Genomic DNA, 144,179 nt, shown 5'->3' with positions numbered 1-144,179 from the left:
GTGTTAGATAAACCTCACCTCTATAGGCTCTTTCTTGGTTTAGTCAAAGAGTGAAATAAGACCAAACTCCCTTTAACTTTTTTGCTGATCAATATGGAAGAGGGCGTGTTTATGAAAGTTGCTTTAATGACTTTAAATGAAGCTTTTTTCTTCTTTACATACCTGGATAACTTTGTCCAGATAGCTGTCTAGAAAACTAACCTCAAAACACTCCACCGGTCACAAGTCTCCTGGACAACCCCCCCCCCCCCCCCTCATCCCCTTCCCTGGACGGGTTGTTGTAGAGGGTAGAGACGGGTTAGTAGCCTGGGCCTAGGCCTACGATATCATATGTAGTTATCCCAGTGCAGAATTGTTGGAGGATAGTTTTGTACTAGGGGACGTCTTTATGTGGGATAGTTATCCAGGGTAGGGTCTCGATAGTAGGTCTGGTAGTGATAGTTGTGCTAGCTAGAATTTTTAAATGTTATGCGAAGAAGACAACTCTACATGAATTTTATGTTATCCGTGCTGCATTTTTTTTAAACAGTGTTCATAGATAATCACACGCCATTGACAGTGAAAAGAATATCTTGTTGTATAATTTACATATTTTTGATGTAATGATATTGATTGTGACTTTGCGTGTCTTTATATTTTGTGCATGTTTCGTGATTGTCTACATGAAAAGAATGGCAAAAAAATAAAATAAGATATATATAAATCATACGAGATCTACTGTGGCCTTAATTGTGTCTTCCATTCGTTGTTCGTCTTCTCTTTCTCAGCGAGAGATCATACCATACATGTTGCATTGGCGTAGCCGAGGGGTGTGCCTGTCTCGTTCACAACCAAATAACGAGAAAATGGCGGAAAGGACATACGGGTCTAGAGAGGTGAAGACAAATCGGTAATAGGCCATTTTCGTAATGTAACCAAATTTAAACTTAAGTGCCTGCCCTTGATACGAATTATTTCATTCACCTGCTACGAATAATTGTACTTCAAGATTCAGAATGCACATTGCATATATTACGTGTTGTTAGCTAGCTAGGGCAAGCCAAACTTTGTGTCCTACCTAGCAACAACTTAAGTATCCAATGCGAATTCTGACTATTGAGATACATTTATTCTTAACAGGGGAATGAAATAATTTGTATTGAGGCGCTTCACAAAGGCAATTTCATCAATTTGGTAACATTACGAAAATGGCCTATTCGAAAGATGGTACGACTCCCTTCCTTTTCTTGCGATTAACTTTTGATCTCCTTTTACTTATAATGCCCTCTAAATACCTTTACGTTCACCTGCCGAAAATATTCAATCTTTTCTGCCCTGGCGGGTTAGCTCATATCATCTCTATTCACGCTTGAAATGTATACGAACCAAATCTTGCATTTCAATGATTAACAGCTGAAAGAGAGGAGCGAACAATTTGCTTGACATTGTTATTCTGATTTGAGAATCATTGGAATGCGGTGTGATTGCGGTTAATTACTTTGAATAAAAATAGTCACAATGGAGTGAATTAAACTTGTACTTGTTTGTGTTTGTGTGTGCGAGCGAGCTATTTCACGTCTCACTCGATGAGTAGTTGACGGTCAAACGACCATTCGTCTGCTATAATAGAAAACAAGGATGGGCAAACAGTGAAATTCAAGCAAAATGGATGATCCTCATTTTCCTCTATATTTTCTACAAGTTAATTATCATCTCTCGAGGACTGGATGGTGACTGGGTTACAACTTCATGCTACGTGAAAGCATGAACTCCCTGGCCTATCTCAACCACGCTTCTTCGATACGTAATGTGGATCCACTGTGGAGTTGTCAGCGACACTAAAGCGATAAACTAGGTAACTTTTATGTTAACAAATTATGTGAGCATTCGATACATGTTTGGGCAATCCCAGCGTAACGGACATGAGACTCAGAACAGTTTTTGGTTATTTAACACAATCTTAAGCAAAATTAAGACTCCTTCACAGTAAAGGAAGTGATTCAGCCACATAAGATTATCGGTGACATTCATACATGTAGCTATTTAGTGTGATATGGTGTGGCATGACATGATGTTAGTGGTGTGGTGTAATATGATATGATTTGATGTGACGTGATGTGATGTGATGTGACGTGACGTGATGTGATGTGACGTGATGTGATGTGACGTGATGTGATGTGATGTGATGTGACGTGATGTGATGTGATGTGATGTGATGTGATGTAATGATGTAATTTTATTAATATGAAATGATGAGATTTGATATATGATATGGTATGATGCCATGTCATGTGGTGATGTGATGTTATGACGTAATTTGATGTGATGTTGTAATGTCATGTAATATGATGTGATGTGCTTTTATGTAATGTAATGTGATATGATGTGGTTTGATTTAATGTGATAATGCGATATGGTGTGATGTTATTTAATTTGATGTTTTGTGATGTGATGTGATATGGTGTGGTTGAAGGGAATTTTTACTTCTCTTCATAACATTACTTGATGTGATTTGTAGTGATGTGACGTGATTTTGTGATTCGATGTGATATGATGTGATATATGATGTGATGAGACCAGGGGCGTCGCTAGACCTTTTTCAGTGGGGGGGGGGGTGTAGAGACCAACGATTACCGACAAAACTAGTCACCAATTACCGACAAAATTAAATGTCCCAATATCTACAAATTTAACCCTATAAAACCGGGGCTGAAGGATAAATTGGTTTTCGTATGGACTATCTATAGTACTTGCGTATGCGCAAATGGTCATTTTCTTCGACGACCGTAATATACGAATTATTTCGTCAACTTAGTCAGCATCATAGCTATATATTTTAAATTAGGCGCGGAGCTAGGATCTTATTTTAGGGAGGGGCGGTAGTGAGCAAGCGAATCACTTCGCGCGCTCATTAAGAAGGTGAGGGTGATAGGCCTCCCGCGCAAAGCGCGGAAGCTTAGACGTTTCCTTAAACTATTAGGAAAAGAAGACGATTCATTGTACCGTCTCGACTGTTAATCCTTGTCTGAATGAAGTTCCCCCCCCCCCCCTCCAGCGCGGAGCGAAAGCTTTGACGTTTCATTAAATTATTTTAAAAAGAAGACGATTTGCTGTACCGTTCTCGACTGATAATCCTTGTCTGGATTCAGTTTCTTTCCCTCCCACGCTTTGCGCGGAAGCTTTGACGTTTCATTAAATTATTAGAGAAAGTACACGATTCGTTGAACCGTGCTCGACTTTTAATCCTTGACTGAATTCAGTTTCTCCACCGCGGAAGCTTTGACGTTTCATTAAATTATGAGAAAAAGCAGACGATCTGTTGAATGGTGCTCGACTCTTAATCCTTGTCTGAATGAAGTAACATTCGCGCTGAAGTTTTGACGTTTCATTAAATTATTAGAGAAAGAAGACGATTCGTTGTACCGTTTTCGACACTTAATAAGCCCTAATTGTCTGAATTCATTTCCCCCCTTTAGCGCGAAGCTTGGAAGCTTTGACGTTTCCTTAAATTATTAGAGAAAGCAGACGATTCGTTGTACCGTTTTAGACTCTTAATCCTTGTCTGAATTCAGTTTCTCCCTTCCCTTCTATATACAAAGCTTAGACATTTGATTAAATTATTATAGAAAGAAGACGATTCGTTACACCGTTTTCGGGTCTTACTAAGCCCTATCTATCTGAATTCAGTTTCCCCCTCCATCGCGGAGCGGGGAAGCCTTGACGTTTCCTTAAATTATTAGAGAAAGCAGACGATTCGTTGTACCGTTTTCGATTCTTAATAAGCCCTATTTGTCTGAATTCAGTTTCCCCCTCTCGCGCGAAGCGCGGAAGCTTCGATGTTTCCCCAAATTATTAGAGAAAACAGACGAATCGTTGTACTGTTATCGACTCTTAATCCTTATCTGAATTCAGTTTTAAAGAAGACGATTCGTTGTACCGTTTTGACTCGTCTAAATGAAGTTTTCCCCCTCCCACGCGAAGCGTGGAATTTTTGGCGTTTCATCAAAGTAAAGAGAAAGGAAGACGACTCCTCGTACTGTTGTTGACTCCTAATCCTTGTTTGAATCCTTGTTTCCCCGAAAATTGTAAACCTCTGATATTATAGGAAAGTGAATCTTCGAGAAAATACAAGTATCGTAGTTGTAGTCACTCTCGAAGTCGTCACAGCGGATAAAAAGTCACAGTTCGTAGGGAAAAAACTTGTCGGCCGACCGACAATAATACATCTCACTTCAATATTCTGCAATGATATGCTACACGAGGATCGAACAAGAATACCGACACAGCAACACATTTATCCGTGTCTTTCTTGCTCCCTAGACGAGACGACTCCACCCAACAACACCCCTCTCTCTTTTATTCCCACTCTTCCTCTATTAGGCTCTTACCTCCCCTCTCTCTCTTCTCTTTCATCCCCCGTTTTTTTTGGTCTCCCTTTTCTCTTTTTTCTTCTTTTTTCCTTTTTATCCTTTTTATTCTTTTCTTTCTTTTTCTTTCTTTCCTCTCCTCCCTTTTTTTCTTTTTCTCTTTCTTTCTTCTCTTTTCTTTCCTTTCTTTTCCTTTCTTTCCTTTCTTTTCCTTCCTTTCTTTTACTTTCTTTTACTTTCTTTTCCTTTCTTTCTTTCTTTTCCTTTTCTTTTCTTTTCTTTCCATTTCCCTCTTTTTTCCCCTCCCCCTTTTCTCTTTTTTCACGACGGCAGCGGAATTTTACCGACAATATCCTGACAGGTGGGGGGGGGGGGTGTCGCATCGCCTCAGCCCCCCCCCCTTTGGAGCCGCCCCTGGATTAGATGTGATATATGACATTTAATTTCATGTGATGATGTGATATATAGAGGTGATGTGATGTGATATGCTGTAATATACTGTGATATGATACGATGTAATGTAGTGTGATTTGGTGTGATGTGATTTAATGTTATATTATGGGATGTGATGTAGTAAAAGTTTATTGAAAAAAAAAAGGATGTTAGGGCAAATGTTGAAAAACCGCCCGCTTTTTGAAAAAATGGCGAGGGATTAGCTTATCATGATTGTCCAAGCATGCCCTTATAATCATTATGACTCCAATTTCTTTTTTTTAAAAAAGGATGTCAGGGCAAATGTTGGAGAATTCAAAAACCTCCCCATTTTCGAAAAAAGGCAAGGGGTTAGCTCATCGTTTTGGCCAAAAAATGAAAATTTTCAATCCGCTCCGTTTTATCAATAGAATTGTCCCAACATGCCCACAGACTTATTATGACTCCCGTTTGTTAAAAAAAGGATGTTAGGGCAAATGTTGGAACTTTCGAAAACCGCCCCTTCCTGGTAAACATGGCATCTTTTTGGCCAAAAAATGAAAAGTTTCAATCCTCTCCGTTTTTTCTCTAGAATAGTCTGAACATGCCCACTGACATATTATGACTCTCGCTTGTAAAAAAAAGGATGTTCAGGCAAATATCGGAACTTTTGAAAACCGCCCCTTTTTTGAAAAAAATGGCAAGGGGTTAGCTCATCGTTTTGGCCAAAAAATGAAAATTTCCAATCCTCTCCATTTTCTCATCATGATAGTCCGAAATCCCCTAAGAATGATTATGACTCTCCTTTGCTCCAAAAAAAGGATGTTAGGGCAAATATCGGAACTTTCGAAAACCGCCCCTTTTTTCGAAAAAATGGCAAGGGGTTAGCTCATCGTTTTGAAAATTTCCAATCCTCTCCTTTTTCTCATCATGATAGTCCGAAATCCCCTAAGAATGATTATGATTCTCCTTAGCTCCAAACAAAGGATGTTAGGGCAAATATCGGAACTTTCGAAAACCGCCCCTTTTTTGAAAAAAATGGCAAGGGGTTAGCTCATCGTTTTCGCCAAAATATGAAAATTTCCAATCCTCTCCATTTTCTCATCATGATAGTCCGAAATCCCCTAAGAATGATTATGATTCTCCTTTGCTCCAAACAAAGGATGCTAGGGCAAATATCGGAACTTTCGAAAACCGCCCCTTTTTAGAAAAAAGTGGCAAGGGGTTAGCTCATTGTTTTGGCCAAAAAATGAAAATTTCCAATCCTCTCCATTTTCTCATCATGATAGTCCGAAATCCCCTAAGAATGATTATGACTCTCCTTTGCTCAAAAAAAAGGATGTTAGGGCAAATATCGGAACTTTGGAAAACCGCCCCTTTTTCGAAAAAAATGGCAAGGGGTTAGCTCATCTTTTTGGCCAAAAAATGAATATTTCCAATCCTCTCAATTTTCTCTCTATTATAGTCCCAACATGCCCACTGACATATTATGACTCTCGTTTGTAAAAAAAAGGATGTTCGGGCAAATATCGGAACTTTCGAAAACCGCCCTTTTTTCGAAAAAAATGGCAAGGGGTTAGCTCATCTTTTTGGCCAAAAAATTAATATTTCCAATCCTCTCAATTTTCTCATCTTGATAGTCCGAAATCCCCTCAGAATAATTATGACTCTCCTTTGTTCCAAAAAAAGGATGTTAGGGCAAATATCGGAACTTTCGAAAACCGCCCCTTTTTTCGAAAAAATGGCAAGGGGTTAGCTCATCGTTTTGGCCAAAAAATGAAAATTTTCAATCCTCTCCATTTTCTCATCATGATAGTCCGAAATCCCCTAAGAATGATTATGACTCTCCTTTGCTCCAAAAAAAGGATGTCAGGGCAAATATCAGAACTTTCGAAAACCGCCCCTTTTTTCGAAAAAATGGCAAGGGGTTAGCTCGTCGTTTTAGCCAAAAAATGAAAATTTTCAATCCTCTCCATTTCCTCATCATGATAGTCCGAAATCCCCTAATAATGATTATGACTCTACTTTGCTCCAAAAAAGGGATGTTAGGGCAAATATCGGAACTTTTGAAAACCGCCCCTTTTTCGAAAAAATGGCAAGGGGTTAGTTCATCGTTTTGGCCAAAAAATGAAATTTTTTTAATCTTCTCCATTTTCTCATCATGATAGTCCGAAATCCCCTAAGAATGATTATGACGCTCCTTTGCTCCAAACAAAGGATGCTAGGGCAAATATCGGAACTTTCGAAAACCGCCCCTTTTTAGAAAAAAGTGGCAAGGGGTTAGCTCATTGTTTTGGCCAAAAAATGAAAATTTCCAATCCTCTCCATTTTCTCATCATGATAGTCCGAAATCCCCTAAGAATGATTATGATTCTCCTTAGCTCCAAACAAAGGATGTTAGGGCAAATATCGGAACTTTCGAAAACCGCCCCTTTTTTGAAAAAAATGGCAAGGGGTTAGCTCATCGTTTTCGCCAAAATATGAAAATTTCCAATCCTCTCCATTTTCTCATCATGATAGTCCGAAATCCCCTAAGAATGATTATGATTCTCCTTTGCTCCAAACAAAGGATGCTAGGGCAAATATCGGAACTTTCGAAAACCGCCCCTTTTTAGAAAAAAGTGGCAAGGGGTTAGCTCATTGTTTTGGCCAAAAAATGAAAATTTCCAATCCTCTCCATTTTCTCATCATGATAGTCCGAAATCCCCTAAGAATGATTATGACTCTCCTTTGCTCAAAAAAAAGGATGTTAGGGCAAATATCGGAACTTTGGAAAACCGCCCCTTTTTCGAAAAAAATGGCAAGGGGTTAGCTCATCTTTTTGGCCAAAAAATGAATATTTCCAATCCTCTCAATTTTCTCTCTATTATAGTCCCAACATGCCCACTGACATATTATGACTCTCGTTTGTAAAAAAAAGGATGTTCGGGCAAATATCGGAACTTTCGAAAACCGCCCTTTTTTCGAAAAAAATGGCAAGGGGTTAGCTCATCTTTTTGGCCAAAAAATGAATATTTCCAATCCTCTCAATTTTCTCATCTTGATAGTCCGAAATCCCCTCAGAATAATTATGACTCTCCTTTGTTCCAAAAAAAGGATGTTAGGGCAAATATCGGAACTTTCGAAAACCGCCCCTTTTTTCGAAAAAATGGCAAGGGGTTAGCTCATCGTTTTGGCCAAAAAATGAAAATTTTCAATCCTCTCCATTTTCTCATCATGATAGTCCGAAATCCCCTAAGAATGATTATGACTCTCCTTTGCTCCAAAAAAAGGATGTCAGGGCAAATATCGGAACTTTCGAAAACCGCCCCTTTTTTCGAAAAAATGGCAAGGGGTTAGCTCGTCGTTTTAGCCAAAAAATGAAAATTTTCAATCCTCTCCATTTCCTCATCATGATAGTCCGAAATCCCCTAATAATGATTATGACTCTACTTTGCTCCAAAAAAGGGATGTTAGGGCAAATATCGGAACTTTTGAAAACCGCCCCTTTTTCGAAAAAATGGCAAGGGGTTAGTTCATCGTTTTGGCCAAAAAATGAAATTTTTTTAATCTTCTCCATTTTCTCATCATGATAGTCCGAAATCCCCTAAGAATGATTATGACGCTCCTTAGTACAAATATCGGAAATTTTGAAAACCGCCCCTTTTTTTTAAAAAATGGCAAGGGGTTAGCTCATCATTTTGGCCAAAAAATGAAAATTTCCAATCCTCTCCATTTTCTCTCTATTATAGTCCCAACATGCCCACTGACATATTATGACTCTCGTTTGTAAAAAAAAAAGGATGTTAGAGCAAATATCGGAACTTTCGAAAACCGCCCCTTTTTCGAAAAAATGGCAAGGGGTTAGCTCATCGTTTTGGCCAAAAAATGAAAATTTCCAATCCTCTCCATTTTCTCATCATGATAGTCCAAAATCCCCTCAGAATGATTATGACTCTCCTTTGTTCCAAAAAAAGGATGTTAGGGCAAATATCAGAACTTTCAAAAACCGCCCCTTTTTTCGAAAAAATGGCAAGGGGTTAGCTCATCGTTTTGGCCGAAAAATGAAAATTTTCAATCCTCTCCATTTTCTCATCATGATAGTCCGAAATCCCCTAAGAATGATTATGACTCTACTTTGTTCCAAAAAAAGGATGTTAGGGCAAAAATCGGAACTTTCAAAAACCGCCCCTTTTTCGAAAAAAATTGCAAGGGGTTAGCTCTTTTTTTTGGCCAAAAAAAGAAAATTTCCAATCCTCTCCATTTTCTCATCATGATAGTCCAAAATCCCCTCAGAATGATTATGACTCTCCTTTGTTCCAAAAAATGGATGTTAGGGCAAATATCGGAACTTTCGAAAACCGCCCCTTTTTTCGAAAAAATGGCAAGGGGTTAGCTCGTCGTTTTGGCCAAAAAATGAAAATTTTCAATCCTCTCCATTTTCTCATCATGATAGTCCGAAATCCCCTAAGAATGATTTTGACTCTACTTTGCTCCAAAAAAAGGATGTTAGGGCAAATATCGGAACTTTCGAAAACCGCCCCTTTTTCGAAAAAATGGCAAGGGGTTAGTTCATCGTTTTGGCCAAAAAATGAAAATGTTTAATCTTCTCCATTTTCTCATCATGATAGTCCAAAATCCCCTCAGAATGATTATGACTCTCCTTTGTTCCAAAAAATGGATGTTAGGGCAAATATCGGAACTTCCGAAAACCGCCCCTTTTAACGAAAAAATGGCAAGGGGTTAGCTCGTCGTTTTGGCCAAAAAATGAAAATTTTCAATCCGCTCCGTTTTATCAATAGAATTGTCCCAACATGCCCACAGACTTATTATGACTCCCGTTTGTTAAAAAAAGGATGTTAGGGCAAATGTTGGAACTTTCGAAAACCGCCCCTTCCTGGTAAACATGGCATCTTTTTGGCCAAAAAATGAAAATTTTCAATCCTCTCCGTTTTTTCTCTAGAATAGTCTGAACATGCCCACTGACATATTATGACTCTCGCTTGTAAAAAAAAGGATGTTCAGGCAAATATCGGAACTTTTGAAAACCGCCCCTTTTTTGAAAAAAATGGCAAGGGGTTAGCTCATCGTTTTGGCCAAAAAATGAAAATTTCCAATCCTCTCCATTTTCTCATCATGATAGTCCGAAATCCCCTAAGAATGATTATGACTCTCCTTTGCTCCAAAAAAAGGATGTTAGGGCAAATATCGGAACTTTCGAAAACCGCCCCTTTTTTCGAAAAAATGGCAAGGGGTTAGCTCATCGTTTTGAAAATTTCCAATCCTCTCCTTTTTCTCATCATGATAGTCCGAAATCCCCTAAGAATGATTATGATTCTCCTTAGCTCCAAACAAAGGATGTTAGGGCAAATATCGGAACTTTCGAAAACCGCCCCTTTTTTGAAAAAAATGGCAAGGGGTTAGCTCATCGTTTTCGCCAAAATATGAAAATTTCCAATCCTCTCCATTTTCTCATCATGATAGTCCGAAATCCCCTAAGAATGATTATGATTCTCCTTTGCTCCAAACAAAGGATGCTAGGGCAAATATCGGAACTTTCGAAAACCGCCCCTTTTTAGAAAAAAGTGGCAAGGGGTTAGCTCATTGTTTTGGCCAAAAAATGAAAATTTCCAATCCTCTCCATTTTCTCATCATGATAGTCCGAAATCCCCTAAGAATGATTATGACTCTCCTTTGCTCAAAAAAAAGGATGTTAGGGCAAATATCGGAACTTTCGAAAACCGCCCCTTTTTCGAAAAAAATGGCAAGGGGTTAGCTCATCGTTTTGGCCAAAAAATGAAAATTTTCAATCCTCTCCATTTTCTCATCATGATAGTCCGAAATCCCCTAAGAATGATTATGACTCTCCTTTGCTCCAAAAAAAGGATGTCAGGGCAAATATCGGAACTTTCGAAAACCGCCCCTTTTTTCGAAAAAATGGCAAGGGGTTAGCTCGTCGTTTTAGCCAAAAAATGAAAATTTTCAATCCTCTCCATTTCCTCATCATGATAGTCCGAAATCCCCTAATAATGATTATGACTCTACTTTGTTCCAAAAAAGGGATGTTAGGGCAAATATCGGAACTTTTGAAAACCGCCCCTTTTTCGAAAAAATGGCAAGGGGTTAGTTCATCGTTTTGGCCAAAAAATGAAATTTTTTTAATCTTCTCCATTTTCTCATCATGATAGTCCGAAATCCCCTAAGAATGATTATGACGCTCCTTAGTACAAATATCGGAAATTTTGAAAACCGCCCCTTTTTTTTAAAAAATGGCAAGGGGTTAGCTCATCATTTTGGCCAAAAAATGAAAATTTGCAATCCTCTCCATTTTCTCTCTATTATAGTCCCAACATGCCCACTGACATATTATGACTCTCGTTTGTAAAAAAAAAAGGATGTTAGAGCAAATATCGGAACTTTCGAAAACCGCCCCTTTTTCGAAAAAATGGCAAGGGGTTAGCTCATCGTTTTGGCCAAAAAATGAAAATTTCCAATCCTCTCCATTTTCTCATCATGATAGTCCAAAATCCCCTCAGAATGATTATGACTCTCCTTTGTTCCAAAAAAAGGATGTTAGGGCAAATATCAGAACTTTCGAAAACCGCCCCTTTTTTCGAAAAAATGGCAAGGGGTTAGCTCATCGTTTTGGCCAAAAAATGAAAATTTTCAATCCTCTCCATTTTCTCTCTATTATAGTCCCAACATGCCCACTGACATATTATGACACTCGTTTGTAAAAAAAAAAGATTTTAGGGCAAATATCGGAACTTTCGAAAACCGCCCCTTTTTCGAAAAAATGGCAAGGGGTTAGCTCATCGTTTTTGCCAAAAAATGAAAATTTTCAATCCTCTCCATTTTCTCATCATGATAGTCCGAAATCCCCTAAGAATGATTATAACTCTCCTTTGCTCCAAAAAAAGGATGTAAGGGCAAATATCGGAACTTTCGAAAACCGCCCCTTTTTTCGAAAAAATGGCAAGGGGTTAGCTCGTCGTTTTGGCCAAAAAATGAAAATTTTCAATCCTCTCCATTTTCTCTCTATTATAGTCCCAACATGCCCACTGACATATTATGACTCTCGTTTGTAAAAAAAAAAGATGTTAGGGCAAATATCGGAACTTTCGAAAACCGCCCCTTTTTCAAAAAAATGGCAAGGGGTTAGCTCATCGTTTTGGCCAAAAAATGAAAATTTTCAATCCTCTCCATTTTCTCATCATGATAGTCCGAAATCCCCTAAGAATGATTATGACTCTCCTTAGTGCAAATATCGGAACTTTCAAAAACCGCCCCTTTTTCAAAAAAAAATGGCAAGGGGTTAGCTCATCGTTTTTGCCAAAAAATGAAAATTTTCAATCCTCTCAATTTTCTCATCATGATAGTCCGAAATCCGCTAAGAATGATTATGACTCTCCTTTGTTCAAAAAAATGGATGTTAGGGCATATATCGGAACTTTCGAAAACCGCCCCTTTTTTCGAAAAAATGGCAAGGGGTTAGTTCATCGTTTTGGCCAAAAAATGAAAATTTTTAATCTTCTCCATTTTCTCATCATGATAGTCCAAAATCCCCTCAGAATGATTATGACTCTCCTTTGTTCCAAAGAATGGATGTTAAGGCAAATATCGGAACTTTTGAAAACCGCCCCTTTTTCGAAAAAATGGCAAGGGGTTAGTTCATCGTTTTGGCCAAAAAATGAAAATTTTTAATCTTCTCCATTTTCTCATCATGATAGTCCGAAATCCCCTTAGAATGATTATGACTCTCCTTTGCTCCAAAAAAAGGATGTTAGGACAAATATCGGAAATTTTGAAACCCCCACTTTTTTGAAAAAATGGCAAGGGGTTAGCTCATCATTTTGGCCAAAAAATGAAAATTTGCAATCCTCTCCATTTTCTCTCTATTATAGTCCCAACATGCCCACTGACATATAATGACTCTCCTTTGTTCAAAAAAATGGATGTTAGGGCATATATCGGAACTTTCGAAAACCGCCCCTTTTTTCGAAAAAATGGCAAGGGGTTAGTTCATCGTTTTGGCCAAAAAATGAAAATTTTTAATCTTCTCCATTTTCTCATCATGATAGTCCAAAATCCCCTCAGAATGATTATGACTCTCCTTTGTTCCAAAGAATGGATGTTAAGGCAAATATCGGAACTTCCGAAAACCGCCCCTTTTTCGAAAAAATGGCAAGGGGTTAGTTCATCGTTTTGGCCAAAAAATGAAAATTTTTAATCTTCTCCATTTTCTCATCATGATAGTCCGAAATCCCCTTAGAATGATTATGACTCTCCTTTGCTCCAAAAAAAGGATGTTAGGACAAATATCGGAAATTTTGAAACCCCCACTTTTTTGAAAAAATGGCAAGGGGTTAGCTCATCATTTTGGCCAAAAAATGAAAATTTGCAATCCTCTCCATTTTCTCTCTATTATAGTCCCAACATGCCCACTGACATATTATGACTCTCGTTTGTAAAAAAAAAAGATGTAAGGGCAAATATCGGAACTTTCGAAAACCGCCCCTTTTTCGAAAAAATGGCAAGGGGTTAGCTCATCGTTTTGGCCAAAAAATGAAAATTTTCAATCCTCTACATTTTCTCATCATGATAGTCCGAAATCCCCTAAGAATGATTATGACTCTCCTTTGCTCAAAAAATGGATGTTAGGGCAAATATCGGCACTTTCGAAAACCGCCCCTTTTTTCGAAAAAATGGCAAGGGGTAAGTTCATCGTTTTGGCCAAAAAAATGAAAATTTTTAATCTTCTCCATTTTCTCATCATGATAGTCCGAAATCCCCTTAGAATGATTATGACTCTCCTTTGCTCCAAAAAAAGGATGTTAGGACAAATATCGGAAATTTTGAAAACCGCCCCTTTTTTGAAAAAATAGCAAGGGGTTAGCTCATCATTTTGGCCAGAAAATGAAAATTTTCAATCCTCTCCATTTTCTCATCATGATAGTCCGAAATCCCCATATAATGATTATGACTCTACTTTGCTCCAAAAAAAGGATGTTAGGGCAAATATCGGAACTTTCGAAAACCGCCCCTTTTTGTAAAAATGGCCAAAAAATGAAAATTTTCAATCCTCTCCATTTTCTCATCATGATAGTCCGAAATCAACTAAGAATGATTATGACTCTCCTTTGCTCCAAAAAATGGATGTTAGGGCAAATATCGGAACTTTCGAAAACCGCCCCTTTTTTCGAAAAAATGGCAAGGGGTTAGCCCTTCGTTTTGGCCAAAAAATGAAAATTTTTAATCTTCTCCATTTTCTCATCATGATAGTCCAAAATCCCCTCAGAATGATTATGACTCTCCTTTGTTCCAAAAAATGGATGTTAGGGCAAATATCGGAACTTCCGAAAACCGCCCCTTTTTTCGAAAAAATGACAAGGGGTTAGCTCGTCGTTTTGGCCAAAAAACGAAAATTTTCAATCCTCTCTATTTTCGCATCATGATAGTCCGAAATCCCCTAAGAATGATTATGACTCTCCTTTGCTCAAAAAAAAGGATGTTAGGGCAAATATCAGAACTTTCGAAAACCGCCCCTTTTTTTGAAAAAATGGCAAGGGGTTAGCTCATCATTTTGGCCAAAAAATGAAAATTTGCAATCCTCTCCATTTTCTCTCTATTATAGTCCCAATATGCCCACTGACATATTATGACTCTCGTTTGTAAAAAAAAAAGATGTTAGGGCAAATATCGGAACTTTCGAAAACCGCCCCTTTTTCGAAAAAATGGCAAGGGGTTAGCTCATCGTTTTGGACAAAAAATGAAAATTTTCAATCCTCTCCATTTTCTCATCATGATAGTCCGAAATCCCTTAAGAATGATTATGACTCTCTTTGCTCCAAAAAATGGATGTTAGGGCAAATATCGGAACTTTCGAAAACCGCCCCTTTTTTCGAAAAAATGGCAAGGGGTTAGCTCATCGTTTTGGCCAAAAAATGAAAATTTTCAATCCTCTCCATTTTCTCATCATGATAGTCCGAAATCCCCTAATAATGATTATGACTCTCCTTTGCTCCAAAAAAAGGAATTTAGGACAAATATCGGAAATTTTGAAAACCGCCCCTTTTTTGAAAAAATGGCTAATCATTTTGGCCAAAAAATGAAAATTTGCAATCCTCTCCATTTTCTCTCTATTATAGTCCCAACATGCCCACTGACATATTATGACTCTCGTTTGTAAAAAAAAAAGATGTTAGGGCAAATATCGGAACTTTCGAAAACCGCCCCTTTTTCGAAAAAATACCAAGGGGTTAGCTCATCTTTTTGGCCAAAAAATGAAAATTTCCTATCCTCTCCATTTTCTCATCATGATAGTCCAAAATCCCCTCAGAATGATTATGACTCTTCTTTGTTCCAAAAAATGGATGTTAGGGCAAATATCGGAACTTTCGAAAACCGCCCCTTTTTCGAAAAAAATGGCAAGGGGTTAGCTCATCATTTTGGCCAAAAAATGAAAATTTTCAATCCTCTCCATTTTCTCTCTATTATAGTCCCAACATGCCCACTGACATATTATGACTCTCGTTTGTAAAAAAAAAAGATGTTAGGGCAAATATCGGAACTTTCGAAAACCGCCCCTTTTTTGAAAAAATGGCTCATCATTTTGGCCAAAAAATGAAAATTTGCAATCCTCTCCATTTTCTCTCTATTATAGTCCCAACATGCCCACTGACATATTATGACTCTCGTTTGTAAAAAAAAAAGATGTTAGGGCAAATATCGGAACTTTCGAAAACCGCCCCTTTTTCGAAAAAATACCAAGGGGTTAGCTCATCTTTTTGGCCAAAAAATGAAAATTTTCAATCCTCTCCATTTTCTCATCATGATAGTCCGAAATCCCCTAAGAATGATTATGACTCTCCTTTGCTCCAAAAAATGGATGTTAGGGCAAATATCGGAACTTTCGAAAACCGCCCCTTTTTCGAAAAAATACCAAGGGGTTAGCTCATCTTTTTGGCCAAAAAATGAAAATTTCCTATCCTCTCCATTTTCTCATCATGATAGTCCAAAATCCCCTCAGAATGATTATGACTCTTCTTTGTTCCAAAAAATGGATGTTAGGGCAAATATCGGAACTTTCGAAAACCGCCCCTTTTTCGAAAAAAATGGCAAGGGGTTAGCTCATCATTTTGGCCAAAAAATGAAAATTTTCAATCCTCTCCATTTTCTCTCTATTATAGTCCCAACATGCCCACTGACATATTATGACTCTCGTTTGTAAAAAAAAAAGATGTTAGGGCAAATATCGGAACTTTCGAAAACCGCCCCTTTTTTGAAAAAATGGCTCATCATTTTGGCCAAAAAATGAAAATTTGCAATCCTCTCCATTTTCTCTCTATTATAGTCCCAACATGCCCACTGACATATTATGACTCTCGTTTGTAAAAAAAAAAGATGTTAGGGCAAATATCGGAACTTTCGAAAACCGCCCCTTTTTCGAAAAAATACCAAGGGGTTAGCTCATCTTTTTGGCCAAAAAATGAAAATTTTCAATCCTCTCCATTTTCTCATCATGATAGTCCGAAATCCCCTAAGAATGATTATGACTCTCCTTTGCTCCAAAAAATGGATGTTAGGGCAAATATCGGAACTTTCAAAAACCGCCCCTTTTTTCGAAAAAATTGGCAAGGGGTTAGCTCATCGTTTTGGCCAAAAAATGAAAATTTTCAATCCTCTCCATTTTCTCATCATGATAGTCCGAAATACCCTAAGAATGATTATGACTCTCCTTTGCTCAAAAAAAAGGATGTTAGGGCAAATATCGGAAATTTTGAAAACCGCCCCTTTTTTTGAAAAAATGGCAAGGGGTTAGCTCGTCGTTTTGGCCAAAAAATGAAAATTTGCAATCCTCTCCATTTTCTCTCTATTATAGTCCGAAATCCCCTAAGAATGATTATGACTCTCCTTTGCCCAAAAAAATGGATGTTAGGGCAAATATCGGAACTTTCGAAAACCGCCCCTTTTTTCGAAAAAATGGCAAGGGGTTAGCTCATCATTTTGGCCAAAAAATGAAAATTTTCAATCCTCTCCATTTTCTCATCATGATAGTCCGAAATCCCCTTATAATGATTATGACTCTACTTTGCTCCAAAAAAAGATGTTAGGGCAAATATCGGAAATTTCGAAAACCGCCCCTTTTTCGAAAAAATGGCAAGGGGTTAGTTCATCGTTTTTGCCAAAAAAATGAAAATTTTTAATTTTCTCCATTTTCTCATCATGATAGTCCGAAATCCCCTAAGAATGATTATGACTCTCCTTTGCTCCAAAAAAAGGATGTTAGGACAAATATCGGAAATTTTGAAAACCACCCCTTTTTTGAAAAAATGGCAAGGGGTTAGCTCATCATTTTGGCCAAAAAATGAAAATTTGCAATCCTCTCCATTTTCTCTCTATTATAGTCCCAACATGCCCACTGACATATTATGACTCTCCTTTGTTCCAAAAAAAGGATGTTAGGGCAAATATCAGAACTTTCGAAAACCGCCCCTTTTTCGAAAAAAATGGCAAGGGGTTATTAACGCTCATCATTTTGGCCAAAAAATGAAAATTTTCAATCCTCTCCATTTTCTCATCATGATAGTCCGAAATCCCCTAAGAATGATTATGGCTCTCCTTTGCTCCAAAAAATGGATGTTAGGGCAAATATCGGAACTTTCGAAAACCGCCCCTTTTTTCGAAAAAATGGCGAGGGGTTAGCTCATCATTTTGGACAAAAAATGAAAATTTGCAATCTTCTCCATTTTCTCTCTATTATAGTCCCAACATGCCCACTGACATATTATGACTCTCGTTTGTAAAAAAAAGAAAAGATGTTAGGGCAAATATCGGAACTTTCGAAAACCGCCCCTTTTTCGAAAAAATGGCAAGGGGTTAGCTCATCATTTTGGCCAAAAAATGAAAATTTGCAATCCTCTCCATTTTCTCTCTATTATAGTCCCAACATGCCCACTGACATATTATGACTCTCGTTTGTAAAAAAAAAAGATGTTAGGGCAAATATCGGAACTTTCGAAAACCGCCCCTTTTTCGAAAAAATGGCAAGAGGTTAGCTCATCGTTTTTGCCAAAAAATGAAAATTTTCAATCCTCTCCATTTTCTCATCATGATAGTCCGAAATCCCCTAAGAATGATTATGACTCTCCTTTGCTCCAAAAAAAGGATGTTAGGACAAATATCGGAAATTTTGAAAACCACACATTTTTGAAAAAATGGCAAGGGGTTAGCTCATCATTTTGGCCAAAAAATGAAAATTTGCAATCCTCTCCATTTTCTCTCTATTATAGTCCCAACATGCCCACTGACATATTATGACTCTCCTTTGTTCCAAAAAAAGGATGTTAGGGCAAATATCAGAACTTTCGAAAACCGCCCCTTTTTCGAAAAAAATGGCAAGGGGTTAGCTCATCATTTTGGCCAAAAAATGAAAATTTGCAATCCTCTCCATTTTTTCTCTATTATAGTCCGAAATCCCCTAAGAATGATTATGACTCTCCTTTGCCCCCAAAAATGGATATTAGGGCAAATATCGAAACTTTCGAAAACCGCCCCTTTTTTCGAAAAAATGGCAAGGGGTTAGCTCATCGTTTTGGCCAAAAAATGAAAATTTTCAATCCTCTCCATTTTCTCATCATGATAGTCCAAAATCCCCTAAGAATGATTATGACTCTCCTTTGCTCAAAAAAAAGGATGTTAGGGCAAATATCGGAACTTTCGAAAACCGCCCCTTTTTCGAAAAAAATGGCAAGGGGTTAGCTCATCGTTTTGGACAAAAAATGAAAATTTGCAATCTTCTCCATTTTCTCTCTATTATAGTCCCAACATGCCCACTGACATATTATGACTCTCGTTTGTAAAAAAAAAAAGATGTTAGGGCAAATATCGGAACTTTCGAAAACCGCCCCTTTTTCGAAAAAATGGCAAGGGGTTAGCTCATCATTTTGGCCAAAAAATGAAAATTTGCAATCCTCTCCATTTTCTCTCTATTATAGTCCCAACATGCCCACTGACATATTATGACTCTCGTTTGTAAAAAAAAAAAGATGTTAGGGCAAATATCGGAACTTTCGAAAACCGCCCCTTTTTCGAAAAAATGGCAAGAGGTTAGCTCATCGTTTTTGCCAAAAAATGAAAATTTTCAATCCTCTCCATTTTCTCATCATGATAGTCCGAAATCCCCTAAGAATGATTATAACTCTTCTTTGCTCCAAAAAATGGATGTTAGGGCAAATATCGGAACTTTCGAAAACCGCCCCTTTTTTCGAAAAAATGGCGAGGGGTTAGCTCATCATTTTGGCCAAAAAATGAAAATTTGCAATCCTCTCCATTTTCTCTCTATTATAGTCCCAACATGCCCACTGACATATTATGACTCTCGTTTGTAAAAAAAAAAAAGATGTTAGGGCAAATATCGGAACTTTCGAAAACCGCCCCTTTTTCGAAAAAATGGCAAGAGGTTAGCTCATCGTTTTTGCCAAAAAATGAAAATTTTCAATCCTCTCCATTTTCTCATCATGATAGTCCGAAATCCCCTAAGAATGATTATGACTCTTCTTTGCTCCAAAAAAAGGATGTTAGGGCAAATATCGGAACTTTTGAAAATCGCCCCTTTTTCTAAAAAAATGGCAAGGGGTTAGCTCATCTTTTTGGCCAAAAAATGAAAATTTCCAATCCTCTCCATTTTCTCATCATGATAGTCCGAAATCCCCTAAGAATGATTATGACTCTCCTTTGCTCCAAAAAATGGATGTTAGGGCAAATATCGGAACTTTCAAAAACCGCCCCTTTTTTCGAAAAAATTGGCAAGGGGTTAGCTCATCGTTTTGGCCAAAAAATGAAAATTTTCAATCCTCTCCATTTTCTCATCATGATAGTCCGAAATACCCTAAGAATGATTATGACTCTCCTTTGCTCAAAAAAAAGGATGTTAGGGCAAATATCGGAAATTTTGAAAACCGCCCCTTTTTTTGAAAAAATGGCAAGGGGTTAGCTCGTCGTTTTGGCCAAAAAATGAAAATTTGCAATCCTCTCCATTTTCTCTCTATTATAGTCCGAAATCCCCTAAGAATGATTATGACTCTCCTTTGCCCAAAAAAATGGATGTTAGGGCAAATATCGGAACTTTCGAAAACCGCCCCTTTTTTCGAAAAAATGGCAAGGGGTTAGCTCATCATTTTGGCCAAAAAATGAAAATTTTCAATCCTCTCCATTTTCTCATCATGATAGTCCGAAATCCCCTTATAATGATTATGACTCTACTTTGCTCCAAAAAAAGGATGTTAGGGCAAATATCGGAAATTTCGAAAACCGCCCCTTTTTCGAAAAAATGGCAAGGGGTTAGTTCATCGTTTTTGCCAAAAAAATGAAAATTTTTAATTTTCTCCATTTTCTCATCATGATAGTCCGAAATCCCCTAAGAATGATTATGACTCTCCTTTGCTCCAAAAAAAGGATGTTAGGACAAATATCGGAAATTTTGAAAACCACCCCTTTTTTGAAAAAATGGCAAGGGGTTAGCTCATCATTTTGGCCAAAAAATGAAAATTTGCAATCCTCTCCATTTTCTCTCTATTATAGTCCCAACATGCCCACTGACATATTATGACTCTCCTTTGTTCCAAAAAAAGGATGTTAGGGCAAATATCAGAACTTTCGAAAACCGCCCCTTTTTCGAAAAAAATGGCAAGGGGTTAGCTCATCATTTTGGCCAAAAAATGAAAATTTTCAATCCTCTCCATTTTCTCATCATGATAGTCCGAAATCCCCTAAGAATGATTATGGCTCTCCTTTGCTCCAAAAAATGGATGTTAGGGCAAATATCGGAACTTTCGAAAACCGCCCCTTTTTTCGAAAAAATGGCAAGGGGTTAGCTCATCATTTTGGACAAAAAATGAAAATTTGCAATCTTCTCCATTTTCTCTCTATTATAGTCCCAACATGCCCACTGACATATTATGACTCTCGTTTGTAAAAAAAAAAAGATGTTAGGGCAAATATCGGAACTTTCGAAAACCGCCCCTTTTTCGAAAAAATGGCAAGGGGTTAGCTCATCATTTTGGCCAAAAAATGAAAATTTGCAATCCTCTCCATTTTCTCTCTATTATAGTCCCAACATGCCCACTGACATATTATGACTCTCGTTTGTAAAAAAAAAAGATGTTAGGGCAAATATCGGAACTTTCGAAAACCGCCCCTTTTTCGAAAAAATGGCAAGAGGTTAGCTCATCGTTTTTGCCAAAAAATGAAAATTTTCAATCCTCTCCATTTTCTCATCATGATAGTCCGAAATCCCCTAAGAATGATTATGACTCTCCTTTGCTCCAAAAAAAGGATGTTAGGGCAAATATCAGAACTTTTGAAAACCGCCCCTTTTTCTAAAAAAATGGCAAGGGGTTAGCTCATCTTTTTGGCCAAAAAATGAAAATTTCCAATCCTCTCCATTTTCTCATCATGATAGTCCGAAATCCCCTAAGAATGATTATGACGCTCCTTTGCTCCAAAAAATGGATGTTAGGGCAAATATCGGAACTTTCAAAAACCGCCCCTTTTTTCGAAAAAATGGCAAGGGGTTAGCTCATCGTTTTGGCCAAAAAATGAAAATTTTCAATCCTCTCCATTTTCTCATCATGATAGTCCGAAATACCCTAAGAATGATTATGACTCTCCTTTGCCCAAAAAAAAGGATGTTAGGGCAAATATCGGAAATTTTGAAAACCGCCCCTTTTTTGAAAAAATGGCAAGGGGTTAGCTCATCATTTTGGCCAAAAAATGAAAATTTTCAATCCTCTCCATTTTCTCATCATGATAGTCCGAAATCCCCTTATAATGATTATGACTCTACTTTGCTCCAAAAAAAGGATGTTAGGGCAAATATCGGAAATTTCGAAAACCGCCCCTTTTTCGAAAAAATGGCAAGGGGTTAGTTCATCGTTTTTGCCAAAAAAATGAAAATTTTAAATTTCTCCATTTTCTCATCATGATAGTCCGAAATCCCCTAAGAATGATTATGACTCTCCTTTGCTCCAAAAAAAGGATGTTAGGACAAATATCGGAAATTTTGAAAACCACCCCTTTTTTGAAAAAATGGCAAGGGGTTAGCTCATCATTTTGGCCAAAAAATGAAAATTTGCAATCCTCTCCATTTTCTCTCTATTATAGTCCCAACATGCCCACTGACATATTATGACTCTCCTTTGTTCCAAAAAAAGGATGTTAGGGCAAATATCAGAACTTTCGAAAACCGCCCCTTTTTCGAAAAAAATGGCAAGGGGTTAGCTCATCATTTTGGCCAAAAAATGAAAATTTTCAATCCTCTCCATTTTCTCATCATGATAGTCCGAAATCCCCTAAGAATGATTATGGCTCTCCTTTGCTCCAAAAAATGGATGTTAGGGCAAATATCGGAACTTTCGAAAACCGCCCCTTTTTTCGAAAAAATGGCGAGGGGTTAGCTCATCATTTTGGCCAAAAAATGAAAATTTGCAATCCTCTCCATTTTCTCTCTATTATAGTCCCAACATGCCCACTGACATATTATGACTCTCGTTTGTAAAAAAAAAAAGATGTTAGGGCAAATATCGGAACTTTCGAAAACCGCCCCTTTTTCGAAAAAATGGCAAGGGGTTAGCTCATCATTTTGGCCAAAAAATGAAAATTTGCAATCCTCTCCATTTTCTCTCTATTATAGTCCCAACATGCCCACTGACATATTATGACTCTCGTTTGTAAAAAAAAAAGATGTTAGGGCAAATATCGGAACTTTCGAAAACCGCCCCTTTTTCGAAAAAATGGCAAGGGGTTAGCTCATCGTTTTTGCCAAAAAATGAAAATTTTCAATCCTCTCCATTTTCTCATCATGATAGTCCGAAATCCCCTAAGAATGATTATGACTCTCCTTTGCTCCAAAAAATGGATGTTAGGGCAAATATCGGAACTTTCGAAAACCGCCCCTTTTTTCGAAAAAATGGCAAGGGGTTAGCTCATCGTTTTGGCCAAAAAATGAAAATTTTCAATCCTCTCCATTTTCTCATCATGATAGTCCGAAATCCCCTAAGAATGATTATGACTCTCCTTTGCTCAAAAAAAAGGATGTTAGGGCAAATATCGGAAATTTTGAAAACCGCCCCTTTTTTGAAAAAATGGCAAGGGGTTAGCTCGTCGTTTTGGCCAAAAAATGAAAATTTGCAATCCTCTCCATTTTCTCTCTATTATAGTCCGAAATCCCCTAAGAATGATTATGACTCTCCTTTGCCCAAAAAAAGGATGTTAGGGCAAATATCGGAACTTTCGAAAACCGCCCCTTTTTTCGAAAAAATGGCAAGGGGTTAGCTCATCATTTTGGCCAAAAAAATGAAAATTTTTAATTTTCTCCATTTTCTCATCATGATAGTCCGAAATCCCCTAAGAATGATTATGACTCTCCTTTGCTCCAAAAAAAGGATGTTAGGACAAATATCGGAAATTTTGAAAACCACCCCTTTTTTGAAAAAATGGCAAGGGGTTAGCTCATCATTTTGGCCAAAAAATGAAAATTTGCAATCCTCTCCATTTTCTCTCTATTATAGTCCCAACATGCCCACTGACATATTATGACTCTCGTTTGTAAAAAAAAAAAGATGTTAGGGCAAATATCGGAACTTTCGAAAACCGCCCCTTTTTCGAAAAAATGGCAAGGGGTTAGCTCATCGTTTTGGCCAAAAAATGAAAATTTTCAATCCTCTCCATTTTCTCATCATGATAGTCCGAAATCCCCTAAGAATGATTATGACTCTCCTTTGCTCCAAAAAATGGATGTTAGGGCAAATATCGGAACTTTCGAAAACCGCCCCTTTTTTCGAAAAAATGGCAAGGGGTTAGCTCGTCGTTTTGGCCAAAAAATGAAAATTTTCAATCCTCTCCATTTTCTCATCATGATAGTCCGAAATCCCCTAAGAATGATTATGACTCTCCTTTGCTCAAAAAAAAGGATGTTAGGGCAAATATCGGAAATTTTGAAAACCGCCCCTTTTTTTGAAAAAATGGCAAGGGGTTAGCTCATCATTTTGGCCAAAAAATGAAAATTTGCAATCCTCTCCATTTTCTCTCTATTATAGTCCGAAATCCCCTAAGAATGATTATGACTCTCCTTTGCCCCAAAAAATGGATGTTAGGGCAAATATCGGAACTTTCGAAAACCGCCCCTTTTTTCGAAAAAATGGCAAGGGGTTAGCTCATCGTTTTGGCCAAAAAATGAAAATTTTCAATCCTCTCCATTTTCTCTCTATTATAGTCCCAACATGCCCACTGACATATTATGACTCTCGTTTGTAAAAAAAAAAGATGTTAGGGCAAATATCGGAACTTTCGAAAACCGCCCCTTTTTCGAAAAAATGGCAAGGGGTTAGCTCATCATTTTGGCCAAAAAATGAAAATTTGCAATCCTCTCCATTTTCTCTCTATTATAGTCCGAAATCCCCTAAGAATGATTATGACTCTCCTTTGCCCCAAAAAATGGATATTAGGGCAAATATCGGAACTTTCAAAAACCGCCCCTTTTTTCGAAAAAATGGCAAGGGGTTAGCTCATCGTTTTGGCCAAAAAATGAAAATTTTCAATCCTCTCCATTTTCTCTCTATTATAGTCCCAACATGCCCACTGACATATTATGACTCTCGTTTGTAAAAAAAAAAAGATGTTAGGGCAAATATCGGAACTTTCGAAAACCGCCCCTTTTTCGAAAAAATGGCAAGGGGTTAGCTCATCGTTTTGGCCAAAAAATGAAAATTTTCAATCCTCTCCATTTTCTCATCATGATAGTCCGAAATCCCCTAAGAATGATTATGACTCTCCTTTGCTCCAAAAAATGGATGTTAGGGCAAATATCGGAACTTTCGAAAACCGCCCCTTTTTTCGAAAAAATGGCAAGGGGTTAGCTCGTCGTTTTGGCCAAAAAATGAAAATTTTCAATCCTCTCCATTTTCTCATCATGATAGTCCGAAATCCCCTAAGAATGATTATGACTCTCCTTTGCTCAAAAAAAAGGATGTTAGGGCAAATATCGGAAATTTTGAAAACCGCCCCTTTTTTCGAAAAAATGGCAAGGGGTTAGCTCGTCGTTTTGGCAAAAAAACGAAAATTTTCAATCCTCTCCATTTTCTCATCATGATAGTCCGAAATCCCCTAAGAATGATTATGACTCTCCTTTGCTCCAAAAAAAGGATGTTAGGGCAAATATCAGAACTTTCGAAAACCGCCCCTTTTTTCGAAAAAATGGCAAGGGGTTAGCTCGTCGTTTTGGCCAAAAAATGAAAATTTTCAATCCTCTCCATTTTCTCTCTATTATAGTCCCAACATGCCCACTGACATATTATGACTCTCGTTTGTAAAAAAAAAGATGTTAGAGGAAAAATATCGGAACTTTCGAAAACCGCCCCTTTTTCAAAAAAATGGCAAGGGGTTAGCTCATCGTTTTGGCCAAAAAATGAAAATTTTCAATCCTCTCCATTTTCTCATCATGATAGTCCGAAATCCCCTAAGAATGATTATGACTCTCCTTAGTGCAAATATCGGAACTTTCAAAAACCGCCCCTTTTTTCGAAAAAAATGGCAAGGGGTTAGCTCATCGTTTTTGCCAAAAAATGAAAATTTTCAATCCTCTCAATTTTCTCATCATGATAGTCCGAAATCCGCTAAGAATGGTTATGACTCTCCTTTGTTAAAAAAAATGGATGTTAGGGCATATATCGGAACTTTCGAAAACCGCCCCTTTTTTCGAAAAAATGGCAAGGGGTTAGTTCATCGTTTTTGCCAAAAAATGAAAATTTTTAATTTTTTCCATTTTCTCATCATCATAGTCCGAAATCCCCTAAGAATGATTATGACTCTCCTTTGCTCCAAAAAAAGGATGTTAGGACAAATATCGGAAATTTTGAAAACCACCCCTTTTTTGAAAAAATGGCAAGGGGTTAGCTCATCGTTTTTGCCAAAAAATGAAAATTTTCAATCCTCTCCATTTTCTCATCATGATAGTCCGAAATCCCCTAAGAATGATTATGACTCTCCTTTGCCCCAAAAAATGGATATTAGGGCAAATATCGGAACTTTCAAAAACCGCCCCTTTTTTCGAAAAAATGGCAAGGGGTTAGCTCATCGTTTTGGCCAAAAAATGAAAATTTTCAATCCTCTCCATTTTCTCATCATGATAGTCCGAAATACCCTAAGAATGATTATGACTCTCCTTTGCTCAAAAAAAAGGATGTTAGGGCAAATATCGGAAATTTTGAAAACCGCCCCTTTTTTTGAAAAAATGGCAAGGGGTTAGCTCGTCGTTTTGGCCAAAAAATGAAAATTTGCAATCCTCTCCATTTTCTCTCTATTATAGTCCGAAATCCCCTAAGAATGATTATGACTCTCCTTTGCCCCAAAAAATGGATGTTAGGGCAAATATCGGAACTTTCGAAAACCGCCCCTTTTTTCGAAAAAATGGCAAGGGGTTAGCTCATCATTTTGGCCAAAAAATGAAAATTTTCAATCCTCTCCATTTTCTCATCATGATAGTCCGAAATCCCCTTATAATGATTATGACTCTACTTTGCTCCAAAAAAAGGATGTTAGGGCAAATATCGGAAATTTCGAAAACCGCCCCTTTTTCGAAAAAATGGCAAGGGGTTAGTTCATCGTTTTTGCCAAAAAAATGAAAATTTTTAATTTCTCCATTTTCTCATCATGATAGTCCGAAATCCCCTAAGAATGATTATGACTCTCCTTTGCTCCAAAAAAAGGATGTTAGGGCAAATATCGGAAATTTTGAAAACCGCCCCTTTTTTTGAAAAAATGGCAAGGGGTTAGCTCATCATTTTGGCCAAAAAATGAAAATTTTCAATCCTCTCCATTTTCTCATCATGATAGTCCGAAATCCCCTTATAATGATTATGACTCTACTTTGCTCCAAAAAAAGGATGTTAGGGCAAATATCGGAAATTTCGAAAACCGCCCCTTTTTCGAAAAAATGGCAAGGGGTTAGTTCATCGTTTTTGCCAAAAAAATGAAAATTTTTAAATTTCTCCATTTTCTCATCATGAAAGTCCGAAATCCCCTAAGAATGATTATGACTCTCCTTTGCTCCAAAAAAAGGATGTTAGGACAAATATCGGAAATTTTGAAAACCACCCCTTTTTTGAAAAAATGGCAAGGGGTTAGCTCATCATTTTGGCCAAAAAATGAAAATTTGCAATCCTCTCCATTTTCTCTCTATTATAGTCCCAACATGCCCACTGACATATTATGACTCTCCTTTGTTCCAAAAAAAGGATGTTAGGGCAAATATCAGAACTTTCGAAAACCGCCCCTTTTTCGAAAAAAATGGCAAGGGGTTAGCTCATCATTTTGGCCAAAAAATGAAAATTTTCAATCCTCTCCATTTTCTCATCATGATAGTCCGAAATCCCCTAAGAATGATTATGGCTCTCCTTTGCTCCAAAAAATGGATGTTAGGGCAAATATCGGAACTTTCGAAAACCGCCCCTTTTTTCGAAAAAATGGCGAGGGGTTAGCTCATCATTTTGGCCAAAAAATGAAAATTTGCAATCCTCTCCATTTTCTCTCTATTATAGTCCCAACATGCCCACTGACATATTATGACTCTCGTTTGTAAAAAAAAAAAGATGTTAGGGCAAATATCGGAACTTTCGAAAACCGCCCCTTTTTCGAAAAAATGGCAAGGGGTTAGCTCATCATTTTGGCCAAAAAATGAAAATTTGCAATCCTCTCCATTTTCTCTCTATTATAGTCCCAACATGCCCACTGACATATTATGACTCTCGTTTGTAAAAAAAAAAGATGTTAGGGCAAATATCGGAACTTTCGAAAACCGCCCCTTTTTCGAAAAAATGGCAAGGGGTTAGCTCATCGTTTTTGCCAAAAAATGAAAATTTTCAATCCTCTCCATTTTCTCATCATGATAGTCCGAAATCCCCTAAGAATGATTATGACTCTCCTTTGCTCCAAAAAATGGATGTTAGGGCAAATATCGGAACTTTCGAAAACCGCCCCTTTTTTCGAAAAAATGGCAAGGGGTTAGCTCGTCGTTTTGGCCAAAAAATGAAAATTTTCAATCCTCTCCATTTTCTCTCTATTATAGTCCGAAATCCCCTAAGAATGATTATGACTCTCCTTTGCCCAAAAAAATGGATGTTAGGGCAAATATCGGAACTTTCGAAAACCGCCCCTTTTTTCGAAAAAATGGCAAGGGGTTAGCTCATCATTTTGGCCAAAAAATGAAAATTTTCAATCCTCTCCATTTTCTCATCATGATAGTCCGAAATCCCCTTATAATGATTATGACTCTACTTTGCTCCAAAAAAAGGATGTTAGGGCAAATATCGGAAATTTCGAAAACCGCCCCTTTTTCGAAAAAATGGCAAGGGGTTAGTTCATCGTTTTTGCCAAAAAAATGAAAATTTTTAATTTTCTCCATTTTCTCATCATGATAGTCCGAAATCCCCTAAGAATGATTATGACTCTCCTTTGCTCCAAAAAAAGGATGTTAGGACAAATATCGGAAATTTTGAAAACCACCCCTTTTTTGAAAAAATGGCAAGGGGTTAGCTCATCATTTTGGCCAAAAAATGAAAATTTGCAATCCTCTCCATTTTCTCTCTATTATAGTCCCAACATGCCCACTGACATATTATGACTCTCGTTTGTAAAAAAAAAAGATGTTAGGGCAAATATCGGAACTTTCGAAAACCGCCCCTTTTTCGAAAAAATGGCAAGGGGTTAGCTCATCGTTTTGGCCAAAAAATGAAAATTTTCAATCCTCTCCATTTTCTCATCATGATAGTCCGAAATCCCCTAAGAATGATTATGACTCTCCTTTGCTCCAAAAAATGGATGTTAGGGCAAATATCGGAACTTTCGAAAACCGCCCCTTTTTTCGAAAAAATGGCAAGGGGTTAGCTCGTCGTTTTGGCCAAAAAATGAAAATTTTCAATCCTCTCCATTTTCTCATCATGATAGTCCGAAATCCCCTAAGAATGATTATGACTCTCCTTTGCTCAAAAAAAAGGATGTTAGGGCAAATATCGGAAATTTTGAAAACCGCCCCTTTTTTTGAAAAAATGGCAAGGGGTTAGCTCATCATTTTGGCCAAAAAATGAAAATTTGCAATCCTCTCCATTTTCTCTCTATTATAGTCCGAAATCCCCTAAGAATGATTATGACTCTCCTTTGCCCCAAAAAATGGATATTAGGGCAAATATCGGAACTTTCGAAAACCGCCCCTTTTTTCGAAAAAATGGCAAGGGGTTAGCTCATCGTTTTGGCCAAAAAATGAAAATTTTAATCTTCTCCATTTTCTCATCATGATAGTCCGAAATCCCCTAATAATGATTATGACTCTCCTTTGCTCCAAAAAAAGGATGTTAGGACAAATATCGGAAATTTTGAAAACCGCCCCTTTTTTTGAAAAAATGGCAAGGGGTTATCTCATCATTTTGGCCAAAAAATGAAAATTTGCAATCTTCTCCATTTTCTCTCTATTATAGTCCCAACATGCCCACTGACATATTATGACTCTCGTTTGTAAAAAAAAAAAGATGTTAGGGCAAATATCGGAACTTTCGAAAACCGCCCCTTTTTCGAAAAAATGGCAAGGGGTTAGCTCATCATTTTGGCCAAAAAATGAAAATTTGCAATCCTCTCCATTTTCTCTCTATTATAGTCCGAAATCCCCTAAGAATGATTATGACTCTCCTTTGCCCCAAAAAATGGATATTAGGGCAAATATCGGAACTTTCAAAAACCGCCCCTTTTTTCGAAAAAATGGCAAGGGGTTAGCTCATCGTTTTGGCCAAAAAATGAAAATTTTCAATCCTCTCCATTTTCTCTCTATTATATTCCCAACATGCCCACTGACATATTATGACTCTCGTTTGTAAAAAAAAAAAGATGTTAGGGCAAATATCGGAACTTTCGAAAACCGCCCCTTTTTCGAAAAAATGGCAAGGGGTTAGCTCATCGTTTTGGCCAAAAAATGAAAATTTTCAATCCTCTCCATTTTCTCATCATGATAGTCCGAAATCCCCTAAGAATGATTATGACTCTCCTTTGCTCAAAAAAATGGATGTTAGGGCAAATATCGGAACTTTCGAAAACCGCCCCTTTTTTCGAAAAAATGGCAAGGGGTTAGCTCGTCGTTTTGGCCAAAAAATGAAAATTTTCAATCCTCTCCATTTTCTCATCATGATAGTCCGAAATCCCCTAAGAATGATTATGACTCTCCTTTGCTCAAAAAAAAGGATGTTAGGGCAAATATCGGAAATTTTGAAAACCGCCCCTTTTTTCGAAAAAATGGCAAGGGGTTAGCTCGTCGTTTTGGCCAAAAAACGAAAATTTTCAATCCTCTCCATTTTCTCATCATGATAGTCCGAAATCCCCTAAGAATGATTATGACTCTCCTTTGCTCCAAAAAAAGGATGTTAGGGCAAATATCAGAACTTTCGAAAACCGCCCCTTTTTTCGAAAAAATGGCAAGGGGTTAGCTCGTCGTTTTGGCCAAAAAATGAAAATTTTCAATCCTCTCCATTTTCTCTCTATTATAGTCCCAACATGCCCACTGACATATTATGACTCTCGTTTGTAAAAAAAAAGATGTTAGAGGAAAAATATCGGAACTTTCGAAAACCGCCCCTTTTTCAAAAAAATGGCAAGGGGTTAGCTCATCGTTTTGGCCAAAAAATGAAAATTTTCAATCCTCTCCATTTTCTCATCATGATAGTCCGAGATCCCCTAAGAATGATTATGACTCTCCTTAGTGCAAATATCGGAACTTTCAAAAACCGCCCCTTTTTTCGAAAAAAATGGCAAGGGGTTAGCTCATCGTTTTTGCCAAAAAATGAAAATTTTCAATCCTCTCCATTTTCTCATCATGATAGTCCGAAATCCGCTAAGAATGGTTATGACTCTCCTTTGTTAAAAAAATGGATGTTAGGGCATATATCGGAACTTTCGAAAACCGCCCCTTTTTTCGAAAAAATGGCAAGGGGTTAGTTCATCGTTTTTGCCAAAAAAATGAAAATTTTTAATTTTTTCCATTTTCTCATCATCATAGTCCGAAATCCCCTAAGAATGATTATGACTCTCCTTTGCTCCAAAAAAAGGATGTTAGGACAAATATCGGAAATTTTGAAAACCACCCCTTTTTTGAAAAAATGGCAAGGGGTTAGCTCATCGTTTTTGCCAAAAAATGAAAATTTTCAATCCTCTCCATTTTCTCATCATGATAGTCCGAAATCCCCTAAGAATGATTATGACTCTCCTTTGCTCCAAAAAATGGATGTTAGGGCAAATATCGGAACTTTCGAAAACCGCCCCTTTTTTCGAAAAAATGGCAAGGGGTTAGCTCGTCGTTTTGGCCAAAAAATGAAAATTTTCAATCCTCTCCATTTTCTCATCATGATAGTCCGAAATCCCCTAAGAATGATTATGACTCTCCTTTGCTCAAAAAAAAGGATGTTAGGGCAAATATCGGAAATTTTGAAAACCGCCCCTTTTTTTGAAAAAATGGCAAGGGGTTAGCTCATCATTTTGGCCAAAAAATGAAAATTTGCAATCCTCTCCATTTTCTCTCTATTATAGTCCCAACATGCCCACTGACATATTATGACTCTCGTTTGTAAAAAAAAAAAGATGTTAGGGCAAATATCGGAACTTTCGAAAACCGCCCCTTTTTCGAAAAAATGGCAAGGGGTTAGCTCATCATTTTGGCCAAAAAATGAAAATTTGCAATCCTCTCCATTTTCTCTCTATTATAGTCCGAAATCCCCTAAGAATGATTATGACTCTCCTTTGCCCCAAAAAATGGATATTAGGGCAAATATCGGAACTTTCAAAAACCGCCCCTTTTTTCGAAAAAATTGGCAAGGGGTTAGCTCATCGTTTTGGCCAAAAAATGAAAATTTTCAATCCTCTCCATTTTCTCATCATGATAGTCCGAAATACCCTAAGAATGATTATGACTCTCCTTTGCTCAAAAAAAGGATGTTAGGGCAAATATCGGAAATTTTGAAAACCGCCCCTTTTTTTGAAAAAATGGCAAGGGGTTAGCTCGTCGTTTTGGCCAAAAAATGAAAATTTGCAATCCTCTCCATTTTCTCTCTATTATAGTCCGAAATCCCCTAAGAATGATTATGACTCTCCTTTGCCCAAAAAAATGGATGTTAGGGCAAATATCGGAACTTTCGAAAACCGCCCCTTTTTTCGAAAAAATGGCAAGGGGTTAGCTCATCATTTTGGCCAAAAAATGAAAATTTTCAATCCTCTCCATTTTCTCATCATGATAGTCCGAAATCCCCTTATAATGATTATGACTCTACTTTGCTCCAAAAAAAGGATGTTAGGGCAAATATCGGAAATTTCGAAAACCGCCCCTTTTTCGAAAAAATGGCAAGGGGTTAGTTCATCGTTTTTGCCAAAAAATGAAAATTTTTAATTTTCTCCATTTTCTCATCATGATAGTCCGAAATCCCCTAAGAATGATTATGACTCTCCTTTGCTCCAAAAAAAGGATGTTAGGACAAATATCGGAAATTTTGAAAACCACCCCTTTTTTGAAAAAATGGCAAGGGGTTAGCTCATCATTTTGGCCAAAAAATGAAAATTTGCAATCCTCTCCATTTTCTCTCTATTATAGTCCCAACATGCCCACTGACATATTATGACTCTCGTTTGTAAAAAAAAAAAGATGTTAGGGCAAATATCGGAACTTTCGAAAACCGCCCCTTTTTCGAAAAAATGGCAAGGGGTTAGCTCATCGTTTTGGCCAAAAAATGAAAATTTTCAATCCTCTCCATTTTCTCATCATGATAGTCCGAAATCCCCTAAGAATGATTATGACTCTCCTTTGCTCCAAAAAATGGATGTTAGGGCAAATATCGGAACTTTCGAAAACCGCCCCTTTTTCGAAAAAATGGCAAGGGGTTAGCTCGTCGTTTTGGCCAAAAAATGAAAATTTTCAATCCTCTCCATTTTCTCATCATGATAGTCCGAAATCCCCTAAGAATGATTATGACTCTCCTTTGCTCAAAAAAAGGATGTTAGGGCAAATATCGGAAATTTTGAAAACCGCCCCTTTTTTTGAAAAAATGGCAAGGGGTTAGCTCATCATTTTGGCCAAAAAATGAAAATTTGCAATCCTCTCCATTTTCTCTCTATTATAGTCCGAAATCCCCTAAGAATGATTATGACTCTCCTTTGCCCCAAAAAATGGATATTAGGGCAAATATCGGAACTTTCGAAAACCGCCCCTTTTTCGAAAAAATGGCAAGGGGTTAGCTCATCGTTTTGGCCAAAAAATGAAAATTTTAATCTTCTCCATTTTCTCATCATGATAGTCCGAAATCCCCTAATAATGATTATGACTCTCCTTTGCTCCAAAAAAAGGATGTTAGGACAAATATCGGAAATTTTGAAAACCGCCCCTTTTTTTGAAAAAATGGCAAGGGGTTATCTCATCATTTTGGCCAAAAAATGAAAATTTGCAATCTTCTCCATTTTCTCTCTATTATAGTCCCAACATGCCCACTGACATATTATGACTCTCGTTTGTAAAAAAAAAAGATGTTAGGGCAAATATCGGAACTTTCGAAAACCGCCCCTTTTTCGAAAAAATGGCAAGGGGTTAGCTCATCGTTTTTGCCAAAAAATGAAAATTTCCAATCCTCTCCATTTTCTCATCATGATAGTCCAAAATCCCCTCAGAATGATTATGACTCTCCTTTGCTCCAAAAAAAGGATGTTAGGACAAATATCGGAAATTTTGAAAACCGCCCCTTTTTTTGAAAAAATGGCAAGGGGTTAGCTCATCATTTTGGCCAAAAAATGAAAATTTGCAATCCTCTCCATTTTCTCATCATGATAGTCCCAACATGCCCACTGACATATATTATGACTCTCGTTTGTAAAAAAAAAAAGATGTTAGGGCAAATATCGGAACTTTCGAAAACCGCCCCTTTTTCGAAAAAAATGGCAAGGGGTTAGCTCGTCGTTTTGGCCAAAAAATGAAAATTTTCAATCCTCTCCATTTTCTCATCATGATAGTCCGAAATCCCCTAAGAATGATTATGACTCTCCTTTGCTAAAAAAAAAGGATGTTAGGGCAAATATCGGAAATTTTGAAAACCGCCCCTTTTTTTCGAAAAAATGGCAAGGGGTTAGCTCGTCGTTTTGGCCAAAAAACGAAAATTTTCAATCCTCTCCATTTTCTCATCATGATAGTCCGAAATCCCCTAATAATGATTATGACTCTACTTTGCTCCAAAAAAGGATGTTAGGGCAAATATCGGAACTTTCGAAAACCGCCCCTTTTTCGAAAAAATGGCAAGGGGTTAGCTCATCGTTTTGGCCAAAAAATGAAAATTTTCAATCCTCTCCATTTTCTCATCATGATAGTCCGAAATCCCCTAAGAATGATTATGACTCTCCTTTGCTCCAAAAAAAGGATGTTAGGGCAAATATCAGAACTTTCTAAAACCGCCCCTTTTTTCGAAAAAATGGCAAGGGGTTAGCTCGTCGTTTTGGCCAAAAAATGAAAATTTTCAATCCTCTCCATTTTCTCTCTATTATAGTCCCAACATGCCCACTGACATATTATGACTCTCGTTTGTAAAAAAAAAGATGTTAGAGGAAAAATATCGGAACTTTCGAAAACCGCCCCTTTTTCAAAAAAATGGCAAGGGGTTAGCTCATCGTTTTGGCCAAAAAATGAAAATTTTCAATCCTCTCCATTTTCTCATCATGATTGTCCGAAATCCCCTAAGAATGATTATGACTCTCCTTAGTGCAAATATCGGAACTTTCAAAAACCGCCCCTTTTTTCGAAAAAAATGGCAAGGGGTTAGCTCATCGTTTTTGCCAAAAAATGAAAATTTTCAATCCTCTCAATTTTCTCATCATGATAGTCCGAAATCCGCTAAGAATGGTTATGACTCTCCTTTGTTAAAAAAAATGGATGTTAGGGCATATATCGGAACTTTCGAAAACCGCCCCTTTTTTCGAAAAAATGGCAAGGGGTTAGTTCATCGTTTTTGCCAAAAAAATGAAAATTTTTAATTTTCTCCATTTTCTCATCATCATAGTCCGAAATCCCCTAAGAATGATTATGACTCTCCTTTGCTCCAAAAAAAGGATGTTAGGACAAATATCGGAAATTTTGAAAACCACCCCTTTTTTGAAAAAATGGCAAGGGGTTAGCTCATCATTTTGGCCAAAAAATGAAAATTTGCAATCCTCTCCATTTTCTCTCTATTATAGTCCCAACATGCCCACTGACATATTATGACTCTCGTTTGTAAAAAAAAAAAGATGTTAGGGCAAATATCGGAACTTTCGAAAACCGCCCCTTTTTCGAAAAAATGGCAAGGGGTTAGCTCATCGTTTTGGCCAAAAAATGAAAATTTTCAATCCTCTCCATTTTCTCATCATGATAGTCCGAAATCCCCTAAGAATGATTATGACTCTCCTTTGCTCCAAAAAATGGATGTTAGGGCAAATATCGGAACTTTCGAAAACCGCCCCTTTTTTCGAAAAAATGGCAAGGGGTTAGCTCATCGTTTTGGCCGAAAAAATGAAAATTTTCAATCCTCTCCATTTTCTCATCATGATAGTGCGAAATCCCCTAAGAATGATTATGACCCTCCTTCGCTCAAAAAAAAGGATGTTAGGGCAAATATCGGAACTTTCGAAAACCGCCCCTTTTTCGAAAAAAATGGCAAGGGGTTATCTCATCATTTTGGCCAAAAAATGAAAATTTTAATCTTCTCCATTTTCTCATCATGATAGTCCAAAATCCCCTAAGAATGATTATGACCCTCCTTTGCTCAAAAAAAAGGATGTTAGGGCAAATATCGGAACTTTCGAAAACCGCCCCTTTTTCGAAAAAAATGGCCAGGGGTTAGCTCATCATTTGGCCAAAAAATGAAAATTTTCAATCCTCTCCATTTTCTCATCATGATAGTCCAAAATCCCCTCAGAATGATTATGACTCTCCTTTGTTCCAAAAAATGGATGTTAGGGCAAATATCGGAACTTTCGAAAACCGCCCCTTTTTCGAAAAAAATGGCAAGGGGTTAGCTCATCATTTTGGCCAAAAAATGAAAATTTTCAATCCTCTCCATTTTCTCATCATGATAGTCCGAAATCCCCTAATAATGATTATGACTCTCCTTTGCTCCAAAAAAAGGATGTTAGGACAAATATCGGAAATTTTGAAAACCACCCCTTTTTTGAAAAAATGGCAAGGGGTTAGCTCATCATTTGGCCAAAAAATGAAAATTTGCAATCCTCTCCATTTTCTCTCTATTATAGTCCCAACATGCCCACTGACATATTATGACTCTCGTTTGTAAAAAAAAAAAGATGTTAGGGCAAATATCGGAACTTTCGAAAACCGCCCCTTTTTCGAAAAAATCGCAAGGGGTTAGATCATCATTTTTGCCAAAAAATGAAAATTTCCAATCCTCTCCATTTTCTCATCATGATAGTCCAAAATCCCCTCAGAATGATTATGACTCTCCTTTGTTCCAAAAAAAGGATGTTAGGGCAAATATCGGAACTTTCGAAAACTGCCCCTTTTTCGAAAAAATGGCAAGGCCGGGGTTAGCTCATCGTTTTGGCCAAAAAATGAAAATTTTCAATCCTCTCCATTTTCTCATCATGATAGTCCGAAATCCCCTAAGAATGATTATAACTCTCCTTTGCTCCAAAAAAAGGATGTTAGGGCAAATATCGGAACTTTTGAAAATCGCCCCTTTTTCTAAAAAAATGGCAAGGGGTTAGCTCATCTTTTTGGCCAAAAAATGAAAATTTCCAATCCTCTCCATTTTCTCATCATGATAGTCCAAAATCCCCTCAGAATGATTATGACTCTCCTTTGTTCCAAAAAATGGATGTTAGGGCAAATATCGGAACTTTCGAAAACCGCCCCTTTTTCGAAAAAAATGGCAAGGGGTTAGCTCATCATTTTGGCCAAAAAATGAAAATTTTCAATCCTCTCCATTTTCTCATCATGATAGTCCGAAATCCCCTAATAATGATTATGACTCTCCTTTGCTCCAAAAAAAGGATGTTAGGACAAATATCGGAAATTTTGAAAACCACCCCTTTTTTGAAAAAATGGCAAGGGGTTAGCTCATCATTTGGCCAAAAAATGAAAATTTGCAATCCTCTCCATTTTCTCTCTATTATAGTCCCAACATGCCCACTGACATATTATGACTCTCGTTTGTAAAAAAAAAAGATGTTAGGGCAAATATCGGAACTTTCGAAAACCGCCCCTTTTTCGAAAAAATGGCAAGGGGTTAGATCATCATTTTGGCCAAAAAATGAAAATTTTCAATCCTCTTCCATTTTCTCTTTATTATAGTCCAAACATGCCCACTGACATATTATGACTCTCGTTTGTAAAAAAAAAAGATGTTAGGGCAAATATCGGAACTTTCGAAAACCGCCCCTTTTTCGAAAAAATGGCAAGGGGTTAGCTCATCGTTTTTGCCAAAAAATGAAAATTTCCAATCCTCTCCATTTTCTCATCATGATAGTCCAAAATCCCCTCAGAATGATTATGACTCTCCTTTGCTCCAAAAAAAGGATGTTAGGACAAATATCGGAAATTTTGAAAACCGCCCCTTTTTTTGAAAAAATGGCAAGGGGTTAGCTCATCATTTTGGCCAAAAAATGAAAATTTGCAATCCTCTCCATTTTCTCATCATGATAGTCCCAACATGCCCACTGACATATATTATGACTCTCGTTTGTAAAAAAAAAAAGATGTTAGGGCAAATATCGGAACTTTCGAAAACCGCCCCTTTTTCGAAAAAATGGCAAGGGGTTAGCTCATCATTTTGGCCAAAAAATGAAAATTTTCAATCCTCTCCATTTTCTCATCATGATAGTCCGAAATCCCCTAAGAATGATTATGACTCTCCTTTGCTCCAAAAAATGGATGTTAGGGCAAATATCGGAACTTTCGAAAACCGCCCCTTTTTCGAAAAAAATGGCAAGGGGTTAGCTCATCATTTTGGCCAAAAAATGAAAATTTTCAATCCTCTCCATTTTCTCATCATGATAGTCCGAAATCCCCTAAGAATGATTATGGCTCTCCTTTGCTCCAAAAAAAGGATGTTAGGGCAAATATCGGAAATTTTGAAAACCGCCCCTTTTTTGAAAAAATGGCAAGGGGTTAGCTCATCATTTTGGCCAAAAAATGAAAATTTGCAATCCTCTCCATTTTCTCTCTATTATAGTCCCAACATGCCCACTGACATATTATGACTCTCGTTTGTAAAAAAAAAAAGATGTTAGGGCAAATATCGGAACTTTCGAAAACTGCCCCTTTTTTCGAAAAAATGGCAAGGGGTTAGCTCATCATTTTGGCCAAAAAATGAAAATTTGCAATCCTCTCCATTTTCTCTCTATTATAGTCCCAACATGCCCACTGACATATTATGACTCTCGTTTGTAAAAAAAAAAGATGTAAGGGCAAATATCGGAACTTTCGAAAACCGCCCCTTTTTCGAAAAAATGGCAAGGGGTTAGCTCATCGTTTTGGCCAAAAAATGAAAATTTTCAATCCTCTCCATTTTCTCATCATGATAGTCCGAAATCCGCTAAGGATGATTATGACTCTCCTTTGCTCAAAAAAAAGGATGTTAGGACAAATATCGGAAATTTTGAAAACCGCCCCTTTTTTTGAAAAAATGGCAAGGGGTTAGCTCATCATTTTGGCCAAAAAATGAAAATTTTCAATCCTCTCCATTTTCTCATCATGATAGTCCAAAATCCCCTCAGAATGATTATGACTCTCCTTTGTTCCAAAAAATGGATGTTAGGGCAAATATCGGAACTTTCGAAAACCGCCCCTTTTTTCGAAAAAATGGCAAGGGGTTAGCTCGTCGTTTTGGCCAAAAAATGAAAATTTTCAATCCTCTCCATTTTCTCATCATGATAGTCCGAAATCCCCTAAGAATGATTATGACTCTCCTTTGCTCCAAAAAAAAGGTGTTGGGGCACATATCGGAAATTTCGAAAACCGCCCCTTTTTCAAGAAAAAAATGGCAAGGCCCAAAATGAAAATTTTCAATCCTTTCCATTTTCTCGTCATGATAGTCCGAACATCCTTTTAGAATGAAAATGACTACTTTTTGTTCCAAAAAAAAAAAGATGTTGGGGCAAATGTTTGAAGATTCTAAAATATTCTTACATGAGGAAATGTCAAAAAGAAAGGCAGTACAAAATGGCAAATCTAACAGCTTTAAATAAACACACGTAAATATTTTATTTTTGACATGAAATTACTATGTACACAGTAGTTTTAGACAAAAATTGTAATACAGACATATACATCAATTGCAACAAAAATTATACACTTAGGTTGGACATAATAATGACCGTGGACATAAAACGTAACCCCCTGGATCAATATGAACTAGTCACAAACTAGTACAAGAACAATCAACTTCACTGAAACAGGCACTTAAAAATAAAAGATAATTTCAGGACTGATATTAATGGGTATTAATCTGAGAATGCAATTGGTTCCATAACCTAGTAATATTCATAATTGAAAGCTTTTTAGTAAGGCTGCCACATGGTGTTACTGAAAGCCTTCAATTATAAATACTCACCATCCTGATATTTAGGTCAATATAATGGAAGCTGATCCGAGATCAAACTGATCCGAGATCAAAATTATCAGGGTGGATTTCCCAAATAAAGTATGTGAAACACACAATGTGAGGAATGTGAGGAATGTAAATAAATTAAAACAGAGAGAGATTCTCCACAGAAGTCACTAATTGAAAGCGTTAGACTGTTGTATGGGTAATTCTTACTAATACCCTCACTGATGTGTATTATTTGTATACTAAGTTTGCCATAAAGAACTATGAAGAACTTGATATATTCTTAAATGCAGTATTTTTGAGAGATAGAATATTCAAATGTACATGTATGCCTTGGTGATAGCTAAATCCATAAATCTTTTTTTTTGTGGACGACATCGGCGTGTCTATGGCAAGCCGTTTTAACACGTTATTACAATGTTTTATAAGATGATGAATTGGTTGAGAGCGTACACATAAAAATTACCCACACTCGGTACCTTTAAAACAATCAAAACACCCTTGGGCATATAGATTTATAAACGATAAAATAACAATTATAATAATTCTATTACCCCAGCTTTTAGCCGAGCTACCATGATAAGGAGTGAGCACATTTCATTCACTGTTTTCCATACAGTTATCAAACTTTACTTCCATCTTGGAAAAGAGAGAACATACAAAACATTAAAGCCATTCAAATCAATATGACATTCAAAATGTTACACAATTTTGTTCAGTGATCAATCAAGAAGTGGAATCCTGCCACAGAATAACAATGTACAAAACAAAACATGTGTCACTTTGTAACAAAGAAAGCTACAAAAACAAGCTATAGCAGATTTTTTGTTAAGGGGAAGTCCACACCATAAATATCTTACTTTCAATAAAAGCAGCCAAACCAATCAAAAAAAGTTTGAGCAAAAATCGGATAACTAATAAGAACGATGAGAATCACGACGCAAATTGCCAATATGGTTGTCAGTTTGTGACGTCATGTCCTCACTATTTATCAATTGCTTTAAATAGTTTTATCCCATTAATTTCCCTTTTTATCATATTATATGCATGACATTTCACAAAATCTTGTATGAACTTTGAAGAATTTATACTATTTTCTGAATATTGAATATTCATAAAAAATGATTTTTATATGAATAGTGTATCCAAATTCAAATTTGTCATGATGTAACTGGAAAAAATTACTCTATATTAGTGCATCCACACAAAAACATAATACTATTAATATTATCAATATACAGTGGATAGTGAGGACATGAGTGAGTTGTCAATTTGTCGAGTGATTTTCAAAGTTTTTCATGTCATTAAAAATTCATAACTTTCTTATTAGTTAGATTGGTTTGTCTGATTTTTCTGCTTCTATTGAAATTAAGTTATTTTTGGAGTGGACTTTGCCTTTAAAGTGTTGATTATCGTCAGCCAAGGCAACCCATTGGAATCAATGGGATGTTTGTGAAATGACTCCCAGGTTAACATTTTTTAACATGACCTGCCACAAATCGAGGTACATGTGAAGTCTACAACTCAACAATTCAGACCCTGCATTCACATTACTGGCAGAACACTAACCCACAATGGTAGTCTCCGAGGCTGTTCACACCGGCAGAGATAGCGGTGTGGGAGGAACAACATCGTTTCGGTTCGCCCAACAGCGAGCCACGGCGTGCCACTGGAGCACCTCTTGGGGGTGGTCCACGAGAGAGAGTGCGGTCTAGCGCACACTAGAAAAAAGACCGCGCTATCTCATTGCGGTGTGAACAGCCTCTCTGACTGGTCAATGAAAAAGATACTTTCGAGTTGTTCCCATTTGGCAGTGAATTGCAGGCACAAAAAAAGCATCAAGCACAAAAATATGTATTAAATGCCCTTTCAAAATAGTCACTATGGATACTGTAGTAAGCCATCACTTACAAAATTTGAAAGCTGTTTCAATGAGTTGCTTTGATTTGCATAAAAGCAGAAATATAAGAGAAACAGAATGGCAAAGGTTCAAAATTTGTCTTTGAAATATGAGATCACTAATTCTTTGCAAATCACAAATTGGCAATATGGTCAATGGATTGTGACGTAGTCATGCTGGACAAAATGTCATTATTATGGGGAACAGCACAAAATGAATTATGGATAGCATAGGTCCTTTGAAAAGTAAATACCTCCAGATTATAAATTTCAGTCATTTTGTGGGTTGTCGCAGTCCTCACATGTACATGTATCGTGATTACACATTTCAAAAGTTAACTTCAAACTTCTACCCGTCAGGTCCTCTAATTTTCTGTTAAACACAAAATAAATATAGTAGCAAAATATTCACTGAAATATGTCTGGGCCACTGAAAAGAATATAGAAAGACAAGAGACCTACTAATAATGGAACAACTCAATTTTAGGCCCATTTGTCATTTCCCACAAGACCCACAGAGCTGTGACTAAGAAGTCCAAAATATACAATTTTGGAAGGAATCAATGTCCAATTTACATAAATCAATGGCAAATGTGAGACATGTCAATAATATTACTTAAATTATTTAATATTAGCTTCTTTTTCCACTTCCCTGTTCATTTCTATACCATTTCTGCTCTCTCACCCTATAAATAATGCACTTTGTTTCCAATATTATCATAAAAATAATTCAGTAGAAAATAAAATGAACATATTTATAAAATATATATAAGCCAATCCTTGCCCTTGGTAATTGTTAAAGCTTCTGAGACCAATGTGTCATTTTTGCTGGCCTTTCCAAGCATGGATGCGCCATTTGTAACCATAGAGGTATGAGGTTGACAACATCATAGCACCATCATTATGAATTAAAATGTTACAATATCATTTTAACATCATTTCACCATACCAATGATATTTTATGTAAGGGGGGGGGGGGGGGGTCAAAAATATGTGTGACAAACAAAGACAAGGAAATGTGTATGTTTGCCTCTTGGGGCACATACATGACACAATTCTTTAATTTTTTTAAACCAGGCGGCGGGCGTGCATTACCCCCACACCCTACTAAATTCTTTGAGAACCACAGTAGGAAATGCCAGGATATTCTTTCAACAGCACCAAGGAACAAGAGATGCTCAGACAGGGGGAGTAGGCAAATTTTCAAGTAACTCATAGAATCAATGACCTGCAGTGGCATGTTGACATGGAAAACATCCAGACCTAGAGCCTTCCTGTACCACCTTTATGGAACATAAAAGAGTTGGTATGCACCCCCATTCCTACAAACTTTTCTTTTGCAAGAAGATTGGCTAATAGCTGACCTTGATGGCACCATTCGTGGATCCTACCAGTCTGCATCCCCCGTCGATTTGTTGAAAACGTAGTCTTTCCCCTTCAGGTTCATGATGCCATGTTTCAAAGTAAACTTCCACTTATTTCTATTCCGATTGATCTGTAGAAGATGATTAGGAAGAGAGATAAAAAGGGAAGGGAAGAGGAGGAATAAAGAAGAAACAACATAAATAGAGGGTAGTAATTGATCGTTGGTTAAAAACAGAATATGGTGTGATAATTAGTGATATACATCTGATAGAATAAAATACATGAAGAACAAACTACATTCATGAATTATTACATGAAACCTGTGAGTAAGCATAAAATTCATTCCATGTGGATAGGACGATTTTGAGTTTGTTTTATGTTTAGATAGTACAGAGTGTTATTTTATTAAGTTATATTGTATGGTTTGCAGTTTGCAGGGGATCTTGCAAAACTAGAAAAAATAGCCAAACATGCAGAACAAAATCAGTAGCGTAAAGCGGGCTTGGGGGAAGATTGTAAAAAGATAATCATCCAAAAGCCAATCATCCTTTTTATGAGTTCCTCAGATCAGGGAGAAGATCACTGAGAGGTAGGACACAATCATTCCATATTCAATCCATATGTATAGTTATCCATATAATTCAGTATTTTGTTTTCAATTGATCATATTTATTTTGATGTACTTCAATTTTAATATTAAAGTTTAAAAATTCATGAATATGCATGAGGACAGTGAAATCATGTAAATGAAGGAAACAAAACAAGCCATAACCAAATGAGAATCATTATTACGTATGACTATAATTTTGTCATCACCAAAATGTATCCTTGTTTTGTATATTTCAGCTCTTTGTAAACTTGATCTGAACTTTTATTTTACATGTGAGCGAAACAAATATCCATGTGGAACGTACATTGGACAAATAAATACATTGAAATTGAAAGTATCTACAAGTTTGTTCAACTTATTTGACTATTATTTGGAACTGGTGAAAAAAACAGACATGATGGCCATAGAGAGAGAGAGAAATAGGATGAGAACAGGAGAGAGAAAGATAGATAGAGAAAGAAAGATAAAGAGAAAGAGAGGAGTGAGAAAAGAAAGGAGCCAGCCAGCCAGGGACAGAAAAAAGAAGAACAGAGATAAAAGTGTAGAAATAATAGAAAGAGGGAGCTGCAAGGAATAATAGTTGAAATCGAAAATTATCTACATGTATGTTCAACTCATTTGACTATTATTGGAACTGGTGAAAAAAACAGACATGATGGCCAAAGAGGGAGAGAGAGAGAGAGAGAGAGAGAGAGAATAGGAGGGAGAGAGAGAAAGAGAGAGGGAGTGAGAAAAGAAAGGAGCCAGGGACAGAAAAAAGAAGAACATAGATAAATGAGATAATAGAAAGAGGGAACTGCAAGGAATAATAGTCAGAAAAGAAAAGTAGTTTTAAAAAAGGTAATAGTTTAATGGTAAACAACAATTGTCCTTTTAGAGGTATGAGATTTTACTGTTTCATTATTTTTCAAATGAATAAATATTCCATTCACTAGTATTGATCATGAAAATACATAGATTTAGGATTTTTACAACTGCACATCTGTAAATTCAGTTTTTTCTGTAATATATGGAATGACTTTAATTGCAAACTTATAACTAATAATTTGATTGCCACAATCAAATTTGAAGGGATCTTTTTTCCTACATAACCTTGCTTTGACTTATTTAAAATCTAGGAGTAGGGAGAAATTTGGGATAAACATCATGTGGTGTCCACATTTTTCAACAGTCCATCAGTTTCCGACTTAGGCAAACCAAGAAGGGGAGAGGTACCCCCCCCCCCACCCTGCCCACCTTTGTTTTTTCTTTCTCTTGATGGTATGGGTGCCTACATGCACTCTTTTCCTTCAATTTTTCTTCATTTGTTCTTTCTTTTGATTCTTGTAAACCTTCCCCACTCACAAGTGATGATAGTGTAAATTTCCATTTTTGTCTGAACAACTTTTAATAGATCATGAAGCTTTTAGTTCATAAAACACCCATACTAACAGGAACCTGCTAGTCAAGTGGCAGTTGTCCTGAAAATTGTCCATGCATGTCCTTACATTAGCTATTATCAGATCTTTCCATTTCTTACCTTATCATACTGACATACTACAACATTTTCTGATTCAAAGAGATCAGCTGGATCCTCGTCACTAACGTCGTCAGCCGAGTTGAGAGGGTCCTGAGAAATAAAACAGATGAAAGACATATCTCTTTTCAATTTACCAATATCGTCGGCCGGGTGGCAGAAGGGCAAAATAATGCCTTTTAGCATGACATGGCCGCAGCCATTATCTTGATAATGTGACGTACCAGGCAAACTTGTACATGTATCATGCACCAAGCTTTAGAATTTTGAATTCAATAACAAAACCTTTACTTATCAGTGAGGGAAAAAGAATTGGTGAAAAATATATAACAGAGGAACAATCGTAACCCATTACAATATTTACATAATACAAATACTAAAATATAGCAGTTGACAAATCCATAAATTTGATAAATGGCTTCAAAAAGAAGTGGTGAAACCCGCGTCGTGCTGAAAAATTGTTCACTATTCTTGCTTTATACCTCTCCCATACACTTTGGTGGGGAATCTTGTAGATGAATAGGCAAGATTTCCTTTGAAGCTGAAGATATTCAGTGACAATTTTCCCTCATTTTTTGGAGAGATGCAAGAATTCAACAGAGTCCCTACACATGACATATAAATATGCAACAGATCATAAGTGCCAACGCAATTTACTTTACCTCCTCATCTTCACCAGCAGCATCATCATTTTCTTTGTCATCATCATCGTCGTCGTCATCCTTGTCATCATCGTCGTCATCATCAAATTCATCGTCATCGTCATCTGATGAATCGTTAGCACCATCTACTTGCACTATTGACGGCTGTTGGAAAGAAAATGGGAAAAGAAATCTTGTTTTAATATATCATTTCTACATAGAGAAATCAAGGAGATTTTAGCAAGTATTTAAAAGAAAAATTTTTAAACACACATCACAACCCCTTAAGAGCAATCGCCGACATCAACGCAGACATTGCCTGATGATGCAAAAGCAGAGTAATTTGTCTCGACAAATTCGATTTTCACTTTGTACTGATGATATTATATACATACAGTATACTCTGAACTTTATCAAAAATTGAAATCTATTATCTGTCCGTCTCTTGGGAAGTATCACAAACACGATCCAACAAACCCTTTGGGAAATGAAAGGTGTTGGATTGCTCTCAACAGAATACTGGAGAATGAGCCTGGTTGTTGTAGAAGGTTGAATTCATTCTTTGCCATGTGTATCTGAAGCATACTGACATTATAATGACACTTTTACAAGAGGTAACATAACATAACATGAAAAGCATGGATTAACCATCTCTACATTAAGCAACTGTTTCTTGCAAACAATGGCTGTTGTTATATGCTAGGAAAACTGAAACAAGCTTTACCCAATGCATCTAATATCCACCACGATACACACAGAACACATATTTTTCTTTTACTCTGATTTCTAACAAAATTTGTAATCCATCTAAATCTAATGCCAGATGATTTCTGTTTTAAACAAGATTTCTGAAATTTCAACTATCAAGAAGAATCTTAAAGGGACTTGGTAACATTGTTCAGATGATGGAAAATGGTGCTAGAGTAGTGACTTCAATGCTAGATATACAATTAAAGATACAGTAATCTGAAACTTAGCAAGTACTCAAAATAACATCTCATCATCCTGATCTACAAAGCTATCAATTTTCTAGCCCTCACATACATGTAATTTGATAATCCCATTTTAAGAAAACAAATTACAGGGGGAAGTAGGAAGCGATGTGACTCAATGGCTCAAACCCAATAAAATTTTGGTCACACTATGGTCAACTACCATAAAAGCACAAGAAAATGCCTTCGCAGGAAATAAAACCATTTAACTAGTGAATGAAAGCCAAATGGGGATGAAATGCATCATTCTTTAAGATCTGCTTGCTTGTACGTCTTCAAAATTTTAATTTATAAGGCACCTGGACATCTTAATGACATGCTCAACAACTGGCAAATATAGACTAATTATGCCCAAATTATACATTCTACGATAGCCGTCTCACTTTCCATCAGAGAATCAACCTGTCTCACCTCTTTCAAAAGATTTATTAAAGCAAACTTGTTCCCTCAGTAACATTATGTGATTAACCCATTTTACGGGTCTTTGTATTCCATGTTTCTCTTCATATTCTATAATTGTGTAAGTGCTACGGTAATTGAACTCCTAAATCATCTATATCATTATCATAATTAAAGATATATACCTGCACAAAATAACGGTCTCTAGCTCAAGTATTAAAATGTTGAGGCAGAAAGGATATATGCAAAAGGCATAACTGTTAGTGCTATTGGTGAATTAAAATTTGTTTTCATACCACTTTAATAGCCAAACAAGGTTTACTGGCGCTATGTCCTAAGGCGTAGACAGGGGGAGGGGGGGGGGCAGTGAATGCAGTACCTCATGCTTCGTGTAGGAATTGTATATCCACCCCCCCCCCCCCCAGACAACTACATGTGTGCGCCACCACCCACACACACTGACGTACAGATGGGGGGGGGGGGCTTGGGGGCAGTTGCCCACCCCCCCAAAAAACCAAAAAAATTCTAATTCGATACTAGTGATTAACAAATGTTGCTGAAATAACATAATTTCCCTGGATTTGTTCCCACTTTTTAGTAAATTATACTTTTTTTATGCATTATGTTGGAAAATGACAAATTCCGAAATTTACGGTCAGGTAAGAAATATGCTTATTTAGAAGCCTACATGCTGGACCCCACACCAATTAGTGTCCTGCCAGTGCCAAAAATAAGGTTTCAATATATGCTCATCAAACCATAATTAAACGCCTAAAACCCCTGGGCTTCGGGGGGCTCAGCCCCTGGATGCTCATCTGACCGTAATTTAATGCCTAAAACCCAGAGCCGCCCCCTGGACTCCAAACCAATTAGTGACTTGCCAGTGTAAAAAATAAGGTATCAAAATATGCTTATCTGACAGTAATTAAATGCCTAAAACCCCTGAGATTCCGGGGGCTCTGCCCCTTAGATGCTCATGTGACGGTAATAAAATGCCTAAAACCTCAGAGCTTCTGGGAGCTCCGCCCCCTGAATCACATGCCAATTAGTGTCCTGACAGTGTCACAAATAAGGTAACAAAATATGCTCATCTGACGGTAACTAATTGCCTAAAGCCCCTGAGCTTCCAGGGCTCTGCCCCATCGACCCCACCAGAGGCCCTAAGGTGGGCCCCTGAATGCTCATCTTACCATTATAGAATTCCTCATATCCATGGGACTCATTCACCTGGTCCAACACCAATTAGTGACCTGCCAGAGTCATGAGGTATCAAAATATGCTCGTCTGACCGTAATTAAATGCCCTTACCCCCTGCTTCCGGGGGCTTCGCCTCTTGACCTCATGCCAATTTATGCTACACTCTACCTAATCGTAAATACTGTAGCCTCCCCAACCCACTTTGAAAAACGTTCAGTGAGGCCTGCATGTAAGAGAGATGGTGATGCTTTTTTTTTTTCTTCTGCTACGCCTGTGATGATATGTCTCTACATTCATATATGGAATCTTATTTACTTGGACTTGCTTAACTCACCAAGGTGCCATGTTCAAGAGGAGAAGACAAGTTGTTAGAACTCACAAAGGCGCCTTCATACTGTAAACAAGGAATCTTTTTTTCAGGCAAGGTTTTCTTTTAAAAGAGAAACCCTATATAAAACAGGAAAGAAGTAGGGGTTAATGGAGGGAAGAAATAATGACTGACCTGATCTCCGCTGGATTGCACTCGTATTGTCCCTTGGGGTAGCACCACACCCTGGGGTGTTGTCATGATGCGTGATTGCTGGGCATTGGACTGAGCACCTGGTTGGATGATGATGGGTGGGTACCCAACCACGCCACCTTGTTGCTGCTGGGTCTGGATTTGGTATGCTGGGAATGTTTGTGTTGCACCGCCAGCTGGAAATAAATTGAAAAATTAAGATTTTGTATTTAGAGAAAGAGGTGATATGCTGGAATGGTTGCATTTTCAGGTATAACATAATTATTATCCTTGGGTGGGGGGGGGGGGGGAGCGGATAAATTATGTTTCACTGTCAATTCTGATTTGCTCAAACAAAATTATCTGGGGGAAGATTGTTTCCATACAAAACTAAAAGTTAGATTAAATTCATCATGTAGAGGTGCTGTAGTCAAGGGGTATAAACATTAGACTGGAATTGCAAAGTCTGTTCATCTGATCTCTGACACAGCTCTAATGTCCTTTGGCACAACATTAATCTACTTTTGCAAGCCCATATGTAGGAGAGAAATGGAATAATGTAAAATGGTCATATCGAAGGACGTATGAAAAATTGTATTTTTTTTTATCATGACTTACTTTTGGAGATACAATGGAAAATGAATGGGTTATTTTTCAGAAATTGAAAACCTTCTAGGAGCAGTGTACGAGAAAAGTGACGTCATTGCCAGTTCACAGACTCACGCATGCGCATTGACACAAAATTACGTAAACAAGCCAAGCTTGGCATGGACACACACAGAGGCATGAGCTCGCTGTAGCACTACATGGTACTGCTGCAGATGATATTCACAAGAATTTACATGTTTAGTGCCATGTTACCAGTATTCTGTCTTATTTACAGTAAAGCAATGAGGTTGATAATCAGTGTAATTCAGTTTTATTTCCGTAATATACATTTGTTATAAGTTTTGGAGAAAATTAGAGGTTAATTCAAACATTGCAAACATTACAATCTATGCCCCAAGGCATACCGATCAGCTCCAACAAAAACTAGCTTATGTGGGATTGTACTATTGAGCATGACGTCATCACTCGGTAGATCGGTGCTCGTATCAAAAGTATAAAAACGCATTCCGGTGGATTTTTTCCAGACATATCCAGACGCAGGGGTTTATAAAAATGATATTTCACAGGAATTTTCCTTTTGATTTTATGCTATATTTCAGACTTTTATTTTTCTTTTTCATACAAAGTTTCTTGTTTTTTTTGTCCCCAATTTCCCTTCGTTATCAAAAAAGGAATTGTAATATAGCTAATCTGATTATTCCACATTTCAAAAATGTAAAGATCATTCAGATTCAATGTCATATGCCAAAGTTATGGCAGGTTTGCTACAACACTTTCCCAGCTGTTTCCCGTAAACATGTTTTTCAACAGAAAAGCAAGGTCAAATCATATTAATTACACTGCTCCTCACTGCCTGCAATAACCTCAATATTTTGTGGTTTGATACCAGCTTGGGCATATCCAGAATTCATCAAAAGCGGGAAGGCACAGTTTTCACATGCATTTTGGATTGGAAATTTGAAGGGGGAGGGCACATTTTTTTGCACATTTGGTTTTAAAGGAAGGGGAGGGGCATTCCAGACCTTGCCCCCCCCCCCATCCCCCACTCAAAAAAGTGGGGGGGGGGGGGGTAAAATGCATTTTTGCCCCCCCAAAACGCCCCCCCCCTCCAAAAAAAAAAAAAAAAAGCAGTTAAGGAATAAACATGGTTTGTATTTTTAACCAAAAGAACATAACAATAATAAAAACCTGAATTAAATCACATATACCATTCCATTCAAAGAAAAGGAAAGTTCACAGGAATTAAATTTCATAAGCATTGCGCATGCCACCTATACGGCTTATAATAGCGATACGCGCATATCGTGGACATATTGTGCGAGAATGGGAAAGCGTGACTGTTTATTTGTTTTGTTATAGGGGTGAGAAGACATGAGCTCCTGAACGCTGGCGTACTGATGGGGGGGGGGGGGGTATTTCTTATTCGATACCAGTGATTTACAAATGTTGCTGTTATGACATGATTTCCCGGTATTTTTCTCCATTTTTTTGTAAGTCATACCTGTTTATGCGTTTGTTGGAAAATAAGAAATTCTCAGATTACAGTCGGGCGAAAAATACGCTTATTTAGAAGCCTTTATGTCATGGTCTGCAAAGTGGCTGGGCTCAAGCCCCCCCCCCCCCCCCTCACTTTTTGAAAAAGTATGTTAAAGAGAAAAAGAAAGAAAGACGGAGAGAAAAAAAAAAGTGACCTGCCAATGTCACAAATAAGGTATAAAAAATGCTCATCTGACCGTAATTAAATACCTAAAAAACCCGAGCTTCCGGGGGTTATGCCCGCTGGACCCCACCAAGGGCCGTAAGGCGGGCCCCTGGATGCTCATCTGACCGTAATTAAATACCTAAAACCCCTGAGCTTCCGGGGGCTCTGCCCCCTGGACCCCACCAAGGGCCCTATTAGGCAGGCCCCTGGATGCTCATCTCACCATAAGTAAATACCTAAAACCCCTGAGCTTCTGGGGGCTCTGCCCCCTGGACCCCACCAAGGGCCCTAGGGCGGCCCCTGGATGCTCATCTGACCGTAGTTAAATGTAGTAGTTAAATTGACCCCCTGCCGAGGCTCATATGCCCTGGACCCCACGCCAATTTACGCTCTACCTGACCGTTAATACTCCACTTTGAAAAACGTTCCGCGTGACCTGCATGTAACGTGTAAGACTGGTGGTGATGCAGATTTTTCGTCTCCCCCCCCCCCCCCTTCTGAACGTTTTTTCTCATTACGTCATTGCCCTTGGAAGGTGAGCCCCCTGGAATATTTGCCCCCCCCCCCCAATCCCAAACTGCTTTCTGCGCGCCTGACTGGGTACCAGGTAAAATAACCTGGTAACCATGGGTGGCAGCACACACTTACAGTATTACTATCACAACCATTGATTTGGAGGAGATTTAACCAACCCGGTTCTAATTGGGCACAATACAGCAAATACTGCTTTGTTTGGCAAGCACAAAACAAAAGAATAAGCCATGTTGTGATCAAGTACAACCAAGATGGGCAAACTCTTGTGTACAAGTGTAGAAGTGTCGTAGTCGAGTGGTTTAAGCACTTGACTTGAAATTCAAAGGTTGTGGTTCGATCTTAGAAACGGCACCAATGTCCTTTGGAAAGTCATTAATCTTCATTTGCCACACTCGACCCAGTTGAGGTAAATGGGTACCTGGCAGGAATTAATTCCTTGAAATGCTGGAGCGCTGTAATGGTAGCTAAGCTAAGGCCTATAGGATTTCTAGATAGACAGAGCTATAGAAATGCCTATTATTATTATTATTAGACTCACCAGCTCCTTGCTGTTGGATGGTAAATGGTACATTCTGGATCTGCTGTCGTTGTGATTGCAAATGGAGCATGTTCTGCTGGAGTGCTGCAGTAGCCGCCACAGCAGATGAACTCTGTAAATTATGATTAAATTATGTAAATTATGCAAAAAATAGATGAACAGCTGGAAATACATTCTAATTGCAGTCACTGAATACACCCTTTTTCTAATGTTATGCATGCTTCATGAACAAAAGTTTTATTGTTCCCAGGTTTGCCAGACATAGCAACAAATATTGTATACAAAGAGGATTCCATCTATAGAAATGCCTAGTAGGTGAATTACATAGGAACAGGGGGTTCTGAAGAGAAACATGCACATATTTGAGATACATTAGTATTATAGCAGTGTTCACACGATGGCAATTTTGGTTGGCGTAAAGGTTGTGTTTAGAGCTGGTCAGCGTAAATATGGTAAGGGCGGCGTAAAGGTCGGCGTAATGATCGTCTAAACAATAGACATGTTAGCTAGGCCGACCCTCACGCCAACTAAATTGAAATCGGACAAAAAGAATGAGTTATGCATTTTTTAAAGTCCTTATTACAAGCGTTGGATTGCCCTTAAACATGAAAGCAACTTGACACACCCATATGCCCTTGCATTTTATAGGGCCCTCAAGGAACCCAAGTCGGACTCTATTCTTTGTGAGCTCATATAAGTGTAAGGGTTTTATGTCATTTTTATTTTCTTCAACACTCCTTACCCATAAAACCAAGAATGGCAGGTAAATTGTTTTAAAGCCCAACTGTCCTACTTGTAGCTACTTGCTCCCTCTATAAAGAAAACTTCCCAATTCAGTGCCTGTTGGTCCCCCATGATCCTCTTTTTCTTATGTTAGTTGAGAGCTGAGTTAATGAGATAGCCACCTGTCAGTGACCTCGCTGTGTGGTCTAATCTCTTCTGGCCCAGTAGTATTGACGGTCTTTAATAGGATGATTTATACATTCTAGCTGTACACATATATTTATTTTGATATGAAAGGTGAATTATTAATGTATAATCTTACCAAGTTGTTAGAAACAGATGATTGTGATGAAGTGGCACCCTGAAGAACCATTTGTGGTTGAGTTCCTGGTGAAAAATTTAAAGGGATACAGTTGTTTCAAGCAAACATTATCATGAGTGAACGCTTTGTCATAAAGTGCTTTTGTACACCCCTCCCCACAACATCCAAACACTAATACTACTACCCCAACCTGAGGACACTGTGGCAAATGGCCATGTGGGACACTATTACCATGTAGTCAATGCACCTGCTCACAATAGTACTGCAATATATTCCATAATTGCCTAGAGATACATCTTGACCTTTCCACAGTTTTTGACAGTATTAAAATCTGTATCATACCAGTTGCTAAATACAATTTATCTGAAATCACCTCATTCAGAACATAGGTGTATAATGGTATGTATATTTTTCCCCCAATTAGCTACTCTTTGGTTCATAAACGTAATATATTTAAGAAATGTAAAATGTTTTGTTTTTTTTAATTCCAAAAAAAAGAGGTAATGCCAGTCGCCCAAATATTGGTAATAACAACAATTCCCCATTTTTTTTTTTTTTTATCTGACATTTCATCAAAGTTAAAAAATATTATTTTCTGCTCAAGGTAAACAGGATGAAATATAAGAGATATAAGGGCACCTCACTGCCTTCACATAAGTCGACAGTTGCAAATACTAAGGTAATTAATTTCAAATCCCTACAGCCAGCCTGCCTGCCCCCCTCCCCTTTCTAATATGCCTATGATTCAGCATTTACCCTTGAATTAGAACACTCATAGTTTAAAGATAAAGACCAGTTCTGGGCATGCCATTGCATTGTGAGAGAATCGTTGTGGAATCGATCAGAAAAGGTTGATCATCTAGCATATAAGTATTGGTGTGTACGGCAAGGTTCTGGAATCAAAAATGATAAGAAATTTGGCCTAGTCTTAGTAAAGTTACAAGCACTATACACAGAAAGATGTATATGGAACTACGTGACACGTGCGCGACACGTGCGGGATATCTATCAGGTCCAAATAGATATAATTTACCAAATATATCAATTAGTTGGCGGTTTCCCGGCAAAATTTCTATCATCACGTATATCTTCTTCTTCTTCCAGTATAGTACAGTCCGCCGTTGGCGTATTATCGTACCTTGTGTTTGTCAAGTGCCGAGTGTACAGTGCAAGTAAAAAGGTTCTACAAGAATTCTATGTGCAGCTAAAAAACAGTCTGAAGCTCAACGGAGCTTGATGTGTTGCACCTTCTGCTTGAAAAGTTCCAAAGAGGTGCAATCGACGACAGCAGATGGTAAGGAGTTCCACAGTCGGATAGTATCTGGGTAGAATGTGGTTTGGAATAGCATAGTTTGGGCAAAGGGGACATGGAATTTCTGTGGATTTCCACGGGTGCTGGGACCAACAACGGGTATGAAGTAGGTGACTGGAAGATCAACCAGGCCATGGAGTATGCTGTAAACCATGCCTACTTTCTGCTGAGCCCTTCTTTCCTGCAGACTTACCCATTTAAGTTGATTCAGCATGGCTGAGACGCTGCTTCTGCGCCGATAGTCACCCAGGACGAAGCGTGCACAACGGCGTTGCACCATTTCCACCTTTCTGATGTTCTCCTGGGTGGACGGGTCCCACACTATTGCAGCATACTCCATCACAGGGCGTACTAATGTCTTGCACAGCAACTCCTTGGTCTTCTGTGGGCAGGCCCCCATGTTTCTTTGCAGAAAGCACCGTACAGAGTTGGCTTTTTTGGTGGTGACGTTTACATGGTGATTCCATTTCAGGTTGCTCTGGATGTGGACCCCCAAGTACTTTGCAGTTTCTGTTACATGTAGCTGCTCTCCATGGATGAAGTAAGGAAAGGAGGCTTTGGATGTCTGCCTTTTACTAGAGACATGCATAACCTGGCATTTTTGAGGGTGGAATTGCATTAGCCAGTCTGCTTCCCATTCCTGGAGTGCATCTAAGTCCTTCTGCAGGCATTCAGCATCATCTGCACTTGACACCTTCCTGTACAATATGCAGTCATCTGCAAACAATTTCACTGTAGACTTCGCTGATATGCAGTCAGGAAGATCATTGATGAACAGCAGGAAGAGAAGAGGCCCGACTACACTGCCTTGGGGAACGCCCGACAGGACGGGAGAGGTGTGAGAAGTGCATCCATCAAGCAATACCCTCTGTGAGCGTCTTGCAAGGAATTCCTCAACCCAGTTATGGGTACTACCTCGGATTCCATAGTAGTGGATCTTATGTAGGAGTCTTCCATGCGGAACCTTATCAAAAGCCTTTGATAGGTCCAACAGGATTACATCTATCTGGTCTCTCGAGTCAATTCCACTGGAAAGATCTTGAATAGTGAGGAGAAGTTGGGATGTGCAAGACCGTCTCTTCCGGAATCCATGTTGAGCATCTGACAGAATGTTAAAGTCATCAAGGTGCTCAAGGATACTGCTACATACGATGTGTTCCAGTGTCTTGCAGATAATAGATGTCAGTGACACTGGCCTGTAGTTGACTGCTTGGCACCGCTCTCCCTTCTTAAAGATGGGAACTACGTCTGCCTTCTTCCAGTCCTCTGGGACGTCTCCTTGATTCAGCGAAGCTTGGAAAAGCATAGTCAACACTGGAGTTATTTCCAATGACAGCGTCTTCAGTAGTTGTGCAGGCAGTTTGTCTGGTCCAGTAGCTTTATGTACCTGGAGAGACGAAAGCAGTTTGTAGACACCAGCTGGCGAGATCTGGATGTCATCCATGTCTGGAAATGGACTTGGTCCTTTATCCTTCATGGTTGACATGTCCTCATTCCTGTTAAACACTGATGCAAACTGGTGATTCAGCATGTTGGCCTTCTCCTTGCTGCCTGATTGTGTAATCCCATTGGTGTCTTTCAGTGGGGCTACTCCAGTACGGTCGTTCCTCTTACTGTTGATGAAACTCCAGAATCGCTTGGGGTTTGCCTTGGAGTCAGGGCTGATGATGTTGTTGATGTATTCACTGTAAGCTTGTTTGCAGGCTGCTTGAGTTGATTTCTTGATCTCCCGGTATCTGTTGAAATCCTCCTGTCTGTCAGTCGCTAAGGCATGATTGAAGGCCCGCTTTTTCCTCCTTGATGACCGTTTCACCGACCTTGTGACCCATGGCTGACTAAAGCGAGTGGATGTCATTTTCGCTGGTACATGGCTGTCCATCATGTTTAGCAGGCTGATCTTGAAACAGTTCCACATCTCATGAACTGAGCTCTGTTCAGTATATTTGTGCACGAACTCTTGCTGAAACTGACGGCAGTCCTGTTTCATTCCCAGCAGATTGGCTTTCTTCCATAGGTAGATTTTTCTTTTCACCGGCTTACTCCTTTTCGCTGTTACATCTGAATCAACACCAACAATGTCATGATCACCAAGACCAGGTAGTAGAGAACATTTGTTGATCAGTCAAAAACATATTCTTTCACATGATTGGTATTACCGGTAAGAGCTTCTATTTCATTTGTTGAGAGGGGGGCATTTCCAAAACTGATCCTTACCTGTTTTAATTTTTTTATTCTATTTTAATTACAAAACTTTGCGCAACTCACTTTGATGTTCCATCTGTTGTCTGTCAGATGAAGATTGGGCATTGTGATATGACCTTGAAGTATCTTGACCTTTGTACTTGCCAGCAGCCTGTTGAGGTGGTTTTTGGGCGAGGTCTATAGCTCTCGACTGGATGAGCTTGCTCTCCCATATCTGCAAGAATATTGAAATTAAAGGAAATCGTGATGAGTTCTGATTAATCAGAGTTAATAAATTTACACCAGGATACGAGTTGTCTTATTCAGTCGGTAAGATATAGGTTAGGTTAGGTTCATATCCAGCCCAGGGTAATCACATACATGACCAGTAATCATTAAGTATTTTCAATGAAGCTTAGCAAAAAATAATAGCTCCAAAAGATGCGTTCATAATGCAAAATGAAAAATTGTAGAAAAGGTTTAGACTTTAGAGAGAACCACTAAATAGCACATTGCCTTCAGAAATGTCATTTTATAACAAATTTTTCATGGATCAATATCACCAAAAATTATTTACACACTATTTTTTGTTTTTAATTGGTACAATTGTATTTCACTATCAGTAAAAATACAGATACATGTAGCTAAAAAATTCACATTAGCAAATGGCGTTCAAAACTACCAATAAATGATATCTGCCAAATGTGCAATCGCCAAATATAAGCAAAAAGATGTATTCAAATCTACCAAGCAACAAGATTTTACATTCACCAATAATTATTTTTCAATACAATGCAAATTGCATACATGTAGCTGTATTCAATCACATAATCAAACAGATACATCTGTATGACCATTGATACGAGTCCGACCTAGGCGACCTTGTAACATCCCGAGTCAAACCAAAGGATTTAAAAATACCTTTAAAGTTCATGTCTCTGAATTGGTAGACCTATCTCAGTGAATGTTGAAATCACAAACAATAAAAAGTTTGCATGGAGTTGGGGAGATAGCAGTTATATAAGTATTGCTGTGTAGTCTGCAAACCCATCAAGAAGCACAGAAGATATGGGTACAGTACCAAGATCATGATAAGCGTGGAAGTCCCAGGTAAAATGAATGTCGCATCCAAACCAATCAAAGTTTAATGCGGTGAAGATAGATGTAGCATCTCTCTTACATTACCAACACCACAACGAAAGTTGATATTGTGTTTGCATAACGTACAACTTGATTGGAAAAAAAACCTGGAGGGTTTCAACTTGAGCTGTGCATTCCATAAATAGAGCTCTATAGCACTTCAATACATGAGGGCTGGTCAATGACTTCAGCTCAGACATTCCTTCCACTACAGACACAATACAAACAATGATTATCAGGTTGATTGACCTCATTGTGAAGTCCATGTCCATTCATAAAAACACTGCTCTGTGTCTGGATGAGTGAACATACCATTATTCATAGCAGGTGATTGAAATGACTGGTAACCGGGGGGGGGGGGGGGGGGGGGGGGGGGGGTTCACAAAACTTGTCATCAGTAACAAATGACATTTTTTGTTATAAGCTACTGATATCCTTGTTTCTGATTAGTTATCAGCAGATTTGTCACTGATTTTTGTCATTTGTCATTGAAAAAAGGCTTTGTGAAACAGGCCCAGGAGTTAGGGAGAGAAACATGCAAACATTGAAATACATTAGTCAGGTCGATTGCATTGATTTTGAGGGGGGAAAGGCAGGTGTTTCTACATGTACATGCCTATTAGTACAAAGAAAAAAATAATCTTTGAAAATCAATGCAGTGAGCAGTATGGTGTAAATAGAAACAACTAAGAATTTATTTTGAACATAAAATACAAAGAAACATTCAATTATTTTTGTCATTAAAGGGATAAACTGTCTTGTATTCTTGAGCATCTTCCTAAATAGGCCATTTTCATAATGTAATTAAATTATACTTAAGTGCCTTGTAAAAACATTTAAAATTATTTCATTTATCTGTTACAAATAATGGTACTTCCAACATTCAGAATGCAAATTGCATACATTCTGTGTTGTTTGGTAGGGCACAAGCCATATTTGTCCTAGCTAGTAACAATTAATGTACGGTATAAAATTGGAATTCAGACTATTGAGATAGATGTAGCATGGTCCTCCATGAAGGCATATGCATAAATGTTATTACATTACGAAAATGGCCTATTCATTAGTGTCTAATCCTACAATTTGAGAAGAAAGATATATTGGATCACTGTATAAACTATATAATGGATGTGGATAAGTCATCCCAAACAAAAAATAACAAAAAATTGAGATTTCAATAAATTTGAAAATCTTCAACATTTTTTTATCATAAAAAAAAATGATAAGAGTTCCCTCTTTTTCACAAACATTTATTTTTTTACTATATTGTCTGCCTTCACTTAATTGGAAACCATGTCATTCAGCACCTTGTTGCCACTCTGGAGCTTCAACTTGGTTCATTTAGGGGAAGTCCTCCCTCTCACAGGCCCACCAAAGGTTCTAGGGGTTGTGACTGGCCCCTAGCTCTCACACCCTGACAAACATTTTAATTTAATTTTCTCCTTTTTTAAGTGAATAATAGATCCCTGAAACATGAGGACCTTTTCTTTATTCCTTTGTCAGAGGTTTTTGAAATTTGGAGTGAGAAGACACCCCAATAAATGTGGCTCATGAGCATTATATTCTTCTCACAGAATCTGCTGAGAATATCTCAGTATCAGCATCCCAAGTACAAATGTCTTTCCTAGGTGTCTGGTAGGGAACCCCCCATCCCCCCCCCCCCCACAAAAAAGGAAGTTTGTGTGGGATTTAATACCAGGTCAGTCTTCAATACAAAAAACAGACAAAGATCAGTAAAATATAGAGGAAAACCTAACAAAGAATAAGAAATGATTTTTGTTGGTGACATTACTAGCAAGAATTAGCTCTCAAATTGTTTTGTACAGAGGATTACAATGTGCTTGTTCTTAGTTGTTGATGAAAAAAACAGAATGATTTCATCAATGTGATGTGTAAAATTTGTGAGTCTGTTAACAAATCTAGGACACATGTAAGTCATAACATGTTCTTTGGAGAAATATTGAGATCTATCACCCGGGGGAGGGGAGGGGGCAGGAGGCACCCAACAAAAAAGTGCACTTTCTGTAAAAAAAAGGGTACCAGTACCTACAAACGGAAACCTCATACAAAAATATACAATATTTTTGACATCGGTATATACCTCTTCACTGTGATTACATTTTCAGGGATGAGTTCAACATTTGTTTATCTTTATACATCAAACAAGCTTATGCTTAAGCATCTTACTTTGCAGTTTGGTGTAATGGTCAGAATATTCATTTGTGAGCGAGCGAGGACAATTTTTACGATTTGTGAAGTCGTAGTGCGAAAAATTACATCTTATAAAGAGGAAAAAAACACAATCCTGATGGGGTAATAAGCACATTGTCATAACGAAAGACTGAAAAGACCTTTAATAAGTAACATTATTATATCATCTACAAATGCGAGCTAGTTTTGGTGGAAATTGTTCTTAGTCGCTTTAAATTGGAAGGGGCAGTTATTAGAGGTGGAAAGGGGCACTCATCAGAGATGAAAAGAGCTATATATCAAGAGGGGGAGGGGCACTTGTCAAAGTAAAACGAGCATCTCTCAGATTTGAATAAGTAGAATTATGGGAAAACACAGTAGGCTATTTATGTTTGACTTTGAAAAATAACTGCATTAAAAAAAAAATCTTATAAAATTTACCGGTACCTAAAACTTTCATAGGTAGGCGTTTCATTTTTGTAATGCTTTACACATCACAAAAAACAAAAATAACCAAAAAAAAATGATCCATTGTTAGGGTGGTGTTCCCTTTTAATCATGAATAACAAATAAAATTAGAAATATGAAAAGTTTAACAATTGAAAAGATCACGTCCCCATTTTTGAAGAGTCAATATGGTGTGCTAATGAAACTTTGCAATATAAGTACTTAAGTCTATGATGGGTATAATCGTTCACACTCCTGCATTACAAATAAGGTCTCTCCTTTAATTGCAACACTAGCTTACACTTGCAGACTCTCTCTCTAAACCATTTCGTCTGTTTCCATTTTAATATAAGTATTTTCGAGTATTCATACAAATTCATTTATAAAAATTCTAAATGGATATAAAATTTTCCAGATATATCATGCAAACTAGCTCAATAGTATCTTGAAAATAATACATTTAGCATACCTATTTTAATTCAAAGAGTCTGAACACACCAGACTTTTCAGAGACACGCAACAATAAGCTAATTTATGCATGAGCCAGGACACGGATATGGGTGGCTGGCTTACAAATATGGATAATCATTGGCTGGCTGATTGCCAACTTATGAATATGTATAGCAAGCTGAGGTCACTCAACCTAATACAAGAATATCATTGGCTGCAAAGCGATCCGTAGTCAAATGAGGCTCCAGTATAAATACATGGGCATATGCAAATCGTACCCTAACAAGAGGTCGCAGCGCGCCGAGAAAGATGGCAGTCCACGTCCAGACCGCTGCCGCAGCACAATGAATGATCGTTCGCGACAGCTTCTAAAATAAGCTGCTAATTAAGGCTGTTTAGTGACATATTACGGACTCAAAATAGGACCAATATGGAGATTCAGATGTAGCGACGCTTTCGAGCAATTAAAGAATTCTTTTGGATTATCTGAAATGTGATATTTCAGCATTCAAACGTGGCAACACTGAAGGACTCATTTCATTACCTAGCTATTCGTGCAACTGTGTGCGCTCTCTACACGTATTCGTGCATACACATTCGTATTGTTACCGAGTGTTAGCTGTTGAGCTCGAGCTCATTGAAAAAGAAAAAAAAGCTGTGTCAAATTTATCGCGGCACTGATATAGGCAGCAAATTCTTACCTGTTTTAAGTCTTGCAAAACCGGTTCCTCGACTCCTTCATCTAAAAATGCCTCTCGAACGTTGTTTATCACATCGTCAATTACACTCTTGTACAACTTGTGCTGTAATTGCGATGAGAGAGAGAAAAAGAAGTCGATGAAAATAAATGACATGACATGCAATTTGTACAGTATTGCACATCATGAACCCTGAATAGGTCTAATTAGAATTTCTCAATAAAATTAAGACTTAATTAACAGTCCCTCGTATTCCTAACTCACGGAATGAGTTATATTTAAGCACACCCCGCATCCTACAATAAATTGTTCAAAGATACTAATCCTTTAACATGCAACAAATAAGAAGAAAAAATGGAATTGCTTTCTGATTCAATTCAAATTCAGACTAAAATCATAAATCATGACATGATTAACACATTAAAAACAGCGTAACTTTGATATCTAGATAAAGACGCTCACCACAATCTGAGAATTGGCAGCCATTTTCAAAATTCAAAAGATAAACCAGAAGAAAGATCCCGAAAATGAAGAGAACAAGAGAACTGATTTTTAACTGAACGCTTCCAACTTGACGTCTCGGCTTCACCGAAGCCACCGCGACACTGTCGCTCGTCGCTTTTATACTCGTCAACAAGTTCTCCTTTACACCGATAGGGGAGCGGCAAATTGCGCGTATTGTCGTACCCCCTAAAGCGCATCCTCGTTCAAATCAAGTCAATCAAATATAACATGCAGTGTATACGAACAGATTCACAAGGCGATTGAGTCATATAAATTATGATTTTTCTCAACCATTTATATTATTCTTTTTATGAATAAACCTTTTTTGTATAAATGACCATAGTTTGTTCATATAAATTTGCATGACCTGTTAACAATATAGTCTGCTTACGTTTTACATTTTGTCGGCTGCTACGATCAAAATAATTAATGTGCCCAATTCAAGAAGTAAAAATATAATCTTTGATGCACATTCTCAACCAGTTTTTGTTCTAATCATCGAAAGGGTACTTATGCACCTGCCAATGTAATGAATTTGTCTGAACTGGAATTCAAGTTACTAATAACAAGGCGGAGAATATTCGACTCATATTTTAGACAGACTTGTTGACTTATTTACATCACAGCATGAACCTGATTTTAGACTCGTCAGTTTAGTTTTTTTCCAAATGTGTGGCTCTTTAAAGCCTTTATATACCCCCTCCCCAACCCCACCACCCATGTGACCTAAAGGTGTTCCAATATAGTTCAAATGTTTTGAAAGTTTGTCTATAATCAGACCATAACATTTTGAGTTGGCTACCATATGAAAAGGTGGAAATATAATTGGTTAATGAATAAGGCAGTTCATAGTTGCAGTCTGAGCATGAGACGATAAAGGTCATTGCAGACCAATAAGTGCTCATATTAAATGTTGTGTAATCATTATTCATTTATGCACAAGCGGCCGTGCACTCCATGATACACAGGTGGAAGTGTTCTTTGAAAAGGGGAAACAAAGGCTATTTCATTGTAGCACCTCCATCGCTGTAGGAGTAATTATTTAAAATTGTACAAAGTGGGACCTCTTCATGTTGTGAAGATCTATGGATAAATCAGGGTCATTTGGTACAGTGCACCGCGAACTGGTATATTATGATCGGACGTGTTTAAAATATTTCAACACTTTATCATTATCATAAACATTTCAATCTGGGTATTTCCAATCGGTCTTTAGACTTTAGGACTACTGATGTAATCGATGTAATAAACATTTGAAAAGGCAAAAGTATGAAAAGAGCGTCTCAGGTAGGACAAAGTGATGATGATGATGATGAACAGCATTTGTATAGCGCCATTTATCTGCAAAAGCATTCAAAGGCGCCTGGCTCCCTCAATAAAGTGTCTCTTGATATCAGAAATCTTTCAAAATTAGAGTGCCATTAACACGTCCGAGAAAGTTAATCTTTCTTATAGTTATAGCAGAGGGCCCGATTCAGGCACGCGAAGTTCCCTGCTAAGAATTTATATATAGCTTATATTGTATATTTCCTTGTACGTCAATATATATTCGAGAAATTGAAGGCCAAGAATTATGCTCATGAAAATGTTGGCCTGTGTTCAAAAGAATTTGCAGAAACCAGTAAGTCGAAATAAAAGTTTGTGTGTTCATTTGCTTGCTATTGAGACTTGTTGTGGAAGTCCGTAATTAAGACAAAGAAACACGTGTCAAGTTAACTTCTGTCACGCCCACTTAAACCGCGCCCACTTATGTCGCGCCCACTTTTGTCACGCCCACTTTTTCTTCGCCCGTTGTCGTCATGTTACAAAAAAGCGCATAGCAGCTAGCTATCTAGATCGTACTAAATTGACGTTTGCGCGCGCGCGCGTACGCGTAGGCCTACGCAGTTGTATTTTTGCACGATAAATGGAAGGAGACAAGGAACCGAACTGAATTCAATCTTTGAAAAACATTGGAAAACATTTTTTTAATTTCAATTAAGGGTTCTGCTAAGTTGTTTAAGGATCTCAGACTAACTCTTCTCTAGAATTCTACCCTTCTGATTAGATTCTCCATGAGGCATGAGATTTTAAGAGAACATGCTGCATGTTGCAAACAAAAATGGACCTGGCATCGGTAAGTTCAATCTAGATTCTAGACTAGGTCTAAGTACAAAATTCAATGACTGATTCAAAGTTCAAGTTAATATAAAGAAGAGGAGGGTTAGATTTGAATTATCAATCTAAGTAAGTTGACACATTTAAATTTAAAACTTCTTCTATTTTACAGTCTAGACCCAGATATCCAATATCTAGATCTACTTGGACCCATTCTGAGTAGGCCCTAAAGAGAGACTGGTTTACTTTTTTGATCTAACTTTTGTTAGATCGGGCTTCGCTATCGTATCGTTAAATTAGACTGAAGATCGGTAGGCCAGGCTAGGCTATGGCTAGGCCTAGTCAGTACTAGACTAGACCTATATAGTAAAACAATAATAATAAAGGTCTAGACTCTACTATTACTATATAGTCTACTACTCAGCTCGGTATATGATGTTGCACAGCCATACGGTCTAGATCTAGTCACAGACAAGTTAACTAAAAGTAAAAAGTGAAAGTAAAAAGGCCTAGATTATTATTTATAGAGCCGGATCTAGACTAGAAGTCTAGGGCAGTAGAGGCTGGTTGTAGAGGGGGGGGGGGGGGGGGGGGTCTCGTCAACTTACTGGCCTAGGACTTGGTCGTTACGTTAGTCTGGACAACGAGACAGAAATAAAAATCTAAATCTGACAAAGTGACATGTCTTATGTTCTATTTTCTAGGGTCTAAGTTTAAAATATAACCGTCTGGAAATAGGGATGTTGGCAGTAGTACCCCCCCCCCCCTCCCCCCCCCCCCCCGGCCTAGCTTCATCTCTATTCCGCCACATTTGGGTTCATGGAACTAAAGAGATTTAAGCAGATTGTAATGCAACAAAGTTTTCAAACGTGTATTTCTGGTCCATTTGCCTCCTTTAGAACCTACTCTAGAATTTAGAAAATAAATTGAAACTGAAAGTCTGGTTTATTTTGGATTGTGCATCAAATTACGCGTCGACATATTTGCCATTTATAATATTTGAGGTCGTATTGTACAGTCCTTTATTGGTTAAATATTCATTTATATTCGCCCAATACTTCGCGCCTTTAAATAGACAGAAATAAGTGGCTGATATGGGGAAGGGGAATGTTTTAGTGTATTATAAAGGAGCCAGACGTAGTCTCGGCAGAACAAACGTCGATATCAGAGACTGAAGCTTACCTTTAGTAATTAAGGTCCATTCGCTCCTAGTCCTAGTAGTACTAGTAGTACAAGAAGGTACTAAGATTGGACTAAATATAGAATAGTTATAAATCATGATAACAATCACATTTCCTAAATCAGCGTCAAAACGGCATCCCTGTCGATCCAAGTTAGATGTTAATATACCTTTTCCCAGAATTAAAAAAAAAAAGTTATTATGACCCGCATAACTTTTGTTTCCTTGCCTTTCATAAAGTAAAAGTATATGCTTTCAAGTGAAACGTTGATAAAATTAATCCATACATGCTTCGTCGAGCAACATTCTTTTGAAAATGGCACGTCAAAACCTCTAAATCAAGTTTGGCCAGATTTTGGTAAAGCCATGAATACGTTGTGATCTGTGATCACAAAAGCGAACATTATTGAACATGACCTACATGTAATGGAAAAACAACTGAAAACCCAGTGATAATTTGTTTTCATGTGCGTTTCTTTCAATAACAATAACAAGAGTAATATAGCAATCAAAAAATGAAAGATAGGGGAGATACTGCCGATGTTGAATATAAAAAAAGTCACATTTCGTACTGAAATAGGTCTGCATTTGTTTCATTTTTATATTTTACAGCACTGCAACTTTTTTAAATACAAAGAGGAAAATCGGGTGATATTTTTTTTATAAGAATTTAAAGTAAGGGGCATCTTACATCTTGATAAAATGGGAAAGGTATTGTATAATTATAAGAAATAAGAATGTGCAATTTTTTCCTCTCATAATGGGGACTCCTTTCATTCGAAAAAGGGGCACTTTTCATTGCTTGAGGGATAATCATTGATTTGGGGAATATCTAAAGATATACCCCTGGCATCCCGGAAATGGGTTTTCACCCCTATTTACTTTTCCTTTTTTTTCTAACAGCCTTTTCAAATGCACATCATCAGACAATGGAAATCTTGTATTATCATTTCCTTTACGGCATATTCTCATGTGATACTAACGTTTTCCCTGAAGTACCATCATCTGGCACAAAATGATTATGACATGCCATTTTCAAAAACCATATTGCTCGGTAAAGAGTACATGCTTTATACATGTAAATGCAACCAAATGTTTATTTATTATCTAAAAGTATATTACTTCTAGTTATTTTGGTACAGTTCATAGTTTGCTCACAATAATCGTTTTTTCGGGTTTCTTTTTTTTTTTTTCTGGGACGCACTGTAGATTAGCCTGTAAGTCGCTGCAGAAATTACATCTAATAACCCGAATAATATTGTCATCCTTCAAATTATATTCCATAATTCACCTATCCTGATAATTACTTACTATAATATTAGTGGGTTTTTTTCTTTCATTAGGAAAACATCTCATTTGAGCTCTGCTCACCAGTTCACCACTTTTCCTGGTGCTACCATAATCTGATAGGAGCACTGACCACTGATAAAGGGATTACCAGTAGGGTCCATGGGGAGAGAGACAGTGGTCAATCATAGCCTAGTTACTGATAAAGGGATTACCAGCTGGTATCTGATATCCAGTCCAGATTCATAGTCTTCTCATCGCAGACCCTACATCTATATTTATAATAGGCCTGGATTCAGTGTGTCTAAAGTCTCACTTCATATTGTTTTTTTTTAGCAAGTACTAGCTATTTAAGTTTCTTTTACCTATAGAAGAGAACATTGATGTGCTCGGCAATGGAAAAATGCAGAAGGAAAATATAAAGGGAGGATAAAATAGGGAAAGAAGGGTGATAATAAGGAAAGATGAAAATGGAGGGAAAGAAGGAAGAGAAAATAAAGAATAGCATAAGGAAAGATGGAAAAGGAAGATAAAAAGTTTAAAAAGAAATACATAAGGAAAGATGGAAACAGAAGATAAAGAAGGTTAGAAAAAATAGAAATACATGAGAAAAGATAGAGAGAATAAAACAAGGTGAAAATAGAGGAATACATAAGGAAAGATAAAAAAGATAAAATTAGGAGAAAATAAAGAATAACATAAGGAAAGATGGAAAAGGAAGATAAAAGAAGGTTTAAAAAGAAATACACAGGGAAAGATGGAAACAGAAGATAATGAAGGTTAGAAATAAAGAAATACATGAGAAAAGATAGAGAGAATAAAACAAGGTGAAAATAGAGGAATACATAAGGAAAGATGAAAATTAGAAAGACGGAGAAAATAAAGAAGGGCATAAGGAAAGATGGCTAAAGAAGATAAAATTAGGAGAAAATAAAGAAATATATAATGAAAATTGGAAAAGAGATGTTGAAAGAAGGAGAAAAATAAAGAATAATATCAGCCGAAAGGTATATAGAACAAAGGTGATAATAGTGAAAAACATGAGGAAAGATGGAAAGGAAAGATGGAAAGGAAACATTGAGAAGATAAAGAAGTTAATTGGACAAATAAACTTTTAAAAAAACCACCAACCAACAAGCGTTAACTGGACCAAACTTTGATTGGTCATGTTGCTGCATGATAACCTAAAAAGGTCGACTTGAAATAATCGCACTGTCACAAGTATTTTAGTTTTCTGCATAAATATAATCATTACCTTAAAACATAAAGGTTAGATGGCTTATGTATTGGACCAAATCATTAATAGGCAAGCTTGCCCAGTATCTCTTTGATCAAACGACACGGCAAATTTTTAAGAACATTAAAAGAAAATACACTGAAAAACGGCCACTCAGAGTGCCGGGCGCATTCACGATACTGCATGTGGCAAGCTGTTCCGAATTGGGTGGCGGAGTAACGCCTTTAACAGAGGCTATATTTGTCGACCTTACCCGACTTTCAAATGGAGAATCTCACTTTTCGGTGAACGGGGACCGAAACACCCCACTTGCGTGTCTGGTATTACAGACCGCTTTCTTTCCCGATATCTTCGCGTACACCAAGCTTCGAGAGAATGAGCAATCTCAGAATCTGGATGAATGTTGTCCTTGTAGTGTGAGGTTCATGAGTAATTATTGTTATAAACTACGACATATAGTATGGATGATAATGTTTGTCAAGTTTATTGCGGACTATGTCATCCTCATAAAAGTATTAGATCAAGTAAAAAGGCTTCAATTAAAATAGTTAAACATGACCAGAAATCATTTCGATGTTAAGATATTTTTGACGCACTTCTCGTCATGATATTGAATTTATAACATACAACGAAACGAGGACATCATAATCATAAAGACGTTCGTTGTGCAGATATGTATTTGCTTATTAATACATACAGTGACAAAAAGAATAATGCGCTATAATCATGAGTAAAAAACCAAGAGGTTTCGGAGAAAGGTAAAAAATCATCCGAGCAGTCAATTAGGCAATTCTTCAACAATCTTTAATATCAAAAAGTGAAAAGGTTTAACTGTCGTGATAAAAATGAGCTTGTCATAGAGATTTATTATAAAAGTGAGCATCGAAATGTTTCTTTAACGAACTGCTATAAAATTTTGAAACCAAATACTCTTGTGCTGAAATTTCATATCCTCAGTATCGAGAAGCATAATGTTCCATTATGGTTGCATCAACTATTGCAAAATAGATTAAGTCCTTCGATGTCTTGTAATGCCCTAAATGATTACTCAGCTAATTATTATCTTTCTAAAGGATTGTAGATTTGAGAGTTTCTGTTTCTTTCGTGTTACATGCAATGGACTTTCAATCATCACGGCTTGATGTGTTGTGGGGAAATAAATATTGTATCCTATACGTATACGGATCATATTAAATCGAATAAAAGTTTTATGAAATTCAATTCTTATTTTGCCAGAATCATCATTTTTTTTAAATACCGTCTTTATAACGAATTCCAAGAAATATGCCGTCTGCCTAAACAACCACCCCCCCCCCCCCTATTTCAAATTTGACGTCTGAGCCCCGGCCACTCCCTATTTTCAAATCCTTGATCTGCCGTTTGGGGGGGGGGGGGGGCAAGAAATAGGCAAAGAAAGTTGAGTAGACCTTCAGATTACGCACGGAATAAATGTAACAAAAACAATATTTACAACATTCTATTCTTGCTTTAATACCTCAAAAATATTTAACGGTCAAACCAACAAAATGTATGTTTTCCCGGCCTTTTCTTATAGGCCTAGGCCTACACCATTTTTCTAAACAAGTTCGAGTTTATTTCGTCTATGCGAATAGATTTGGTGGCGGAGTAACGCCTTTAACAGAGGCTATATTTGTCAACCTTACCCGACTTTCAAATGGAGAATCTCACTTTTCGGTGAACGGGGACCGAAATACCCCACTTGCGTGTCTGGTATTACAGACCGCTTTATTTCCCGATATCTTCGCGTACACCAAGCTTCGTGAGAATGAGCAATCTCAGAATCTGGATGAATGTTGTCCTTGTAGTGTGAGGTTCATGAGTAATTATTGTTATAAACTACGACATATAGTATGGATGATAATGTTTGTCAATTTTATTGCGGACTATGTCATCATCATGAAAGTATTAGATCAAGTAAAAAGGCTTCAATTAAAATAGTTAAACATGACCAGAAATCATTTCGATGTTAAGATATTTTTGACAATTTTAGACAATATCATATTTAATTGTGTCCATGTACTATATCGAACTAGACAATTATGATGAAACTTGAAAGGAACATAATTATAACCAGGAAGTTCCTGATATAACTATGCTTATAAAGTGAAGCAAGGAAGATGAAACTGGCATCTCCCATGTATACCGGTAGCTATGAGAATGGACATAATCCGAACCTATATGAGACTGCGAATAAGACTAGAACATCATGGAGGAGTTCCAAGCAGTACTTATCAAGGTTGGGCTGGCGATGTCCTGGCAAAGTTTGTTTACACTGCAGATTAGGGACTCTAACTCTCTCTTGCTCTGTGGTGAGCTTACCACCAAAATGCACCCCACTTTCGGGTCCAAAGTGGGGTGAAGTTTAAATGGACTGTTTTCGTCATGTGTTTTCCACAGTTACCTCATAAAAAAAAACAGTACTCGGCGTTGTACCTCAAGAGTTACAAGTTTCATGTTTTTTTGAAATTCGTTTGAAATATTTGACCGTTTCAACCCCAGGCTTATAGAATAGTGATTTATATAATAATTACATTTCTGAATCACAATTATACAGACAAAATCAGGTCTAGAATTATCAGGGAGAGGCGAGGGCGGTGGTACAATGAACTTTTTTTGGGGTATATTCCTTGGTACGAAAGATGAAAATGGACACTATGGCACTTTGAATTGCCATTACAACATAAAAGGACATGGCAAATTCCACGATTTTAGATTATTCTTTAAAATCTGACGAAATGGAAGTGGTCTAGTACTTTAGTGTATCCATCCATTCTCACTCTAGTAGAAAGACATATCTAAGGATTATATTAACAATGTGACAAGCTACAATTTGATAAAGTTTTTTCATATAGCCTTTATAGGCCTATATCAATTTAGACAACATTCAGTCACTTATATATGGCTGCTAGTCCTATTAAAGTTTGGATTCTCCTTCAGTACATCTGTTATTTTTACTATCCCCTTCCCCTCCTAGACGAAGAAGATGGGATAGGACTACATGTAGATGATGAGCTACAAAGGTGTCTTCCCCTCAAGAAACGGCATCCGACTTGCGCTCGATGCCGCAACCACGGGCTCATCCTGGACCTCAAAGGCCACAAGAGATTATGCGAGTACCGCTACTGCCGGTGTACTCGATGTATCGTCGTGAGTCAGCGGCGAGTGGTGATGGCCAAGCAGGTAGCCCTGAGTCGAGAGCAGGTGAGACAGCACAGGCAAGACCAGGACACCTCTGAACAGCTACGGGAGAGCCAACGCTTTCATCATGATGTACCACTGCCTCCTCCAGTGATTGATCTCACCTCCGAAGGACCAAATTCAGATGAGATGGCGTATCCCGTTGTTCAGCCGTCGCCAGATTCGACAAATATCGGTATGTTTCTTGCGAGGAGACGGTGTAATTACAGTTAAGGAATTTCGTTTACATAATTTTACAAGGCTAAACAACCTTAGCCTCTCCAGCTCCACTTCAAAAATATATATTAGCTTGATATTTTTTTTCCTTTCCTACCAATTAATATTCGTACTTAAGTTGGCCTCAGTTTGCGCCTCCCCTCCCCGTCCCTTGAATCCTGATTCTTCCTCAGATCTTAATCCTTCTGAGGGATGATTAGATTGTAAGAATCGATAGTAAAGTAATATTCTTATATATTTGCTCTCTCCATAATCATGGTGGGAAAAAGGGTTTGATTCGATTGTTCGCATAACTTGATAACCGAGAACACGAAAATGTTACCCATCTTCGTCATTAATTGTGCCGACAATGATCAAAACAGTAATCATTTTATTCGAAAGGAAATGATGGCCACAATTGAAGGAATCTATACAAATTTAATGAAAGCAAAATATTGCTTAAACTTTTCTTTTCTTTGACAGGATACGGCAACAGTCCATATTCTTCGTGGGACTCGTCTCAGGCGAACTTATCACAGCCGACACAAATGTCGTCGTCGTCATCTCAGAATGTTTTTGGACAAGCGTCGCAGTACTATCCCACATCCTTCCAGTCGGCTCAGAAACTTGATTCTCATCGACCGGGGATGGTCTTCACAGCGAATCCCTCGAGTAGGCGGATAATGCCAAGTCCTATTATGACCTACCAATCCAGTGACCCGCGGGTTACAAATCTCAGCGATCGAATCCCTGGAGCCTCGCCGGCCTCCCAAGGAAATTTTGAACAAGCGCCACATTATCACTCAGCATCATTTCACACCTCTCAGGTCGATGAAATGTATCGACCCCAGGTTTCTCTCAGTGCTTATCGCACCGTGAGACCATTAACACCAAGTTCTATGGTCGCGTCTTACGAATCCATGGACCCACCATCGGGATATTTTCCTAGCCGAATGACTGCAACTTCAGCCAACCTTTCGTCAGCTCATAGTGTTATGGGACAAGCGTCACAGTACTGTCCAAGACCATCATTCCATTCATCTCTGGTAGATGAAACGTATCGATGCCAAGTTTCCGTTACAGCGAATTACAAGACGGGACCGGTCTTCCAAAATCCCATGATGGACACAGAGTCGGCATATCGTGACAGTTACATGTCGGCAAACCCGCAGATGAATTCCACTGCCGCCCCGCGGATCAGTTCCATGCCCAACACTTTTTTTCGTGCCGGAGAAACAGTACAAAGCATGTGCTACTGTAACGTCCCAGACCAGGCTCAATTTCATCCCCAAGTGTCCACCTTTCCAAGTTCGTTAAGAGTATCACCTTTCGATGAGCAAGCGACACCAATGTCCTCGTTACCTCCAAGCGTCGTGACGGCGGCGCAGCGATCTTATATCAATACAGATCGACATCCATCGCCAAGAGTTACGTCAACAGCTGCGTATACATTTCACACAATAGACGAGCCTCCCTTCTATTCGCAGAATGACATTCCCTACCAAGACGACGAGCCTGCATTCCGGTCACAAAGAGCCACAACATCAGAACAATCGCAAGACATGCCCCTAGATCACTCGGACGACTTTTCCTGGAGTCCGCAAGCGGTAACCGCGACAAAAAGCCCAGAAGCTGTCTCGTCGGATCACTCTCCTGAACCGTCCTATAAATCTCGTCGTCCTTTTCCTCTTAGAATCACCATCCCGTCTCTACAGACGAATGAGAGTAGCTTCACCGACATCCGATCTCCAATCGACCCATCTCCTACTTTCTCACCATTCAGCTTAAGCCTCCTGGCAAACACGACCCTGCCGACAAGTGATATTCCTTCTCCTGGATTCTTTACTTCTTCTCTCCCTTCCTTCAACTACCCCTCTCCGACGTTGCCCACTCAGAGCTCTCCCGTCTTTAGCTATCCGTCTCCATACACCAACCCTTCCAAGTACGCAGGAGTACCTTCCTTCCAGAGCCTTGCGGACTCGCTTTTGCCTGTGATGCAAACCAGCCAAGTGACATCAAACTTCGCGGAGCAGGTTCGGATCCCGCCAAAATATGACGAAGACCTTGATGACGATCGGGAGGGTGACGAAATTGATGTTTGTTCTTTAGGCCACTATGCCAGTGATAATTTTTAACGTTTTCAAGACCTCGTAATCCCATTTGTCAGCTTGTCAACAAATACAATTTGATTTACTTTGAAAGAACTTTGCATAATAATAATAATGATAATTTTAATGTGAGTAAATAAAAATGAATGCAATTTAACATATTCAAATTCCTTGCGGTATAAGTTCTGCTCTCGAACTCGATGATTCCGTAATGTTAACAGGAAGATTGGACAAAACATAAATATACCCGACGGCGTGCAAGAACAAATATATTTAGTATGATTAGCTTTTATTTTCATTTATTTTTTTGATACCTATGTCTTCATATTAAAAGGTAGTAGATGTTTGCTGATCTTTTTCCCCTTTTAAGATTTTAAGATTCGTATTCCCTTTTAATGAATATGATAACCCGGTGCGTGAATTGCCAATAGTTTTTTGTTTTTCGTGTACCAACAGATAGGTCTTTGTGTGCATATAATTCGATCTTAATTAAATCAGGATGAATAATGAGATTCGATATCATACATTTATGACTTTTTGTGCGTCACTTCTTTTGAATTAAAAAATCAAAGAGTTTAAAATGTCGGAACAGCAACAAATTATGTCAATCCGCAAGACAAATTACCAATCGACACTTCGTTCTTGTTGGATGATTCATGAAAGATTCTCATTACGTAGTTGAAATTAAATGCAGTTTTTATGAAGTTAACATCCGTATCAAAGCGAGTCACGTGAAAAGAAACAAAACAACACTTTTATTGTTAGATACAATGTATTTTAGCATAATTTTCACTCAAGTTGCTCTTTAATTAAATGGGTTTAAACAAATCTCGGCATGGACGACTTGATCTTTGAGGGCGCAATGCTTTTAACTTGACAATGTACTTTGGATGTTAATTGATTTTAAAAGCAGTTTCAATTGCTCTTTTTTTCTCTTTCTCTTTTTCTCTATTTCTGCCCATCTCTATTTACGTTATATGTCCTTTTTTTTCTTTTCACTTTATCTTGCATTTTCTCTATTGATTTCTTTCCAATATTTTTGACTTTTTTTAAACTTTCTATCATAGATGAGATCGAACAAACTTTGATACATACATGTATATCTTGTAAAAACACTGTTTTTCCGATTCCTACATTGCTTCATCAAGCCGAAATCAAGCATCGGATTACAATAAATAAAACTATTTCACTCTTATTTGCAAATTGCAATGTTTGTCAGGTTATAAGCTGTGTACAGACTAACCCAAACAATAAAACTAGATGTATAATTTATCTCACATGCAAATTTGTACAGCTCTCATCATTACAATTTTTTTTTTTTTTTTTTTTGCTTCTATTTTCTTTCTTTTTCTTTTTTCCTTGTTTACTATGACGAAATAGTCATACAAAACATCAAAACATTTTTTTTTCAACACGGAGTGAAGAACTGAACAGATGAGGGGACCCCACGATCCCCCCGCCCCCTTAAAAAATGATGAAAAAGAAAGAACAGAAGAATGAGAGAGGAAGAGAATGTGAAGAAGGATGATATAGTCCCCTCCCGCAACTCCACGGCCTTATCGTTATATCCATCTTGTAAATTCGGTGCCCAACATTGCCCAAAGTCATCCCTCAATGACTTAACCCATGCTACACAACTGCCAAATAAAATATTTCTTTATACCAAAAAAGATTGGACATTCCATCCCAAGTATGTGTAGATTTAAAAAACAGACAAGGTTGCCCTTTAAGCCCCTTCTGTATATAATTTGTAATGAAATAATGTGTATATGGATAAGGAATTAGGAGAGATATGTTAAAGGCATCAGAGTAAACGGTGCAGAAATTAAGCTTAATACAGAGCTGCCAACTAGTACGGATTTCCCGTAATTGGTACGGAAATTAACGCCCATTACGGAATGTTGTTTAAAATTACGGATTTTAAATTTTTTTTTTTTTTTTTTTTTTTAAATATATATTCCCCCCCCCCCCCCCATTTTTCCTGGAAGACTGTGTTGTGATGATATGAAACTCATTATTTAACAACTTTGTGTGAGTAAAATCACCAAAAATTTCAGATAATCATGTGTCTGTGCAATGTTGGCGTGCCGTTTTTATTAGAGTCATAGCGCCGCATAGAAAATTACTGATTTATACCCAAAATTACTGATTTTAAGCCTTGTGATTACTGATTTTCTGTTCTGGAGGTTGGCAGCTCTGTTAATACATGCTGATGACATAACGTTTTATTTAAACGACGTCGCGTCGCTTAAAATTAGTATGTATATATCTTGGACCAATTTAAAGTTTTCAGGACTATCCATCAACCTGATCAAATCGGAAATAGTAGCTCTTGGGTATTACAAAGCCCACCCTCCCGACATATCTTTTTTCTGGACTTAGATATTCCAATGGACCCCTATAGAGGGATATATTTTCTATTAATCTTAATGATATATTTGAATTAAATATTCCTTCAAAATTGAAGAAAAAAAAATTGAAAAACATTTTAAGAATATGGAATATGAGATATTTATCCCCTATAGAGAAAATCACTGTCGCTGAGCCTGTCTCAATTAGTACATCTTTTATCCGTTCTGCCAAAGCCGCCAGAAGAATTTTTGCAAGAAATTGATTATTTGATGTACTCCTTGATATGGAGTAGAAAACCAGATATGATTAACCGTCATACAATCATTGGAGATTATAATCAAGATGGATTAAAAGTGTTATATCTTCCTTCAGTTATTAAAGGTTTGAAAATTGCATGGTAAAACGATTGATTGGTGTAGAAAATACAGGTAAATAGAAATGCTTTTTTTAATACTATTTGAAATATCTCGGGGAAGATTTGTTTTGGTTGTGCAATTTAAAGTTTAATGACCCCAAAATATCCAATGTAAGGAACCACTTTATACGTGAAATTTTATTTGCTTGGAGTGCGTCGACATTCTCCCCTAAATTGACTGATGTAAACATTCAAGATCAAGTGTTGTGGAATGACACTCTTATTAGAATAAATGGTAATGTTGTATTGGATAGATATTGGAATCAATCGTACAAGACATTTGTCAGATGAGCATGCCATGGTAAATTTTATTCTCATATGAAATTAATTCAAAAATATAAAGTTCAACGTCATTTTCTTGACTACTTCTCATTAATCTCCACACCTAAAGATAGGAAAAATTGTATCCTACAGCACCAAGCTGAAAGCAAGACACCCCCAGAGGAATTACTACATACTTAAAAGAAGTTTATCAAAGTATGCCAATATGTTCATCAAATTTCTGTTAGATCGTTAAGGTTCCGATCTCGGAAATTAATTGGGCTACAACTGTACATTTTGCTTATCCTCTGTTGAAAGTATTTCACATTTGTTTTGGGATTGCCCAAGTACGCTTCAATTTATTCAAGACTTCCAAAGCTCTATTCTAAACAATGAAGTGCTTTTGAATTTAAAAAAAAAAAAAAAAAATTGTTTTATTTCCAAGATGGCAATCTATCTTTCATTTCATCATTTTATATGCAAACACTATATATTCTCTGCGAAATACAAAAGAGAACAGCTATCTTTGAATTCTTTTAAGAAGACGTTTTTACGAAGTTTCACGGGTTCTTTCTATCACACGCAATAAATTTGTTGTATTACTAGATAAATAAATGGAGACATGTGTGACTAATGTAACAATGTTTGTTTTACCGAAATGTCACAAAATATACTTTGTTCAAATCTATTGTTTTGTTCTTGCTCAAGAATGATTGAATAAAAATTTTCTTCTGAAAAAAAACACATTAAAAACAGGAAGAAAAAAAATAAAACAATCTTTATGCTTGGAGTCTCAAAAATTCGTCTTCAGACTGTATCTTTGCTCAACTCATTCACTTTACACCTTGGAAACAACTCTTTATGGTAATAAAAGAAATTGAATAAATATTTCTAATTATATACGTTCTGATTTAATAGCAATATAATTTATTCACAAAACTGTGTACAATATCTGGAATAGATTATCTGGAAATGACGATGAGTTCCCCAGCACCGAAGAAAATAGTATAATTTATTTCAAAATAACTATGTACTCCACCTAATTTTCAATACTAACTACGTGTACTTTACTCTGCACAATAGAAAATTATTTCAATGAATACAATAAAAAAAGACACCGAAATGAAATTTAGCAATGCAGCCAGCAGTACTGAGTGCCATAACATTTTTTTAACTCTTATTTTCAAGGCAATATTGCTTGAACATTTCGACTTCAAAGCTTCACTCAAAACTCACATTTTCCTTCAGAAATTTAAATGCTAACTTTATTGGAGGAGCTCGCGCCTTTGAATGTTTTTTGAAACAGATATATGGTGCCATACAAATGCTGTGAATCATCATCATCAGTATCACATGAACTATTCTCTTCTAGCCTATGATTACTGTTAGCAAGTTATTTACATTACATTTAATTGCGTAACGATCACTTTTAATTTATTCATTGTAAATTCTTCAGTGTTGTCGGTACTGGTGCTAAAGAGCTGTTAAAGACCTATCATTTGTAAATAGCACCATACACAACACTCTGATCTATACACTGGAATTGCAGTTTCTGCACTCAGCATTGAGTGATGTATTTATAGAGCTGCATCAAATATTACTTTATATTTGATTGAAATCGAGTAATATAAAAGATCTTACATTCGTTGATAAGATAAACATATTTTTATAACCAAAATATTTTTTGTCCCATTTACAATTTGTAAAGGTACATGTAGTTTCTCTTAGAAGTTACTGTACACAAAATATTATATATTTTATATTAAAAACAGCAAAGATTTAAAATGCATCAAGTTTGAGCAAGGCATCTAGCAATATTTCACCATATAAAACTGGCAGACTTTTGGCTGTGTGAATAGAAAATCTTGAAAAGATATAAGCCATACATACATACATGTAAACACATTTCTTGAGCTTTTTAATGTTTTAAAAGGCACAATTCTACAAAATAACCCCCTTCATAAACCGTTTCAACGCCTTTGCAATACTTTCACGTATGTCAATAGTTGTATTTGTAGACGATGACCAAGCAAGCAATATGTGTTCCTATTGCTACCGGTATGTCTTAAAATAGATACAAAGGTGTGAAGAGTAATTATTGGCTGAACAAATAGGCACTTTCAACAGATTGGCAAACATTTTTACGTTCTATCAATATAGACCCATTCCAGCTATTAGGCATTATCAGCTTAACATCAGAATGTACACAAAATAATATACATCTGTAAACACGAGACATCCATCAAAATAGAAAATCTTGACATCATATAGTCTACTCAGAAATCTGAAGGCCATTTGTTACACCTACATCAATGTTTGTTTGACTTTCATGGCACAATGTTTCATCAATATTCTGCCAATGGATGGATTTTTTTTCATCTTTCAGCACTTGTCTGCCAGCTCAGTTATGCTAACAAATGTGTAGTTCATACAACAGATTACGCACAGAATATTTGCATCATACACCAGCCCAATAACCAACACTTTGTATAGTACAGTCAAACTTGTTTTAGTGACCATCTGTCTACAAAGACCACACTTTTTTTTCCCTTGAAAATTGTTTCTCATTGAAGCATGTACTAAAGGAACCTTTACATAGTGACCACCTGCCTATAAAGACCACTTTTCTTGTCTTCCTTGGGTGATCTTTATAAACAGGTTTCACTCTACAATCTTTAACCATGTCTTGCCGCTGCAGTGGGTGCAGGAGTAGGTCTCAAAAGACAGAGGTGTTGAAAAAAATCGGAACAGTTCTCTGTAACGATCTCTTTCGAAATCTACACACAAAATCAGTACAGTTTATAAACATAGCTATAATAGCAATAAAAGGATTGGCACGAAATGACGTATTTAGAATCCAAAATGCATAATAGTCGGTATTGTCTGTTAATTAAACATTGTAATTTGAAATATCTGCAAGATGATTTAAGTAATACCAAGCCTATTCAATGTAGCAGAGGTATTGACCCGCTTCATGTCATAATGACATAGTCCTACATCTACAACTCTACATGTACCACTATGCAACAAAATCATGATTTTCAACGGTTGCAAAGTATTGCATTTTCTATAAAGGTATAAAACAGTAAGCAAGTACCTTACTTTAATTTAATAGTTAGAGAATGAACTATGAATATCCATGTTTCTTTGCTTCATGAATGTAGTCAAGAGCAGTCTTGTTTGTAATTTCATTTAAAGTAGTGCTCAACTTATGAGGGGGCCCCATTGACAAGCAAATGTTGCTTCTTAGGGGTCCTGGCATATTAAGGTAATCTGTACTTATGATTTATATTTGATTTTCATTATGATGCCAAATAACTTAAATTGAAAGTGCCAACTGAGTATAAACATCTCCATACCTACTACCATCACCAAGTTAAAGTAATCCAGTAACACTTAGCAAGATTATATATCAGTCCTCAGGGGGTCACTGTCAATAGTGTCCAATCGGTACTTACATCTATTTTTCTTTCACAAATTCTTCAGCAACCAGTTGCCGTTACAAAAAATAACATACCGGTACACCAAAAAAAGTCAGCACTTTTATTTAAAGCAACCATTGTCATAGCTGTTTGAACATTAAATTAAAAAAAATAAGAATCATAATGCATTTGATGCAGACAAAGACAACACATTAATTTACATAAAGACAGTTATAACCACAATTAATACGATAAATAAAAAAATTACAATATAAATGTATTAGAATTGTATAAAGAAAAAAATATACACCATTAGTACTTAAAATGCACAATTTTAATGAGTTAGAGTCAGTAATCCAGCACAAGTGGTAAATTATAAGTTATAATCGTGCGCAATATTTCACAAGTTAATGATGCACAGACTGTTGGTCACACAGGTTATGTTTAGAGGTGTTAGACAATTATTATAACACTTCTTATAATTATGTGAATACTATATTAATAAATATCATTATTAGTCAAAATCTGGAAAGCATCCCCACACTTGCTTTATCTAATTTCATATTTCAATGAATATCTATTTGCATTTGTCTCATCAACTGAGTACATTCAGTAACTTGTGTCTCATTGTTTCATTTCAAACAGTGACAGTTCCTTTTTTTTTCTCCAGACAATTGCAATATCACTTCAATGTGGATTCACTCAAAATCACTCCCATGACATCCATCCAGCATTACAGATTGTGAGGCTTTCAAAATTCTCATAGGCCTCTGAGAGAAGGCGCTGTAGCTGATTAGAATGTGAAAATGATTCTCGAAAAGTACACAGTGATTTAAGCTACAGTTTAGCACCAAGATTACGAAATGGAATAAAGAATTACTAAATTTGGCTTTAAAAGGAGGATATTTTACCGTCAACGCTACCATTGCTGTGATATATTTTCAATTGCGCCATCTTTGGGTGAAGGCGTACAAAGAGCAACTTCATCACACTGGTGATCTGTTGTGGGCCTCGGCTATCAACACACTGAGACATTGTGAGCAGCAGATGGCAGTATGCGTAAATCCTTATGCGTAAAATTGACTCAGACGGACCCCGCTTCGAAACTAAGTCACTTTTTTCGGATGGTGACGTTAGAGGTCAGTCCCCAGACGTAAATAATCATATCAGATTGATACATGTACACGTCTGTAAAAACCAAATTACATGAACGCACACTCCCTTCCCATAGATAAAAAAATTGAGGTAAGTACACCTATGCAGAAATTGTAGGAGCATAATTGCGTATACTTTTTTATAAAAAGGACATCTCTAACAAAAATGTCTTCATAAAAATACAGACGCTGCAACATACATTACTGTACACTTCCATCATACGTCTACATTTATAGTTATATTTCTAACGTAGGCCTGTATCAGCTTTCTCACATTAGTATCAATATGAAGGTGCTTCTGTCAAAGAAACCTCACATTTTGACACTCATGGTTAGCAGGTATGTGTACTGGACATGGAAAGTTTATATGTATAATCTACAATTAGAGGGAGAGGGAATTCTATTCTTAGGAATATGTGTACATGTATACAAATTAATATATATATATTCCTGATAATTTTTACTGAGTAATGTTGATTATCACATTATTATTAATTGAAATAAAGAATAGGGATGATATCGAGTTGTAGATTGGTTGAAAAGCAAGCAAACTGCCAGTCTGTCTAACATACATAACATATCAATAAGGTCACTACATGCATACATACACCACTTTCAATCTTGCACCTATTCTGTGTCAATTTTTTCTTTTTAATATGAAGATCAACCCACTTTTAGAAATGAGTTGAGCACCTCATCTTTTTGGAATAGAATGTTAGCAATTTGGCTTTTCATACCTGTATTCTTGGATCACTGAACTAACACTGACCCCAAAAACCACACAGATTTCAAATGGTAATCATTTACCCTAAAATGCAAAAATCCTCCTAAACTTACATTTAACTGGAATATAAACTTTGGAATATACAGTGGAATGATGATGTAATAGTTTTGGTCAGGTGAAAATTTGTGAATGTTTAATGGAATATGACCGGAATTCTCTTTTCTCCTAAAAAAACGTGGCAGAAAGGAATCATTAGAGGCAGCAAAAGGGTAGACAATGGTCTTGGAGGGGTGGTAAGAAGGGGTGTGGTTTTAACTATTGCAGACATGCATTGGGTAAAGCAGTATCATCATCGTGGACTGCAGCATGCCTGGTGCGGCCGTCCTGTTGGAAATGAAATAAATATGAATATGAATATGAATATGATATGCATCTGGTCGTCCAGGGGACTTCTTACTTGAGAAGGCTAGGGAGAGGAGGGTAGTCTTGGAAGGGATGGTGAGCCTGGTGTAGTCTTCACAGCTGCATACATGTATTGGGTACTTCGCAATAAACAAGAGCAGAATAGTAGTACCTGAATCTGATGCAGATATCATTAATCTGCACCGGGTAGATAGATACAAGTGTATCATCTGCTCTGAATCATTTCGTGGCAGTCAACCAGAGAATGGACCGTTGTCTTTGAGGGGTTGTAATAGTGGTGTGGTCTTCACTGCTGCAGACATATACTGGGCAAATGTAGCTGTCTTCAGTCTGCACCCGGTACTTGTAAAAGGCCAGGTAGAATGTCCTCTCACTGGGAACATCTAGAAAAAGGGTAAAGAGAAGACAGCTAGGAAGGGGACAGTAGTCCTGGAGTGGGTGGGAAGTGGAATGTGGTCTTCACTGCTGCAAACATCTTCCGGGCGCATCGTTGTCCTCGACCAGAGAATGCCGGATATAGTTGTCCTCAATCTGCACCTGGTACTCGTAGGTTGCCATGTAGCGTATCCTCTTCTCCGGAGACTTCTCACTGGAGACGGCCAGGGAGCGTACAGTCGTCTTGGAAGCGGTGGTGTGAGGGGTGTGGTACTCCACCTCTATGGTGCGAGAGAACGTCTTGCTCACCTCTCTTGCAGAACTCAGGTTCAGGTTACACTTGAGAATGTAGGTTGAAGGGTGACCTATCACAGTACAAAATAACAAATAAAAATAAACAGCTGTGAATACCAAGAGGAAAATGGTACTAGGTGACATATGAGCATCTGATGCAGTCAATGAAATCAATGCTTGGGAAAATGAACTGCTTATGGTGAGAGTACAGAAGACAAATTCAGAATTACTGTAGATGAGATTGAAAGTTAAAGATAAAAAGATGATTATTGCCTATCATACAATACATAACTTGCTTACATTGTAAAGTTAAATACAAACAAATATAGAAACACACACATCTACATTTAATATGTTATGATACATTTAACAGAGTAAATCAAGCTGAAGGGTTTCAATTGCACTGTAAAATTCTACAATGTATATTCTGCCGTAAGTATTGGAAGAGGCATCAGCTACAAGTAAGTTCACTATCAATCACTCCTCATAACTATTATATGATTACTCAACACTGATTTGCCATTACAATCTGAAGAGGCCTCAAGTATCCATTGCAGTAATTGGTTTGCTACCTTATTAATCACTCCGCATAACCGCTACATGATTTACCAAACCTGAAGAGTATAAAGCTCATGCGATTATACCCAGTGCTTAGGACCATGTTAGACCAATCTAGCTAATGAACTCTTGCATTTAGATCAGAAAATCTGTAGAAACTAATGGGCCATTTGGAAATCTTCCCTCCACACCCAGTAAATGCTGTTAATCTTTTGGATTTCCTGTCTCTCCAGGGTAGAGTAGTTCAATGGCTTCTGCTCTCACTCAAATGCTTCATGAGTTCATCTGATAATCTTTTGCAACTGTTTGTGACGACACTTCCTCCACTTTAACGTTATTATGCAGTTTTTGCTAAGTGCACCTATCAGCATACATGTAATTTATTGTAAGAAACTGATTCAAAATTTTGGGTCATAATGATTGAGTTCTGGATAATAAAAATTCAAAGAATTTGTACAGATGAATAACATCAGAAATTCAAATTGCAACCCAAAATACTTGAAAATAAATGGTGCAAATGAGAATCATTGCATGGGCATACACACCCCCCCCCCCCCCCCCCCCCCCACTTCGGGGTAGGAAGGACCGCATTTGTGTTCCCAAAATCTCTGGTATAAAGGGATTCTTTTCACGCAACAAGTCCGGCCTGTAATTCACAAAAATCCAGCCCATATTGACTTTACACACAGGAGATAGGGAGGGGAAATGCATACGCCTAATAATAATAATAATAATAGGCATTTCTATAGTGCCATCTATCTAGATAATTCTATTCCGAGGCACATTTATTATTACCCCGGCTTTAGCCTAGCAGTCGTTTATACAACGCTCCAGCATTAAGTAACACTGAGGGGGGGGGGGGGGGGGGGGGGAGGGGCGGGGCATACATGCAGCTACACCACATACATGCAGCTACACCACAATGTGTCATGTACACACCTGCTGCTGTAATGTGATCTACATTACATCATCTATAACTTCAGTCCTCTCTGAGTGTTTCCAAACCACAGCTGGGTAAATGTTGGCCATGTTCATATTTGATGACTTCATGTATGAATAAATCATAAGTCTACATTATTTCCCTTCTATTCAGTCATCTCTGGGAGTCTCTCTAGACTCCAAACCACAACTTGATGCCATGTTCATACATGTAATCACCTGACTGTATCATTATGTACATGTATATGTAATGTATATCATTTACCTGTGGTTCTCTATGAGAGCCTGTCAACCCCTAGCTGCACCATATCTTGGTAGGCATGTTCATACTTGACAGTTATCCAACTATTCCGTTTCTAAAGCTCGTCATCTTGCACTCATCAGAGTAAATCGCAAGAATGAACAGAAAGAACCATGTTATTTTTGTGAACTTTTTTCCTTCTGCTTCCACTGTAATAGATTGTCTGATTTCAGCTTTCTGTTCAGTCTTGCAATTTTGCTCTGATGAGTGCATGATGAAGAGTTTTAGTATGTCTGTATTCATTGCTATTCTGTCAATCATGTCCCTTGTCTGGTCCTCACACCACATCATTTACTTGTGGTTCTCTCTGGTGCAAAATCATCAAAATGTAGTGTGTTTATTCTGCACATCACAACTCACCGGGCATGTTCATACTTGGTAGTCACCAGACTTAATTTATTTACATACCTGTGGTTCTCTCTGGTAGTCTGTCTATCCTCCACATCACAGCTCTGTAGGCATGTTCATACTTGGCAGTCCCGACAGAGATCTCCAGGATCTTTGGATTAAGGCAACCTGTCGTTAAAAAAAATTGTATAAAACAAAGACAAGGACTAGTGATTAACCAAATTAATTTGTATTGTAGCATTGATTCCCTCCCCCTCCCTTCTTTAAAATAGTAAAAGCAAATAAAAACTAAAAAGTCAAAACATTAAGAAGAGAAATAACTCACAAAATGAAACAAAACAACTCAAATCATACAGATTCATGAAATTTAAGGGCAGGTCCAAGCTATTTGGATTGTGACGTACGGGACATTTAGAGACTTTAAACAAGAAATAACAACAGATGAAATTATTTATATGGCTATCTTTTGGTATGAGTCTGTGGCTATTATGGGCTAGTTCATTTGTGGAAGTTTTAGTTCTGACCAATTTTTTAATTAATTTTAAATGTAATTAATGTGCTGCGTGACGTACGGGACCACAGCGTCCCGTACGTCACGCAGCACATTAGTTACATTAAAAATTAATTTATGAATTGGTCAGAACTAAAACTTTCCACAAATGAACTAGCCCATAATAGCCACAGACTCATACCAAAAGATAGTCAGATAAATAATTTCATCTGTTGTTATTTCTTGTTTAAAGTCTCTAAATGTCCCGTACGTCACAATCCAAATAGCTTGGACCTGCCCTTAAATAACATATCAGGCCCAAAATTATTGGAAATGGTACCAAAGTCCACCCCCCCCCCCCCCCCCCCCCCTATTTCACTCCTAGCATACTGTTCTGAAGGTTTGTGTTCTTGGTATCAATTCTTCTAAATAACAATGCATACATCTTTTGTTTATTATTTTGAAAATCACAAATCAAAATCAAAATGATAAAAATGTCATAACTATTCCAGAAATTAAATGTTTTGAGCTGACCACAAACAAAATATGGGTAAAAATAATTTGCACTCTCAAGTTTATATGAAATGATGATTTTTTGTTTACAGATCTACATGTAAAGAATGATTGCAGTACATTATTATGATGCACTATGATGCAGTAAATGACTATCATGTACAGCATCTAGCGATTTTCAAATATGAAGATACTGTACAATGAGGGAAATTCCCTGATTCTAGATTTCAATAACAATTATCAACAATGCTGGTTGATCTTAGAAAGCTTCATTTGAGATACAGCTTCATGGTTAGAACTTGAAATTACCCCTAGTCTCAATTGATTAGGGCGCATAAGTTTGGAATGTGATTCATTTTCAAATGCGATGCCAAACTCCCAAATGTTGCTTTCAACAGCAACATCAGGAAGCAAAGTATCAGCCCTAATCATGGGTAAGAAAGTAAGAAACTTCTGAATGAAGAAGATCCTTCATTAAAAACGGATGCATTTCAATAGCAGTCGGCATCCAGATTCCATTTTATAATTCTGACTAAGGTAGAATTGCATGATCATAGAGGCTTAATGCGGATGTGGTGCAATAACAATTTTTTCTGAACATAAAATTAAAAGGGGCTTCCAATAGGGATTTCGATTGGGAAATTTGCCATACAGCAGTATAAATCATCTATTTCCTAATAGAAAAAAGAAATCATTCCCAACACTTCCTTGATTTAATCCGAAATAGTATTTTGTACATACACTTCAACGGACTCTTGGAAATGATAAATTGAAAATAAAAATCTCAGAAAACCCTCAATCAAAACAAGCTACATACTGGCTATAATTAAATCTGAGATTATATGAATGTATCTAACTTCTCAAAAGAGTTGGCAGTAAAATTCTTACAGGATGAATACAATTCTTTAATGCATTCATCACAATCTTAATCACTTTGCCAAATATGATTTCTCATACTTCCTAGTATATTGGTGAAGAGATCGATGGGTTATGATGGTGTGCCTCTGATTAATATGCAAGCTTATATTGAGCTGGATCAAGGAGAGATATTGGTAGAAGGATAAGATTGTTCAAGACATCCTGCTTTGAGGCATTACACCAACAAATTTACTGGAAAATGTCAAAGTTGATGCCAATCTATACATTGTACATGTACAGTGTACATCAGTGGAAATTTGTAAACTATCCTACTATACATGTGTCAATACATGAACAGCACTTGCAGTTGATATTACTCGGTAGTCGGTAGCACAGTACAATTTTGGGGGAGGGGCATCTGACCGCGGGACAGTCTGGGAAGAGATACTGTGTATGCATCCCATCTCTAAAGATAGGCAACTTTATATTTGTATAACACTTTTTTTGTTTTCTGTTCAAAGTTCCCCCTGTTGCCTCCCATTCCCCATTCCCAGAGCTACATGTATGCCACTACATGTATATGTACATGTATATATACAGCCAGAATTGGAGCTTTCACGAATTTGCTGCATGATACACTGAAGCTCTTTGGGCATTCAGCAGTAAGAGTTCAGTTCTTTCTTTCTTTTTATATTTAGAAATGATACAGTCAATCACCCTGTCGAAGCAGTGGGAGTTTTACAAATACTGTTGGTATATACTTTTAATGATGATATACAACAACACCATTCGTGTTAATTGTTACAGTTGACATCTCTCTCTCTGCATGTACAACAGTAGGGGTTTCTTAAAACGTGTTGATATAGTGGCCACTGCAAAATATTACATTTGATGTCACCCTGCAGGGTGTGTTTGCACACCAGTGAGCATTTGACAATTAGTCTGATGAGATGAACACCGCTGGAGAGCAATATAGTTGTACATCACTCATTTCTGTCTTCTTTTTTTTCTTTAATCATTCTTTTATACTAAGGTGATACAAGAACAGCACTAGTTACTGTAGTCGGCAAGTCATGATGGTCACGGATATGAGTGATAAAAATGAAGAGAGAAATGAGAGAGCGAGGGTGAATTATAAAATAAGAAGGGGGATTGTGGATAGAATGAAAGAGAGGGAGAGAAAGTGATTCGGAATACATAGAAAGAGATAAGGAGGGGTAAAGAGAAAGGGAAAATGAAAATAGAGAGAGAGAGAGAGAGAGACAGAGAAAGATAGAGACAGAGAAAAAGGGGGAGGGGAGAAAGAAAAGACTGTACATTGCCAGTACAGTGTCATGTACACCGTGTAGTGTACACTTTAAAAGGGGCTTTTATGATCTCAATAATCTTCATTTACTGGTATAAAACAGATATCAAGTTTATGAACCGAGCAGATTCAAATGAACAATGATAGACAGAATGACCCCATTTCATCTAATCTGTGGTTTTCAATATTAAACACATTACATCATAAGTAAAATTGTTTTTAAATTATGCACTGTTTTATCCAAATTAATGTTGTATTTTACTTCCTGATCATTATAAGAAGATCACAGATGGATTCTAAGAGGGGCGCAGGAGCAACATGCCCCTCTACATTTCCTCCATTCCTAAGAATATAAGAATTTATATTTTCCTTGCACCTCTCGTTCCATTTCTGTCCAGTTCCTGCAAGAGTAAAGCTCAGCATGGTACATGTAGGCACTCTACCCCCTACCCCCCCCCCCCTCCCTTCTTTCGAATCCTGGATCTGCCATAGGATATCTTCCAAGAGCAATTGTTGCAGGGACAAATGCCATACAACCATTCCTTTCGAAAGCAGGAAAGAAGACCCCTGTAACGGGCATGTTTTGAAATCCATGAGGAAAAGCTAATATACCCTTTGTACTGTAAACCTACATGTACATGTATGTTCTACTCTTCGCTCTATTAATCTTTGCCATTTGAAAACATAGAATAGAAAGAGATGAAAAGTTGCAGGCAGACTAGATTACTGGTACTTGGGTAGATCAAATAACATCACTTGATATTTAGTCCAATATTGAGCAGACGTGATCTGTAGATCACTGTCGTTGATTTAACACACAGCCAAACAACACTGCATACTGTCTCTTTTTGTGTTTGTGATGGGAGATACATTAAAGGTAAAAACAATTCATGAAAGAGGATACTGTGCCATATTATGCTCCACATTAATGTACTACAATACAGCATCCTCACAAGTACAATTAAATTACTTATTTTATCATGGCTAAAGTTCTTGCACAAAATATTATATCACTTTTCCCATTTGATTAATGATGATTAGGTCTGACTGCATGAGACCACACACGTTTCAGGATACATTAAAATACATTCTTCCTGCCTTGTTTTTCAAAAACTTCATCCCCATGTGACTTCACGGTTGAAAATCATGAACAGATGTCTCCATCTTTAGATCAGTCATGTGAAGAAAGGGGCTGCTTTCATTACAAATGTACAGATGGGGGAGGGGGTTCAGGGTAATATTGCCCCCCCCCCCTTACAAAATAAAATATATATATTTACATGTACAATACAGGGTATATGAAGTGGCCTAATATCAATATGTTTGTCATGTTTAATGCATGAAATTGATGGTTGCTGATGGCCAATTTCGAAACATTATCCAGATCAAGTTTGGCATAAAAAATACAGTAGTTCTTGTTGATAATTTCTCCCCCCCCCCCCCCCAACAAAAAAACACACAAGAACTGTTTATTCCATCTTCTTTCAAGTCTGCATCATTCTTCCCTTTTTTTTTCCATCCTCTCACATTTCTTCAAATGAACCATCCAATAAACTCAATACAAGTCAATCATATAATTTCAGTGAGGTACCAGTAACTGGGTTGATTACTGGTACTACTCAGACGAGGCTAAACTGCAAAAAGGAAATAACAGGAAAGTGCACTTGAAATTCAGTTCCTTGGTAATTTATGAAGCGATTTCCGGGCATTATTTATAATTTCCTTTATCTCTACAAAACAATCAAGTGAATACTGGACTGCCCTAGAGAATGTGCAATAATGCGTCACATTCAGAATAAACTTAATGATCTGCACTGGGTAAAGAAAATATTATTATCTCCTTGATCTAAATTATTGTCAACATTTGAACAATAAAGTGGGTAGACATTATAACAAAGGCGCCACCCATGCCATATTGCAATATCCTGTTGTATTGCCTGTAGATCAAATAGAATACATGAGCGCATAAGGTAGGAGGTTATTGAGGTGATCATAACATATAGATATACTCCCTGTTTAAAGCTTTTTTGAATTCTGATGATGGAATTTGATTTGATTTTAATTTTTTGTATTGGATTAACCTGGTATAAATTGTCTAAAAATGCATTTGTAAGTATGACAAGCTAGCAAAACACCATTCAGAGAACATAGCTGTCACTCATTCGTAGCTGCTGATATGAGATTGTGTGCTAACTGCTACATGTATGCACGTGCAAGCCTACTCTTTACATTTACCTTTTTGTTCCTAGATGTTCCAATTGTTTACTACTCAGCCTATCCCTTTCTACCAATTCTGTAGAGACAAATATCACGTACTTGTACTCTAGGAAATTTAAGAAGGTTTTGCATGATTTTTCATGAGAATTTATCTTAACGGCATTGTATATTATCCTAGAGACACATACATCCTGTATAAATTTATGACAATATAAAAGCTATGTTTATTATCCGTTTATATCTTTCACATGATAGCATTGTAGTCAAAGATCATATGAGAACAATTGAACTTCTTTCGCATTCAGCAGAATATGTGGCGCTGTAAATGCATATTTAATGTCTAAAAAACTAGCATGCGTTTCTACTTTGTACCATGTTGGTGGCAACAAATTGACTGACAACCAACAACAAAATGAACCAAAGAACAATTTCACACATTTCACAATGCTATAGTATCCCATCCCATGGAGTGATATAAATTGTGGTTTATATAAAGCAGTTAATGATATTATGATGCAATTATGACCTCTAATCATAATATCAAGAAAGCTAATTGATAGGTGTGAAAGGCAGATGAAATGAAGTGATATTGAGTCTGCCACGGAGCAAACTGTCGTCATGTTTCCATGGATACGAGCAAAGAAGAGAGGGAGACGATCTGAGATTCTATTCAAAGCCACTGTGACAACAGGAACCGCCCTTGAGCTCTGTCATTTTAACGATCAATCAATCTGGTGCCTATACCAGGAAGGAGTATGGGAAACTCAAAGAGGCAAACAAATAATATCAATTTATATTACTGATTGCATTTCTTTAATGGCTACAGAATGATTTCTAGGGTGCCTGGTTTTGTGCAGGGAGATACTATGCTGCATAATATTTTGAATGTGCATGTATAATACGTTTGTTTAGGTGCAAACTGCTTGCAACTGTCTTATACATAAAATGTGAACAACAATTTTACCTTCCCTCTTTTTAGAAGAAAGAGATAATGATGAAAGTCATGAAACACACCAAGAAAAGGCATTTTACAGACATTAAAAAGTAATTATAATGGTGACTAAACTATTCATCTAAATTCTCAACGCATTTGAGCCAGACCAATCAGGTAATTTGAATAAAGTGTCCACTAGTCCACTACTGATATTTATAAAACATATACAGGTATATTTATGCACGAAAACACAGTGGATATCATAAATATTTCACAAAAGACAGAAATTTCTTGTAAACTCTATCTTTAATTTTCTTTTACTCATGTACCCTCTTCCCCCCCCCCCCTAAAAAAATGAGCAGCCTTTTTACAATAGTTACAATAGTAAATTAGAAATCACATCCAGGGCTGGACATCCCTTTTCACATGAAGCTGTCACAAAGACTAAGAGTGTTGCTATGGCAATACAACAACACCTGGAATCTACAGGTGTAGTCCATGTAGTCATACTTAAACTAGATATCAATAATTTGTCACACAGCTGGAGGGGTGTGGAAGGATTATATTGCATATCTGTTGGCATCAGTAGCCCCCATAGAAACCTTGGTGGTTCAGGATGTTAGGTTTTAAAAAATGTATTTGTATTTCTTTATACTACTGTTGGGACCATACTTGTATGTATGTTCTCATAAACAAGAGCAATTTAGCATTAAAAAAGGTTAAAGCCTGCATGTAAAGACCACCTGTTAACACAGAATTATTTTCTTGATGCCCTTGAGCAATATTTTACATACAGGTGTCATTTTATGGTGATCTGAATTCAATGATTAATTTACTATATTGATTTCTTTCAAATTTCATTTAATTGTTTACAACCTGCCTTCAACCCGGATAGGTTCATAATTAACAATTGTAATAGTGAAAATTTGTGTATATATTGCTGTACTTTCCTTGCAAATAAAGAAATGATTACAACAATTATTTTCTGCTTTATCATCAAAGTCAAAGCATACTGTAGTTATGAAGGAACATGTACTGATGTATGCTTTCTGGTATTAATACAAAGTATGAAGTTGAAGGCATGTTGACTCTACATGTATATTAAGTGCATATTGAGATCCATCCCGTTCGAGGAAGTTGAAATGAATCTGGAGAATAAAAGATTAGCATCCTTCCTGTTTTTGTTTTTTCGTGAATGATTTGTTTTTTCACTGTCATGTAAGATGTAGTCAGATGAGAAATGAATCCTGGATATCATCTTGTATGGCTATAAAGCATGCCTTGTTTAATTCTAAAGAATAAAGAACTGCAAATTATCTGCTTAAATTGTACACTTGGTTCTTTCAGCAGGTTTTTGATCAAATTGTTTTTCACTGTGGTTGATAGGACAATTAGATCTCCATGATTGTATAAGCAACTTTCTCCTACTGTTGGAATGATTTACCGTTGTGAATTTCACTTTTTTTTTTTTAAATCCAATATGAGTGTACACTATTAAATAATCATACTGTATGTATGCATTGGATTGCGTTTTTACCTTTCAGCAATTTACCTTCCAGCAGTTTCCAACAACGACAAAAAGATGTCTGGTAATGAAATTCTTTTTTTTTCATTTTTCATCTCAGCCAAAGCTAAAGTTGAACTTACAACTTTTGAGAATTCCTAAATCAGCAATATTAAAAATATTTACCTCTCTTGATAAGATCTGGCCTCTTGATGACTGCATGGATCGAGGACTGCCCCATCCGCTTGGGTTTCCTGAAGTAAGAGACCCAATGGTCCGGGACAGGAATGTGAACAAGGATGTTCTCACACTGGTAATGGCTCGGATTCCGCTTGCCGGTGCAGGCTGAAAGACACAGATGAGGGCATATGAAAAGATAACATGTTACAACTTACTGAAGGATTACAAAAATTGGAAAGCACTGAAATTCAAAACACAAGCAGTGAATCTTAAATGACTCAGAATCCAGTTCTGGGCCCCTGTCTTATAAAGAGTTGATATTAATTGCTACTTATCTGTGATTGACATCAATCGCAACCATATATGTACAAGATAGGAGACTGCAAACTTGTGATTGATTGGAGGACTTGAGATTGATTTGGATCAACTGCAATTGTATAGATGCCCCATGCCTATGGAGGAGTAAAATTATATTACCTGGTACCAGCAGATCCACCCTGAGTTCCATGTGTGTACCTTCACCTGAGAAAGCAGCTCTGACCTGGAGGGGTAAGTCCTCTTCTTCTGAAGGCTGTATGTGAAACTGCATGAGCCTAAAGTGACAGGCATTCAACGGTTGAAACTCGATCATTCGAGAGTCCACGAACACATTTTTATTTGCACATTTGTGAAGTTCTACGTTATGCATCTTGATCCAATCTGATGTTTTGTTGGGGATGATGTGTTGTCTGGCCACAACATCCAAACCTTTGATCTGGACATCGTTCAGGCCTATTGCACAGTCAGGACTCCCAGAGAGAAAAGATAAGACATTAAGGTCAACAGAAATGGATTGCCGCACAACATCTCCATTGCCATTGACAAGGCAGCGGCATTCGTCAGAAACAACCACTTTGATCATATCCTGTTGGTAGTGGGCACCTCTATCCTGGTAGAGAGTCAATTTCATCAAGGCATCATTGATAGTAAACACAAAGCTCTGGTACACTTTAAAGTCAAGTGAGCCAAGCTTCATAAGCTCTTCAAGGCTAACTCCTTTGTCATACATTGCCTTGGCACTGACTTTCCTCTTTTCTTTGTAGGACATGTACAGCAGTTTGACTGTATGAATTTTACCCTTTGCATCATACTGCTGAAGATTTGGACGGCCTATCTCATAGTTGCTCTGCAAGGGAAGTTCCCGGAACGGTTCCTTTCTAGTCCTGTCGTGAAACAACTGGAGGATGTTTCCTTCAGAAAGCCTCGCATAGATAGGTTGCCATGTACGCGAGCCTGCTATTCGTTTCTTATCAGGTACTCTGAATTTTAGAGGCCATCCTTCTGATAGATCCATATGTTCACGAGGGTACTGATCCTGAAACAGCTTGTCACTCCTAGGAGAGGACAAATTTGACTTGATGCTTGTCTGGGTGTTAAAAGGTAGTTTGCCACTGTCGGGCATATCACTTCCTTCTGTAGTTGATGTTGTTGTAGGTGAAACAATGGCTGCCAATGTCTGCTTGCCTGGAGGAATGTTCAGATGCGATGAAGAATATGTTGACGGGAAAAACTGTTGTTGTTGTTGCTGCTGCCACTGGTTTGGTTTCATACCAATCGGACTGATGGGCTGAGATGCGTAGGCACTGGGTGAAAGAATAGCTGCTGTCCGTTGGTCTCCAGGTTGAACACCACTGGACTGCATCAATGGTTGTACTGCCATAACTTGCTTCGCTGGTTGTGAAGCTGCTACACTTTGTTGAGATGCTGCTGCACTTTGTTGTGCAGCTGCAGCAGCTGCAAAGATCACTTGTCCCTGTGCTTGCTGCTGAGGGTTGAATGTCGCAGCCATATTAGATCTGTTATGCACATTAGAAGCTGCTGCCATGCCTGCAAATGGATTCCCTGGACTGCTGGATACTATCTGAGTATTTGCTGAAGCACCATCTTTTTCATCAAAGGTTGTCCATATGGGCTGTGCATTAGATTTCACAGGTGTGCTTGCTAACTGTAAACCTCCCATGTTGAGGAAAGGGTTGAAGGGAGAGACAGTCCTCCAAGCCTGTTCAACCATGGCTTTCTGTTTCTCCAACTGCTCTAGAGTCAACATGTCTGCCTTGAAGGGGTTTCCTGGAGTTGCTGTATCGTAATTTGTCTCTGGCCCAGTAGCTACTTCAGAAAACCTGGACACTTCTAAGTCATTTGCATGGTCTGACATGTGTATAGGAGTTGAACTGGCTGTAACTGTCCTGGAAGAATTAAGGTTAATCCCTGATCTTACATCTCCCTGTTTCAGTTTCTCCACTTGCGTATGACCAGGAATAACATTTTGATTGACCTTTTTGGGGATCTCAAGAGGTCTGCTATTGCTCCTTGCACTGAGATCCTCTAATGGAGATTCACGAGTGATAGAGTCGTCACAAGATGACAAGATAGGTGATGGTCTTGAGGACGTTGAGGACAAAGTCACATCATGGTCGTCCTCAAACTGCACCCAATTTACAGGGGCAGGACTGGACACTCTTGAGTTATCCAGACTACCGTTTTCTTTGATCCCCTTCTCTGGGACCACACTCTTCAGCGGGGTTGAACTTACAACTTTCCTGGAGTCTCCAAACTTGACCCACCCTTCTGAGTTAGGGGTAACATTTCCCGGCTTGGGAGACGAGGACGATGATTCTAACGGCATGTACTCCCTGGAGCTGGAGATGTTGTCATGGGATCCTGAGAAGCTTCCTCTTGAAGATATCACTGATGATGCTATAGCTGAATGGTGGTCATCAGATGCCTGGGACATCACATCTATACTGCTGTGAATGGACCCACCTGCATACAAAAGATGAAAGTAAAAAAATGAAATAGGATTAATTTCGATTTTCAATCAAACAAATGAAACAATGGTGTAAATATGAATATGAATATGAATATGAATGTAGAAGCTACTACGCCATCCATTTCATTTTCTAAAGCAACATATATTTCTTTATATTTCCTGTAGAAAGTTTTCAAACATATATATTAAGCATATGAACAGAGCTGCCAACCTCGTGCAACCAAAAAAAAAGGGACCATGATGGCAAAAAAAAGGAATTCATCCAAACAAAACTTCCAACCAATGCAGAAATGTCTATGATATTTTGTTGGCATTTCATTCTTTTTTAAATTTTTATGATATTTTTTTGGTAATATTGGCATTTCATTCTTTTTGAAAATATTTATGCCTTTCACTTTTTTTGTTTTACTCTTTGTAAATCACAAATCTCTATTGAAAATCTCTATTACAGTACTGTAGTGATCAACAGTTTAGGGCATTTGACTGACGTGCGGTATGTGCACACAAAAACAAACAAAAAGAAAAATTTAGAAAAAAAGTATTTTATGAAGAAACTAGATGGAATTTTGACTGCGCGCAGTCGAAAATGAAGCCTCCGCTCAATGTATCGAATTTCATAAGTTGACCTCTATGACCCTTGACCTTTGACCTGCGTGCTCCAAAATGTAATCAGATTGTTTTCCTATAGTGATACACACTATTACTAAGTTTGAAGTTTAAATCTCCAGTGGTTCTTGAGATATCATGATAACAATCTCAATGTATGGAATTCCATAAGTTGACCTCTATGACCCTTGACCTTTGACCTACATGCTCCAAAATGTAATCAGATTGTTTTCCTATAGTGATACACACTATCACTAAGTTTGAAGTTTAAATCTCCAGTGGTTCTTGAGATATCATGATAACAATCTCAATGTATGGAATTTCATAAGTTGACCTCTGTGACCCTTGACCTTTGACATACGTGCTCCAAAATCTAATCAGATCGTCTTCCTATGGTGATACATACTATCCTTAAGATTGAAGTTTAAATCTCGAATGGTTCTTGAGATATCGCGCTAACAAACTCAATACAAGGAATTTCATAAGTTGACCTCTGTGACCTGTGACCTTTGACCTACGTACTCCAAAATCTAATCAGATCGTCTTCCTATAGTGATAAATACTATTCCCGAGTCTTAAGTTTAAATCTTAAATGGTTCTTGAGATATTGTGATAACGGTCAAACGGGACGGACGTACGGACGGACAACCCGAAAACATGATGCCTCCGGCACCACCTTCGGTGGCGGAGGCATAAAAACGTACTACACTGTACCGCAATTATGAGAAAAAAACACAAAAATTCCGGGGAAAATGTTATGCTTGTCAGCTCTGTATGAAGGCCTTGAAAGAAAATTGATGTCCGTGATTGTGCCCCCTAAATTTACTTAATTCTGATTGAAAATGCTGTGATTTACAATAGCACTTACATGCAGCATTATCTTGACAATGGACAGAGAAATACAGCAAGTTAATAATCATTAATCTTTCTGTCATGAATCATTAACATTATTGTAGTAAATACAGTACTGCTTGAAATAAAGTAAGACACTCTCACACTGTGTCATGCGTGACTGCATTATTATTCCATAGACTACATGTATGGTGTGACTTGGTGGTAATGTGTCTACGGTACTTTATTCAAAGTAATACTGTTCACTACCAAACCTGAAATCTGAAATTCAAACATGGAGCAATTCAGTGGCTGATATTGCTAAACTCGCTGATCCAAAAACAAGATTGATTAAACATGAGCCCCTCCTATCATAAATCAACATTATTGCAGTATAACATGTCTATCATAACATGAAATATGAAATTCGAGCAGCCGATACTGAGTAACTTCATGACTAAATCTTGTTTTAAATGCAAGACAAGACCAATTAGATTTATAGATTTACTCCCACAAATTAATTAACGACTGCAGGTATAATCTGACACAGCATTACAGGGAGGATCTACAGATTAAGCACTCTTTTACATGTTCTGATATCTTAGGTAAAGTCTGAATGTACAGGTAGTACAGAGAGAGAAAAAAGAAAGAGCTGATCATATTCCATGAGCATCAAGTGCCTTTTATAATGTAGCTTCAGTACAATGTAGCCAACATGTCAATGTAAATAGAGCCATATTATGCATGGTAAAAATAACAGGATATACATGTACATGTATATCTTGAATAATACAGGCAAATCAGACCAAAGCCCGACAACAATAGAACATGCTTCAGATTAATTCTATTTTTTACATCCTGAAAATGGCTACGGTACGTGGTTCTCATTTTGCTTCAAAAATTGTGCTATTTTACAGGAGCAAGCACAGGAATAAAATAATGTACAAACCAGTACTTTACTCATGACCAACCAACCTTGAATGCATATAAATATTTGTAGAAAAACATGAACAAACAAGAATTAGTACAGACACGATCATGACAAAATAGCCTCAACATCTCCCCAATATTTCGAGTGCAGACGATATTTGGGTTAAATCCATCTTAGCCCTGCATTTAGGGATCACGCTCTGAGCTGGATGAAACAGCTGTGTAAATGTCAAGATTTCTTCTTCCAAGGATGTTTTCCAAATGAGTACAAGAAATGTACAGTACATGTACATCATCAGCAGTTCTACACAACAACTTCAATTTCAGTGAAAATAAAGTTAATTTTTGAAAAGCATAATAAACATGTACATGTACTGTACATACAGTACTTAAAACCTCCTTCATTTTGTGAAATGCATTAAAAAAATATGGTGAACGAGTAATATATTATACACCAATGATACACCAGAAAGCAGGTACAGCACATGTACATGTATGAGCAGCTGTAGGCCCTATTTTGTACATTACATGTATATACAGAGTGAGTCAAAAAAAAGTTTACACCTAGAAAATTGCTAATTATTTTATAAATCATCTGTGAACAGTAAATTATTATACATCTTATGAAAGAGTGTTTTATCCCAAATCATTCAGTATCATTTTTGTGTGGTATGTGTTCACACTTGGGTGAACAGGAGGCATTGTTTGCGAGAGTGCAAAAATCGACTTGCGCCAAAGTTGCCTACATGTACGTGATGTTTGAATAAAACGATTGGGATTTGGGTATTAATTCGGTCTTTGAACATCCAATAACACCTCTAACAAAATTAATCATGCCACACATATCAAATATCGAATATCAAATATCAACGAACATTTGTGCGCGTGTGTGTGGGTGTGTGTGACTTTGCCCTTTGCAAAAACACATATGCAATGCATTTCAATTGATACATTCAATCCATTCTCTCACTCCACTAATCCCAACATAATACATACTGAAGGCATCACTTTGGCGCAAGTCGATTTTTGCACTCTTGCAAACAATGCCACCTGTTCATCCAAGCGTGAACACATACCACACAAAAATGGTACCAAATGATTTGGGATAAAACACTTTTTCATAAGATGTATAATAATTTACTGTTCATAGATGATTTTTAAAATAATCAGCAATTTTCTAGGTGTAAACTTTTTTTTGACTCACATGGTACATGTAGTGTACTCAAAAGTTCATAACTTCAGCTGACCCAATACTTGTCTTCCATATTTAGATGCTACATGTACATGTACAAGTACATACATGTATCAGGCAATTCTAAATCCAGATTCATTTGTAACAATATTTCTGCTTTGTCTGGATAAATAAGGTATTGTCCTATCGTGCAAGGCAAGGCTGACAATACCCTATGAAAATATCTTGCCTCGGGTGAAAGAGCTCATATAATAGGGAATTCAATTTCAATGAGAATCATGCTATTACAATTCAAAACCTTAGACATCAATGAATCAAAGCAGTGTTCAATACTGCACATTTGTCAAAGAAAGTCTAGATTTCTGCTCACAAAGTTAGAGAATGGCAGTGGCAGTCTACATAAACTACTCTCAAAAAGATTGCCACAATATACCAAAGAGTTACACATTGTACTCCTTGAATAGACTAGTATTCATAGTCACACTTGTCCTGCCTTTGAAAAACCAGGGATTGTGTCTTGTAAAACCACTTAAAAGTCTAGTACAGTGTAGACAGGAGATAGCATGTGTTCACAAAAATGTACATACATGTATATCAGTCATAGTCAGCACTCAAAAGTAAATATACGAACAAGTAAACATGACAAGCAGTAAACATGATGAAAGAAATACTTTCTTCCTGTTTTTAGGCTAAACATTATCACTTACCCAAAACATGGACATATCCATACCCAAATCAACATCCATCCCAGCAGATGATGATAACGATGACATTGAGTGACACGCCTCTTCCCAGTGACATGTACCCCAAGCTCAAGGGGGAGTATCAGTCCAAACACCAAAACAAAAGCACAACAACACGCTCACGCTATTAAGTATGCCAAAAATGAAGTACAGGGTACATGTTCCTACCAGGCTACTTAGTTCCAATACCATTCCACTTGTCATCACCACACCCAGCAGTTGTAGATGAACTACAGGGGGTGTACAAGGTCAAAATTATGATCCCACTGGGGAGCAAACTTCTGACCCTAGTCTTTATTTTGATGGTCCATGTACATGTAAGTTTGGGATCCCTGTTAGCTCTATAGCTGGTATAGCGTAGTCCTGCATGATCATGTTCCGAGACTTTTCAAAATTCATTTACTTTAATAGAACATTTACATACATGTACATGTACACCTGTGTATGTACATTTCAATTCTGGTTTTATTGTAAATAAAAACATACTGAATAAAAAGTCCGGAGACTCATACAATTCAGTTTACAAATTATAAATACATACAAGAATAAAGAAATCAATACTTTTAGCAATCTTTTTTATATTAATTACTGATTCTAATGAACTAAACAACTAATTTCAAACAATCTTGAAATAATACATGTTCTAATTATGCAGTTGTAACGTTTAAATAGTAAAATATGTTGTTACCCTTTTCTAAATGTCATATGCAATTAAGTAATACACTTTCAAATTAATAAGTAGTCTTTTTTAACCTAGTTGACATTTCTTTTAGAAATATATTTTTATATACCGGTAGATGATTTTCCGAGAGATATGATAATACAAAATATACAATTTATGTTTACTTACAGAATATAGTCCCATCATTATACAGGTACTATGAAATATTATTTAATCCCATTAAATGGCATGACAAGAAATTAATAAATTACATCTTAGTCACATATAGTCATTATATTGAGTGAAAATATCTACAGATTTGAATTCAGGATTCGTGTGAAGTGGGGAATGGGAGACTGTCTGTAACGCTCTGTTCTCATTTTGGGGGTATTGAGCTGGAGAGAGTTGCGGAGAGTGCGTTGTGAGATAGTTTGTCTAGTTTCAGGTAAGAGATGGCGGTGGCGGTCTGAGATCATTAGGGATTTAGCAAACTTTTCGCAAAGAACAGAGCGTCGTTCAGACAGTCTGACAACACTCAGCGACTGCAGAAGTTGAGCATAAGACATGGTGTCGGGGAATGTACCAGTGATGATACCCAATGCTCTCCTCTGCAGTCGCTCAATGCTGTTTACTTGGACAACAGTTAAACTAGATGACCAAACAGGTACACCAAATTCAAGACACGGACGAATGTACATCATGTATATCAATACCAAGTCCCGAGTGTTGACACCGTTCCTTTTAAGTTTGCTCAGTACATATAGTTTTCGTGATGCGTTTTTGACGATGGTTTTGATGTGTAGATCCCATTTAAGATTATCTTGGATTGTTATACCAAGTAATTTCATATAAGATACCACTTCAAGCTGATTACCATTGATCTCCAAACGGGGGGCAGGCGGTGCATTACGCAAGAATGAGATCAGCATGGTTTTGCACTTCGTTGGATTGGGCCTCATGTCGTTTATTTCACACCAATCAACAAGAGAATCAATGTGTGTTTGTAACTGCGGAGGGTCCGACTTGTTGACAACCTCTAGAAGGCTTAGATCATCGACATATTTCCAGCGGTTTTCTGTAGACAACGCGGCATCATTAACCATTATCAGGAAAATAATGGGTCCTAATTTAGTTCCCTGCGGAACACCACAAGAGAGGTGGGAAAGATTTGATGTAACCCCACGATAACGAACAGTTTGCGTTCTTTGCGTCAGGAAACTACAGATAGTCGGGAGAATGGAGCGGTCAACTCCTATGTCAATCATTTTTCTGATTGCTGTGACATGGTTGATATGATCGAAAGCTTTACTGAAATCGATCATGCATAAGTTAACATACTTCCCAGGTCGGTCAATTCCCCGATGAGCATTATCCAAGAGACTGATTAAGTAATGGCAAATTGATGTTCCGGGCATGTTCCCAAACTGTTGGGGATCAATAGCATGGTGCACATCCTCAATAATCCAACGGGCAAGGAATCCCTCAAACACTCGTGCTAATACTGACGTGATAGAAATGGGCCTCAGTTGGTCAGGTGTCGTTGCCGGCCGGACCTTAGGCACTGGACATACTGATGCATTTTTCCAGATATGTGGGAAACATCCATTTTTCAAACAGCAGTTGAAAATGTGGGTGAGCGGCTCAGACAGCTCGTACGCAAATTCCTTGATGAGGCGTGTTGGGCAGTCGTTCGGGTGACCAGCCTTGGAGACATTGACTTTTCGTAGGCATTCAAAGACCTTTTGTCGCTCGATGATTGGAGGTGGTGTCGGCGCAGGGAGGTAGTCCGGCAGCGAAGCCAGGTCGAGAGATGGAAGGGCCGAGCAAATCCGGCTAAAATGAGCGTTTATCTCATTCGCAATCTCCAAGTCGGATTTGTCGGCTGGAAAGCTGAGAGACTGTTTCTTGAGTCCTGCTAAGTGGCGAATTTGCTGGTGCCATTTCCCAGGTTCACTTTGTTTCAGATGTTCCACTTTCCTGCTATAGAGACTTTTCTTGGCAGAGCTGATTTCTCTTTGTACCTTATTTCTTACGCTACGAAATGAGTCATCACCTCGCGTATAGCTGATAACAGTTTTAAAGGTATTACGAAGTGTTGGTAAATTTTGAAAATTGGCTGGATAGTGATTCTTTACAATTTTGATATATTTGGATGCCCCTACGGATGTATTATAAGCACTAAAAATGTTAGCCCCTAAAACTCTTCTGCTTTCGAGAAAAATTGAATATCGAATTTTACCGGTGCTCCCGGTAAATTTTTATAAATTTGAAATAGCGCCTATAACGGCCAGACGATGGTAGCTGCGACTATAAAAATCTCAGAATATGCAGATCTGATATATATATTCCAAACAGTAATAGCAAATTGGTCGATTTTAGTCAAATAACATTGTTTTATAGATAAATTAAGATCTTGATCTTGAGAGGGCGCCATACAAAATAAAGAGTTTATTATTTACAATTTCATCACTTTAGACTCGATTTCAACCGCATCGATCACTGAATATTGTAGGCTTGCATATGCTTCCAATATGTTCATTTAAACCAAATTCATTACCCCATACCAAAACTTTGTATTACCTTTAACTAAAGAATACCATCACCTTCTTGCTCCTTGTTTGAGGGGGTTTTTTTACCACAAAAAGTAAATTAGAGAAGAGAGATCACTAAAGTCATCTAGAGCCATACATTGTTATTATCTAAACACCTTTACTGTTTCACAATCATCAAATAATTACTGCCACAGCCATTATTACTACTTAATGATCATCATAACTCAATTTTTGCTTCCACTTCTTTGAATAAATTCCAGCACAGGCAGATCACATTTAATTCCAGAACTGACAATCTCAATCTCAGGCCTACATGTAGTTTGCAAATGTTACCCATGCATGTTCTTGACAAACCAAAGTAATTTGAATGATGACATACAGTAGATGCAACACAAAACATTGACCAAAGTCTTTGACTTGTGAGAATATTTTTAAATGGTCTCATTCTAGATCAATAAACTTCCTTCAAACTCAATTCTACATGTATCACGGGAAGGCCAACATGTACATTTTATGTAATTTATTGACTACTAGAATAATAGGATTATATTACGTTCATAAAGACTTATTGTTCTCCCCATGACATACATTGTACAGTGTTCTTCTATTTGGGCAAATTCCAAATAAATGTATGTATCTTTCATATATAAAGAAAGACCTGTGAATAACAGGTTGACAAAAACTGTTGTTTGTAGATCAGCCATAACACTTCCAAAGAAGATATGAAGATATCAACACTTACCATTTCAATTCTTGTTTCAAAAGTTTCAGCACTTTAATAAATTATCTATCTTCATGAGTTTTACCAACAATATTCCCCACCCTTATTTGTGTACCGGTACATGTTTTATATGTCAAAATGAACACACTACATGTAAATAAAACAGGAAAATATGAAGACATGTAAACATGGACTTTGGATGGTGTCAATGTAAACAAACACCCTTTTTTGTGTGAACAATTTAATCATTTCAATTAACCAAATTTGCCAGCCTGTACATGTATCTGCCTACAGTGTATCTGGTACCCAGCAACACTACTTCTGTTTCGTTTTTGTATTTTTCATTTAATTTTCATTTGTCATATTTCTTTGCTATTATCTTATGAGTATTGAGTGGCAATACATTATATTTTTTAAATCTCTACAGCAAGGAGTACATGTAGTGAAAACAAATAGGAAGGCAGACAATAATTTAGATAGCTTGCCCTTACCGAAAACGCAGGCTTATTTAGCCTGCTTTGAACCTGCGTTTGGCCTGCATTCTTAAATACATGCTAATTATTCTATTGCATGTTAAATTTTAGCCTGTATTTTGCAAAATCAGTCTTACATGTTTTAGCAGGTTAAATTTTAGCCTGCATTTTGCAAAATCAGTCTTACATGTTTTAGCAGCCCAATAAACAAAATCACGTGAAAATCACGTCAATATCAAGGTATCGACTTGAGGAGAGTTACGTTCTTCAAACACCGGACATTTACGTAAATGTGTTAATACGTTTATTGCACTAGGTAACTTAAAACACACGTACACTAAATCACGCAATTGTCACTGCAATATCACCATTATAATTATGTGATTATCCCTACCTTGGAGACCATGGTTTGTAAACCTAATACTCCCGTGTTTGTTTGGTTATGAAATTACATCTTCATAAACGAAATTATCGCGTCACAGAAACACGTGAAGCGTTGGTGATAGTTTTAGTCAAAATATCTGCGTGAAATTCACGTGAATATTACGAGGCTGACTTGAGATGAATCATGTTCTTCATTCACGTGAAATTTACGTCGAAGAGGAAGTATGTTACTGTAACCCGCGTTCAACCCAATAATTACGCAAATGTTACACAATAAATAAACCAAAATAATGACGTTCTCATCCCGTTTCTGAACATCGTGTCTTGGATCTTCCATAATTACGTCCAGGCGCGCCGGAAGCAGTTTGGGATTACAGGGGGTTGGGGGGGGGGGGGGTGCAAACATCCCAGAAGAGAAAGCTAGTTGCAACTGGTCCAGTTGATGAACCATTTAATGCCAACTGGTAACCCTGGAAATTGAAAGGGGCTAAATGATCCAGTTGATCCAGGTCAGTTATAATTCAACTGGTCTAGCTGAGCCATTAGAACCATTTGGTAAAACTTCCAACCAGTTGAACAGCAACAATACTTCAATACTGGTACGTCTGTATTTCCAATGTAAAGGCATTGGTAATAAGTAGACTTACATAATTGAATTAATCAAAAAATGTTCGTATACTTGTACTTTATTGACATTATTTTAGTTCATAGTTAATGTTTCCCTTATTCATGTTTACCTAAATGTAATTTATACGAAGTAGCGAAATGTCCTAATAACTGGTAATTTATATTTGTAGTATTTTCGAAATGAATTGCATATAACTAAATCATCAGTAAGTACGAAATATGCTGTAAATTCAGATAAATTGTTTAAAAAACATAGATCTGCACGCACCCCATATTCAATATGCAAATTAATTGGTGTCAGCTGGTTCAACTCGAAATATGCCAACACTCAGTCATCAACTGGTGCAACTGGAAATATGCACACTCCAGTAATCAACTGGTGCAATGAAAATATGCCAACAGTCAGTTATCAACTGATGAACATAGAAATATGCCAACAGTCACGGGATTATCACCACGGACTCGAACTTAAATGGTAACCGTGAAACCATCAACACACCCATAACTAACTCATTTTCACACCTGGAAAACACGGAATACCCAGCTTATATTAATAATCCGTTTGAGTCACGAGATCATCACCACGGAACTGCTGGCAACGTTGACTACCATTTAAATAGATGTTTTAAGACACCTAATCATGCCTTATTTTTCACACCTAAAAGTCACGTATGCCCAGCTTATAGATTAATAATCCGTTTGAGTCACGAGATCATCACCGCGGAACTTATGGCAACTTTGACTACCATTTAAATAGGTGTTTTAAGACACCTAATCATGCCTTATTTTTCACACCTAAAAGTCACGTATGCCCAGCTTAGATTAATAATCCGTTTGAGTCACGAGATCATCACCGCGGAACTTATGGCAACTTTGACTACCATTTAAAAAGGTGTTTTAAAACACTTAATAATTACGAATTTTCATACCTACATATCACGTATTCACAGCTTAGATTAGTAATCAGCTTGAGCCACGTGATCATAACCCAGAAATTTATGGTAACTTTGAAACCATTTAAAGAGGTGTGTAAGACACCTCAGAATTACTAATTTAATATAACCAGAGATTCACGGACAGAACAATTAGACGATTAGCCGGTGTAAGTAACGTGATTATTACCATCAACCTTGGATTACCTGTGAAACCAATTGATAAAGGTGCTTGCAAGACCAAATAATTACGTATTTATCGCCACCATCGGTTAACGGACAAAAAACTCGTTGCTTGGTCAAGTGGTTATTTGGTCATAAACACTTGATTTACAGAGGTACGTGGAATGACGTTACTCTAGTCGCGTAATAAACTGGTGGTTTTTAGGTTAGATGAAAACGTGAACAGGAGTACCTTTTCTGTTTAAATGAAGGCACGTGTCGATAACGTTTAAATCTAGTTCAAAAAGCACTATACTTTAAAATCACTTAAAATACACTCCCAAAAGAGGTTACTTTTTAGTGTTCTGTTTATTGGGAGGTTAAATTTTAGCCTGTTATTAGCATGCATTTTGCAAAACACAGTCTAACAGTTTTTAGCAGGCTAAATCTCAGCCTGCAGTTTAAAATTAGCATGCGTTTTGCAAAATACAGTTTTAGCAGGTTAAATCTTTAGCATGCCAGATGAGATGCAGTTTAATCTTTAGCATGTAAATTTCTATCATAATTTGTTAAACCTGCAATCTGAAGAAATGTCCTCTGAACAGGTTTAAAACACAAATTTAACCTGTTATTGCTTTTTACAGGTTATTTTTCACATGCACGTTTAATGTTATATATCAGGGGTGATTCAAGAGTTTAAACAAAAATAGGTTCATAGAAAGCCGAGCAAGCGAGGTTTCAAGCGCTTGGGGAGGCATCCCAAGACAAAAATCCAATTGAAACCAATTGAACACCAATTTAATTTTCATTTTTTCAGTTGGTTTTAATTGGTCTCATTGGGACTTTAATAGGACTTCAGTTGGTTTCAATTGGTCCAGATTGGCCCTATTGGACCAATTGGCCTATATAGGCCCTATTAGACTTTAATGGGAACTCAATTGGTTTCAATTGGACCAATTGGCCCTATTTTGGACTTCAATTGGTCCGATTCAGTTTCAATTTCATTTTATTTTCATATTTCACATGTTTATTTCATTACATTTGGCATGTTACATTTTTTGTAATCATTTTTTGGGGGGGATGCATTTATACAAACGAACAGAATAATACATAAGACTAAGTTAAATAAAGGAAGAAATATGATGGAGCCTTAGAAAGAGAGGGCAATGTTTTTAGGCCATAGTTATAACATTGATATAGTCTTGTGTTTATTAAATATCGTAATTGGATTAAATTGCAACTTATATGAAGAAAAGATATATTTGAAACCAATTGAAAACCTTACAGTCTATGGGGCTGATTGGTCCAATTGAAGTCCCATTTAAGTCTAATGGGGCCAATTGGTCCAATTGAAACCATTTGAAATATCTAATGGGGCCAATTGGTCCAATTGAAACCAATAAGACCAATAGATCTACCAATAGGAACAATAGGACCAATATAAACCAATAAGACTAATTGAACCCAATATGGGACCAATATAGAAACCAATAGAAACCTTCATTTACATGTATGTTAGCCTGCCTTTTCGATTAGCATGCTAAAATTAACCTGCAATACGTATCTCATGAATATTCATTATTACTTTACACGTCTCACAGAAAAATACATTTATCATGATTAATTGTTAAGCAAATTATGACAATTAATGCACATATCAATTTTGTGATTGTATTTTTCTTTGGAAATTATTGACCAATAGATTATTTGTCTGATCACACTTACATTCACGTTTTAGCAATAGATATATTGATTATACGATTACTAACCAATTCAAATAGCATGTATGTTTTCTATATATAGGTGTATGAGCCTGTACTTTTACAAAAGTCAATCTTGAATTAACTTCAAATGATCATTGTGATGGAGTTAGTCTAATGCAATTGAGGTTAGAATATTCCTATTGGTGGACACTTGCAAATATTGATTATGATGTATCAATTTATCCCTCGTTCCTCTACCCGAGTCGATATACCAAAAGAAGTCTTGTACCGATAGTGATGGCAATTAATCGAATATCTTCATTTTTGTTAGCCTGCATTTTAGATTAGCATGCTAAAATTAACCTGCAATTAACTTACATATTTCAGCGTTTTTGCAGGCTAACAAAGCAGGTTAATTTGCATACTAAAAAAGCAGGGCAATTTTGCAGGCTAATTGAGCCAGGTTAATATGATTTTGCAGGCTAAAATAAGCCTGCTTTTAAAATGTACAGGCTAAATTAAGCCTGCCTAATTTGCATATTTCGGCGTTTTTGCAGGTCAGTGCTTGCTAAGGAATTAGCCTGCTTTTTAGCAGCTATGCAGGCTTGATGCAGGCTATAAGCAGGCCTGCCTTTTCGGTAAGGGTGGCTATGATCTAAACTGCATTGTTTTTCATTGTTAGAAAAAATAAATAATAAAAACCAGAAAAGGCTATAGGGCCAACATGTACATGGCCTGACATGTACATGTAGTAATTAACAACTTATTTATTACATTTAAAGCTATAAACTCCAGTACTGGTAAAAAAAAAAAATAATTCTCACAGAATCAAATGAAACTTACACTGAATGTTCAAGATTACAAATAAATGACATGTGCCAAACAATTTTGGAAGAAAATGTATACTGGCTGAGTAATGAGCATAGAAAGACAAGGAAGCCAAGGGTACATGTAGTACCATCCCCGACACCATGTGTGTTGTCCCAGATACTGTAGCTTTCTATGTGAGTGTTTGTTACTTTACCAAGACTCGGTCAAATTTATTATGATTTTGATGACTCCAGAACCTTGCAGTGCACACCAATACTTACATGCTACATGATCAACTGTTTCTGATCCTTTCACACCTTTTCTTTCACAATGCAATCGCATTACCAGTACTAAAGTTTATCTTTAAGTAAATATCCTAATTGGACAGAATTTGAGGGTCACACTAACAGTATACACTATACAGTACATGTACATGTATGTATTTCCTCATTTCTTTGAAAGCAAATAATGTTCTTGACATCCCAAATACAATCCTCACTCAGCCGATCATGAACTTAAATGTTGTGTCTCCTCCTCCTCCTCCTCCTCCTCCTCCTCCTCCTCCTCCATCTTCTTCTCCTTCTTCTGCTACATACATGTACACTGTACAGCTGTATGATATGTTGTCTCCAAATAATATTTCATTAAAATTAATTTTAAGTCAATACTTCCTTGATTTGAAACCCAGGTACTGGTAATGAGCCTTTAAAATTGCACAAGAAACTAGCATAAAAGCAAACATTTGCAGGCCCCTTCTATTTACCCCAAAAATAATACTTCTCAAATTTTTGGAAGATTTTGAATTCCTTTAAACTATAGCTATCAACAGCTATCAATAAAATGTAATGTACATGTACACACATTGCAAAATTTAAAATAAATTATTGTACATAACATTTACATTTTCCATTCATTTTTTCATTATTACAGTACATCTTGTACAAACATGAATTTATACAAGTGGGTCTACACGAGCTGGATGCATGTCTATGCTACATACGGTAGTACCTTGTCCATTATGCCTACTAAATGATGCATAGGAGGTAATCACATTGTTTGTACTGAGTACATCCCCGGTATAATCCCTACTTGGTCAAAGTTCACGTCTTTGTGAAATGCAAACAAATATCTTCACATGCAGGTAAAGGTACACATTCGCATTCCACATGAGTCCGTGACTGAGATGTCATATTGTTGAATCTGAAGTAAACGTACATTCGATTCTGTTTTTAAAAAATTGAATGCATTATATATAGCTTTATCCCAGCCAAGAAAAGAACTCATTAACTATTAAGAAATACAAAATTAATGTAAAAATCAATTTTAACATCAGCTCAAACAAAGATTTCCTTCTACACGTGTACATTATGTATCATATATGGTTTGAGTCTTTCTGTTACGTTTTAGAAAATCACAATGAAACATACTAGATGAACCCACTGACTATAGTCTCTTTGAAAGAGGCTTAATACAGGGCGCACCCGGTTCCAGTGTGCGATGGGTTAACAAGATATGTATAATTATACAGATTAACACTAGCTGGACTAGGATCACGGTGGGGTCACTCCCCCGCAGAGGGTGACATGTACAACTGTATGACCGTTACCACAAATGCAAATAACCCCCTTTTGCGGTCAATTTCAAGGACATTTTGTGAAATTTAACCCCCTTTTTTACGTCAAAACAAGGACAAAATTGTACTTTGAATACCCCTATTTATAAGATTGTAAGGACACTTTCGCAAATTTACCCCTTTTTTTACCATATTTCAAGGACAAGACTTGGCTCCGAGAATTTTTCTTCCCGGTTTTCTCTTTTCCTGACCCCTATTTATCAATTTCGAGGACACCTGTGCACCCCTATTTTCTTTATTTCGAGGAATATATTGTCTGTGGACATTGCTTAAAATTGACCCCTTTTTCCGCGATTTTGGTAACGGTCATGCGGTCCGGAAGTCACATTGAGTGAACCCAGCGGGACTAGGATGGGAGGAAAGTACATTGTAAAAGGAAGGAGAAAATGGCAGCTCAAAGTTGGGACAGATTGAATGAAAGTAATAGCCAATCTAGGAGAACATTGCCCAATTTGCCCATCTATACATGTATCGTTGTAGTTTAGTGTTGCCTTAAAGGCCTACTACATGTATGTCCCATTTGCAGGCCAAAAAAATGAAAAGGTTTAATTCCAACGGCATTTGAAAGATAATACTAATTTAAAACTTCCCTAAAAAAAAGGTTGCTTGAAAATGTCTGTAAGTGGGAAAATAATGAATATTAGTTGTCAAATCAACTTAAGGGCTAGTATAGAGCCTGTAAGTAATAGTCTGATTTTCAGACCATTGTACCGCATGGTCGTACGTTTTTATGCGGTGCAAAGTTTCAATCAGTTTAATTTTGGCCATTACAAGGAGTGGGCTATTGATGTAGACAAAATGCTCAAGTACCCTTCACAGCTCATTTCATGTATGTTATTACCAAAGATGAAAAAAGCCAGTCAGTCAGTCAATAGTGTCTGACAGTGAAGTCTAGAAAGTATACAGGTTTCCTTACATAATGCCGAAAAACCCACAAGGGGAAGGACCTTCATTTAACATCGAGGTGCAGTTGAAAGCGCCAATTTGTGCTTGTGAACTTGTCACAAATAATAGTAACAATCTCGTGTTTAGAAGAATGTGTAAGACCATTAATGTAAATTAAAAACAATAGAGTACCTAGGATAGAACCTTGTGGTACACCATGTGTAATAGAAAAAAAATTTGAGGAATTATTATTATAAACTACATTGCAGTCCATTTACATGCAGGAAATATTCTGATTTTCATACCCTTGTAGCAAAGGGTTGTACGTTTTGTGCTGCGCAAAGATTCAATCAGTGTAATTTTGGCCATTACAAGAAGTGGGTTATTGATGTAGACAAATGCTCATGGACGCTTTTCAGCTCATGTTCTGTAAGTTATTACCGAAGAAAAAAAGAAGTCAGTCAGTCAGTCAATAGTGTCTGACAGTGAAGTCTAGAAAGTATACAGGTTTCCTTACATAATTTGAATACCGGTATTAGAACACAGGGTCCTCAACGACTGGAACTCCCTCCCTGAGTTGGTAGTACATGTATCTGCAACCTCGGTAAACAGCTTTAAAGCCAGACTTGACAATCACTGGAAGAAGGAGCAATATAATTCACCATTCTCCCAGTAGACACTCCAATTATGACATTCCTGATATGACCTAGCCTATCCGATATGCGTCGGGCTGTACAAGTATACTAATCGGGTTTATACTGTATGGAGAAGTGACATCGGCGCTGGCGTCAGCCCGAGCGCCTATTTTTTCTGATTAAATAAATATAAACACCACTATTCCTCAAGCTGAAACTGCAAGCAAATAATCAGGTAAGAGATTTTGTTTCAATCACAATTTTTTTTGGTTAATGCTTACAAGTACACTTTAAAGTCAAGCTCACAATCACATGCAAATAATTTTTTGATGAAGAATATTTTCTTTGCACATTTTACGGACCTGCTTTGTTACACTTTAATAATATTTTTTGCATAAATTATTATTAAAGTTGCAATGTAGATCTAGATTCTACAATTATGACATTAAATTAGGTCTAGACCTATTAGGAGGCGAGTTGGCTCAGTCGGTAAAGCGTCTGCCTGTCGAACCAAAGATCCTGGGTTCGACTCCCACCCAGGCGGATGACTGAAGTCTGCGTTGTGTGTTAACGTGCCCCTTCCCTTGTTCATAGATGCAGGTTATGTCAAGTGGAAAACACTCCGTCCCTCGGATGGGACGTTAAATGGAGGCCCCGTGTACAGGAGAGTCACCACCCTTGCACGTTAAGAACCCATTGCACTATTCGTATAAGAGTAGGGGAAACCCCGGTGTAATGGTCCACCTGCACACCCCGATCAGGCAGAGTATACAGCATCTGCAAGAATCTTCAGTATTGAACTTGAAGAGGCAGATTATCTTGAAGAAGAAGTCTAAGTTAATTGTGGATTAGAGGTCTAGATAGTATAGACTAGGTTAGACCGAAAGCTTCAGTCTCTATAATCGTCGGTTGTTCCACTGAGTCTCAGTGGAACAACCGACGATTATAGAGACTGAAGCTTTCGGTCTAAGACTAGGTCTACATGAAATAAATGATTTTAAAAATCTACACTGAATCACCAACTGACCAACAATTACGAAAAACTAAATTGAGAACAACAGCATGACTAGTGACTCCACGATCCACCACACTAATTCAACCACACTTCACGGTTCATATTTTGTATACATGTAGGCCTATATGGACGTACCTGTATGCTGAGATATCATAGGCCGCTGGGCCTGGGCCTCCGCCACCCGATGGGCGGTAGAGGTGGGCGTGCTCGGGGAGGTTGAATGCTCAAACTTCACCCAACTCCCGCTAATAACACCTGCACCCGCCTCAACAACCAGGCCAACGCCATAATCTTCTCTTGATTTACTCGATGAATGTAGGGCTGGTGCTTTCCCACGTACATCTCCATCTCCATCATTGTCGAATGACACCCACCCAGACATTTTTAGCTCAGCATTTCGTCTGCTTTTTCGCCAGGTTAATCATTGTAATGGCGGTGTTTATATCAGCGTGTCGTCGAGTACGTACGAGTGCGTGCAGTGGCAGTGAATAGTCAAGCCGCGCGCGCCGAGTCGAGTAGTAGTCTTCAAAGGAAGTTTCGCAAAAGATAGATTACACTGGATCTATGCATGGAGCCTATGGTAGTCGTACGTGCGTTGGAGAGAGGAAGGTAAATTATTGATTGTTGTTGTTTTAGTTTTAACGGCGTGTACAAGAATGTATTTACGCCAAAGTGTATATACACAGAGGCGGCGCTAATCGAGCTTTTCCCCTAGCTGCCGTGTAAATAAAAAATACGCCTCCCGGGAGGCGTATTTTTTTCCGTACCGCTAATGCGTCGCAGAGGTTATTTCGACGACTTGAATAGAGGCAACATCCGACAGCGTAAATATTCATAATTGAATGACACACGCCCTTATAACTAAAACAACAACAACAACACTATCTCTAGTACCCAAAATGTGCCCCTTTTAACATGGGAAGAGTGCCCCTTTTACTTCTACAAGTGCCCTTTTTAATCTCTAGTAATTAGTGCCCCTTTTCCGAGGTACGAGAAGCGCCCCCTTCACCTCTGATAATTGCCCTATTCAAATCTGAGGATTACCCCTTTTCCTTTGACAAGTGCCCCTTTTCCTTTGTAAGAAGTGCCCCTTCCCCTTTTACTAACTATCCATTTTTAACTCGGATAAGCGCACCTTATTCACATGTGCCCCCTTTTCTTTCTAATAAGTGCCCGCTTTTCCTTATGACAAGTGCCCCCATTAAAAAAGAGCCCCTTACCCTTCTCATAAATGCCCCTTTTTACCTATGAAAATAGTTACTTTTCATTCTCATAAGTGCCCCTTTTCATCTCTTCTAAATGACCTTATTCAATTCTGAGAGTTACTCCATTTACTTTGACAAGTGCCCTTCTCCTCCTGAGAAGTGCTCTTTTCCTTTCTTTAAGTGCCCCTTCCCCTTCTCATAATTACCCATTTTTATCTCTGATAAGTGCCCCGTTTATTTTAACATGTTTTAACATTTATTTTTCATAAATGCACCCTTTCACCTCCGATGAATGCCCCTATCAAAATCTGATCGGTTCCCCTTTTCTTTCAACAAAGCACATTTCCATTTATTATAAGTGCCCGTTTTTCTTTCTCATAAGTGCCGCTTTTCTATATGGCCAGTGCCCCTTTTCAGATGCGATAATTACCCCCTTTTCACTTCTGATAATTACACTTTTATCAACGATACGTGCCCCTTTTCCTTTCTTATAAGGAGCCTATCCCTTTTTAAAAAACGCCCCCTTTCACTTCTTATAAAGCACCCCTAAAGGTAATACAAAGTTTTGGTACGGGGTCATGAATTTGGTTCAAGGAGGGGGGCCCAAATTTTAAATCAATATGAAATTTAGTGTGCTGAAATTTGAAAATCGTGCCGGCCAATATTTCGCTCAGTGGGGGAGGGGGGGGGGCGGTGTGGGGTATTGAGCACAATTTTTTTGGTCCTCGAAAATTTGAAAAATCGCACCCCCCCCCCCCCCCCCTCTTGAGCGCCAGTGGGGGGGGGGGGCATCTCCCAAAAAAAAGAGAGTAAAATTAACGTGATGAATTTCAATAAAACAAACTATTTATAAAGCAATGTTTCTTGACTGAAATCAACCGATTAGCTATACCCATTGGGAAATTATATATCACAACTACATATTTTGATATTTTTATGGTCGCAGCTACCATTGTATGGCCGTAGGCGCTATTTGAAATTTATCAAAATCTACCAGGAGCAACGGTAAATTGTTATATTCAATTGTTCTCGAAAACAGAAGTGTTTTAGGGGCTAAATTTTCTAGTGCTTATAATACATCCACAGGGGCATCATAATATATCAAAATTTCCTAAAACTTTGTATTACCTTTAATATAATAAATCTATTTTAGTACAATAAACATTACCATCAATATAATACCCGTTTCCACTCTAAACTCCATTTACCATTAGCACTCAAACAGTCAACTATTATTGCATTTAAATCTGCTGGTCCTCGAATATGGAATTCCCTCCCTTCTGATGTAATCTCCAGCACTAATGTTACTTCATTCAAAACCAAACTCAAACGTTCAATAATAAGTACCTATACGTCAAATAAACATGTCATTTCATCTCCCCTCCCTGCGTTTTCTTATTTCTTTTCCTATTTATCTTTACCTATATGTTTAGGTAATACAAAGTTTTGGGAAATTTTGAAAATTGGATGGATAGCGATTCTTTACAATTTTGATATATTTGGATGCCCATGTGGATGTATTATAAGCGGTAGAAAATTTAGCCCCTAAAACACTTCTGCTTTCGAGTAAAAATGAATTAAAAAATTTACCAGTGCTACCGGTAAATTTTGATGAATTTCAAATAGCGCCTACAGCCATACAATGATAGCTGCGACCATAAAAATATTTAAAAATATGTAGTTGTGATATATAATTTCCCAATGGGAATAGCTAATCGGTTGATTTCAGTCAAGAAACATTGTTTTATAAATGGTTTGTTTTATTGAAATTCATCTCGCAGCCCGAGTGCTGAATTTGGTGACTTTTTACAAATTGATAAAAACATTACAAAACAATAAATACATGTGAAATAAAACATTACATGATATAAATTCAAAAATTCGTTTAAGTTCATAGTAAAAAATATATAATATAACTATTTATATATATATATAAATATGTACATGCCATCAGTGGCGGATCTAAGGGGATCCCCCCCCCCCCCCCCCCCTCTGGCAACAAAAAGGGGGGAAAAGAAGAAAAAAGAAAGGAAAAAGAAAGAAGAAAAAAAAGAAGGGAAAAAAAAGGGAAAGATAGGTATCAAAATATGCTCATCTGACCGTAATTAAATGCCTAAAACCACTAAGTTTCCGGGGCTCAACCCCTCGACATCTCCTAAGGCGGGCCCCTGCATGATTGTCTGACTGTTATAATACCCCTGAGCTTCTGGGGGCTCCGCCCCTGGACCCCACGCAAATTAGTTACCTGCTAGTGTCACAAATAAGGTAGAATTATGCTCATCTGACGTAATTAAATGCATAAAGCCCTGAGCTTGCGGGGCTCTGCCCCCCCCCCCAAACCCAACCAATGGCCCTAAGGCGGGCCCCGGATACTTATCTGGCCGTTATCTATTGCCTGAGCCTCCTGGACCCCACGTCAATTCGCGACCTTCCAGTGTCGCAAATGAGGTATAAAAATATGCTCATCTGACCGTAATGTATTGCCCCTACCCCGTAAGCTTCCGGGGGCTCCGCCCCTTGGACCCCACGCCAATTCGTGACCTGCCATTGTCACAAATAAGGTATAAAATCATGCTCATCTGACGATAAATTGATATATAAAACCCTTGAGCTACTGGGGGCTCCGCCCTCTGGACCCAACACTAATTTGTGTCCTGCCAGTGTCACAAATAAGGTATGAAAATATGCTCATCTGACCGTTATTTATTGTCCTAAACCCCTGAGCTTTTGAGGGCTCCGCCCCCTGGACCCCACGCCAATTCGTGACCCGCCAGTGTCACAAATAAGGTATCAAAATATGTTCATCTGACCGTAATTAAATGCCTAAAACCACTAAGTTTCCGGGGCTCCACCCATCGACCCCACCAGGGGCCCTAAGGCGGGCCCTTGCATGCTTGTCTGACCGTCATAAAATTCCTAAAACTCCTGAGCTTCTGGGGGCTCCGCCCCTGGACCCCACGCAAATTAGTTACCTGCTAGTGTAACAAATCATGTATAATTATGCTCATTTAACGTAATTAAATGCCTAAAGCCCTGAGCTTGCGGGACTCTCTCCCCCTCCCATAAACCCAACCAATGGCCCTAAGGCGGGCCCCCGGATGATTTTCTGACCGTTATCTATTGCCAGCCCCTCGGGGGCTCCGCCTCCTGGACCCCACGTCAGTTCGCGACATGCCAGTGTCGCAAATGAGGTATAAAAATATGCTCGTCTGACCGTTATTTATTGCCCCAACCCCCTATGCTTCCGGGGGCTCCGCCCCTTGAATCCCACGCCAACTCGTGACCTGCCAGTGTCACAAATAAGGTATAAAATTATGTTCATCTGACGAAAAATTGATATATAAAATCCTTGAGCTTCTGGGGGCTCCGCCCTCTGAACCCAACACTAATTTGTGTCCTGCCAGTGTCACATATAAGGTATGAAAATATGCTCATCTGACCGTTATTTATTGCCCAAAACCCCTGAGCTTCCGGGGGCTTCGCCCCCTGGACCCCACGCCAATTCGTGACCTACCAGTGGCACAAATAAGGTATAAAATATGATCATCTGACGATAATTTAATGTATAAAACCCCTGTGCTTCTGGGGGTTCCGCACCCTGGACCCAACACCAATTTGTGTCCTGCCAGTGTCACGAATAAGATATGAAAATATGCTCATCTGACCGTTATTTATTGCCCAAAACCCTTGAGCATCCGAAGGCTCCGCTCCTGGACCCCACGCCAATTCGTGACCTGCCAGTGTCACAAATAAGGTATCAAAACATGTGCATCTGACCGTAATTAAATGCCTAAAACCCCTTGACTACCGGTGGCTCTGCCCCCTGGACAGAGGCGGCGGACCCGGGGGGGGGGGGCAGGGGGGGGGCACAGTCCCCCTCCCCACTTTTTCAAGTACCCAAAAAGTGCCCCTTTAACTTTATAAGAAGCGCCCATTTTTACATCAAAAGTGCCCCTATTACTTTGATATGTGCCCCTATTAATTTTTTAAAGTGCCCCCTCCCCTTTCCACCTCTGATATGTGCCCCTTTTTTTTTTTACACGTACCTCTTTTCCCTGACAAGTTCCCAGTTTCCTTTACAATAAGTGTCTATTTTCCATTCTCATAAGTGCCCTTTTTAATCTATAGTAAGTGCCCCTTTTTGGGTACGAGAAGCGCCCCTTTTCACTTTTGTTAAGCGCCTCCTTCACCTCTGATAATTGCCCTATTCAAATCTTAGAGGTGCTCCTTTTACTTTGACAATTGCCCCTTTTCCTTTGTAAGAAGTGCCCCTTTCCCTTTTAATAACTACCTCTTTTTAACTCGGATAAGCGCACCTTATATTTTCACATGTGCCTCCTTTCCTTTCTAATAAGTGCCCCTTTTCCTTATGATAAGTGCCCCCATTTAACAAAGAGCCCTTCGCCTTTTCATAAATGCCCCTTTTCACCTATGAAAATAGTCCTTTTTCATTCTCCTACTAGTGCCCCTTTTCATGTCTGGTAAATTACCCTATTCAATTCTGAGAGATACTCGTTTTATTTTGACAAGTGCCCCCTTTTCCTCCTCATAAGTGCTCTTTTCATCTCTAATAACACCCCCTTTTATTTTGACACGTGCCCCTTTTCCTTCCTTAATAAATGCTCCTTTTCCTTCATAATATCCGCTTTTCATAAAAGCCCCCTTTCACCTCCAATAAATGACCCTATCAAAATCTGATCGGTGCTCCTTTTCTTTCAATAAATGCACATTTCCCTTTATTATTAGTGCCCCTTTTTTCATTCTCATAAGTGCCTCTTTCATATATGGTGTGTGCCACTTTTCACCTCTGATAATTAACCTTTTTAACAATGATACGTTCCCCTTTTTCATAAATGCCCCTATCAAAATCTGATGGTTGCCTCTTTTCCGTCGACAAATGCCCAATTTCCATTCTCATAAGTGCCTTTTCATCCCTGGTGAGTGCCCCATTTTCACCTCTGATAATAACCCTTTGTACTTTGACACGTGCTCATTTTATTTTCTAGTAAGTGTCTTATCCCTTCGATAAGTGTCCCCTTTTCCTCTCATCATTATACGTACCCCTAATTTCAAGCGACTAAGAGCAATATCACCCAAAGCTCGCTCGCTACGCTCGCTCACATTTATAGATGTTATAATTTTTACTTATCAAAGGTCTTTTCAGTTTGCTGTTATGAGAATGTACTTATTTATAACCCGATGAGGATTGGTTTTTTCCTCTTTATAAGATGTAGTTTTCGCACTGCGACCTCACAAATCTTATATTTTTCCTAGCTCGCTTTGCTCGCTCGCAAATGATTTTTGTCGACCATCACACCCAACCGCAAGGTATGATGTTTAAGCAACATTTTATACGATGTATAAAGAGAAACAAATATTGAAATCATCCCTGATAATGTAATCACATTAAAGGGGTACATACCAATGTCTAAAAATGGTATATTTCGCTTTGAGATTTCCCTTTGTAGGTGCCCTTTTTCCCCAGAAAGTGCCCTTTTTTGTTGGTGCCCCCCCCCCCCCACTTTGGAAGTCGCTCCGCCGCCTCTGCCCCTGGACCCCACCAAGGGCCCTGAGGCGGACGGCTGGATGCTAATCTGACGTTAATTTAATGCTTAAAACCCCTGAGCTTCTGGGTTCTCGGCCCCTTGGACGTGAGATGACCTGCCAGTGTCACAAATAAGGTATCAAAATATGTTCATCTGACCGTAATTAAATGCCTAAAACCACTAAGTTTCCGGGGCTCCACCCAGGGGCGTCGTCAAAGGGGGGGGGGGGGTGTGGGGTGCGACACCCCTCCACCTGTCAGGATATTGTCGGTAAAATTGCGCTGCCGTCGGGAAAAAAAGAGAAAAGGGGGAGGGGGAAAAAGAGAGAGAAAGGGAAAGAAAAAAAAAAAGAAAAGGAAAAGAAAAGAAAGAAAGAAAAAGAAAGGAAAGGAAAGGAAAAGAAAAGAAAGAAAAGAGAAGAAAGAAAGAGAAAAAAGAAAAAGAGGAAGGAGAGGAAAGAAAGGAAAAGAAAGAAAAGAAAGAAAAGGAAAAAAAGAAAAAAAAGAGAAAAGGGAAACAAAAGAAACGGGGGGTGAAAGAGAGGAGAGAGAGGGGAGGTAAGAGCCTGAGATAGGAGGAGTGGGAGTAAAAGAGAGAGGGGGGTTGTTTGGTGGAGTCATCTCGTCGAGGGAGCAAGAAAGACACGGCTAAATATATTGCTGTGTCGGGTCAGCTGTGTCGGTATTCTTGCTCGATCGTGTACTATATCAATGCAGAAGTTTGAAGTCGGTGAGATGTATATTTGTCGGTCGACCGACAAGTTTTTTTCCCTACGAACTGTGACTTTTTATCCGCTGTGACGACTTCGAGAGTGACTACAACTACAATAGTTGTATTTTTTCGAAGTTTCACTTTCCTATAATATCAGCTAAAGAATTCAGAGGTTTAACATTTTCGGCGAAACTAACTCAAACAAGGATTAAAAGTCAACAACGGTACGACGAATCGTCTTCCCTTCTCTATATTTTGATGAAACATAAAAAATTCCGCGCTTCGCGCGGGAGGGGAAAACTTCATTTAGAAGAGTCGCGAACGATACAACGAATCGTCTGCTTTCTGTCATAATTTAAGAAAAACGTGCGAGTGGGGGAAACTGAATTCAGATAAATGAGGCTTATTAAGAGTCGAAACGGTGCAACGAATCGTCTTTTTTCTATAAGAATTAAATGAAACATCTCAGTTTTTCACGCTTCGCGTGGGAGGGGAGGAACTGAATTCAGACAAGGATTAAGAGTCGAGAACAGTACACCCAATCGTCTGCTTTATCTAATAATTTAAGGAAACTTCAAAGCTTTCGGGCTTTGCGCGAGAGGGGGAAACTGAATTCAGACAATTAGGGTTTATTAAGAGTTAAAACGGTACAACGAATCGTCTTTTTCTCTAACAATTTAATGAAATGTCAAAGCTTCCGCGCTTCGCGCGGGAGAGGGTGAAACTGAATTCAGACAAGGATTAAGAGTCGTGCAAGGTTAAACGAATCGTCTACTTTCTCTAATAATCTAATGAAACGCCAAAACTTAACTGAATTCAGATAAGGATTAAGAGTCGAGAACAGTACACCCAATCGTCTGCTTTTTCTCATAATTTAATGAAACGTCAAAGCTTCCGCGCTTTGCGCGAGAGGGGGAGAAACTGAATTCAGACAAGGATTAACAGTCGAGAACAGTACACCCAATCGTCTACTTTGTCTCATGATTTAATGAAACGTCAAAGCTTCGGCGCTTTGCGCGAGAGGGGGAGAAACTGAATTCAGACAAAGATTAACAGTCGAGAACGGTACAATAAATCGTCTTCTTTTTATAAAAATGTAATGAAACGCCGAAGCTTTCGCGCTTCGCGCGGGAGGGGGGGGGGGGATTCATTCAGACAAGGATTGACAGTCTAGAACGGTACAATGGATCATCTTCTTTCTCAAATAATTTAAGGAAACTTCAAAGCTTCCGCGCTTCGCGCTAGAGGGGGAAACCGAATTCAGACAAGGATTACGAGTCGAAAACGGTACAACGAATCGTCTTTTTCTCTAATAATTTAATGAAACGCCAAAACTTCCGCGCTTCGCGCGCGAGGGGGGGGGGAGAACTGAATTCAGATAAGGATTAAGAGTCGAGAACAGTACACCCAATCGTCTTCTTTTTATAATAATTTGATGAAATGCCAAAGCTTTCGCGCTTTGCGCGGGAGGGGGGAAACTTCATTCAGACAAGGATTAATCGAGAACGGTACATTAAATCGTCTTCTTTTCCTAATAATTTAAGGAAACGTCTAAGCTTCCGCGTTTCGCGCGGGAGGCCTATCACCTACACCCCCTAATGAGCGCGCTTCGCGCTCTCTTTAAGTGATTCGCTTGCTCACTACCGCCCCTCCCTAAAAATAAGATCCTAGCTCCGCGCCTGCATTAAAATATAAAGCTATGATGCTGACTAAGTTGACGAAATAATTCGTATATTTATGTCGTCGAGGAAAATGACCATTTGTGCATACGCAAGTACTATAGATAGTTCGTAGGAAAGACAATTTAGCCTTCGGCCCCGGATATATAGGGTTAAATTTGTAAATATTGGGACATTTAATTTTGTCGGTAATTGGGGGGTAGTTTTGTCGGTAATCGTTGGCCTCTACACCCCCCCCCCCCCAACTGAAAAAGGTCTAGCGACGCCCTTGACTCCACCCCTCTACCCCACCAGGGGCCTGCATGCTTGTCTGACCGTTATAAATTCCTAAAACCCCTGAGCTTCTGGGGCCTCCGCCCCTGGACCCCACGCAAATTAGTTACCTGCTAGTGTCACAAATAATGTATAATTATGCTCATTTGACGTAAGTAAATGCCTAAAGCCCTGAGCTTGAGGGGCTCTGCCCCCCCCAAACCCAACCAATGGCCCTAAGGCGGGCCCCCGGATGCTTATCTGACCGTTATATAATGCCTGAGCTTTCGGGGGCTCCGCCTCCTGGACCCCACGTCAATTCGCGACCTGCCAGTGTCGCAAATGAGGGATAAAAATATACTCATCTGACCGTTATTATTTTATTGCCCCAATCCCCTGTGCTTACGAGGGCTCCGCCCCTGGACCCCACGCCAATTCGTGACCTGCCAGTGTCACAAATAAGGTATAAAATTATGCTCATCTGACGATAAATTGATATATAAAACCCTTGAGCTTCTGGGGGCTTCGCCCCCTGGACCCCACGCCAATTCGTGACCTGCCAGTGTCACAAATAATATAAAATCATGCTCATGTGACAGTAATTCATTGCCCAAAACCCCTGAGCTTCCGGTGTCTTTGCCCCCTGGACCCCACTCTAATTCGTGACCTACCAGTGTCACAGATAAGGTATAATATATGATCATCTGACGATAATTTAATGTATAAAACCCCTGAGCTTCTGGGGGCTCCGCCTCCTGGATCCAACACCAATTGTGTCCTGCCAGTGTCACAAATAAGATATGAAAATATGCTCATCTGACCGTTATTTATTGCCCAAAACCCCTGAGCTTCCGAAGGCTCCGCCCCCTCGACCCCACGCCAATTCGTGACCTGCCAGTGTCACAAATAAGGTTTCAAAATATGTTCATCTGACCGTAAGTAAATGCTTAAAACCACTAAGTTTCCGGGGCTCCACCCCTCGACCCCACCAGGGGCCCTAAGGCGGGCCCTTGCACGCTTGTCTGACCGTTATAAAATTCCTAAAACCCCTGAGCTTCTGGGGGCTCCGCCCCTGGACCCCACGCTCATTCGTGACCTGCCAGTGTCACAAATAAGGTATAAAATTATGCTCATCTGACGATAAATTGATATATAAAACCCTTGAGCTTTTGGGGGCTTCGCCCTCAGGACCCAACACTAATTTGTGTCCTGCCAGTGTCACAAATAAGGTATGAAAATATGCTCATCTGACCGTTATTTATTGCCCAAAACCCCTGAGCTTCCGGGGCGGTGTTGGGGTATTGAGCACAATTTTTTTTGGTCATCGAAAATTTGAAAAATCGCACCCCCCCCCCTCTCGATCGCCAATGGGGGGGGGGGGGCATCTCCACAAAAAAAAGGTAAAATTAACGTGATGAATTTCAATAAAGAAACTATTCATAAAACAATGTTTCTTGACTGAAATCAACCGATTAGCTATTCCCATTGGGAAATTATATATCACAACTACATATTTTGATATTTTTATGGTCGCAGCTACCATTGTATGGCTGTAGGCGCTATTTGAAATTTATCAAAATTTACCAGGAGCAACGGTAAATTGTTATATTCAATTTTTTCTCAAAAACAGAAGTGTTTTAGGGGCTAAATTTTCTAGTGCTTATAATACATCCACAGGGGCATCATAATATATCAAAATTTACTAAAACTTTGTATTACCTTTAATATAATAAATCTAGTTTAGTACAATATATATTACCATCAATATAATACCCGTTTCCATTCTAAACTCCATTTACCATTAGCACTCAAACAGTCAACTATTATTGCATTTAAATCTGCTGGTCCTCGAATATGGAATTCCCTCCCTTTTGATGTAATCTCCAGCACTAATGTTACTTCATTTAAAACCAAACTCAAACGTTCAATAATAAGTACCTATACGCCAAATAAACATGTCATTTCATCTCCCCTCCCTGCGTTTTTCTTATTTCTGTTCCTATTTATCTTTACTTATATGTTTAGGTAATACAAAGTTTTGGGAAATTTTGAAAATTGGATGGATAGCGATTCTTTACAATTTTGATATATTTGGATGCCCCTGTGGATGTATTATAAGCACTAGAAAATTTAGCCCCTAAAATACATCTGCTTTCGAGAAAAAATGAATTTAAAAATTTACCAGTGCTACCGGTAAATTTTGATGAATTTCAAATAGCGCCTACAGCCATACAATGATAGCTGCGACCATAAAAATATTTAAAAATATATAGTTGTGATATATAATTTTCCAATGGGAATAGCTAATCGGTTGATTTCAGTCAAGATACATTGTTTTATAAATGGTTTGTTTTATTGAAATTCATCTCGCAGCCCGAGTGCTGAATTTGGTGACTTTTTACAAATTGATAAAAACATACAAAACAATAAATACATGTGAAATAAAACATTACATGATATAAATTCAAAAATTCGTTTAAGTTCATAGTAAAAAATATATAATATAACTATAACTGGCAACAGAAAAGGGGAAAAAAGAAGAAAAAAGAAAGGAAAAAGAAAGAAGGAAAAAAAGAAGGGAAAAAAGGGAAACCCCTTGACTTCCGGTGGCTCTGCCCCCTGGATCCCACCAAGGGCCCTAAGGCGGACGGCTGGATGCTAATCTGACGGTAATTTAATGCTTAAAACCCCTGAGCTTCTGGGTTCTCGGCCCCCTGGACGTGAGGTGTCCTGCCAGTGTCACAAAAACCGTTATTTATTGCCCAAAACCCCTGAGCTTCCGGGGGCTCCGCCCCCTGGACCCCACGCCAATTTGTGACCTGCCAGTGTCACAAATTAAGGTATAAAATCATGCTCATGTGACAGTAATTTATTGCCCAAAACCCTTGAGCTTCCGGGGGCATCGCCCCCTGGACCCCACGCCAATTCGTGACCTACCAGTGTCACAAATAAGGTATAAAATATGCTCATCTGACGATAATTTAATGTATAAAACCCCTGAGCTTCTGAGGGCTCTGCCCTGGGAAAAAACGTGTAAAAACACGTTAATTTTACCTTTTTTGGAGATAGCCCCCCCCCCCCCCCCCCACTGAGCGCAATATTGGCCGGCATGATTTTCAAATTTCAGCACACTAAATTTTAAATTGATTTCAAATTTGGGCCCCCACCCCTAAGAAATCCTGGATCCGCGCCTGCATGACATAATAATAATAATTTAACGGGTCGTGTTTGTTTGTAACCCGCCCCCACCCCCCTCCCCCCCCCCCACTCTAGGAACGGAGGGACCGCCATTCATGTTCCCAAAATCTCCGGCTCGTAACAAAGAAAAAGATCTGCCCGCATTGATTTTATACACCGGACTTATGGGGGGGGGGGGGTGCTGAAAGGCTCGTAACAAGGAAAAAGATCTGCTCGTATTGACTTTATACACCGGACTTATGGGGGTGCTGAAAAGGCTCGTAACAAAGGATCTGCTCGTATTGACTTTACACACCGGATTTATGGGGGTGCTGAAAAGGGAGGGAACATGCATATGCGTACCCTAAATAACACTTAGTGGGGGGCCGGGGTTTGTAACCGGACCGGCTTTTGAAAAGTTGCAATAGATTGTAAAAGTGAATAATCGCATGATTTTAAGAGATTAAAAAGATCAGTAAAATAAAGTGATACATTGGAAATTTACTTCAATGTGACAGAAAATAAGTTAAGATTTACAAAAGCAAAATAGAAATATCCTTTTTAATATTCATGTTTTATAGCTTAATTAATATCTTGACCTTGAGAGGGAGCTATACAACATAAAGAGTTTATTATTTACAATTTCACAAGTTTAGACTCGACTTCAACCGCGACAACGATCACTGAATACTGTAGGCTCGCATATGCTTCCAATATGTTCATTTGAACTAAATTCATGACCCCCATACCAAAACTTTGTATAACCTTCAATGTTTTAATGTTTATTTGTATCTTATGTTTATTCTATGTATATTTCTTTATCTATTGGGGGCCCCATTAATCAAGCCTCGGCTTTTAGGGGCACCCTTACACTGTATCAATAATGTTTATACACGCTTAAATGCTCCTATCAAAATCTGACGAGTGCCTCTTTTCCGTCGACAAATGCCCATTTTCCATTTTCATAAGTGTCTTTTTTCATCACTGGTGAGTGCCTCTTTTTTAGTTGCGCTCGCTCGCATTTAAAAATGTAATATGTTACTTAACAAAGGTCTTTTCAGTCCTCCGTTATAAGAATGTGTTTATAACCCCATCAGGTTCGGGTTTTACCCGTTTAAAAAAATGTAATTTTTCACACACTGCAACCTCACAAATCTTTAAAATGTTCCTCGCTCGCAAATGTATTTTCAGACCGCTACACCCGACTGCAAAGTATGATGCTTAAGCAATATCTATTATGATCTATAAAGAGAAACAAATATTGAAATCATCCCTAATAATGTAATGGAAATATAGGGGCATATACCAATGTCTAAAAAATTGTCTATTTTCGCATTGATATTTCCCTTTGAAGGTGCCCTTTTTTCTCCAGAAAGTGCTCTTTTTTGTCGGTGCCCGCCCCCCCCCCCATTAGAAGTCGCTCCGCCGCCTCTTTAAACACATGAACATGTAATGGCTTTGTAGCACACTGCGCTTCTTGACCAAGTGAGGGTGATATATCCCCAGCCCCCTCCCCCCAAGAAAAGCGACAAAAAAAAAAAAAAAAAAATTTGTGTGTGAATTAAGAGGATGTCTTTTTACTATGTTGACAAAAGGGGGGGGGGGAGACACTTTTTTTTTTGGGGGGGGGGGGTCACGACATTTTTAAATTTGACATGTTGCTCCTTTGGGGCGGGGGTAAGGTCACCTTTTTAGGTCAGCCATTGGCATATTTTTTTCTCTTTTCTTTTTTAATAAAAAATTTAATATTTGTTTGGGGGGCGGGGGGCCACGTCCCTGTTTTTCAGTACATTTTGGGCGAATTTAGGGCTGGTTTTAACATATTTTTGGGGCAGGGGGGCACGTGCTCCCTGTGCCCCCCCCCCTGGATCCGCCACTGTTCCCCGTTGTCATAATTGCCATTTTTCCATTTCTGGTGATTGCATCTAACAGAGTGCGAGGAGTGCCCCATTTTCACTTTGGTAATTTTCCTTTTTACTTTGACATGTGCTCTTTTTCTTTTCTGATAAATGTCCTTTTCCCTTTTCCTTTCCTCATAAGTTGTGCTCCTATAAATCAAGCGAAAAATCGTATTCTTGGTACCTCGGTATCTTTATGTTCCAACTGATTAATAACGAGTTACCTCTCCCGATTTCCTCCATTTTCCAAAAAATAACGAGATACATTCATACCCCCACAAGACAATGGAACCACTTCTACACTCCTCGAATGAGAATAGCTTTCGCACAACAAACAATTATTTACACCGGTCCAGTATTTTGGAGTAACATAGATCCATCTCTTAAACAAAGTACCAGTCTATACACATTTTTTTTTAAAGTTAAAGATTAAACTTTTAAACACATATACCCATGGGCGTAAATCTGTAATTGATACCTATTGTTCAGGGGGATGATCTATTCATTCACCCCCCCCCCCCCTGAACAATTTTTTTTTTTTTTTTTGTAATATTGTTTTATTGTATTCATTCAGTACAAAATATATAACAAAAAAACATACAGCTTCATTGATTTACATATATCAAAATATAAAGAAAATTGTACATCTCTCAAAAATACTTAAGATAGTTTAATACACAGTACATAATATTTACATTGAATTATACTGAACGAATATTATAAATCAAAGAGTTACCTACAGACAGACAGACACACCACACACGCTCACATACTCAGACACACATACAAACTGACATATCCCCCTCCCCCCTTCATTCCAAATCTCAACAAATCCCCCCTCCCTTCCCGAGCATTCACATCTACATATTTGATGGAAATCCTGTCTCTTCCTTTTCCTTAAGACAAATTAAATATTAAAAAAAAAAAAAATGTCTAAGTCTGAGAAAGAAGTATTTGCCTCGCCGTCCTTAACTATGGAAGTTGTCCCATTTTTTGAAGTGAAGTGTTAAAGTGCCTCTCTCCCCCGCTAATTCCTTTTCTTCTTGCCTATTTTCTATAATTCTTTTTTTAATTTCTTGAGGAATTGGGGGTCTATTTTTAGTTGAACTATATTTAAAAATCATATGTTTTGTTAAAAGAATAATGTGATTTAACAGTTGTTCTTCTCCCGCATTAGATCTTTTTATCCCGATATGAATTTCTTGCCAATGTGGATTTTTAAACGCTGATAAATCAAAAAGGTCACCGCAGTCCTTCCAAATATTTGCTACCTTTTCACAGGTAAAAAACAGATGCTCATAGGTTTCTTCGTGTTTATTGCAAAAGGAGCAAAGATTGCTCACTGCATGTTTGAAAGTGTATAGATGCTTATTTGTATAAATTAAATTATATAACATTTTATATTGAAATTCCTTCAGCTTTCTGTCTAGAGTGGATTTTCGGGGTCTTAAGAAAATTGTTCTCGTGTCATTTTCGACCATATTGTATGTACGTTCTAAGTTGCATGTAGCATAAGATTTTTCCGTTCTCATTTTTAACAATATACTATAGATATATTTTGATGTTATGCCTTGCAAAGAGTGAGGGTTTCCGTTAATAATGAATTCTAAACTTAATTCAGTATCCTCACATGGATGTTCATATATATTCAAAAGAGTTTTCCATGAGAATGGAATGCCTTCATATAACTGTTTTATTATATTTATTTCTATGTTGTTTAAACCCATTTTCTTAAATTCTGTGATAGATTTCAATTCACCTTTCTTATCAACAATATGATGTATTTTAAAAACATTTTTCAGAAATAAGTCTTCATGGAAATATATTTGCCCCTGAATGCGGATACATCTGTTATTGTAAATAATTTGATTTCTTTTTGAAATTTCGTTCTTGAGCAAAAAGGCTTTGTCCCCAGCCAAGCCTCCAGCATGCTACGGTAAAAATCTGGTAATGACAGTGCAAGTAAATCTGGCGATACATTACTGAAAAAAATCAATAGGCCGCCATATTTTCTAGTCAGGTATTTAAAATAACGTTTCCAAATCATATTTGAATCTCCTGTTATAAGTCTTTTCATCCACATGACTCTTTGTGTTCGAATAAATAATTGAAAATCTGTCAATTTAAGACCTCCCTTATCGTAATCTAAAAACATAGTACCCCGTTTGATTTAACCTTTTCCATTCCATAAAAAATCAAATATTAACACTTCAATTTCACGGAATGCCCACGGCGGTACAGGTGTGAGTGATGATACATATACTAATTTTGATAGAACAAAAGTCTTAATTAGTTGAATTTTCCCCATCAAAGTCAAATCTCTTTGTTTCCACCACATAAGCAGCTTTTTAATTTTACTTAAGATTTCTTTGTAATTGATTTTTCCTGGCTTTCCACGTCTAACGTAAACTGTATCCCTAATATCTTTACAATGTTTACTATCTTACCAAATGGAACTATTACATCTTTATCCGCGTTAGGACCGAACAATAATACAAAGGTTTTGTCTCTATTCATCTTCAATCCAGACATATCTGCAAAACTAGTAAACAATGAGTTTAGTCTATTAAAAGATTCAATATCTTGAACAAACAACGACATGTCATCTGCATAAAGAATTTGTTTAACGTGAATATTATCAAAGGGAATCCCATGAATAGCCGAGTCGCTGCGGATTGCGCGAGCAAGAATCTCAATGCAAAGTAAAAAATAAATATGCAGACAAAGGATCACCTTGTCTTACACCTTTCTGAATAGAAAAATATCCAGATGATACGTGTCCATTGAAAACACAACTTTGAGCCTTATTATAAATTATTTTCACCCATTTACAAAATATCGGTCCAAAACCAAAGGCTACTAAGACCTTTTGTAAAAACATGTGTGAAACCGAGTCAAACGCTTTTTCAAAATCTATCGCTAACAAATAAGCAGGTATTTTATTTTGAGTTGTATGAAAGATCATGTCGTCAATTAACCGAATAGCTTCACCTATATTTCTTCCCTTAAGATATCCCACCTGATCAATCCAAATAACTTCTGGTAATACTTTTTTAATTCTTGTTGAAAGAGCTTTGGTTAAAATCTTGTAGTCCACATTAAGTAAGGAAATGGGTCTGTAGTTTTTAATTTGTAACGGATCTTTGCCTTCTTTATGAATTAAAGTAATTACTGCCTGTTTTTGTGAGTGGGAGAGTTCTCCCTCACAAAAGGATTCATTCAAAGCATCGACCACTACGTCTCCTATTACCGGCCAAAATAATGAATAAAATTCAACACTTAAACCATCGTTACCTGGTGTTTTGTTAAATTTCATTTCTTTCAAAACTGCCATACATTCCCTCTCTGTAACTTTCCCTTCACAAATATCCTTAGAGTCTGGATTTAGTTTGGGTAGATCTGTGAAAAAAGCATCACTAGAATTGAAATCTACAGTGGAATGCGCATATAGTTTGCTATAAAACTTGTGTATTTCTTTAATTATATCTCTCTGATCAAAACTTATTTTTTCTTCATTTATCATAAGTTTTCTGATTACTGTTTTTCTCTTATTTGATTCCATTAATTGGGTAAAGTAATTAGTATTTGTTTCTCCTCTTTCAAAGTACGATGCTCTAGAACGAATTTTAAGTCCTTCATTAATATAATCATAGCATGCTTTTAATTCTCTTCGTTTCAGTTCTAAAGATGCAATCTTCTCATTATCTACTGCTTTCAAAAGATCGTCTTCAAGGGAGAGTATTTCTATTTCTAGATTCCCAATTTTTTCTTTTCTGAGCTTTGCTTTTTCTTTCGAATATTTTCTGATAAAACTGTTTATTTTCATTTTCAAAAAATCCCATAGAACTCTTTTACTTTCTATTTCTGTTTTATAGTCCTCTTTCAGTTTAATGATTGCGGTTTTCATTAACACGATGAACTTTTCATCTTTACATAAACTATTATTACATTTCCAATAAGATCCCTTGAATTTGATATCATTCGAAGGTAAATTACAAAAGTTTAGTTGTACAGCTGAATGATCAGGAGCTATAGATGATATTATATTGCATTTTGATATTATTTCATCTAGTTTTTCGGATACAAACCAATAATCAAGTCGACTTTGCATAAAAGGATTGATTTGTCTATACGTAAATTGCTTTTTCATTCCATTTCGTACTCTCCAAATATCAATCAAATTTAATCTATCCACAAAATTTTCAAAGAGTCTACCAAATTTTGAGAGAACCTTTCGTTTACCAGTTCCCATGTAATCCAGGTTAAAATTGCTGATCGTGTTGAAATCACCTCCTATTATTAGCTGATTATTTTTTCCATTAACCGTTGTAAGGGCTTTTTCAAACTCGAGTAAAAAATTAATTTGTTCTATTTCCTTCGAACGAACTGGGAAATATACATTGGCTATCGTAAGCCTTAACCCTTGTATAATGCACTCCATTATAATAAACCTACCGTTATCATCTGCAATTGCATTAATGACTTGAATATCTAGTTTAGAATCAAATAAAATAAGAACCACTTTACTATGACTTGTCCCATGACTAAAATACAAACTACCATTCCATAGTACCTTCCATTCGTCTTCTACTTCCTTGGTGCTATACGTTTCCTGTAAAAACACTATATCCGACCGTTTATCTTTACACCACATCAATATTTTCTGTCTCTTTAATTTTTCTCGAATTCCCTTAACGTTTAGAGAAAGAAAGTTACATACAAAAGATGTACTTATAATTATTATCCATTGATTTTTAAAAATATTTCTGCCCTTTTCGTAATCAAATTTGAACATTGAATATTTAGCGGAGGACGACGAAGCAAAGTAATATATCTGTTTCAAGTGATACCTCATGATACGAGAACAATTTACACATTTACCTAAGAGACTGCGATTCCCGCAAAAAATGAGAGTAACCCCACCAACACACACACACAACAGCATACCCAAACATAATATACATACACATTCAACATTATAATCAATAAACAAAAAATCCTCTTTAAAAAAAAAACAAAACAAAAAACAAAAAAAAACTAAACCTTACAATTAAAAGAAAAACCACTCAAGAAAGTATTTATTTCCTGAGTAGTAGCTTTGCAAGACCTTCCCAAGCAAAGACTGCCCACAATTCACCCCCTCCCCCTTCCTTGAAATAAAATAATCAAAGCAAAAACCCGCCAATGTCCAACATACCCATTCCTCTTTTCTTTAACCTGTCAGTATCCGAATTAATGGCATAAAACGACTTATTGTCACAGCTTCTACTCGACCTTTATAAACAAAGTTATGCTATCAATATATATATACATATATATGTGTATATATACAGAAGAAAAAACAAAAAACAAAAACAAAAACAAAAACAAAAAAACCAACAGCTCCATTGTCTGATTTGAAAGTACGAGTCAGATCGACTTTTAAGTTTTGTTAAAGAATAACCTCCATTTGATAATAGGCGTATGATATTTCTTTTTTTTTACCAATATAAATCTTTCTATATAACGATACAACAGAAATGTGCTCCTATTCGAAGGTTCAGTATTGTAGTTAATTCGTCGAACTATCAATGTCTATATTAAGAAGGCATAATATTTGTCAAGGGACTACCACCTTAAGTACCTAATGAGCACTTGTTATTCTTGAGTAATAATATTGTTAACATTCAAACACCTTTCTGCAGATAGACACAGCACGTATTAAATCGTAATACTCTTTGTCATACGATAAGTTCACTATGTGACTAGAAAAAAGAAGAAAAAAAATCAATTTGGTTCAACAACTCATTCAAAGGTAGTATGCATGTGGCAATACTATAAAGACCTTGCCTTGTCAATTGACACGCCCTTCGTCTGACCATCGTGACCTTCGTCAACCCTAACCCACTTGTGCAACAACAAAACATTTCAAAAAGAACATGTGAACATTATAACTCTAAACTCTTGCCACACAGGACAGTGTCAGAACTACAATGCACAGTTACAATGACAGTCAAGATGTGTTCTTAGGAAAAGTTAAATTTGGTTTAACAATGTATTCAAAGGTATAATACCACAAGTATGCTCGTAGCAATACTATAGAGACCTTGATTGTTGTCTCGCTCAGTATATGAAGCCTATCATTACAGATTACGCTTTAATCTTGCTAACGCATTTAGGAATGTGTATTATTCTTAAATTAGTGAAGGAGAATATTACTCCATCTCTTCAATGTGTGCCTATCTAGAAAAAGATCAGGCGTGTATCACTTTTTGGAATTTAAGATTGAAAGGCATCCGCTTTATGTTCAAATTAACAATAAGCTTGGCATAATGTTAAAGAGCATGACATACAATCAAGAATGTATCCGATTGCACTATTCGAAAATTCAGAAAATACCAAATTCCTCTTTTCTTTGATACGTCAGTGTCTGGATCTAATAGGTATACACTTAAGTTTACTCTCATGGATTTGTTTTAAATAAACGTTTTAAAGACAAACAACTTACAGTAATTGTCATAAGACATTCACCTATTGGTGATAAGCATAATGATCGAAAAACCTTTGTCTTCAACGATACCTTCATTGAGGAATGTGCCACTGTTCAAATGTCTTCGAATTATCAATGAGTGCATTGATCATGTAATTAAACCGTCTTGATTATGACGGTCAAGTGACACGCCCAACGGCTGACCGTCGTGACTTTCGTCAACCTTATAACCCACTTGTGCAAGAACAAAACATTTCAAAAGAACATGTGAACATTACAACTCCAAACTCCTGTCGTATAGGACAATATCAGAATTACAATGCACAATTACAATGATGGTCAAGATGTGCTCTTAGGGGAAAAAAATCAGTTTGGTTCAACAACTCATTCAAAGGTAGTATGCATGTGGCAATACTATAAAGACCTTGCCTTGTCAATTGACACGCCCTTCGTCTGACCATCGTGACCTTCGTCAACCCTAACCCACTTGTGCAACAACAAAACATTTCAAAAAGAACATGTGAACATTATAACTCTAAACTCTTGCCACACAGGACAATAGGTATTACCTAAGGATTACGCCATGCATATACATGATCGAATCTCGGTTTGTTTGACTCTCGACTTTTATTTATTTGTTTATTTATTATTTATTCGGCAATTCACAAAAAATATAACAATTAACAATGTAAATATAAGTAAACGAACATTTAAGAGAATGTCAATTATAAATGCACAATCTTCCTGGAGGTCCTCTGAGTGCATCAGTTGGCACCCGGGGAAGAGGAAAGCAAACTAAATCACTGTAACCGTGATGGTCCATCTTCCCGACCAACTGGTGCACCCAGAAGACTTGCAAATTAAATATAGCATGAAGGTGATTAAAATGTATAACATTTCATAAACAAACCCGCTAACAAAAACAAAGCACAAGGAGGAAATCAAATCAATATGTATGATGACACTAGGTCATGACACGATACTGAACATAAACATGAGGAATTAAATCTGGCTTCAAAACTATTGCGTATATTGTCAAGTAGGTAAACTGAAGCCATGAAGTATAAAACTGAGAAAAAAACAAAATGTGAGAGCATGTAGTAGCGCACTGACAAGAATATCTAAAATCATACAGATTGTCCGGTATATAGAAGTTAAGAAAACATGGTAAAGGAAGTGAATACTAGATACATATATAAAATCTCAATCTCAATACTCAATCTCTTTCTCAATCTCTTTCTCCGATCCCTCATTCTACCGATCTAATTTCCCTTTTCTAGAGCTTTTGCAATCATTCATTTCCCCTTTTTTGTATCTTCCTCCATTTTTTTCCTTTTTTTCAACATTTTTTTACCCCCCCCCCCCATCCAATTTGGAATTTCTTAGCTACATATTTGTCTATTTATTGATTTCTAAGCATGCTTTGTTCATGTTGAACTAACACTTCAACAAGCTCTGCTTCAAGTTAGTTCCTCTTTTTTCGTGCTATTTCCATTATATTTATTGTTTCATTGCATATTTGTTGTGATATAATTATTCTTGTTTGTTTGTTTGTTTGTTTGTTTGCTTTTATTTCTGCGTTCAAAATAATACAATACATAATATAAAATGTGTTTACAAAGATAATATACAAAACAATTCATAAGATAAACAATATAGTCATGATACATAATGAATACAAAATAAGGAAGTGAGCTTAATTTTTTTTTTATAGATATATATCCATATATACGCACATATACCTACATATACATATATATATATACATATACACAGCACATGCATACATACATACACATGCACATATACACCTATACATACTCTCACATATAATATAATATAATATAACACATATAATATAATATATAATCCAATCAATGAACGCAGGAGACCGCCATCGTGAGCGGTAAGGCTTGAAATTGATGGCGGCCTCATAAAAAGATTCGTGACTGAAATTGATATTTACTGGTCAAGTGGGTGCATTGCAGGTGCAGGTGCTGGTGCTGTATGTAGCAGTTGAGTAAAATGAGGATATTAAATGACGAATGTGAATATTTATGTGAATATATTAATTTGGAGTATGGGATTCATACGATTGAATGATAGTTTTTTTAGAGTGGCTTTCAAGGAGTATAATCTAACAAGATTTAATATTGTCTGAAAGATTATTCCAGATGTCTGGACCATGATGACAAATTGATTTAGAGGCAATTAACAGTCTTGGGTTTGTGAGATGAAAGTTTCCGGATATGCGAGTTGGGTAGGTATGGACAGAGCTATTGAACTTAAACATGTCATCAAAAGACGAAGGGAGCAGATTATTAATATACTTAAACATAATGATAGCTATTTGAGTAGTATATAATTCGACAATTTGTAATAGGGAAAATGCTGATTGAAATGATAATGAAGAAATAGCAAATAATTGAGGAGTATCATAGGTACCAATTCAATGGATATTTGTATAAAACAGAGCCCCCGTCAGTAATAAAAGAGCCCCCGTGAGAAGGCTCACGGGGGCTCTTTTTTTTTGGGGGGGGAGAGCCCCCGTGGACAAACAATTAATTTGAGCCCTGGCAGCTAGGCAGTATACGGCAAAAATCTCAATTCAAGACAGGAAAACTGCTCCTTTCCATTACTGCTCAGTAATACTGGTAAGATGTTCTTTAAGTTACTTTGTGTTTTATTTGGTTCTAAGTAATTTAAAGTATCCCTACAGAGTTTGAGGAACAGGCCATAAAGCAAAATAACGGTTCTGCTAACACTAGACAACATCAGCATGACCAGCAACCTGGAGTGCAGTTAGCATTCTTGAGGATGGGAACTTCTGACAGTACTGAAAGAGATGGGGAATCCATTTCTAGAACAAAGTCAAGACCTACTAGTCATTGGCATAAGCGACATATCATGGACACCCAATTGGCTGAAACGGGGAGAAGGATTGGGACCCTAGGTGAGGAGCAGTACACAAAGTGTGTGACAGAAAGGCTAGAGCAGTGTACGACACCTGTCATACAAACACTTCATACGAACAAGTTGCCATTTTTCAGTCGGCAGCCGGCGAAGGTTATGTTAAAACAGAAGGCACAGCTTGCAGCACCTAATAGTGACTGTACGTGGTCTCTTTTTCAGGATGTACATCTCGTGTCAGACAAGGGATGGAGATATCTTCTCTCATGAAAACCAGGCAGCCCCGCCAGCTTTGCATGTTAACTGGAGGAAAATGCGATTTGGAGTTCAAGCAGATCTACTTCGCTGCCTGGAATCAAATCTGCTCGAAAACAATAGTGCACCTGTGGCCCAAGCAATAATTATTGATGGTGAAGCTGTGGTTCAAATGCTCAATCCTGGAACACCAAGAACACTTTAAGAGTATGGAGAAAGAGTGTTTGTCCCATACATCTTTGCTCAACTCGAGAAAAGCATCCGCATCGACCTTGACTAGGGTGTATACTTACCTGCTAGCCTGAAAGCCTCAATAAGGCAGGAAAGGGGAAAGGGCACCGGAAAAAGGGTGGCTCCTTCTACTTTGCTGCCAAAAAGCTTGAAGGACTTCCTTCGAGTCAATGAGAACAAAACCGAATTGTTTGATTTCATGTCATGCGAAGTCGTTCATCTTCCTCTACCACAAGGCAAGGAACTGTATAATATGCAACAGATGGAAGTGGAGTACTCTGGAGTACCTCTCCCAATCTTTCATGCGTTCACCGGGTGTCACACTGTTTCTGCATTCAGAGGAAAAACTTAGAAGTCTTTCCCAGAGGTGAATGATTCCTTCAGTGAACTCCTGTACATGTCTAGGGCGGTCAGTGAAGGATCAATGTTACTGCCAGAGCGATTTGTGGTGCTGATACGACCGAACCAGTAAGAGTATACCTAGTGCATGATGCCAGGAAACAGCTCTTCGCACAGAAGTCTAGAAACCTGGAGAACATTCATCCAACCCAGGCAGCACTCAAGCAGCACTTCAAGCGCACTTGCTACCAGGCCAACTGTTGGAACCAGATATTGGCCAAGAATCCAGAGATGCCAGAGCCATCTGACTTAGGCTGGACAAACGAAACTGGGTGGCAGCCTCTTTGGACCACTCTCCCGGAAGCATCAAAATTGTGCCATGAGTAATCCACTGTCGCTGCAAGAAAGGATGCACTGAATATTGTGCTCTTGTTCTGGAGACTGATAGATTTTGATCGTTACCATTAGGATATTCACAAGTTGTGGACAGTGCTAAATACATGTGGATATCTATAGCTGTGGTAATGAACAGGTTTTAGGTCGTATTTGGAATAGCTTTTTTGCAAATTTTCGTGCTAAAACTGTAGCAGACACATTTGGTTAGCAAGAAAACAAGGCGTCCACCTTGTGCGTTCACAATGAATGTGCATTGTTACAAAATTCATTTTCATCCAGTAAGCAGCGTAAGGTTAATCAACTTTCGTGTGCTTACGGTTAGCAGTGCTATGAAGTAGAAACTCATACGTAAGGACAGGACCAGCCGATAAGCAGCTATATACAAGTTTGCCCTGGATAATCAAAGTGGTGGTACACGGGTCTTTTTATTAATTTATAAAATAATGGCCCCTTAAGTGTCAAAATAGAGGCAACGTTTATTTTAAAAAAAAGAAAACATCACTTTTTTGACCTAATATGACCTTGAACTTGTCCTTATTGCAAATCCCTGAGTTTTGGCGATCTCTTAGTATTACGTAATGAATTGGCATCCCCAAGTTAGTTGGAAATAACACCTTAAACTTTTTTCTAGACTATTTGGTTCAAGTTCACGTTTGTACATTAGACCATGCGGACTGGCTGCCATTTTGGATTTGACCTCTCAGGGTCATCAGAGGTCACATCAAACTGTGAAATAAACTAACTGAAAAGGATTAAGGTGGAGGACTCGGCAGTGGAACCATTCCTTAATAAATTTAAGAACATAGGGGAGAACAAATGACATATAATGGGGATTTAACCTTTTGTAACCATTCAAAACTTGCTATTTTTAGTCAATTTTGACCTTGACCTTGACCTAAATGCAACACCCTGAGTTCTGGCGATCTCGAAAGTATTACCACATGAATTGGCATCCCCAATTTAGTTGGAAATGACACCTTAAACGTTTTTTTGGACTATTTGGTTCAAAAGTTACCGCGTTTGTACATTAGCCCATGCGGACTGGCGGCCATTTTGGATTTGACCTCTCAGGGTCATCAGAGGTCAAATCTGACTTCCCTCCACATCTAAAAATAAATCTTATGGTGAAAGCAAACTATGCTGGAAGTTTCATGCTTTTCTCAAAAAGTGCACAATTTTCTTGCTAAGCCGCTGCACTATTGCAGTTGATCCCTTACATAATATCTGGTACTTTACATTTTATCGTTTCTGATGGAGTCACTCTCTTTTATTCCTGATAATTACATAGAAAATTCATACAATAGCAAATACTACACACCTCAAGAATTCAATAACATGTTTGATAGTAATCCAAATGATATTTCCCTTTTACATGCAAATTTAAGAAGTCTGAATAGAAACTTCGAATATTTTGAAAATCTCTTACACACGTTAAACAATTTCAAATTCTCTGTTATTGGTATTAGCGAGAGATGGCTACATGAAAATCCCCCAGATTTGTTTAATTTACCAAATTATAAGTTGATAAGGGCAGATCGCAAAGGAAAAAGAGGCGGAGGCGTGGCCTTCTACATTGCTGAAAAACTGAAATTTAAGATCCGTTCCGATGTGAAACTGTTACATGCAGAGACTTTATTCATTGAAATTGAAAACACAGGATTTAAGAATATCATATATAGACCGCCAGGCTCTAATCTTGATTTATTTTATAAGGAACTTGAGCAATATCTCTATATAATAGGTAATGAAAATAAGCATACTTTTATTCTTGGAGATTTTAATATCAATCTTACCCTCAGTCGTCAATAATACTTCAAACAATTTTATGAAACTTATGTACTCATTCGGCTTCCATTCATTCATCAATAAATCCACCAGAATTAACCCATATTCATCAACTCAAATTGACAACATTTTTTCCAACGTACATAACAACATGAATAACAAAATGATAGGAGGAATTCTATGCTCTGAAGTTTCAGACCACTTACCAATATTTTTAACTTGTGAATTAAAACTACCATGCCCCAAATCATTTAACCAACGTACATATCGAAAAGAATCTAAACGTAATATTGAATTAATGAAGCAAGACTTATTAATTGAGGGGTGGGAGGATGTATACAATGAAGCTGACGCGAACATAATATATCATATAATCTCTTGAATAATAAATTAATACATTATTATGAAAGAAATATTCCCATAGGTAAAGTAAAAAAATAATAGAAAAACCCCCAAACATCCTTGGATAACAACAGTGGCGGATCCAGGGCCCGGCCCCCCCCCCCTTGAGAAAAAAAATCATGTAAAATCACGCGATTTTTACCTTTTTGGGGGGTTGGCCCCCCCCCCCCCCCTGGCACTCAAGGGGGGGGGGGTGCAAATTAAAAAAATTTCGAGGACCACAAAAAAAAAAAAAATGTGCTCACTACCCCCCCCCCCCCCCCCCCCCCCCCCCCCCCCCCCCCCCCCCACTGAGCGACTTTCCAGCTGGTTGAGTCGTTGCGATTTTTTTTGTCCGCTTACAAAGAAGATTCTGGTGAAAAGCATTGTTTATTCAAAAAAAATCCTTGCATCAATTTGAATCACAATGATTATTTGTCGCATGGTCCTTTTATTAAATAACCTTGTTTTCTGTTTTGTTTGCAGAGGGAGAAGAAGCTATGTCACGTTAAGAAATCATAAAGATCAGTTGTATTATGCGTATATACATTATGATACCAGAACAAATGTTGATTATCAGAGTGTCATTTTGGAATACCTCTATACAAATACCACTTTGTCTTTAGCCCGTATCAGTATAAGTATGATCCAATATAAAGCTATTATTCTTTATTTAATTCAGTATAATGCTTTTCCTCAAAAGTAGTTTTGCTATTTTTTTAGGGTTGAGACGCTAAGAAATGGTTTCAAATGTACATTACACGAACCCTAAACCATTGCAAAATGATGGTGGTTCTCTCTCTCTCTCTCTCTCTCTTTATTTTAATCATGCATTATCAACTACATATAAAGCAGCAACAAAAAAATTAGGGTTATCTGAGATAGGTGAAAGTAAGTGTTAAAAAGAAAGTCATGCTAAAACGGCGCTTCAATTCCCCCCGCCCCCTGAAAAAAATAAAATAGATTAGTAGTCCTCCTCTCCAGCATCCCCCTCTCTCCCCCCCCCCCGCTTTAATATCACATTTTCACTTGGCAGCCCAAGGGGGCCGGGGGGAGGAGGGGGTTAAACCCCCTACCCCCCCCCCCCCCCGTAGATCTGCCCATGTTACCATATCATTACACGATATTTTGGTCTTCCTCTTCTCCTCAAAAGGGACTTTTAGATTTGCGTGGATGTGGACATGGACGTGGAAAAACTTTTTGTAACCATTCAAAACTTGCTATTTTTTAGTCAATTTTGACCATGACCTTGACCTAAATGCAAAACCCTAAGTTCAAGCGATCTCAAAAGTATTACCAAATGAATTGGCATCCCCAAGTTAGTTGGAAATGACACCTTAAACGTTTTTCTGGACTATTTGGTTCAAAAGTTAAGTGTGTTTGTACATTAGACCATGAGGAATAGCGGCCATTTTGGATTTGACCTCTCAGGGTCATCCGAGGTCAAATCTGACTTCCCTCCACATCTGAAAATAAATCTTATGGTCTAAACCAAATATGCTAGAAGTTTCATGCTTTTCTCAAAAAGTGCACAATTTTCATTATATTGGGAGCTTATCCGCTGTACTACAAGCGTGATTGTGGTGTAGGTGCGTTTGCAAGTGACTGAACGTGTGTTCGTGTGTGCTGATGTGCAGTCAATATCAATATAAAGTTCATCTATAAAAATAATAAGACCCATCTTGGTCAGCATAAGAAAATCACTGGAAGCAGTAGAGCAGAGCTCAACCACCTAAGAACATGTATATAATAGTTGAAATCATTTACACATAAAAGAATAATAAATAAGCGGTCACATAAGGAGCAAACCCAGGAATATACTTTTTTTAATCATAAAGTGCAACGAAGCCATACGTTAAATAAGCTCAGGGGTGTGAACAATGTAGGAATATTGTTAATATATTGTGATAAAGAAGCATGAGTGGATCAGGATCCACTCAGTGTATCCACTGAGTGTATCGGCCTTCAAAATTTAGATAAAATAAAATGAAAAATATGTATGTTTGTTTTTTGTTTGTTTTTTTGTTTGTTTTTTTTGTTTGTTTTTTATTTTTTATTTTCCTATCTTCTGTATACTAGTTACTGTCATAACCAAAAAAAGTATTCCTCTTGTAAACTTAAAGGTTAGCAAGGAGTGCAAGATATTAAAAATTTGAGATTAAAGTAAGTACATAGCTACTGAGTGGTTACATACATTTCACATTGTATTGATCAGATTCAAATGATCGCCTTATACACCAGGTGTAGTAAAGTAATTCCACGTTCGTGTTGCCTAACATTTCAGAAAAGTAGAGGTACAATAACAATTAATCTTGCGTAGCCACACCCCCTATGATCAGAAACGTGGATGCATATGTGTTAGTATGTACATGCGTGTAAACAAGACTGATATGAAAAATACAGAAGTCTGTTACAAAACTCTATCAATCAGCATCGAAATACACGCCCAGTCGGGCGCTTCAGCAGAGTATCAGGATAAAATTATGATAAACAAGAGTGGAGTAGACACACCCCTCTGATTAGAGAGTACATGATATATGCAGTGACGAAAGTTTGACAAGGGGTGAATGGTGAGGTAACTGTGAGGCCACAACAAACATTATTAAGATACCTGTACGTGCCAAGTCGGGCATTAGGAATTACAATTCAAGTAAATCGTATAAAATAGTTGAGATTGTGAACAATACAAAAGGGTAGATTGGGTCAGTCTTCTGCATTAAAGGCCTATAGTGCATGAGTTGCAGAGATAATTGAAAGGGGGAATAAACGCAGAATATAGAATGCGATCCGCATTGTAGTATGCACATTCAATAAATCAGTGTAATATATTCTGTACGTTGTGGTATCATGGATCTACTACTCTGAATCAACACTTGTTTGCCCTCTCGAGTATATCAACTGAGTATCATAACAAGAAGGGATTGATCATGCGTGTACAGCCACACCCTCTCCGATCAGGCACTTAATTGGATGCATGCTTGTTTTCATTGTATGGACTGATTGGCCAAATAATAGAGTTTTTACAAAGCTCAGATCAATCAGCTTTGAAATACCCTGCATGTCGAGTATTTAGTAATGTATCAGTATAAGTGTACGTTAATCTCACATGGAATGCTTTGCATGAGAAATAAAATCATTTGAATCATTTGATATTATTAAGTTAATTAATTAACTGTTAAAGTATATTTCAAAGTGAAGCTGAATTGGTATGATCGGATTTAATCTGAATTTCATGTTGGGGACTAAACTTACATTCATAGCAATTTTTTATCCTAAAAGGGCACTAGAAATGTCATAATAAGAATAAAAGAAATAATCATGCAGGTTTGAATGCATTTGCAAGCTTAAACAAGAACTTTTTACCACTTCTGATGCGTATTATTCTTATATATTAGTTTCATACTGTTTTTACATTTTGCTTGTGAGCTTTGGTGATTTTCATTATTTATATTTCCGTATACTATAGTATCACATTTTTATTGTGTTCAGAACCAGGATGAAAAACATATTTTGTATCTACAATGTATATCTGATTCTTGTTATCCTGATTACAAATATTTCAATTCTTATTATTCTGATTAAAAATATTTCAATAGAATAAAAGCTCAACTGTCCCTTTAATACATCGACGATGTCTCTACGCACTTTTACTAATTATGATTATCCCGGTCATCCAGGGGCTTGCCCGTAAACAATGATTTCACATTCTCAACTCCCTGGGAGGGCATACCAGCCAGGCGCCATTTTACAGACGCTCACAATGCTTAGCAAACTACAATGACTTCCGCATCCTACCAGGTATCCATTAACACCTGGGTCTCAAGTGGCAAATGTACATTAACGTTTTGACAAAGAACGTTAGTGCCGGGTTTATGATTTGAACCCCGC

At 37.6% G+C, this 144,179-nt stretch overlaps 4 protein-coding genes across 6 annotated transcripts in view; 1 reads left to right on the top strand and 3 right to left on the bottom strand.

Annotated features, from left to right (window-relative positions):
- Nucleotides 1–41,776: 41,776 nt before the first annotated feature.
- LOC100888038 (transcription initiation factor IIA subunit 1) lies at nt 41,777–61,926 on the bottom strand. Of its 2 annotated transcripts, XM_030983847.1 has the most exons (9): nt 61,821–61,926; nt 61,362–61,463; nt 56,518–56,668; nt 52,941–53,005; nt 51,896–52,007; nt 48,516–48,709; nt 45,447–45,590; nt 44,788–44,877; nt 41,777–42,788 (listed from the first exon to the last, which is right to left on the bottom strand). In XM_030983847.1, the coding sequence occupies exons 1-9, from the start codon at nt 61,842–61,844 to the stop codon at nt 42,681–42,683; spliced, it is 990 nt and encodes a 329-aa protein (XP_030839707.1). In that variant the 5' UTR covers nt 61,845–61,926; the 3' UTR covers nt 41,777–42,680. The 2 variants fall into 2 exon arrangements, with proteins under 2 accessions (XP_030839707.1, XP_030839701.1); XM_030983841.1 differs by lacking the exon at nt 61,821–61,926 and having other exon boundaries at nt 61,362–61,551.
- A 1,837-nt stretch (nt 61,927–63,763) lies between these two features.
- Nucleotides 63,764–74,467, top strand: LOC590379 (flocculation protein FLO11). Of its 2 annotated transcripts, XM_789986.5 has the most exons (3): nt 63,764–63,978; nt 70,659–71,057; nt 71,561–74,467. In XM_789986.5, the coding sequence occupies exons 1-3, from the start codon at nt 63,942–63,944 to the stop codon at nt 73,210–73,212; spliced, it is 2,088 nt and encodes a 695-aa protein (XP_795079.3). In that variant the 5' UTR covers nt 63,764–63,941; the 3' UTR covers nt 73,213–74,467. The 2 variants fall into 2 exon arrangements, with proteins under 2 accessions (XP_795079.3, XP_030839690.1); XM_030983830.1 differs by lacking the exon at nt 63,764–63,978 and having other exon boundaries at nt 70,334–71,057.
- Nucleotides 74,468–77,113: 2,646 nt separating this feature from the next.
- LOC115923359 (stonin-2-like) lies at nt 77,114–113,521 on the bottom strand. The gene is made up of 5 exons (XM_030983823.1): nt 113,193–113,521; nt 93,231–95,555; nt 92,760–92,918; nt 84,812–84,919; nt 77,114–82,676 (listed from the first exon to the last, which is right to left on the bottom strand). The coding sequence occupies exons 1-5, from the start codon at nt 113,437–113,439 to the stop codon at nt 82,396–82,398; spliced, it is 3,120 nt and encodes a 1,039-aa protein (XP_030839683.1). The 5' UTR covers nt 113,440–113,521; the 3' UTR covers nt 77,114–82,395.
- A 28,567-nt stretch (nt 113,522–142,088) lies between these two features.
- LOC115923355 (monocarboxylate transporter 6-like) overlaps nt 142,089–144,179 on the bottom strand; it is a 12,809-nt gene continuing 10,718 nt past the window's right edge. The window contains exon 4 of the mRNA XM_030983814.1: nt 142,089–144,179. This exon is cut by the window's right edge and continues 243 nt beyond it. The gene's annotated coding sequence lies outside the window, so the exon portion shown is untranslated.

This window comes from Strongylocentrotus purpuratus, unplaced genomic scaffold (assembly GCF_000002235.5).
Source record: "Strongylocentrotus purpuratus isolate Spur 01 unplaced genomic scaffold, Spur_5.0 spur5_contig_831, whole genome shotgun sequence".
Lineage (NCBI taxonomy): Eukaryota > Metazoa > Echinodermata > Echinoidea > Camarodonta > Strongylocentrotidae > Strongylocentrotus > Strongylocentrotus purpuratus.
The sequence above is the reverse complement of the archived record's forward strand: the minus strand, read 5'-3'. Positions and strand labels throughout refer to the sequence as shown.

Bases quoted from the DNA above. Each gene is read 5' to 3' on its own strand.
- LOC100888038 (XM_030983841.1), bottom strand. From the start codon at position 61,514: ATGTCATTTATTTTCATCGACTTCTTTTTCTCTCTCTCATCGCAATTA. The intron at 45,591-48,515 runs GTCAGTCATTAT...TCTTTCCAACAG, and splicing joins TGCAATCCAGCGGAGATCAG to CCGTCAATAGTGCAAGTAGA. The intron at 42,789-44,787 runs GTAAGAAATGGA...CATCTTCTACAG, and splicing joins TAGTATGTCAGTATGATAAG to ATCAATCGGAATAGAAATAA.
- LOC590379 (XM_030983830.1), top strand. From the start codon at position 70,583: ATGGCTGCTAGTCCTATTAAAGTTTGGATTCTCCTTCAGTACATCTGT. The intron at 71,058-71,560 runs GTATGTTTCTTG...TTTCTTTGACAG, and splicing joins GCCAGATTCGACAAATATCG to GATACGGCAACAGTCCATAT.
- LOC115923359 (XM_030983823.1), bottom strand. From the start codon at position 113,439: ATGTCTGGGTGGGTGTCATTCGACAATGATGGAGATGGAGATGTACGT. The intron at 95,556-113,192 runs GTACGTCCATAT...TTTTGTATGCAG, and splicing joins TATGATATCTCAGCATACAG to GTGGGTCCATTCACAGCAGT. The intron at 82,677-84,811 runs GTATGTAAATAA...GTACTGTGATAG, and splicing joins ACTACCAGAGAGAACCACAG to GTCACCCTTCAACCTACATT.